This window comes from Aegilops tauschii, chromosome 2, assembly GCF_002575655.3.
Source record: "Aegilops tauschii subsp. strangulata cultivar AL8/78 chromosome 2, Aet v6.0, whole genome shotgun sequence".
Lineage (NCBI taxonomy): Eukaryota > Viridiplantae > Streptophyta > Magnoliopsida > Poales > Poaceae > Aegilops > Aegilops tauschii.
Window position 1 is genome coordinate 27676795 of NC_053036.3, and position 144179 is coordinate 27820973.

General features: G+C 43.6%; 7 protein-coding genes across 17 annotated transcripts; 6 read left to right on the forward strand and 1 right to left on the reverse strand.

The window, feature by feature from the left end:
- The first annotated feature begins 1523 nt into the window (after positions 1-1523).
- Positions 1524-5877, forward strand: LOC109767729 (disease resistance protein RGA5). The gene is made up of 2 exons (XM_045232507.2): positions 1524-2652; positions 3564-5877. The coding sequence occupies exons 1-2, from the start codon at positions 1829-1831 to the stop codon at positions 5596-5598; spliced, it is 2859 nt and encodes a 952-aa protein (XP_045088442.2). The 5' UTR covers positions 1524-1828; the 3' UTR covers positions 5599-5877.
- Positions 5878-9956: 4079 nt separating this feature from the next.
- LOC109739077 (uncharacterized) lies at positions 9957-101364 on the reverse strand. Of its 5 annotated transcripts, none has more exons than XM_040401427.3 (3): positions 101087-101364; positions 100902-100980; positions 9957-9979 (listed from the first exon to the last, which is right to left on the reverse strand). In XM_040401427.3, the coding sequence occupies exons 1-2, from the start codon at positions 101294-101296 to the stop codon at positions 100918-100920; spliced, it is 273 nt and encodes a 90-aa protein (XP_040257361.1). In that variant the 5' UTR covers positions 101297-101364; the 3' UTR covers positions 9957-9979; positions 100902-100917. The 5 variants fall into 5 exon arrangements, with proteins under 5 accessions (XP_040257361.1, XP_040257360.1, XP_020153749.1 ...); XM_040401426.3 differs by lacking the exon at positions 9957-9979 and adding an exon at positions 84763-85204; XM_020298160.4 differs by lacking the exon at positions 9957-9979 and adding an exon at positions 84763-85208.
- LOC141020614 (cysteine-rich receptor-like protein kinase 44) lies at positions 35014-41286 on the forward strand. The gene is made up of 8 exons (XM_073506782.1): positions 35014-35189; positions 38760-38831; positions 38954-39089; positions 39197-39452; positions 39573-39798; positions 39909-40059; positions 40197-40424; positions 40651-41286. Exons 1-8 carry the CDS (start codon positions 35014-35016, stop codon positions 41059-41061), a joined length of 1656 nt encoding a protein of 551 aa, XP_073362883.1. The 3' UTR covers positions 41062-41286.
- On the forward strand, positions 50086-61966 carry LOC141020648 (receptor-like serine/threonine-protein kinase ALE2). Of its 2 annotated transcripts, none has more exons than XM_073507759.1 (7): positions 50086-50252; positions 50905-51075; positions 51161-51419; positions 55418-55643; positions 55729-55855; positions 58208-58362; positions 58466-61966. In XM_073507759.1, exons 1-7 carry the CDS (start codon positions 50184-50186, stop codon positions 58875-58877), a joined length of 1419 nt encoding a protein of 472 aa, XP_073363860.1. In that variant the 5' UTR covers positions 50086-50183; the 3' UTR covers positions 58878-61966. The 2 variants fall into 2 exon arrangements, with proteins under 2 accessions (XP_073363860.1, XP_073363861.1); XM_073507760.1 differs by having other exon boundaries at positions 50108-50252; positions 51161-51410.
- Positions 70292-72629, forward strand: LOC141041495 (cysteine-rich receptor-like protein kinase 44). Its single transcript, XM_073507761.1, has 7 exons — positions 70292-70379; positions 70502-70637; positions 70745-71000; positions 71121-71346; positions 71457-71607; positions 71745-71972; positions 72199-72629. Exons 2-7 carry the CDS (start codon positions 70545-70547, stop codon positions 72607-72609), a joined length of 1365 nt encoding a protein of 454 aa, XP_073363862.1. The 5' UTR covers positions 70292-70379; positions 70502-70544; the 3' UTR covers positions 72610-72629.
- LOC109767535 (cysteine-rich receptor-like protein kinase 44) lies at positions 81656-90660 on the forward strand. 6 transcript variants are annotated; one of them, XM_073507762.1, is made up of 8 exons: positions 81656-81802; positions 82455-82625; positions 82711-82969; positions 86963-87188; positions 87273-87399; positions 89413-89604; positions 89749-89903; positions 90007-90660. In XM_073507762.1, the coding sequence occupies exons 1-8, from the start codon at positions 81734-81736 to the stop codon at positions 90416-90418; spliced, it is 1611 nt and encodes a 536-aa protein (XP_073363863.1). In that variant the 5' UTR covers positions 81656-81733; the 3' UTR covers positions 90419-90660. The 6 variants fall into 6 exon arrangements, with proteins under 6 accessions (XP_073363863.1, XP_073363864.1, XP_073363865.1 ...); XM_073507763.1 differs by having other exon boundaries at positions 81658-81802; positions 89752-89903; XM_045232502.2 differs by having other exon boundaries at positions 81669-81802; positions 82711-82960.
- A 43-nt stretch (positions 101365-101407) lies between the features above and the next one.
- LOC109739078 (protein PHOTOSYSTEM I ASSEMBLY 2, chloroplastic) lies at positions 101408-103907 on the forward strand. Its single transcript, XM_020298161.4, has 5 exons — positions 101408-101663; positions 101873-101955; positions 102403-102580; positions 103093-103185; positions 103516-103907. The coding sequence occupies exons 1-5, from the start codon at positions 101543-101545 to the stop codon at positions 103644-103646; spliced, it is 606 nt and encodes a 201-aa protein (XP_020153750.1). The 5' UTR covers positions 101408-101542; the 3' UTR covers positions 103647-103907.
- Positions 103908-144179: the final 40272 nt, after the last annotated feature.

A 144179-nucleotide genomic window follows, 5' to 3' on the forward strand; every position in this document is an offset into this window, starting at 1 on the left:
ACTACCATCTTTATCTTCAACAAAAAAATTCAGTCACCTTAATATAACAAGTTAACTACACAAATAAATAATATGCACTTAAATCAAACAACTACAAACTGAAAATACCATCAACACTATGAACAATAGGATTGAGAGCAACTTAATCTAACTCTGCACACTACTAGCCATTTACAAAGCAAAGTGCTAAGCTAGAACAATAAGGCGAGCATTGCTTACCTGCGCAGCACAGCCGTAAAACCTCCTCCCAGTGTCTATGCCATCAAATGCCACACATTTCTTCACACTGGCCTAGTGAAGCTTGCATTTGATGGACGGATCAGCCACTGTCCCACAGAAAGAAGCATCCACAATGGTCTCCGGGTTCTCATGCATTCACAACATCTAACCAATGGTTCCTTCCCCTGAGGCACAAATGAGATCTAAAATCGAAAATCCCCAAATCTAAACCCTAACCCGCCGGAAAACTTAACCATAAATCAATGTCCATGACAGTGTACTGGAGGTCGTCGCCGCTACTCTCCTCTCCGTTTTCCACCAAGACATCGCGTGGCGACGGCGAGCAGGAGCGGCCTCGGTGCTGACGTCGAGTGAGAGTGAGCAAGTGAGTGAGAGAGTGAATGAGCTGCTGTCGACACCACCACTTTGGACCATGGACCATTAACAGACGCCATTACACCCGTTGTCACGTGGTCGATTTCCCATGTCAAAACTTGATAAGAATTTTTGTCAGTTCTTTTTCCCACTGTGAACGATAGAGTTCGGTGTGTTTGCCACGTTTTGAAAAGTGGTGGTTTTTTGTGCGTTGTGACACGATTGTGGTGGTTTATGCATTTCACTCTATTTGGTATCACCAGACTAATACGACTCTCTTCTCCTTCCCCTGTTCTCTCCTTCCTACCGATCCCAAATTCCTGTGAATTGCTACCGCTACCTCTATCAATTGGGATATCCTACTGTGTCCTTAACCTTATACTGGAAGCAGACAACACATGTTCACTGGATGAAGGATTGGGATCAAAACACGAAGTACTTCCACACACGGTGGGGTCGGACAGAAAAAAGAAAAGTTATGAATCGTCTTAAGAGGCTTAGGAGGGAAGATGTGAGTGTAGTTGAGGAGGGGAGGCCATGACCATGAGAGAGGTGGCAACTAACTAATTTACGAGCCTTTCTCATGAAGAAACTTCTGTATACAACCATTTGCTCGGCAAGCACTTATTTTTAATTCAAGGACTATGCAACTACCTAGTCTTCTTTCATTGCATTTCCTTGCTCTTTGACGTGTTAGGATTTGTCGTGACCACCTGCTTTCCTCTCTCCATGGTTTGGCTTGTACTCCAAGCTGGTCTAACACGGGTGATTAGTCAATTGATTTGGTTGGGGACAGTTTACCAAATCTACGGAAGCTAATTGACCAGCCACACCAATCCTTGAAGGGCGCGGAAACATGGCAAACAATAAGAAAACATAACCAAACCGGCCGGCCGGCAGAGACAGGGTCAGTTGCTTGTCAAAGTAAATCCCAAGCCGGCCAGCTGCACCAATTCTCCATCTTGTATACAAGGACAGCTTCTCCGATACTACAATTTAGCCATTCAAAACTTCACCTCGGATCAGTTGCCATAAAGAGAATTTACTAACCCAGCCTCATCTCTCAAATCAAATTCCAGAGAAATTCTTCTCGAGGAAAGTATCAACAATCCATCCAGGTATGCATTTCTCAGCCAGAAACATGCGTTGGCCGCATAATTGTTTCCTCTAATCAATCAGGATTAACGGATCCTTGTTCCATCGATCCCTACGCAAGCTAGAAGCACGATCGACCATGGAGGTCATGGCAGGGGCGGTGTTGAGCGCCCTCCTCCACAAGCTGGACGCCGTGCTGACAGACGAGTACAGGCTGCAGAGGAGCCTGAGGGGCGAGATCATGTTCCTCCGCGCGGAGCTGGAGAGCATGCAGGCAGCCCTCGAGAGAGTATCCTCGCCGTCGGCGCAGCCGGTGGACAGGCAGGTCAGGATCTGGGCAGGGCAGGTCAGAGAGCTCTCCTACGACGTCGAAGACAGCATCGACAGGTTCATGGTGCGCGTCGACCTCCATCATCCGGGGTTCAGCGGGTTCATCGGCAGGTGCCTGAGCCTGCTGACCACGGCCCGGGTCCGCCACCGGATCGCCACAGACATCAGGGGCATCAGGGGCCTCGTCAAGGAGGTCGCCGACCGGCGCGGCAGGTACAGGGTCGACGATGGTGCTTTCGCCGTCCGGCGGCCTGCTGGCGCCACCGTCGACCCTCGCTTGCATGGCATGTACGAGGACTCGGCGAGGCTCGTCGCGGTGGGTGGGCCGAGGGCGGAGCTCTGCAGGTTGTTGGTGGAGCAAGAAGGCGCGGGTACCATGGATGGTCAACTGAAGGTGGTCTCCATTGTTGGGGTTGGTGGCCTGGGCAAGACGACGCTGGCGAACGTCGTGTACCAGCAGATCAGAGGCCGGTTTGACTGCGACGCCTTTGTCACAGTGTCCCTCAAGCCTGATCTGAGGAGGGTTTTGGGCAGCTTGCTCCGTCAGGTTAGTAAGCAGAGTTACAGCGAGGTTGAAGCATGGGATGTTGTGGAACTCATTGACAAAATCAGACAAGTTCTTCAGGATAAGAGGTGACGCCAAAACCCATCCTCTCTATATCAACAAGTGTTCGATTAGTTGACTTTAGTTCATATTGGTGTGTGCATCACTCGATGCTTTCACTATTTTTCAGAAAAGAAAAAAAACTAGCTTTAGTTCATCTAATTGTTTTTCAAGTTTTGATTTATTTTAGAATTTGAATGTTGAGAACTAAAGTACAATGTTAATAATTATTTCTACAAAAAAACTTGCTAGACGTGTGAGGTGAGAACAAGAAGAACCGGCGAGAGAAAGAGGGGGGGGGGGGGGGGTCAATTGAACAAGGAGTGTTGGAACACATTTCTCTTTTCTTCTTCAATGGTACAAAATTTAGTAGATTGTATACACAATAGCTAAGTGTCAGTCAACTGACTTTCGGTTTTGGGTTAGTCGATTTAAAAGTTCGTCCGAGGGAGGCCGGAGGGAAAGAAGGCGAAGGAAGGAGATCCCGCCATCTATCTTAGGGAAGGGGGTGGGGGTAGAAGAACGCCGGTGGTGCAACTTCGCCGGAGAAAATCTCTATCGGCGCTGGGGCTAGAGGGATCCGGGGGGGGGGGGGGGGGGGGGGGCGCAGCACGGCGGTGAGCCACGGTTGGGGGAGGGCAGTGCGGCGAGACTGCGCGGGTGACAGCAGTAGGCGGCCCGGCTGGTGGTAGCAGACGGCGGGAGGAAGAAGATCGTGTGATATGTTTTCAGGAGGAAGAAGTTGTGAGCATCACCGCTCATTTGTCATCGAACTGCTCAAATTTATAATGGCAAATCGACCGACCTAATTCAAATTTTCAAGCGACTTGCATTTAGCCAGTCCCGATTGTACATATATGTTTTAATTACCCTTTACTTGCTAGTTGCTACTCAATTTTTGCCTTGTTTTACTTTCTAATATGGTGCTACAAATTCACAGGTACTTAATTATAGTTGATGATATATGGGACGAATCAGCTTGGAACTGTATAAAGACTGTACTAGTTGAGAACAACTGCAGCAGCAGAGTAATCACAACAACACGTATTGCTGGTGTTGCTGCATCATGCAGCTCTTCCATCGACGGTAACATTTATAAACTAAATCCTCTTGGTCATGATGATTCGAAGAAGTTGTTCCATGAAAGAATATTTGGGAGTGAAGATGGTTGCCATGTGAAACTGAGAGAAATATCTCAGAAAATCATAAGAAAGTGTGATGGTGTACCATTAGCTATCATTACTATTGCCAGCCTATTGTCTCACAAATCAAAGAATATACATGAATGGGACACTGTGAACAAATCAATTGGTTCTGGACTTGAGAAATTCCCCAATATGGAGAACATGCGTCAGATATTGTCTATTAGTTATTATGATTTGCCGTCCCATCTAAAACCCTGCTTTCTATACCTGAGTGTTTATCCGGAGGATTATGCAATATTGAGTGATCACTTGGTACGAAGATGGATAGCCGAAGGCTTTGTCCATGGAAGTGATGTGGATACCTTATATAAAGTGGGGTTCGGTTACTTCAATGATCTTATTAACCGAAGCCTAGTTCAACCACAACATGTAGATTCTCGTGGCAACGTAGGGGCTTGTCGTGTACATGATATGGTCCTTGATTTGATCACATCCTTGTCAACTGAAGAAAATTTTGTCACAACATTAGATAGCCATCAACCTAGTGATCTTTCAAAGAAGATACATCGATTATCCATCCAAAACAATCAAGAAACTAACACCATGTCACTTTCTATGGTGAGTTTGTCCCATGTGAGATCATTTATCATCTTTCCTAGTGCTACAAAATTGATGCCGCCTCTTTCAAGATTTCAAGTTCTGCGAGTGTTGGATCTAGAAGGTTGCCGCGACTTGGAGAATCATCATCTTCATGGTGTTGGGAATTTATTTCATTTGAGGTATCTAGGACTAAGGGATACAAATATTACAAAACTCCCAAAAGGAGTAGGGTATCTGTATTGTTTGCAAACATTGGATTTGAGTCAAAGTGGCATAATTGATCTGCCATCAACCATTGTTCAGCTAAGGAAACTTGTGTGCCTATACATTGAAACATCGGTAAGGCTACCAGATGGGATTGGAGCCATGAAATCCCTACAGGTTCTGTCTACCGTTGGTGTGGGTGCCTCTCCAAACTTCTCAAAGGAACTAGGTTATCTTACAGATCTGAGGATTCTTAAAATTTCGCTATCTGGAACATGGGACAAGAACTATGAGAAACATTTGCTATGTTCTTTGTGCAAGCTGACAAAAATCAAGGAAATAAGTATTCAATCTTCCGGAGTTCCCACAAAATTCATTGTGGATTTAGGATGGACCCCTCACAACCTTCGATACTTTTTCGGCAACATACCTAGATTACCAGAATGGATGAACTCCTCACTCTCAGAACTATCCACTTTAATCATCACACTAGACAAAATCCAGCAGGAAGACCTTGGCACTCTCGGCAACATCCCATTTTTGCATTATCTCTGTGTTACTGTGCACAAAATCAAAAAGGCAGAAGAAAGATTGATTATCGGCACTGATCATGCAAACTTTAAGTGCCTATCTGAGTTTCACATTCACAATGATTCATTGGGGATCATGTTTGTAGAAGGAGCTATGCCAAGGCTTCAAACCCTCGAGGTTACATTTCAGGTTCGCGAGGCGAAGGATGAATACAATAATTTTGAGGTCGGCTTGGAGAACCTCCATTCTGTTAAGCTGGTCACAATTCGAATGCATTGTTGTGGTTCCAGTCTCATTGAGGTGGAGGAAGCTGGTGCTGCTATGAGGAAGACATCCTATGTGAATCCCAAGCATCCAAGGGTTGACGTGATTAGATATTATGAAGATGAAATGATAGAGGATGAGGAGAAATCTCAACTCGATGAGGAAGCATTCAAAGAACAAGAGGTATTAATTATTGTCTTCTTTAGTCGCACCAAAATAAAAAGTACATGATCCAAGTTAGTGTTCCATTTTGTTACTTATTCCTAAAATGTTCCCTTTTCATCACCTTTTGGTGACTACCTAGCAAATCGGCACATGTAATGTGATTTTTCACATGTAAACTCTATATCCATCAATACATTGTTGCGACTGATCAATTTTCAATCAACTATTCTTATTACCTCTATTATAATTTGTTCTTTTTTCAGGGTGAAAAGATTAATAGATTGATCAGGGTAGCAGCCTTCTCATTACAATACTGTTCATACAGACTATCTGGACACCAGCCGTTTATAATAAGTTTATTTATAGAAATTATCCAACTTCGAGAAAACACACACAGACACACACATGCACACAAACACACAAACTTCTTTTTGAGTAACAATCTGCTAATAGAACAGTGGCTGACTTAAGGAATATAACATTCTTATAACTTTTCTTGTGGGTAGATAAACTCAATGTTTTTTGTATCATAAAAGAGATGATTATTGTGAAACTGAGGTTGTTAGATCACCCTTGATGATCACATGACATTCTACCATACTTGGCAATCACACGATTTAAGACAAGATGAACACGTTGCACGATAACTGAAGAACATGATCAGTAAAAACGCTACGTTTACATTGAGAAGTTCGGGAGCCTTTTCTTCATTACGGTGTTGCCTGTATAAGAACAAACAAATGAGCTACTCAACTCTTGGTTGTCTCAGCGTGTACTTTTTTATAAATCTCTCCCTGAAGAAGATTATTTATCTTAAAATTAGCTCACAAGCAATCTTGCTTCACAAGATTACTTGACTTGTTAACGAGCTTACTTTACTTCTTGTCAAGCCTGCCTTATCTTGACAAGATTACTTGACCTCTAGGCTGAGAGGAAGCATTCATGGCAAGCTGACTTGCTTCTACGTGGCAAGCTTGCTTAGCCTTCAAGCATATGCTTCAACCAGAAGCTAACTTGTCTTGCAATTTTGATTGCTTGTTGAGCCAAATGTCTGCTTGCATGAGCCATATGTCAATATCTCGGTAGTCTTCTCGCCAAAAAATTAATATCTCGGTAGTCGCCACCCAACCATAGTTGTTTCATAATAACAATAATAATAATAGTTATCGAGAGATCAGGTGTAATACTACATCAATGGATATAGAGTTCATACTTCATAGTACTCTCCTAGTTTGAGAAAAATAAGCAGTCATACCAACTTGGAGTAGAAGAGCAAGGCCCTCAAGTTTGAAGGATATGTTCAATCTCCCCTTAATCCCCGTTCGCACATCTACCCTATCACATTTTTTGAACTTTGATAGTGCAAATTTTGATTGGCACACTCCATGAGCAAGTGATATAGTTGTTGTCATTGTAAATGAAATAGTCCTGACTACGAAAAGTAATAAGAAACATAAGATGTCAAAGGACACATTAAGTTAAGAAATCAAAGCTTATTATTTATGTTAATATTTTTCCCCAATGTAGTATACTTGATAAAAAAATACTGAACTACACCCTCTCTTATATTAGTTTACAGAGGGAGTATTTATTCGTATACTAAGCTTGTGACTAATCAATACCATGTCACCCTTTATACGTGAAAGGTTTATATTATAATTATTAACCCTTCTCTTGAATGCAGATCATTCTTGAGAAGATTGGACCCTGGGGAGGAAATACAGGGAGAAAACGAGACATAAAGGTGGCACCACGTTATCTAAGAAGTGTGAGAATTTGCTGTGGTGATGTTATAGATGCGTTTGCATTTTCTTACCTGGACAAAAATGAGAATCTGCATGAGACACCTCTTTGGGGTGGTGTTGGTGGGACCATCCACACGGTGAGTAATGAACTTCTCATGCACTGTGCAAGACATTGTTAAGACAAACTAGTTTAAATGTACTCTCCAAAAGGTGCGACACATGAATATCATTTTTATACAAAAAAACGATAATAAAATTAATAGAGTGTTATTAACATCAAAAAAAGTTATTGTACATAAATTTTAAAATTCAGAAATACAAAGATTAGACGTATGGTTCACACAATTAAGAATGGGAAGTGGTTCTTTATATACAAAACATGAACGGATAATTTAAACAGATTGAGCTGCCAAACATATAAAAAATAAACTGTGTGCCCAAATTCCAAATATTAACTGAGCTATTCTAAATATTTACATATGTGAGCAGTTTTCCATTAGCCAATTTTTTTCCCAATAAAAAATTGAAGCTTGATATTACCACTGATTTTGCAGATTCTACTAGAACCCTCGGAGCTTGTGCTTGAAATTTCAGGGACTTTTGGTCCATATGGTCAATTTCCCAGCATCATAAAGTCACTTATGCTTGTGACCAACTTACGTACCTATGGGCCTTTTGGGCAGCTACATGGAACTCCTTTCCACTCTCGAGTGAAGAAAAATGGCACTATTGTTGGCTTCTTTGGGTGCTCAGGGGAATTTTTAGATGCAATAGGTGTTTACATTCATCCTTAGTACCTTAGCTACGACTTCTCAGTGTTCTTTTTTTCGCGGGGAAGAATTCTCAGTGCTCTATGAAAATTGTCAATACTCAAACTCCATGATGTGTTCCTATAGCAAATAATATGGTTCCTGATTTTTGTAATGATGAAGTGAATGTTGCCAATAGGGGAAGAACATTTTGGCTTGAACCCTGTCCACTTAAAGTTTAATTGCATTGATGCGTTGTTGCTTTAATTGTCTTAACATTTATGTTCTTCACACCTTCATTATGCATTGACATATATTTTTATTCTCTTTGTTGGGAGTTGAGTTTCCATCCCCAAATAGCCCGCCGATGCTGCAGGAAAAGGATCATTTGATCGATGCCGCCGCTGAAGTTTGGCCTCAAGAACCAGGTCCCTGGGAGTACGCCACTTTGCCCAAAACAGAATAACATGTTATATGCGTCGCCCCCAATTTGCTTAATCCAAACCAGGGCGCACACACACACATGTTCCGGCCAGCTAAAAAGATAGGTGGTCAAAACTTTCAGTGTGCTTGCAAAAGCGGCAAAAGCCTATTGCCTGGACCATTGCTCTTTTGAAATTGCTCCCTGTAAGAGGGGCTCTATCCTGCTGACACCATTTCATACGCGTGTCAGTAACTCCCATGTAAGCCGGTGCTCTACACATGAATTTGGCAGTGTCAATTTCGTTAGTAGTGAGCCATCACACAACCCAGTCGTCCCGATCAGTGAGAATGATAATTTCCAGCGTGTGCATAAGTTCACCCGGATTCACTAAGGTTCAGAAACTAAACTATCTTGGTTTTGAGCTGCTTGGCACATGGCAAGGGAACTGGAATTTTGAAGCTGATTTGCTCCAGTAATCATGCCAAAACCTCACGTTCCTACGGTTACCCCATCTTGTCGTAAACCATTCCAGAATTGAGACCCCCACCCCCCACCCACCCACACACACACACACACACACACACACACACACACACACACACACACACACACACACACACACAACACCAGAGCTGGCGGTACCGCCAGTTGACGACGAGGGTGAGGCAATGGCGGCAGTCGAGGACTAGGGCGAAGGCGAGGCGGTCAAGCGGCATGGGGAAGCACGTTTCCAATAACCGGTGAAGGGGAGGGGGAGGGGGGATCTTGATGGAGGGCATGAAGAAGGGGTGGCTCATATCAATCTCATCGGAGAAGACGGTGAGGAGGGGGGAGGTTATCATGGCAGGCGCGTTAGAGGCAGCGCCTGACAAGGTCCTGCCAACACTTGCAGACATGCGAGGCACAGAAGAGGGAGGAGGGCTGCCAGGAAGGCAGAGGATCTCCCAGAGGTCAACAATTTTATTGTTATTATTTTGCGATGGATTCGCCTGAGCTAGCATTGAGGCAGATTTTATCACTAAATTTGCGCTCTACCTGCTGTTAGGACCTATTTTTTTGGACGAATAGACTTTATCCATCTACTCACGAGTCTATGGGATCAGTATTCCAAACGTTAGTCGAGCAGGCAGGCCTTGCTAAGCAGTCAAGGCCCTGGTTTGCATTGCGATTGCAAAAACGCTTGGGCCAAAATGGTTCGTGGCACCATTCAGTGCTTCTATGAGATGCCAAGCAATCAGATTCCCACTACATCCTAGCTGCAGCCCAATTTTTTGTCGACACTGATAGCTGCTTCCGGGTAGAGCAAAAGAACATAGAATCAATCTAGGCAGCACCAGCTGCAGAATGCAGAATCCATTCAGAGCAGAACAGGACACATAGTCCAGGGGACACCTAAAAAGTTGCAAACGATGTTAAACCAAAACGAGCACAGGGCAGCACAACACCACTTCCCCAGCTCCACCATCTTGGCAACGATCAAGTCAAGATCAACCTCCTGCAGCTTCCTCCCCCCCAAAGAGCCGCTGGTGCTGCAAGAAAAAAAGGAGCATTTCATGCATGACATCTCATCGGGTTGTTGCACAAGTTTAACTTCAAAACTCAAGTAGTGTGGTATTACACAGTTAGTACAAGAAGTTGTCGCGGATACGTAAGTTAGAAATCGCACAAGTTAGTACATGATGTTGCATAAGTGATGCACAACCGGTAGTCCAAATCAGCCTGGGAGGTGAGGGTGCGGTGGTACTACAATGAACCTCCTGTGCTCAGTCATCTCATCACAATCGCACCCTGTCTCTGTCATGCTTGATGTTGCTCATGATGTACTTCGCATGGACGTCATACCTCCAGGATGCTACAACGTCCGCCCTACCCTGTTGTGCTCCCAGCCTCGCACACAAACTGCTCGAGGAGCTTCTGCGTGCTGCTCGACTGCTATGACCTCTTATAACCCACAACGGCGGCTACAAGGCTCAAGTTTGCATTAATCTAATGAAATATTGGCGTGTAATACAAATGGTTCAATGAACTATATTAATTAACTAATAAATTGAAGGACAAATAAAAAAAGAAAAAAGAAAAAATTATAACGTACTACTACAATACATGAAGTCACCATCTCGTTTCTTGATAAGAAGCAAGAAGCATGACCTGAATAAAGAGAGAAATTGGCAAAACTAACGTGGGCAATGCAGAGACAGCCATGGGAGGAGGGTTGGTAGTAGTGGGTGTAGGGCTTCCCGGACCTCAACTCCACGCATGTGTTGTTATTAATTATCTATGAAGCCATGGTTTATTTGTGCTGCCTAATGTGGAATTGAGGCCCCAGAAGTGATACACACATTGCTATCAACCCTCCGCCCATGGCGGTCTCCGGATCATCAAGGATAGGTTTGCCCACACCTCTTTATTTAGGTCATGTTGCTTAATTCTCATAAATGATACAAAGTAGACTATTAGTATTTTTATAATTATTTTCTTTGTTTATCTTATTTTTATTTATTAGCAAATACATTTGCTAATATAGTTCAATAAACTTATCTTCATGCATGGCACGTTAATCAATCCATCAAATTATATTTTGAGCAAACTCGAGCATTGTGGCCCTCTAAAAGATTTGTTTTGCCTTTGTTTGATAACCATGGTGCAATGTATTGTTCGTAACAACTAACAAGACACCGACCATACTTTGTAATATGGTGCAATTAACAAAGTGGTGGTCTCTGGTTACGGGATCCCAAACCACAAACCAACATGTTGTAGTGTTGCCGATTGAGGACGAGGGCGAGGCCATGGCAGCAGTCGGCGAAGAGGTCATAACAGTCGAGTGGCAAGAGGAAGCACACAGCGGGTATAGGGTTGACATGATCGTCATATTCGATAACACAGCAAAGTGGTTCCAAAACATTAGACCCTGTGAGCTGACTAAACGAGCCAGATTAGCAAACTCTGCCTGAATGGACTGTTTTGGACAAGTGATGAACTTGTTCGACAATTTGATGTACCAATATATTCAGTTTTTAACTTGTCTGGAATAAAGTGAACTCACCTGACAACTTCATGTACCATCGATAAACCCCATATCAGATCCCGTTAGCCTCTTCTAGTTTTATACAGTATCTACGTAGGTGCGTATGCCGCCAATGAATTTTAATTCCACTCTTCCATCATATATCGTATATCTAAGTATGTTGATTGCCTAGCAATAAACTTGCAGCACGGCCAGTTGTATGCGAGTTATTAATAAGAACTTGTGAGACGGTCACAAGCCAACATTACACACGGCGGTTACAACTTTCAAACAGAAAGATGATGATGTTCGCTCTATCTTGTATTGTAATCAATTGCATCAAAGCTAAGCAAGTCGAGCCAACACTTGAGCGGTCTGTAGCCTGTACGGAATCACAAGGCAGAGACACAAGACGCTACTACATTTCTTAGTTGACATGCTTGCCTAAAAATCTAAAAGCAGAGAGACCTACACTGAACGAACCATGCCTAATTGTTGGACACATGATTCCTCTGCCCACACAACCCTGACCACTCATGGCTCAACAGCCACTGAAAAGCAGGTGCAGCACGGAGGAAGTCACAAGATGCGGCGTAAAGAGGGGCAGGGCAGGGCAGAGCAGCGTACCGTCATCATCAAGGCGTCAGGGGAAGGGCAGCAGGCGCAGCACGGCCTGCTCGGTCTCCATGGGGTCGGACCGCGAGATCTGCGCACCAGAGCAGAGCAGAGCAGCACCCAATCAGTTCATCAGCACCGCTACTACCACGAACGATCCAGCGATAAGTAAATCTGTGCGCGCGGACGGAGGATGGGCGGACGGACGGACTGACCGGGCCGCGGAGCACGGGCTTGGTGTCCTCCGCCGCGAGGCGGAAGGGGGGCTTCTTCCTCGCCCCGCCCTCCGCATGGCTTTGTTTTGAGACATAAAGATGGTGATATTAGGGTCATATCAGAGAGTAATTGTGAATTAGTAAGAATATTAGTGTTAAGGTTTGTGATTCCCGAAGCATGCACATATGGTCTCTCGTTATGCGATGAAGTTGGAGCATGATCAATCTATTTTTGATTGTCTTCCTTATGAGTGGCGGTCGGGGACGAGCGATGGTCTTTTCCTACCAATCTATCCCCCTAGGAGCATGCGTAGTATATTTTACTTCGAGGGCTAATAAACTTTTGCAATAAGTATGTGAGTTCTTTATGACTAATGTTGAGTCCATGGATTATATGCACACTCACCCTTCCACCATTGCTAGCCTCTTCGGCACCATGCAATGCCCTTTCTCACCTTAAGAGTTGGTGCAAACTTTGCCGGTGCATCCAAATTCCGTGATATGATACGCTCTTTCAAACAAAAGCCAACTTATATCTTCCACAAAACAACCACCATACCTACCTATTATGGCATTTTCATAGCCATTACGAGATATGCCATGCAACTACCACTATTCCATTTTATTTTGACACATATCATCATTGTCATATTGCTTTGCATGATCATATAGTTGGCATAGTATTTGTGGCTTGGCCACCATTTATATTTTTTTATACATGTCACGCTAGATCATTGCACATCCCGGTACACCGCTGGAAGCATTCATATAGAGTAATATCCTTGTTCTAGTATCGAGGTGTAATTCTTGAGTTGTAAGTAAATAAAAGTGTGATGATCATCATTATTAGAGCATTGTCCCATGTGAGAAAAGTATGAAGGAGACTATCCCCAGAAGCTGGGATGAGACTCCGGACTTAGATAAATAAAAAGAGGCTAAAGAGCCCAGAAAAGAGAGGCCAAAGAGCCCCAAAAAGAAAAGAAATGAGAGAAAAAGAGAGAAGGGACAATGTTACTATCCTTTTCCACGCTTGTGCTTTAAAGTAGCCCCATGTTATTAATGATAGAGAGTCTCCTATTTTGTCACTTTCATATATTACTAGTGGGAATTGGGCATCTCCATAGCCCATTTATTAGCCTCATCGATGTGAGACTTTCTCCTTTTTTGTCTTCTCCACACAACCTCCATCATCATATTCTATTCCACCCATAGTGCTATATCCATGGCTCACACTCATGTATTGCTTGAGAGTTGAAAAAGCTGAAGTGCGTTAAAAGTATGAACCAATTGCTTGGCTTGTCATCAGGGTTGTGCATGATAAATTCTTTGTATTAAGAAGATAGAGCATGACAAGATTATATGATTTTGTAGTCATAACTTTCTTTTGGTATGGTATTTTGAGAAGACATGATTGCTTTTTAGTATGCTTGAAGTATTATTGTTTTTATGTCAATATTAAACTTTTGTTTTGAATTTTACAGATCTCAATATTCATACCACATAAAGAAATATTACATGATAAACATGTTAGGTAGCACGAATTAAGCTTGGGGATGGTTGATACGTCTCCAACGTATCTATAATTTTTATTGTTCCATGCTATTATATTATCCATCTCGGATGTTTTATATGCATCATTATGCTATTTTATATCATTTTTTGGGACTAACCTATTAACCTAGTGCCAAGGGCCAGTTGCTGTTTTTTCCTTGTTTTTATCTTTTACAGAAAAGCAATACCAAACGGAGTCCAAACAGAACAAAAGTTTTTAATGATTTTTCTTGGACCATAAGACATCCTGGAAGCTTCGGGAGGAGGCCAGATGAACCACCGGGCCACGACAAGCTCAAAGGACGCGTCCTAGGGGCGCGCGCCCTACAAGCTTGTGGGCCCCATGTGGCTCTTCCAACCCTAATCTCAGCTCTATAAATACCCAGATATTCCCCGTATACCAGAGGACACACCAAAAATTCTTTTCCGCCGCCGCAAGTTTCTGTCCTCGTGAGATCCCATCTGGAGACATGTTTCGGTACTCTGCCGAAGGGGGATTCGATCACGGAGGGCCTCTACATCAACCTTGATGCGCTTCTGACGATGTGTGAGTAGTTTACCAAAGACCGACGGGTCCATAGCTATAGCTAGATGGCTTCTTCTTTCTCTTTGATCTTCAATACAATGTTCTCGTCGATGTTCTTGGAGATCTATTCGATCTAATCTTATTTTGCGGCGCGTTTGTTGAGATCCGATGAATTGTGGGTTTATGATCAGATTATCTATGAATATTATTTGAGTCTTCTCTGAAGTCTTTTATGCATGATTGGGATAGCTTTGTATTTCTCTCTCCGATCTTTTGATTTGGTATCGCCAACTAGTTTGATTTTTTTTACAATGGGAGAGGTGCTCCGTGTTGGGTTCAATCTTGCGGTGCTCAATCCCAATGACAGAAGGGGACATGACACATTTAGTATTGTTGCCAATTAGGATAAAAGATAGGGTTTATTCATAATTATTGGATCTATCCATCTACATCATGTCATCTTGCTTAAGGCGTTACTCCATTCTTGTTAACTTAATACACTAGATGCATGCTGGATAGCGGTTGATGTGTGGAGTAATAGTAGTAGATGCAGGCAGGAGTCGGTCTACTTGTCACGGACGTGATGCCTACATTCATGATCATTGCCTTAGATGTCGTCATAATTATTCGTTGTTCTATCAATTGCTCAACAGTAATTTGTTCATCCATCATATGTGTTCTTTCAAGAGAGAAGCCTCTAGTGAAAACTATGGCCCCAGGGTCCATTCTTATAGTATTATTTTCAGATCTATAAAACCAAAAACCCAGAAATAGCTTGCTGCAGTTTATTTACCTTTACTTTATTTTGCACTTCTAATTTTTTTAAACCTATCTCTATCAGATCTCATCTTTGCAAGTAACCGCGAAGGGATTGACAACCCCTTTATCGCTTTGGGTGCAAGTATTTGTTTGTTTGTGTAGGTGCTATCATTGGAGACTTGTGTGTTCCTCCTACTGGATTGATACCTTGGTTCTTAACCGAGGGGAATACTTATCTCTACTTTGCTGCCTCACCCTTTCCTCTTCAAGAGAAAAACCAACACAAGCTCAAGAGGTAGGAGACCCCACTGCCACGGGAGGGTAGGTCAAAAAATGCCATGCAAGTTCTTTTCCGTAAGCACGTATGATTATTTACGGAATACATGCCTACATTATATTGATGAACTAGAGCTAGTTCTATGTCGCCCTAGGTTATGACTGTTATGATGAATATTATCCAACGTTATCACCGATCCAATGCCTACGAGCTTTTCACAAATTGTTCTTGCTGAGTTACTATTGCTATTGCTAGTGTTACAACTGCTACAAAATTACTGCTGCTACTATTACCGTAACTATCTGTTACTACTACTATCAAACTATCATATTACTGCTGCAGATATTTAGTCTCCAGGTGTGGTCGAATTGACAACTCAACGCTAATACTTACTAATATTCTTTGGCTCCCCTGTGTCGAATCTATAAATTTGGGTTGAATACTCTACCCTCGAAAACTGTTGCGGTCCCCTATACTTGTGGGTAATCAAGTAAGCACCACACTATGAAGGCTACGGGATCGCGGAAGCCTGAATAACCCCGTTCCTTCACAAATGATGACAGCCATGATAAATCCTTTCAAAAGAAGCAAGAATAAGTGTGGTTGAATCGACGTCACCAAATCATGGGTGTGAAAGGAAAAGGGTGGTATCAGAATTATTTAAGAATCACAAGTACATTTCTTACAATACTGAGACAAAAAAGGAAAAACAAGACTCCATGAGAGAGTGTACCAGTGATCCCAAGGACACAAACAATAAAAAAGAGGAAAATCGGCTCTAGCAACTTAAGAAGAGGTCAGAAGTTCCTTTATGGAAGAGGCACAAGCTAGACGTGGTTCGACAGGATTTCATGGCCGAACTGATCAACACTACAGATCGCGAAAAACAAATGGTCTTAGTTGATGACATTGTCGTGCTATCGAAGCATTTGCAATGCCTCACCCATAAAGATGTAACTGAAGATGGCATATGGTTGGGTCATGAAGTATGATATTTCACAAATTATTTTATCAATTTTCATTTTTGTACAATACAATTAACTTGATTTTTGTTTTAGGTGGTTGATGCTACAATTCAGCTCATGCATCATGATGAACCGATTGACATAAGAGATGGGCAACTGGTTTACATTGTGAGGGTGGCCGGCGTCGCTAAGCTCGAAAGAGATGGTAGGATAGAGGAGTGCCAAGCAGACGCTATGGCGGGCATTCCTGGAACAACACAAGGCAACAACTACCTGAAACATGATCTAGTATTTTAACCACGACGTAGAACATATTTTTTATTACTATACACGTTGATCAAGTTATCTGTGCACTCCAGGTTTTCCTACATACAAACACTTTAAACGTCCACTAGTTTCTTGTGGTCGTAACCCCCCCCCCCCCCCCGAAGGAACGAGATTCGGGTTCTTGATTCACTTTTCCACTGTATGGTACACAGAGAAGTAAATAACGTGGTGAGAATTTTAACATCCTTTATTACATCAAAGGATTTAACACCATACGTAAGTATTAATCGTAAGCAACTTCTCATCATATGGACTTGCAGATACGTGGGACGGAAGCAAATTTGAGAGCAGCAATGCGAATCAACGGAATACAATGCAATGCATGGGAAGACATTAACGTGACCCAATGCCCAGTAAAGCTTGTTAACGTGCCAAAAGCCGATGACACGTCAGTCAACAATATTAGCTTTTTTTGTTTTTCATTGTTAATACGTGAAATGCTGCTAACAAAATAAAGTGTTGCAGTTCTTTTTGTGCACTCCACATGCTCAAGAACATCACATTCTTTACGGGAGAAAAACTGACGCTACAATACGACCAAGTACGTAGAGTAAGACATAAAATTATGTCAATTTTTTTAAACTTACGGAACGATAGTAACATATCCTTCCATGCAGGCCTACATCGATAAATTCAGAAGAGAGCTACCTGTTGTGCTTGTCGATTCACCATACAACCAATTCAAATACATGAAAAGGTTCAAGATGTACCATGCTAGCCTATCGGACATAGCTGTGGTTGAAGATGATGAAGATTTCAGCAATTACTCCAGCAGTGGTTCATTCTTACATGTGGTGTATACACTTGGCTAAAAAACGATAGAGTAGGGTGTGGTTGGGTATTAGTCCCGGAGAAGGTTTCCTAGCCGTGTTCTTAGTCCATTGCGGATGAGTCAAGTTGTAAAACTTCAATAATATTGTTTACAATACTTAGCTAGAAATAAATTTGGTCTCTACGGGGGCACATGAAATCTATATTTGCTTTTTACAACCATGTGACAGTTACAGTGCCTGGACAAGATTCAGACCAATTACGGTGCAAGAGCAACCCTAGAAGAATAATGGATTATGATTTGTTTATTTCATAATTTTTGGTCGCTAATTGCAAGTGACGTCACAGATTGAGCCGATTTTTTGAACAAAATGTGCTTTGAAATACGAGAAAAAAGGGTATGAGCACGAGCATAGCCTCACAACAGAAGGAAAAATACTACATGAGTCAACACGCAATCATAGCTATCCCAAGAAATGGCACAACCAATGAGTCGTAGGCAGGCCGCAAAGCCAATAAAAGAGAGCATAAGATAACAAGAGTAAAGCACATACCAAATGGGTCCTTTGCCGGTGCTGCAATGACCATGGTGTGGCATGGCAGGGCGTGCGCTGAATTGAAGAGATCTCCGGGTCAGTAGGCACCTTCAGGAGCACAGCGAGGTGGCCATGGTACATCTATCCTGCCTCAGGGAATCACATAGCATGCTGTGTCATAGCCCTGCAAAACACAGAAAAAATACTACTTGTACTAACCTTGTGAAATGTCCAGCTAACAAACGTTGCATAACTAAACACGGAAGAATGAAATGCAACATATTCAAGAATCGAATGCTCAATCCTTTCTCTCTGCTTTTGCGAGGATCATTACTCTCTCCTTAAGAAGGCTAAAACATCATAATAAGAATTTCACTAATCTTCAAATGGTGGATATCCCATGTGAATTTAAAAAAAAATATAAAGCGCATGGCAAGTATGTTGATCCCAGTCCAGCAATTGCACAATCAGCAGTGAGCATCATAAATATTGAGCAACATAAGCTATGAATTGTCTGTAGTCCATTCTAAAATTAATAGATTATCATCTCTCCTGATTTCCAAATCCAACATCTCACCTATTAGCCAAACTGAAACAATAGAGCTTGAATGAAATGTATAAGCATACATATGCAAAAATTGAACATTCGTAGATCTTGCCGTGATGTGGATGAGGTCGGACGAATGGGGCTGGCCGTCGAGGCCGGCCGGCTTCATCCAGTCCCGCAGTACCCCGTCCCCAGTGAGAACATGATCCATCTAGATGTCCAACCACCTTTCCTTCGGAGGATATGCATGGCCAGATCAACCTGCGGCCATGGCGGAGAGGTGAGCTAGAGGACGCAAACAACCACGTGGGGAGTGGTAAAGAGGTAGCGACTCACCTCGTGGCTATAGGCACCCGCATAGAGGACTGGGAGATGGGTTGGCGCCCAATCTTCGCCGGGGTGCCACCGTGGGGAGGGCAGTCAGCCTCTTCTTGTGTTCTTCGGCGAAGAGGGGGTGCAAGAGCGTGAGGGAATTGGGGTTGAGGGAGGGAGGGGCGCGACGCACGGCTCGATCCTACCGGTGACGGATGAAACCCTACCGACGGCGAGGGATGAAACCTTATCGATGAGGCAGTGACAGGTTCGAACTGGATAAAAATCGTACCAAAAATATCCCTGAAATTTGTAGGAGAATACCCTCGAAATATTTTGAGAGGGAAAACCTGATCAGTTTGAATTTTTTTCTTTCAAAAATGCCTCTCGGGCTCTGTTATAATACACGTGACGTCAACGTATTGCATTGGATCTGGACCATCGAATCCACTCCGACGGACGGTCCATCTCAACCGGATGCACTATAAAAGGACTCATTTTAATTTGAATAGTCTCACCTCGCTTCAATACAACGAGTATCACAGTTTATATACCAAGTTTCCTGTGACATCAAAAAGCTAGGGAGAGTGAAGAGAGGCCGATTAAACATAACCTGGAGGAAGGAACTCCAGCGTGCCAACATGGACAATAAGGAAGAGTTGCATATGTGCTGGCATGAACCATGCTGCTGGTTGACTCAAAATAAAAAAGGATGACCTTTCCCATGCATCGGCCTTAGATTCAACTAAATGCTACAATAAATCAAACAACAAACAAACTGAGGATCATCCTATATTCTCAGTAGGAAAATAAAGCTGGAATTGAGAAGTTGGAATGCTCACGCTAGGACCGGGGGATTAGTGTTGGCCATGTTGCCTTCTACGCCATCGGCCAGTGGTCGACGCGTGACGTGTGGAGTGCACAACTCTGGCTATGCTTGTCGAAGTGTCGAGGATCCGAGAGCAAGGTTAGTGCCGGGGGGCACGCATCGCAGGGTTTGTGGCGCACAACACCTGAGAGTTTCTAATGTTTTGGTCCTGCGGAATAACTCTCGAAACGAACGGATTGTTGTTTGATGCTTCGGACTTTTGGGTGGTGGTGGTGGCGACGTTGACTTTAAGTGTGCTTTGTTTGGCGGTTCGTTCTGGGTCCCCTTCTTCGATTGTAAGACCAGGAGCGTCGCCAAGCCCTAGGCTGCCGGGGCCGTGTTCTGTTTTCTTGGAATGCTCCCTAAACTCAAAGCTCATTGCTTATACCACATCACCCAAGGGAACATTTCCATTTGTAGTACCCCTTGGTGCTCGGCTTGGACCAATATTCATGATCACCTTATTATCCAACTTGTTGGTTTCATCTATCCTGCTCGAGTTAGTGACCTTTGGCTGCCAGGGCAAAAAGCATGGAACAATGATCTTATCTATTCTCTTTTTGAGGAGCCCATGGCGTCTATAATCATTCGCACTACCATCATTCAGGACAATTGCCCAGATATTATTGTTTTGGATCTTGCTCCTAATAGAAAGTGTAGCTCAAAGTCTACTTATAAGTTATGTTTGCAGGATATTCAAACGCAACCAAGGAATCGGCCATTTCAGGTTTCTCATCAGGTTAAAGCTTTGCTAAAGCAACTTTGGAAACAAAAACTGATGGACCCAAGAGAAGACTTTTCCCTGGAGATTGCTTCGGAAAGCCCTTCCAATAGGTTTGAGAGCTATTCGTTTCCCCGTACATACTTCGAAACAGTGTTGTCGTTGTGCTCAAGACGAAAATGAAATGCATATTCTTTTTTCTTTGTTACTTTGCTAGAGCAGCATGGTTTGCACATCCTTGGTACTTTAGAAGTGATCTTTTAAGGGAAAACCATCTTTCTATGCAAAGTGTTATTCTAGCTTTGCTTAATATGGATCATCCATATGCTATTGTTCCCAATATTTTCAATTTTCTGTGGTGCATGTAGAAGTCCAGATGTGATTGTCTTTTCGAGAGAAGGTGCTCACTCCCAGATCAGGTACACATGGCTGCCTTAGCTTTGGACGACCAGCAGAAGTTTCAGCTGGCTTCCTCCTTAGATGATCGCAATGACGTTACTAATACTAGTTCCCCTGTTAATGATATTACATTGCCACTGCAGGGAAGCACTCTTACAACTGATCTTCTTGTTGATGGTACTAAGATCTATTCTGATGATTCTTTTAGGTGCTCAAAAGTTCCAGGTCGGTTTACCAAATGGTAGTGTTTCCAAGGCATTGGTATCTTTCTCAAATTCATGCGAGACCACAAGAATGTCGACGTACATGTCCAAGCCTCAGCACCGATCACTACTTCACCCCTTCAAGCAGAAGCGCTCACTCTCCTTCTTGCAGCCAAAATTACCTAACTCTTGCAGGTGGCACAAATAACTTTCCTGGCGGACAACATTTCTTTTGCAAAGGCGGCTGGGACCAGAAGTGTTTGTTCTGACTCCACTCGTGGGCAATCAGAGCACCACTTGCAGATTTCTTCAGGATTACAGATGATCTCCATTCACAGGTGTTTCACATTTCTAGGGAGATAAATGGAGTTGCTCACAACGATGCTCATCAGGTTCTTAGTAGTTCTGCTGAACCTATCTTCAGCTGCTTTTGTCCAGCTCACAAGTACATGCTCTGCCCTGTAACTTCTATCTTATCTCCCTTGTCTCTACAGGGCTTTGTACTTCATATTGTATTCTGCTACTGAGCTGAATATATTGGCGCTTTAAGCGCCTTTTCTTGTTCAAAAAAAAATGTAGATGCAGTAGCACACTGTCGCTATAGAGCCTAATGTATCTACAAGGCTGGCCCGAGGCGTAGGTGGAACCTGGCTAAGGCACTGTGTGACACTACTAAGCAGCGGTCCAACAACTGCCTAAAAATGTCTGCGTCATAGTGCGTTCAGCAAACTCACATTCTCACCTATTTGTATGGATGGTTTATAGGACTTCTCAAAACCTTCAAGGTAACTTGTGATTTTGTACTTGTGCAGTTTTTCAATAAAACCATGGCGGAACTGGTAAACACGGGATACGACGGCAAACCAAGACAATTGCAGCCAGATGAGTTTGAAAGGGTGTTGAAGCAGTGTTGACGAGCTCATGTTGGGGACTGAGTGTACCGTTACCAAGATGGACGGGAGCTGACAATGAAAGATTTGAGAAAGTGGTGAAAAGATTGAAATAAGAAAAAGAATTAGAGTAAATGATTGTATATTATGTTATAGCAAGGGCACTTTGTACGGATGAGAAAGATAAAAGAAGGCGAACTAGGGGCATGCAAAAAATATCTGAAGAAAATTAATTATGAATTTAACTCAGAATTTCTAACATCGAAAGTCATTCTCATTTAGACGTGAAAGTCAAGAAGATAAATGATGATAAGTTCAATTAACTATTAGATGTGGATTCCAATACGTAAATTGCTTACTTTCACGCAGATTAAGGAACAGGCTATCAGAGAATCTGGGGAACAAAAGCAGGTTAACGGGTAAAGAAGTAACCTTTTTTACCTAAGAAGAGAAGAATATCAATAATTGGTAGTAGGGTATATCTAGCTATTGATTTGAACGGTCTTGAGTGGACCTAGTATTCTTACGAATGTCAGCACATTGCTTCCTCCAATGGTGACTTGGAGAGTCAACGTCACATTAATGACTTATTTTTTCTTTTAGGCCAACCAACAGCTCGTCACCTCCTCATCGCTGGATTTAAAGGTTGCTGCTCTTGGATGGGTTCCTCATCGGCAAGGAGAAAACAACACGATTATCTCCTTCTATCTTTCTCCAGGTTAGTGTTACCAAATCTTTGGTTAATTCATTAGTTCTTCTTTCTACCAAAGTATATCATGAGTCTGGACAAAGGATATTTTCTGTCTATGTTGGAAGATTATTTCTGTGATTCTGTTTCAGGAAGAAGATCGTCACGTAAGCCTGGCTGGTGCAAAGGAGAGCTATGGAGTTTGAGCTCCATTTGATTAAGAGTATTACAAACAATTTTTCAAAGAACCAAGAAGTTGGGAGCGGTGCGTATGGAGCTGTTTACAGGGTAATGAATACTATTTATAATTATTTTTTCTATAACTACATAGTTGTCAAATTAATGTTGCCACTGCCAGATAAGTTCGACAATGCTAACAAGTGATCATACAGGCAGTGCATAAGGGGGAAGAGATTGCTGTGAAGAGGCTTCATGCCTTGCAAGGACTTGATGATAGGGAATTTGATAATGAATTCCGTAATTTTACAAAGATCTGTCACAAAAATGTTGTAAGGTTAGTTGGTTACTGTTATGAATCGCAAGAAAAATTCGTTGAGCACAAGGGGGAGCTAATTCGTGCTAAAGCTATGGAGGGAGTTCTTTGCTTTGAATATATGCAGCGTGGAAGCCTTGAGAAATATATTGGAGGTAAATCTGATCTACAATTAGCTAAATTAGTAGGTTTCCAAGATATATAAACGATTCGGCATCTTTACATGTCTAACAAATGCCCCACAAATAAGCCTCTCTATTTTCCTGTAATTGCAGATGAATCTTGTAAACTTGATTGGAGAACATGTTATGAAATTATTAAAGGGACATGTGAGGGTTTAAATCATCTTCACATGCAGAAAAATCGTATTTTCCATCTGGACATGAAACCTGCTAACATATTGCTAGATAATAGCATGGCGCCCAAAATTGCAGATCTTGGTTTGTCCAAGCTTGTTTCTTCGACAATAACATATAAAACAGAGGTGAAAAAAGGAACATAGTAAGTTGATGCATCTTTTAAGCCCGTAATTTATGCTTACATATTGTTCTAGATTGAGGTTCTATTTGTATTGCACTAACCATATCCGTGATGCTTATAATATCATGGAGTGGGTACATGCCACCAGAATACATAAACAATGGATTCATATCTGACAAGTTTGATGTGTCCAGTCTAGGGGTCATAATTATAAAAATTGTGGCCAGGAATACAGGCCACGTCAGCTGTTTTGAAATGTCCCAAGAAGAGTTCATTGAGCTTGTGAGAAAGGTTCTCGATTCATACAACAAACATGAGCATAGGCCTTTTACATGTTGTGCTATATGCACTCCTTATTCGTGCTTGCACACCATGTACCACTTTCTAATTAACTTTGCATGCTCATTTTTTGAATCCAGGTAAGTAAATATTGGAAGGAGAAGATGCAGGCAGTGTCAGGGTATTCATCTCACGAGATATACATCCTTCAAGTGCGCAGATGCACTGAGATAGCATTAAGATGTATATCCAAGGATCGAAAAGAAAGACCTAATATAGATGAAATTGTTCTTGAACTGGAGGAACTGGAGGTTGAGACCAAGAAAAATGCACTACCTTTTGATGGGTCAAAATACCTAATTCTGAAGGTATGTATGTATCAGTGTCTGTTCTGAAGGGATGGACAATACCCGAAGATGCACCCTCTCTATTTATTCCCTTGCACCCTATCTATTTATTCTTTGTTCTGTATTTTGCATTCTGCTTTTCTACACTAGTAGCACTCCGTCTTATGAAATAGGCAATCTATACAGTTTGTTTTCTATTAATGCATTTTTTATGATTTTTCACACTAATTGGTTCTTTCCTTGCAGAGAAGTTGTGCCACCAATGATGTGGCGGTGGACCCAGCCTTGGAGTTGCGCTTCCTCTTCGAGCCGAGGAAGGAGGTGTCGTGCTGCCTGCAGCTCACCAACAAGACGGATGGTTTCCTCGCGTTCAACATAAAGGTCAATAAGAACAAGTACCGCGCACAGCCCAGCATCAGCACAATGCCTCCGTGCTCCAAGTGTTATGTCATCGTGACGCTGCGTCCGCAGGGGGCGGCACCACCCAACATGCAGTGTCATGATATGCTGCTCGTGCAGAGCACCAGCATCAGCGAGCAACTGGCATCAGAAGATACTCAAATTTCTTATCAAGAAGTGTTCAAGACAACCTTAGCGGAGAAGGTGGTAGATGAGGTGAAACTGCCAATTGTTTATGTTGCTTTATTGGATGGATAATAACATCTACCTGTCACCAAGCTGGTGCGCCATGGTGTTGAATTCAGACAATTCTTGAATCGAGTAGTACGCTATATATGCAGCCGTGTTATTTGCCAAAGAGAGTTCTCTGTAATGAGGACGCTCGTGTGTGGTGTGGGTAGTTGACTTGAGGCTTTTTTTTGCGAGTGGACATAAAAAAATGATATAATCATCCTTTCAGAGAGAAAAAATCCCCTTGCATTTGTTATGAGAAGAAACACTCACGATATTTTGTTATAGAGATCTGAGAAACATTATGTAATACTCCCTCCGCCCCGAATTATTTGTTTTAGATTTGTCTAGATACGTATGTAACTAAGACAACTAATTTAGGGCGGAGGTAATGCAGAAAAATACATTGAAAAACACAAACAAGAAATAAGAAATGCATACTCGTCTTCAAAATCTTTCCACTCCATCTTCTCATCAAAGCCTGTGATTTACCAAAGAAGCAAAGTTCGAAAATTGCTTTTGGAGCGTGAACACTAGGTAGCACGCTATCCCCACCGCTACCCCAACCGGGGCAGTGCCTCGGTCTGTTTTCCTAGCTAACATATCCAAACTAGGTATTCGGAACAGTCGTAAATAAGGTTCATCTATGTTTATGTTTTATTATTTTTTTTCTTATGTTTAAGTCCATGGCTCTAGCTGTCTAATATTATGATTTAATCTTGGTTTGCACTGCCATGCATGCGGAAATTGTAACTTGAAAACATCGGATGACATAGAGCGTCGACCTAGATGTAGGAAAATCTCGGGTGACTTAGATTTCGTAGTATATTTGAGTCGTTGCACGAGGCCCATGTGTACTGCATTTTGTATCCTATGGTCCGGCAAATTTGATATGATCAACAGTGAAAACATGGACGAAGATTATCTCCCTATGAAAGAAGAAACCATGATTTACGCCTGGTCGAGTGGTGGTCATCAAACATATAACAGTTATTCTTATTGCGATGACGAGCGGCGAACCCCAAAAAAAACTTAGCCACAAGGCAGCTAGGGGTGTGATTTCGGCGATTTCTCTTAGCCCTCTGGTGGTATATTAATTTGGCTGGAAGGCAAGAAAAAGTTATAACAAAGGTTTGATTAATCTTCTAGGTACTCCTAGTTGTTAGGTTTGGGTGCTCTTAGCGATGACATCTCAATGTTGGAGGTTGGGGGTCATATGGCATTAAAGTCGCATGTCTTTATTCACGTCCTGTTCTGATCATCGCAGTCGACGTGGACAACACCAGGGAGTCTTAACGTTTTGGTCCTGCGAAATAACCACTCACTAAACCGACATATTGTTGTTTGATGCTTCTGTGCTTTGCACGGTGGTGGTGGCAACGATGGATTTAAGTGTGATTTGTTTGGTAATTATCTTGTTTTGTGTTCCTGGTCATCTTCCTCGATTTTAAGGCGACTAAGCAGTGCTTCAGCAACTTCCTTAAAATCCTCTCAAAAAATAACTTCCTTAAAATGTCTTCTTCATAGTGCATTCAGTGACCTCACATTGTCACGTCTTTGGACGGATGGTTCATATGGCTTCTCAAAATGTTCAAGGTAACTTGTCTGATTTTGTACTTGTGCAATTCTTCATTGGATCAATGGTGGAACGTTGAGAAGCAAAAGGTGCAGCAAAAGACGATGGCTTTGAATGATTTTGATGTAACTTTTAGTTTTATCTTCGATCTTTATGTTTGTTTGTTTTCAATTTATTTTATTTGATATATATTTTTAATTACTCAATAAAATTAGGTCTTCCACTTAGTACATTATGCCCTGGGCCATGAGGAAATTTGTTTAGCAAAATGTATTTTTTTCTGAAAAACCAACACATGGATGTTTGACGAGTCTGGTTATGACCCATATTCAGTATGTTTGGATCGTACTACGATGTTAACCAAGTTTCATGAGTATAGATAACCATGAAATGGTAGGTTCAATTAAACTAACTACATATCCAAAATAAAATGTTGTCTCCATTTCAACATTATTTATTTGAGATTGATAGCTAGAGTTTTTCTGTGACACTTTGTTATTATTTGATTCGGTTAGTATTGCCATAAAAATATCTCACAGGAATAGTGGCTTAGTCTCACATGGATTGGCGGTTATGACAGTGAGATAAACCGCAATAATCAATAATAGAGAAGATAACAACTTGAGTAGACAAAAATAGAACAACTTCCCAGTATATCCTGTAATATGAATTGTCATGTCAAATAGTTATGGACTTATGTTTTCCTCCAAATACCAACTGTGCAACCACAATCTCTCACCATCTCTTCTTGCTGCCCATCCAACATAAGGAAAACCTATCCCAATCCAGAAAGTGTTGTATGCATCCGGATTTGTTGTGCAACCAGTATACCCAACACTTAGAACACATGGTAAAACCTCACCAAATGCAGAAGAACATAACACATGGTAAAAAAGTGCGTAGATTACCTCATATGGCTACAATATGCATGTATAATTACTATAGTTGATTTATTTGTTGTTATTATGTGTGGACAAATACTTTGCAAAAGTCATTGACAAACCAACTTCGTTGTAATTGTTTTTAAATAACTCAACTGTCACTCAACCATGTACAAAAAGGACAAAAATCCAGCACAAAATCAACAAAAGAATAAGATTTTTCTTGTATTTGTCCTTTTCATATCACATAGAAGAACATATTTATATCTATATCTATATCTATCTCTACCTAATAATAAAGGGGCTATCGTTTCTTACCACCGTAATTTCGTCTGCTATTGGTTTCGTCCGTCAATATCGTTTGTTTCGTGCGTTAAAGTATCGTTCGTCTGATCCGAGCCAGGCCAACTGAACCTGACCGGCGTTGTGGCCCAATAAATCAAGCCCTACCCGGTTCTCCTTTTTTTCCTTATTCCCTTGCATGGCTCCTGTCGCTGCCGCTCCCACGATCTGATCTTGCGAAGCGCCGCCAACTCCGCCTCCACCTCCTCCGTGTGGCCAGCTGTGGCACACCATCCGCTCTTCGCCTAGAGCTTTCCATGGTGGCTGATTGGATTCCGATCTGCCGCCCAACGACACGTACGTCATGGCCTGGCCCGAACCCTGTTGACCTAGAGCGTGGGGTGCAGCGATGTCGCCCATGAGAACGGCACCTACTCCTTCCACCGCAGTCCGCGTCATCTCCTCTTCATCCTCCAGCAGACCCCCCTGCTCCAAAGCTCGCCCAGGCCGACGCGTACGTTGCCTATCTAGCGGTTCGACCATGAGGACCATAGTAGATGTCTTCTATTGAGGGCCAGCGACGGTCGGACTGAGCACCAGCGGCAATCTGGGTAGACCATCTCCCCGTCAAAGTCTGGTCTGTACATAGCATCCATCATCGATCAAGGGCCAGCGACGGCTGGACCTAGAGCAGCAGCGGTGACCCGGATAGATTCTTCTCTTCGCGTTATCTTTGGTTTGCAAGGCGCGTGGCAACGTTAGCAACTTGATGGAGATGGGAAAAGACGATCCAGATGCTGCCTGTGCACGCCTAAACCATATTCAACCATACCAGGTTAATTAAATCAATGAACTGCTCTCTGTGTGATTGCTAGAAAAATCATGTCAATTTCCTCTACTCATGCCTGTACTCTATAAGAGATTGCCCCTTATGCTGAAATCCCTACTATATTCTATACCATCCTGGATTTATCACAAACACTAAATAGATTGGTTTGAACTGTAAGATATCATCTACAAAAATCAGTTTTGTACATGTTAGTCTTTTTGCATTGCTCTTGGCAGACTGTGTTGTAGGGAGCAGAGAAGAGCAACATGGGGTGGTCTGCGTCGCCTTCAGTTGCGACCTGTACATGTAGGAGTACAATTATGCTTCCCCGGGTAGAGAAAAGGTATGATGGACTCACTTCTAATATTTGTATGTAAGTTTCAAACAACTATTAGAACACGATAGGTGTGTGTAGGTCATGTATCCTATAAAAGAGAGATATGTGGCGTGATGTTATACAATATGGTGCCCAAAATTACAAATTGTTTTGCTATAAAAAATTGTTTCTATACTTGAGTATGGTGACCTCCTTATGATATGAGCAGCTTAAGCCCTGTATTGATCCTTGCTCGTCCTTTCCATAGATTTTTGAAAGATCGTCCTTTCCATAGATGAAATTGACCTGATAGCTCAACGATTTCCTTTATCTAAAATTAGCATTAATTACATGCCATTTGTGTGCTCAAGGAACTGTTGCAGAATATTTTTCTAACTATAATCATTTAGTAAAACATGGCATGGCAAGATACGCCTGAGACCAACATATCTGAAGATGCTTCTAGGGGTACTTTAGCTTGCCCATAGGGGTTTGTCAGCAAATGAATTAGGATCAATGCTGCCAGCAAAGTAATCAGATAATTTGTCGATCAATGCTGCCAGCAAATTTTATTAGTTCAGGTAATTTGTGGATCAGTACAGCTAGCAAATGAATTTTTCGGTATTTTATTTTGTTTACCGATAACTTCGCTTTTTGTTGTTTAACAAAAAAGATGTCCCTCTTGGTAAATCTTTTATTTTGCTTTTCGGTGAAGCTGTAGCTCTCTGCAAATTGTAACTAATTTTTGGGTCACACTAAGCAGGCACCACTTTTTGATTTCAGTAGATTCTTTACATTAGTTTGTCAAGTATGACAGCTGAGTGGCCTCTGTTGATATGGAAATTCTTCCAAAATCTGGTAAGAAATTTCCATAGGACATATTCAACTCCTGAGAAGTACTTGAACATCAAAGGATTGCATACTCCATATGTAAAGGGTGGTTTAGTAAGTCGTATACAGTCATTCTGAACATTATGTCACCCAAATTACAACTCACATTAGAAAAAAAACTGAACATCTGCAGCTTACTTCCTGAGATTGCAAAAGAAAATTAAGACAACATGCATGCCGGTGTCCTGAAATTAGTAAGTCGTATCTAGAAAACCCAAAGTAAAACTGATATATATGTCAAATGATTTATATTTCTGATTCTACTTTTTCAAGATATAACAAAGGGTGGTTTTACCAGAGAGAGTATCGTGTATGGCTCACACGGACTCCAGATGTGGCACCTCTTTGAAAATTTCATTGTATGAATGTGGATCCTGCATTTTCTTTGATCCAAACCTTTGGTATACAATTTTGAAGGTTTCATCATAATAAAATAATCTGAGCATTTTGGTGGTTGCAGAACAACTTTGTTCTTCAGTATAGGTGGCGTATGTTTGTGCAAAATGATTATGTAAGGACATGTAACTCTATTCTTTTGTCCAGGTTGATTTACTAGGTGTCTGTAAACCAGTAGGGTCAACAATTTTAGTTTTAGCTTTCTACCCTTAAATTAGAACTCAACTACTGGTACTTTCAGATTTAGAATATGTGATGGTGGTTATTTGCAATGACTGTGTTCTTGTATGTTTACATCACAGTGTGAGATAAAGACTTTCCATTGACTACACGTGAATTTACCCATCTGATGAAATGAGTGGAGGCTCACAAAGTGCATCGTGTATAAACCTTTCGTCCATCACGTTAGTGTAGACATGTAATAATTTTGTAAAGGTTACATGATGCATCATTTAGAAGGAGCAGTTATTAAACTCTCAAGGAATATGCTCCAAAGTCAAAGGCACCCAGCTGAAGTCCTCAGTACGCCCATCCCTCTCCACCCACACCGCTCTCGTCGTCTGCTAAATGGACCAAAATTAAGTTTGGAATTGCTTAATGCTGCTGCGATTGTTATTTTAGGTTGGTTTGCTTGCTGCTGCTATTAGTTAAGATTATTGAGATTGCTAATTTTTCCAGCTCGGGAACATAAATTTACTCGGAATAATAGCGGCCCCAAGTCATGAGCTCAGGTCGCAATCCTCAGATGATCCATCTTTTTTCTCATGAGCGACCATTGTCCCATGACACAGTTTCTCAACTAGGCCAACCGTTGTTCACTGGAACTGGTGTTTTCCCCCGTTGCAACGCACGGGCATTTGTGCTAGTACCTACTAATAAAACAAGGTGCGTTTCTCCAATTTTTTCATCCGTTCACCACCAAAAATATTTTTCTTATATCCGAGGTGGTACTAAATTTTCATGGTCCATCTGCTAAAAAATAAAAAGTTTTGTCCAGAATTTATACGTGGGCCGCACGCACTAAGGCCCAGAAAGGCTACCCATTTATATCCTGTGCACGCAGCTGGGAAACCTTATTTGTCGCACAGCGGCAGCATATAGTTGGAGCTTCCCATCGGTCGCCCAATGTTGGGCCGGCCCATTTCCATTTTTTCTGTATTTTTTTCAATTTCTTATTTTTTCTCTTCCAATTTATTTTTTCCTTTCCCATAAATTCATTTTATAAATTTTCTAAAATTTTGTTTTTTATTAATTTCTGTCGAATCTTAGAATTTCAAAAAAAATTCCCAATTTCAAAAACATTTGGAAATGTAAACTTTTATTTTCGTTTAAATTGTTTTAAAATTAAAAAAATGTCCGCATTTTTCAAAAAAAATTGAAAGTTTTTCTAGATTTATAAAATAAATTTCATTCAAAAATAATAGAAATTCGAAAAATATTCATTTTATCGAAATGTTCACAAATTCAAAATATCGTTCGTGATTAAAAAGACATTTTTTAAAATTTATTTGAATGTTGACAACAAGTTTCCATTTTAAAAAATTGTTCACAAATTTGAAAAATGTTCGTTTCTCCGCCTTAAAATGATCCTATTTTCAGAAAGTGTTTGTGAATTTAAGAAAATCTTCCTATTTCAAGTTTTGTTTTACTTTTTCTAGAAATTAACTATTTTCAAAAAAAAAATGTTCACATGTTTTTAAAAAAATCAGGAGGTCACCACAACCTCGACAAGGAGGCGGACCTGAAGGAAAAAAATGCACGAATTGGGCAGTGGCCGCCACTCCCACCAACCCCACTACTATAAATAACGGACGGATTTGAGGACCTCGAGCTTGACCACCCTACGAGTGAAGGGGAGACTCGGCTGGGTTCTTCTCTGAAGACTCCATGCCTATGGCGGAAGGAGCTCATCAACCTTCCGAACTGAACGCCTCTGCCTCCTCCTCCTCCGGCAAGTCAGGGCACTCCGCCTCCTCCTCCGGCGAGTGATCAGGGCACTCAGCCTCCTTCTCCGGCGCGTGGCGGCACTCCGCCTCCTTCTCCGCCTGCGTCGGCGCGCCCGAGCAGCCAGCCTCCTCCTTCTCCGCCTCGTCAGCAAGGGCGGAAGAGACCCGCCGCCGCTCCGGCTGCTCCAGCGTGTCGTAGTCCTTCTCTTCCGCCTCGTAAGCAAGGAAAGAAGACAGCCGCAGCCGCTCCGTCTGCTCCGGCGTCTACCAGTACAGCCTGAGGCGGGAGGCAATACAGATTCGGTCCATCTCTCAAGCCTCTAGAGAAGTTACCATACGAGAGGACCGTGGAGGAAAACGCGAAGATCGTGCAAGCCGAAGTGACGACGAACTTCTTTGAAGGGGTGAAAGCAAAGAAACATCCACCTCCGGAGGAGAAGATAGATCCGGTGAAAGCGAAGCGCACTGTGGATGCATTGAAGAAACCACCAAAGTCTCCGCCGAAAGGCAACTATGAGCGCATTAATGAAAGGTCATATATCGAAGCGGAGCGGTCGGGAAGTACTATAAGTGATCAAAGGTTAGCAGAACGACGAGCTGGGAAAAAATTGCCTAGCTCGGCGAACAAGCGAACCAATCGTGCCCCCCGCTCAAGGTGTCTAGTGATATCGTCGCTAATGATCCGAGGATGGTGCCCGGTTATACCAATCTTGGAGATTACCTGCCCGACGATGTACATTATGATTTCTTGGAGGTGGACGAACACAAATACCAGTACGGGAAGCCTCTCGTCAAAGATGAAAGATCTCTAACAACGATGATGCGAAGATTCCATGATTGGTACATGAAAACCTGCAGAGAGTCTGGGGGATGAATACTTTGACGCTGAGAGTTAAAGAGGAGCATGACCTCGTTGGAGTTGATCTGTTGAATGTTCCATTTGAGGAGTTCTTCCAGTTTTTCATTCAAAAGGCCCTCGATAAATTAACGGTCACTTGCTACTGTCTGTAAGTACTACTTCTGTCATTAAGTCTCTATATATAGGTCAGCTCTTTCATTGCATGTATTTATAATTATCCTCACTATATTATGCAGATTGAAGATCGCCGAATTGAAGAAAAGACAAATCGGTGATATTTGGTTCATTAACACAAATCTCATAGATGCATATACGGTTGAATTTCAGGCCAAAGATACCGAGGCTAACTTGCTACGATCGTTGGTATTAAATCAAAACAAAGCTATAATACTCTTTCCTTACAACTTCAAGTGAGTGTTACTGTCTTGTGCATATTCGGTTTCCCTTATTAGTCGAGATTATAGTAATGTAATTGATGAGTTATGCATGCACGCGCAGGTTCCACTATATTCTCCTAGAGATTAAGCTTGAGCAGGGACTAGTAACCGTCTTAGACTCGAGACGAAAAGATCCCCAGGAGTATGCGGACATGACTGAAATGCTCGAGAAGTAAGTTAAATCGATCATTATCGCACCATATCGGCAACTTTGTTCATTTCCTGATATCAAGTAATTGTTTTCTTTGTCTGACAGGGTTTGGAAAAAATTTACCTCAAAAGCTCCGGGACTGCCGAAGAAGCTGCAATTTAAACACCCGAAAGTAAGTACTACTAGCATGTTCCGCGTATCTCCTAGTGATTCAAGCGCTAGTTTCATCAATACCATTTATAGCATGCTTGCTTATCAGTTTGATTGACCTCTATTTTTTGTAAAGTGGTTGTGGCAGGAAGCCGGGAATAATTACGGTGGATACTACGTTTGCGAGTCCATCCGCTACACGACCTATGAGCGGGGCTACTCTGACAAACAATATGAAGTGTGTAAATAATAATATTCACAATTTTATTTTATTACCATCATTTTTGTTGAGTTTCATTTATTCATATATATGTATTGACCCCCTTCTTCAAATTAGATGTTTCGGATGCGGAATGAACTCCTACCACCAGATCGTTTGCGAGCAATTCAAGAGGAATTGGCGGTATTCTTTCTTGAACACGTGATCAATAAAGACGGAGAATACCATGTGGACCCTGAGTTCATATATAATTAGGAGATTATATTGTAAGAGATAATTATATTGTATATATGTAGCCAGTAGCGTAGGATAGATATACGAGAACTTGTTGTTCGACCAATCTCTCGGAGAAGGAGAGGTGGTCGATATCACTTCTCTTTGTATGCATATGTTCATGACGATCTTCTGTTTCCTTCATTTTTGCTTACTAGCTAGCGTGTCGAGTCCTCTCTATACGTATAGTACGTAGCGTCGACCAAGCACGGAGATAAGAGAGGACACTTCTCTCTATTAATTAGCTAACCAACACAATATATGAAACACCTAAATTAACCCCCCAAAACCGCCTAAACCCACCCCTTTCAAAAAAAACTCAGCTCCTGCCAGCTGCTGACGCGTGGATGCCTATTGGTCCCGGTTGGTGCCACCAACCGGGACCAAAGGGCCTCCCGCCTGGGCTCGCCGCACCGGCGACGTGGAGGCCCTCTGTCCCGGTTCGTGTAAGAACCGGGACTAAAGGCCTAGGGCTTTAGTAACGACCCTTTTAGTCCCGGTTCAACAACCGGGACAAATGGGCCTTACGAACCGGGACAAATGACCCTTTTTCTACTAGTGACCCCTCCAATCAAAATGATTAGATTTTTATGACCTCTTGTTTAATCCATTGGGAGAATAGGGATCACAATTAGTTTATTGTGAATGTACCTGAAAACTCATTTTAAGTAACTTCAAGATTTGTGTAGATTTTCTGTTTTCTAACGGAATTGACAAAGTCACCACAGATGGCCTCGTGGTCGACGGAAACGTCTCCTCCCACTAAACGCACATAATCAAAAGGTATGAAATAAATGCAGAAAAATGCGAGCACCAAAATAAGTTTAGAACATGATCTCTGGTGGGTTGGTTTGCCCATGGCTATTGTTATTGCTGCAACTTTTCGTAGCTAGTCTTTGAAAAGTATTAAGGAGCTAACTAGGTAACCTTTCAGGTACGGTGCAACGTGGATGGACCAGATGAATAAGCAGGAATATAGCTGGAATTCTGCGTCCATGGAGAGGGACGTGCATCCTAATGTGCATGGAGATGGACCATTTCCTTGCGCGTCCGGAGACCAAGGTTTGGGCGCGCTTACACATTGCAAAGTTGAGACGATGGATACTGGGAGGCGAGCTGTCGTTGGGTGTGTGAGCTCCCCAATTTGAGAGTATGAGAGTGACGACGGATTGCACTGAGCATTGCCTTACGATAATACCTTATATGTTCAATGATAATATACTGGGACGTATTTTTTTATTATATTTATTTAGAATTATTGTTGTTGCAGTTTTCTAAATAATCATGATCAAACTTTATAAACTTTGACTTCTTCGGAAAGGAATGCGGCAGGGGAAATCCCTACAATAGGATTGTACTGGAAAGAATAAGAAATAAGACCCAAATCCTCATTCGTGAGGACTTGAACCTGATTGACTGGGCCGTACATCCACTCCCCTAATCAAGTGAGCTAGTCTCACTTTTTAGTGTTTGATTTATAAAATAATACACACTATATAATGAAACGAATGGAATGTTAACCAAATGACTTTGCCGTGGGAGGTTGTTGATGCGTGCCCGTCGTTTGGAACACCGATTCCTGCTGAGATTTTCCTCATGAGAATTGAAGGGTCATCGTTTTTATTGGTGGCTAAGGAAAATCAATCTAGATTCAAGATTTGAAGCTATATGAACTATTCTAAAGAACCGATCTAATCTTTGATTGATCGGGTGCCGCGCCCCCCGGAGAAAAGATTAATCTCCCCGGAGGCGACGCGCTGCGGAAGTGGTGAAGGATCTAGGATCGGCGTCATAAGACTAACCGCTCCAATACCATGTAGAAATTATAGGATGGATGAATATTGTATTTTTTTTATTGATCTAATCCTCATGGGGATTATATAAGTGTACTAGACTTGGAGGCAAGAAGCCCATGACTTAAAGCACAAGATGATATGTAAAATCCTAGTCTATCTCTAGTCTATACATATTCTAACACAGTCGTCTCGACACAATCACACCCTGTCTCTGTCATGCTTGATGTTGCTCAGGACGTACTTCACATGGGCGTCATCCCTCCAGGAAGCTACAAGGTTCGTCCTTGCCCTCCCAGCCTCCCACACAAACTGCCCGAGGAGCTTCCGCGTGCCGCTCAACTGCTATGACCTCTTAAAACCCACGACGGCCTTGCACTCGTCCTTTCTTTTTGGCGGGGGTAAAGGAGATTTTCATTACTCACGGGGGCCTCTCAGCCACTGCCAAGTTTACGATGAAGTCTAACCCCGAGTACAACCACTCTGCGGTTCAGGGGATACTACGGCAACACTACCAGCTCCTAGTTTGGGATCCTGTAAACAGTTACTGGACCGACGACGAGTTCATTGCACCATGGTACAAAGTACGATTGGTTGCTTCTTACCAACATTACATTACACCACGGTTCTTGTAGGAACATCCTGACTAATGTAGCCTAAAGATCATCAAGCAAAGGCAAACCAATTTTTTTAAAGGCCATGGGAGGAGGATTGGTAGCGATGGGTGTAGGGCTTCCCGGAACTCAACTCCAGCATGTGTTGTTATTAATTACTTCCAAATTAACCATAGCTTAGCGATGGGAGTACCTGCTAAGCTATGGTTAATTTGGGTTAATTTGTGCCGCCTAATATGGAATTGAGGCCTCAGAAGTCAGACACACATCGTTATGAACCATCCGCCCATGCCCGTCTCAGGATCACCAAGGCTAGGTTTGCCCACGCCTCTTTTTACCAAAGCCAAACCAGCCGGGCGAATAATTCAGCGGTCTGCAGTCTGTATAAAATCAGAAGACAGAGGCACCACATGCTACTTATTTCATAGCTGACATGCGCTTGACCCAAAATTTGAAGGCAGAGACCATGCCTAATTGTTTGACACATCCCACACAACCCTGATCACTCATGAGGTCAGTAGTCCACTAGTTCACTACCACTGGATTCCCAAAATGTAGACACTGAAATATTACATTTCGGCCTAAATATTTCAGGAATTTCAGTAGTACACAACAAATCAAATATTTTTCATTTTTTTGAATTTTTTAAATATTTAATTAAATTCAAGTGAATATTTCGGACCTTTGGCTGAAATGCAAACTGAAATCACTGAATTTCACTGAATTTAAGTGATTTTGGTTGGTGCTGAAATTGTCTCGAAACTGAAATTGAAAATCATGGGCCTTCCTCCACGCCCCGCCCTCCGTCTAGCTCCTCCCACTCCCGGATGGGCCGGATCCGCGCGAGAAGTCCGCCAGGACTGCGGCCGGGGTCGCGTAGGCAACGTAGGAGCGCTCGCTTCCGGCCGACGTGGTGAATCGCCGCCGCCGCCGCGAGCGATGGATGGGTGGGCGGGTGGGGCGAGGAGGAAGCCCATGAAGATGACACTTGGATGTTGGATCCAATGGTTGAGCTCGCATCATAGCATGGTAGCACATCAGCTCCCGTATCACCTGATATTTCCTCTATATCTACAAGGCTGTCCCGAGGCGTAGGTGGAACCTGGCTAATGCAGTGTGTAAGATTACTAAACAGCGGTTCAACAACTGCCTTGAAATGTTTTCGTCATAGTGCGTTCAGCAACGAAACTACTTGGCACACGATAGATGCGTGGCCGATTCAGGGACGATGCAAAATCTGAAGATGCACTCAAGTTTGCATTCTACACCAACGGCTTGATTAGCAACATCGTTCATAGATTGTGGACATGTCGTCATGTGCATAGCAACGCTCGTTCAGCAAACTCACATTCTCACCTATTTGTATGGATGGTTTATATGACTTTTCAAAACCTTCAAGGTAACGTGTGATTTTGTACTTGTGCAGTTTCTCAATAGAACCATAGCGGAACTATGGTAAACACGGGATACGACGGCAGAGCAAGACATTGGCAGCCAGATGAGTGTGAAAAGGGTGTTGAATCAATGTTGACGAGCCCATGTTGGGGACTGAGTGTACCGGTACCAAGATGGACCGGAGTTGACAATGAAAGTTTTGAGGAAGTGGTGAAATTTTTTAAATAAGAAAAATAATTAGAGTAAATGATTGCATATTATGTTATAGCCAAGGCACTTTTTACGGATGAGTAAAATAAAAGAACGCGAACTAGGGGCAAGCAAAAAACTATATGAAGAAAATTAATCGTGAATTTAACTCAGAATTTCTAACATCGAAAGTCATTATCGTTTAGACATGAAAGTCAAGAAGATAAATGATGATAAGTTCAATTAACTATTAGATGTGGATTCCAATACGTAAATTGCTTACTTTTTTTGAGGGAATGACATCATGACGGATTATATTGATTTGGGGAAAAAAGATACATCATCAGCCAGTACATCAACTAAGAACTCAGTTGGATCTGCCGTCCACACAATTGTTTGGGCATCAACCACCATACTAGCTATCACATAAATTAACGAATAGGTTGCCAGAGAATCTGGGGAACAAAAGCAGGTTAACGGGTAAAGTAACGTTTTTACCTAAGAAGAGAAGAATATCAATAATTGGTACTAAGTAGGGTATATCTAACTATTGATTTGAACGGTCTTCGAGTGTACCTAGTCTTCTTAATGTCGGCACATTGCTTCCTCCAATGGTGACTTGGAGAGTCAACGTCACATTAATGACTTATTTTTTTCTTTTAGGCCAACCAACATCTCATCACCTCCTCATCGCCGGATTTAAAGGTTGCTGCTGCTGGATGGGTTCCTCATCGGCAAGGAGAAAACAACACGATTATCCCTTCCATCTTTCTCCAGGTTAGTGTTACCCAATCTTTGCTTCATTCATTAGTTCTTCTTTCTACCAAAGTATATCATGAGTGTGGACAAAGGATATTTTCTGTCCATATTGGAAGATTATTTCTGTGATTCTGTTTCAGGAAGAAGATCGTCACATATGCCTGGCTGGTGCAAAGGAGAGCCATGGACTTTGAGCTCCATTTGATTAAGAGTATTACAAACAATTTTTCGAAGAACCAAGAAGTTGGGAGCGGTGCATATGGAGCTGTTTACAGGGTAATGAATACTTTTTATAATAATTTTTCTATATCTACATAGTTGTCAAATTAATGTTACCATTACCAGCTAGCTAAGTTCGACAACGCTAACAAGTGATCATACAGGCGGTGCATAACGGGGAAGAGATTGCTGTGAAGAGGCTTCATGCCTTGCAAGGACTTGATGATAAGGAATTCGATAATGAATTCCGTAATTTTACAAAGATCTTTCACAAAAACGTTGTAAGGTTAATTGGTTACTGCTATGAATCACAAGAAAAATTCGTTGAGCACAATGGGGACCTAATTCGTGCTAAAGCTATGGAGCGAGTTCTTTGCTTCGAATATATGCAGCGTGGAAGCCTTGAGAAATATATTGGAGGTAAATCTGATCTAAAATTAGCTAAATTAGTAGTTTTCCAAGATATATAAACGATTCCGCATCTTTACATGTGTAACATATGCCCCACAAATAAGCCTCTCTATTTTCCTGTAATTGCAGATAAACCTTGTGAACTTGATTGGACAACATGTTATGAAATTATTAAAGGGACATGTGAGGGTTTAAATCATCTTCACATGCAGAAAAAACATATTTTCCATCTGGACATGAAACCTGCTAACATATTGCTAGATAATAGCATGGCTCCCAAAATTGCAGATCTTGGTTTATCCAAGCTTGTTTCTTCCACAATAACATATAAAGCAGAGGTGAAAAAAGGAACATAGTAAGTTGATGCATGTTTTAAGCCCGCAATTTATGCTTACGTATTTCTCTAGATTGAAGTTCTATTTGTATTGCACTAACCATATCCGTGATGCATATGATATCATGCAGTGGGTACATGCCACCAGAGTACATAAACAATGGATTCATATCTGAGAAGTTTGATGTGTTCAGTCTGGGGGTCATAATTATAAAAATGATGGCTGGGAATACAGGCCATGTCAGCTGTTTTGAAATGTCCCCAAAAGAGTTCATTGAGCTTGTGAGAAAAGTTCTCGATTCATACAACAAACATGAGCATAGGCCTTTTACATGTTGTGCTATATGCACTCCTTATTCGTGCTTGCACACTATGTACCACTTTCTAATATACTTTGCATGCTCATTTTTCGAATCCAGGTAAGTAAAACTTGGAAGGAGAAGATGCAGGCAGTGTCAGGGTATTCATCTCACGAGATATACATCCTTCAAGTGCGCAGATGCATTGAGATAGCATTGCGATGTATATGCAAGGATCGAAAAGAAAGACCTAATATAGAGAAAATTGTTCATGAACTGGAGGAACTGGAGGTTGAGACCAATAAAATTGCACTACCTTTTGATCGGTCAAAAGACCTAATTCTGAAGGTATGTATGTACAAGTGACTATTCTGAAGGGATGGACAAAGCCCGAAGATGCACCCTCTCTATTTATTCCCTTGCACCCTATCTATTTATTCTTTGTTCTGTATTTTGCATTCTGCTTTTCTACACTAGTAGCACTCCGGCTTATGAAATAGGCAATCTATACAGTTTGTTTTCTATTAATGCATTTTTTTATGATTTGCCACACTAATTGGTTCTTTCCTTGCAGAGAAGTTGTGCCACCAATGATGTGGCGGTGGAACCAGCGTTCGAGTTGCGCTTCCTCTTCGAGCCGAGGAAGGAGGTGTCGTGCTGCCTGCAGCTCACCAACAAGACGGATGGTTTCCTCGCGTTCAACATAAAGGTCAACAAGAACAAGTACCGCGCACAGCCCAGCATTGGCACAATGCCTCCGTGCTCCAAGTGTTATGTCATCGTGACGCTGCGTCCGCAGGGGGCGGCACCACCCAACATGCAGTGTCACGACATGCTGCTCGTGCAGAGCATCAGCATCAGCGAGCAACTGGCATCAGAAGATACTCAAATTTCTTATCAAGAAGTGTTCAAGACAACCTTAGCGGAGAAGGTGGTAGATGAGGTGAAACTGCCAATTGTTTATGTTCCTTTATTGGATGGATAATAACATCTACCTGTCGCCAAGCTGGTGCGCCATGGTGTTGAATTCAGACAATTCTTGAATCGAGTAGTACGCTATATATGTAGCCGTGTTATTTGCCAAAGAGAGTTCTCTGTAATGAGGACGCTCGTGTGTGGTGTGGGTAGTTGACTTGAGGCTTTTTTTTGCGAGTGGACATAAAAAATGATATAATCATCCTTTCAGAGAAAAAAATCCCCTTGCATTTGTTATGAGAAGAAACACTCACGATATTTTGTTATAGAGATCTGAGAAACATTATGTAATACTCCCTCCGCCCCGAATTATTTGTTTTAGATTTGTCTAGATACGTATGTAACTAAGACAACTAATTTAGGGTGGAGGTAATGCAGAAAAATACACTGAAAAACACAAACAAGAAATAAGAAATGCATACTCGTCTTCAAAGTCTTTCCACTCCATCTTCTCATCAAAGCCTGTGATTTACCAAAGAAGCAAAGTTCGAAAATTGCTTTTGGAGCATGAACACTAGGTAGCACGCTATCCCCACCGCTACCCCAACCGGGGCAGTGCCTCGGTCTGTTTTCCTAGCTAACATATCCAAACTAGGTATTCGGAACTGTCGTAAATAAGGTTCATCTATGTTTATGTTTTATTATTTCTTCTTATGTTTAAGTCCATGGCTCTAGCTGTCTAATATTATGATTTAATCTTGGTTTGCACTGCCCATGCATGCGGAAATTGTAACTTGAAAACATCGGATGACGTAGAGCGTCGACCTAGATGTAGGAAAATCTCGGGTGACTTAGATTTCGCAGTATATTTGAGTCGTTGCACGAGGCCCATGTGTACTTCATTTTGTATCCTATGGTCCGGCAAATTTGATATGATCAACAGTGAAAACATGGAGGAAGATTATATCTCCCTATGGAAGAAGAAACCATGATTTACGCCTGGTCGAGTGGTGGTCATCAAACATATAACAGTTATTCTTATTGCGTTGATGAGCGGCGAACCCCAAAAAAACTTAGCCACAAGGCAGCTAGGGGTGTGATTTCGGCGATTTCTCTTAGCTCTCTGGTGGTATATTAATTTGGCTGGAAGGCAAGAAAAAGTTATAACAAAGGTTTGATTAATCTTCTAGGTACTCCAAGTTGTTAGGTTTGGGTGCTCTCAGCGATGACATCTCAATGTTGGAGGTTGGGGGTCATATGGCATTAAAGTCACATGTCTTTATTCACGTCGTGTTGTGATCATCGCAGTCGACGTGGACAACAGCAAGGAGTCTTTAACGTTTTGGTCCTGCAAAATAACCACTCACTAAACCGACATATTGTTGTTTGACGCTTCTGTGCTTTGCACGGTGGTGGTGGCGACGATGGATTTAAGTGTGATTTGTTTGGTAATTATCTTGTTTCGTGTTCCTGGTCATCTTCCTCGATTTTAAGGCGACTAAGCAGTGCTTCAACAACTTCCTTAAAATCCCCTGAAAAAATAACTTCCTTAAAATGTCTTCTTCATAGTGCATTCATTGACCTCACATTGTCAGCTCTTTGGACGGATGGTTCATATGGCTTCTCAAAATGTTCAAGGTAACTTGTCTGATTTTGTACTTGTGCAATTCTTCATTGGATCAATGGTGGAACGTTGAGAAGCAAAAGGTGAAGCAAAAGACGATGGCTTTGAATGATTTTGATGTAACTTTTAGTTTTATCTTCGATCTTTATTGTTTGTTTGTTTTCAATTTATTTTATTTGATATATATTTTTAATTACTCAATAAAATTAGGTCTTCCACTTAGTACATTATGCCCTGGGCCATGAGGAAATTTTGTTAGCAAAATGGCTTTTTTTCTGAAAAACCAACACATGGATGTTTGAAGAGTCTGGTTCTGACCCATATTCAGTATGTTTGGATCGTACTACGACATTAACCAAGTTTCATGAGTATAGATAACCATGAAATGGTAGGTTCAATTAAACTAACTACATATCCAAAATAAAATGTTGTCTCCATTTCAACATTATTTATTTGAGATTGATAGCTAGAGTTTTTCTGTGACACTTTGTTATTATTTGATTCGGTTAGTATTGCCATAAAAATATCACACAGGAATAGTGGCTTAGTCTCACATGGATTGGCGGTTATGACAGTCAGATAAACTGCAATAATCAATAATAGAGAAGATAACAACTTGAGTAGACAAAAGCAGAACAACTTCCCAGTATGTCCTGTAATATGAATTGTCATGTCAAATATTATGGACTTATGGCTTTCCTCCAAATACCAACTGTGCAACCACCGTCTCTCACCATCTCTTCTTGCTGCCCATCCAACATAAGGAAAACCTATCCCAATCCAAAAAGTGTTGTATGCATCCGGATTTGTTGTGCAACCAGTATACCCAACACTTAGAACACATGGTGAAACCTCGCGAAATGCAGAAGAACATAACACATGGTAAAAAAGTGCGTAGATTACCTCCTATGGCTACAATATGCATGTATAATTACTATAGTTTATTTATTTGTTGTTATTATGTGTGGACAAATACTTTGCAAAAGTCATTGACAAACCAACTTCGTTGTAATTGTTTTTAAATAACTCAACTGTCCCTCAACCATGTACAAAAAGGACAAAAATCCAACACAAAATCAACAAAAAAATAAGATTTTTCTTGTATTTGTCCTTTTCATATCACATAGAAGAACATATATTGATGAATTTTTGCACAGTTATAATGCACTTCTATACATGCACGTATACACAAAAAATTGAAAAATTTCAAGCCATAAAATCAACTTTTTAGAACTTAAAAAAATAGGCATAATGTGCCCGCGGTCCAAAGTTAGTATTCGAGAGACAACATAACTACCTTGCGGACATGTACAACTGGGAGTCTAAATTGGCCATTTACTCTTCGAATGTGAGGTTTCCAGGAATGGGTGGGTCCTGGCGTATAATGATAGACATTGGCCATAAATTACGAATGGCGGGTCCAACTATCGTTGCTAGATAAACATCCAAAATAGATCTCTGAACAAATAAATAAAGAGCTTTGTTTTGGTACACCCTCCCCTAGAAAAGTTTACATATTTTGATGCAGATTAAAGGTGGAGATTAAAAATTACCCCGTCCATAAAAAAGATAAGATTTTTACGGTATTTTGTTTCATCCATTGGGAGAATAGGGATTGGAAATAGTTAATCATGAACGCACGAGAAAACTCTTTTTAAGTAACTTTAAAATTCATGTAAACTTTTTGCTTTCATAAAAGAAAACTTTCCATGGCTATAGTTATTGCTGCAACTTTTCGTAGCTAGTCTTTGAAAAGTATTAAGGAATTAAGTAGCTAGCCTTTCAGGTACGGTGGAACGTGGATGGACCAGATGAAGGAGGAGGAATATAGCTGGAATTTTGTGCCCATGGAGAGGGACGTGCATGCTAATGTGCATGGAGATGGACCATTTCCTTGCCCGTCACAGTCAGGAGACCAAGGTTTGGTCGCGCTTACACATTTGCCTAGTGGAGATGATTGATATCGCGGGGCTATAGCTGCAGTTGGGTGTGTGAGCTCTCCAATTTGAGAGAGTGTGACAGTGATGACGGATTGCGCTAAGCATTACCTTACGTAATACTTTATCGGCACAATAATGAAATAAGGCGACATATTTTTATGTCATATTTATGGGGAGGGCTACACATCTGCCGGCTGATTTTTTAAAAGATTGGTCGGGCGCTAACTGTCTGATTTGACGCATTGAGCGGCCGAGCGCTATCATCCACCATTGCAACACATGCCTTTTTGCAAAAATTTCTTGTAACAGACACATTGTTGCATAATTTTTTGCAACAGATGTCTTGTTGCAAATTATTTTTTTTGCAACAAACATCTTGTTGTAGGTCTTTTTAGAAATTATCTGCAAGAACTGTCTTGTGCAGACTTTTTTTTTGCAACCGAGAGCTTGTTGCAGGATTATATTTCAACAAAACGAAGCCGCGTCACATTACTGTAGTCGCTCGTCGCCAAGATTTGCAACAACACCGTTGTTGCTGAAATAGGTGCTTGCACTTATCTCTATGCAAACGACACATGGCACGCGACGGTGGCGGCGGATCCGTCGTGATTATCAGTCAGCTGAGGGTAATCATTTCCCTATATTTATTTAGTATTATTGTTGTTGATATTATTTCAATAATCCTGATCAGACATTATGAACTTTGATTTATTTATTTTTTGAAACGAATGTGGTAGGGAAATCTTCTACAATGATTTTTTTTGTTTTGGAAAGAATAATAACTCAAATTCTATCAATCAGGACTTGAACCTGGGTGGCTGGGCCATACATCCACTCCCCTAACCAACTGAGCTTGGCTCACTTTTTAATATACTCCCTCCATTTGCTTATACAAAGCCACTATAAAATATATATTTTGCATCTATACAAGGCCACCGACAATAATTGAGGCAAAATTAATAATATTTTCTCGCACTAGCAACATGTTTAATACTTGCATGCATGCAGTCATAATGACCGCCATCTATTTCCTCCACTCTGTATTAATGATCACAGTAAACGAAAAGAAAAGCTGATTTGCAAAGCATACATTAAATTTTACATTGGTATCTATAATCTGAGTTTGTGGCCTTGTATACAAAACTGGAGGAAGTATGATCTTTAGAAAAATAATACACACTATATTATGAAATGAATGAAGTATTAATTAAAATACTTTGCTCTAAGTGACGGTGTCGCCGCGGATATAGCATATGAGATGTGCTAGTGGCGTAACTTGTATAGTCTCAACGCTACAAATTAATTTTCCCTTTGTGGCGATTAGCCATGAAGCCACTCCTACCTTCAAATCCAGTCGTGTTGAGGGTCGGCGCCACTACTGCGAGCATATCCGCATCCCGCTCCAGCGTCACTGGCGGCATTTACTGACCACCGCTAGTAATCTTTTTTGCATCACTGCATGCCTGCCATCTGTGAGCAACTACATGTCCACCAGACGTGTGCAATTGTAGTTCGGTCTTGCACAACTATGTTTACATTTTTTATCTTTTATCTTTAATTAAAAGTAAACAATTATATTCATGGATTAACATGAATTAAGGAAAAAATACAAAAAACATTGAGAAAAAACTAATATTAAAAAGAAATAATATGTCGATAGTCTAATTCGACTTAGATCGAACCTCACAAAAAAATTCCATGTGCATCCTTTTGCTTTTGAAGCGCAAAGAAATTGCTCACTAGGGTGGAGACAACCTAGAGCGGACTTGTGAAGCATGGGGGCATTGGAGCACACTTTTTAAACATCTCAAAAATTGTGCTTAAAAGTTTAAAAGAAAGTTGAGCTGTTTTACATGAATATGTATGCATGTGGTCAAAGTACCTGTTAATTCCCGTACAATAATATGTTACATTATACATTGTACAAAAAAGACAAAAATCCTGCCGAAAATCAACAAAAATAACAAGCTCATTTTTTTTGTGTATGTGTCTTGTTTATAAATCTCACATACAAGCACCTATGTTGATAAATTTTTGCACAGTTATACAACACCTCTACATATGGATGTACACCAAATTTTGAAAAAAAAAATCAAGCCATAAATATCAACGTTTTTTAACTTAAAAAACGGGCATAATTCGCTCATGCTCCAAAGTGAGTATTCAAGAGGAACTGGAAAATATGTGGATGAACTTGGGTACGTATGAACCCACTTCGAAAAACACATTTCTAAAGTCAAAAAGTTCTGAAAAAAGTTGCACGCATACATCTCCATGTTCTATGTGGGCAAAGAAAGTATTGCGGAAAAACAACTTTTTTTGGCCTGTACAAAAATACAAAAAATATATGTCATGGAACGCTATTTAGAAGTACAAAATTTTGACCCTTTTGCGAAGACAAAATAGAAACACATTTTTCCGCAGAACTTTGTGCCACACAAATATCTTGCGAACATGTACACGTGAAATTTTGTTTTGATTATTTTTACATTTTAAAACATGCTTCTAATGCATTTTTAAAAAAACGGGTTCATATGTACCCAGGTTCAGGACGCGCCTTCTCAGAGACAACCTCAGAGCATCTACAACCAGAACCCCCATAACCGTCCCAAACACCCGTGCGGACTGCCCGGTCAGTGCTCGAACTAGTTTTGGCCACAAAACCAGGCTCCCCATAGCCGGCACAAACACCTGGACGGGCCAACACTCCCCATATCCAGCCCATATCTAGGGCGGATATGGGGAGGCCCGAATGCGCCCGGGCAAACCCACCACATCATAGACAGATAGGGCCCACTCGGGGATACGAAGAGACCGTTGGTCCGACGGGTACCTCCTCCGATCCACGCCGCGTGGAGCCGCTTCGACATGCTGCCCGAGTGAGTAGGCCTGCTATTTAAGCCGGGTAGCGGCAGCCGAAACCCTATCCGCCGCCGCCACTTCCAATCCGCCCACCGCACCTTCCAGAGGCGTCGGATCACCGCCTACGCTACACTCACTCGGGAGCACCGTCTGCAGCTACTACTGGAGGAGATCCAGGCGACACGAGCTCCTCTCTTTGATGCATGCCTTCCTCCGGATTCGCCGGAGCCGGAGGAGGAGAAGGAGCAGGCGGGGGAGGAGTAGGTGGAGCAGCCGCTGAAAGCGGATCCCATGGAGGAGGGGAGATGGAGGAGGAGGAGGTAGAGGTGAAGCCAGCTACGGCTTCGTCATGGCGAACACGGAGGCGGCGTACGAGGCCTCTCAAGCGATGGAGATGGCGGGGCAGACCGCCATCCTCGACCTCGAGTCCATCCTGGATGACGCCTACATCGAGGTCAACCGGTGATTCATCCGGCAAGAACAGGCGGCGACAAAGGTGTTGTTCGCCGAACTGGACGGGAAGGCGGAGAGGGGGGGAGGGGAGGAGCTGGAGCCTCCACAGGCACAAGAGCTATCGCACTTGCCCGTCTACCCTGCGTCGTGCACGGAGATCGTCAACATCTCTGATGATGAGTAGTTTTAGCTATGTATGCAGTATGTAGGCTGTTATCTGCATGGCTAGAATGTATTTGAGTTATGAAGTTTGAGGTTCACAGTTGTGACGGACGTTTGTTGTGTGCTGCCTGGTCATTGTCCGTGGCCGTGCCCGGGCGCGTCCGCGGGTTTTTGGGGGGCGGATTTTGATGTTTGCGGTTGTAGATGCTCTCACTACCTTGTGGAACATGTACAACGGGGTGTCTATTGGTCATTTTACTCTTCAAATGTTAGGTTTCCAGACATGGGTGGGTCCTAAATATATTGATAGACATCCATACATTTAGAATGGCGGGACCAACTATAGTTGCTAGATAAACATCAAATATAGATCTCTGATAAATAAATAAAGAGTTTTGTTTCAGCACACCCTTCTTTAGAAAGGTTTGCTGATTTAGATGCAAATTAAAGGTGGAGATTATAATTACCCCTCCAATCAAAATGATTAGATTTTTATCACCTCTTGTTTAATCCATTGGGAGAATAGGGATCACAATTAGTTTATTGTGAATGTACCTGAAAACTCTTTTTAAGTAACTTCAAGATTTGTGTAGATTTTCTGTTTTCTAACAATTGATAAAGTCACCACAGATGGCTTCGTGGTCGACGGAAACGTCTCCTCCCACTAAACGCACATCGTCCAAAGGTCTGAAATAAATGCAGAAAAATGCGAGCACCAACATAAGTTTAGAACTTGATCTCTGGTGGGTTGGTTTGCCCATGGCTATAGTTATTGCTGCAACTTTTCGTAGCTAGTCTTTGAAAAGTATTAAGGAATTAACTAGGTAACCTTTCAGGTACGGTGCAACGTGGATGGACCAGATGAATAAGCAGGAATATAGCTGGAATTCTGCGTCCATGGAGAGGGACGTGCATCCTAATGTGCATGGAGATGGACCATTTCCTTGCGCGTCCGGAGACCAAGGTTTGGGCGCGCTTACACATTGCAAAGTTGAGACGATGGATACTGGGAGGCGAGCTGTCGTTGGGTGTGTGAGCTCCCCAATTTGAGAGTACGAGAGTGACGACGGATTGCACTGAGCATTGCCTTACGATAATACCTTATATGTTCAATGATAATATACTGGGACGTATTTTTTATTATATTTATTTAGAGTTATTGTTTGATCAAACTTTATAAACTTTGACTTCTTCGGAAAGGAATGCGGCAGGGGAAATCCGTACAATAGGATTGTACTGGAAAGAATAAGAAATAAGACCCAAATCCTCATCCGTGAGGACTTGAACCTGATTGACTGGGCCGTACATCCACTCCCCTAATCAAGTGAGCTAGTCTCAGTTTTTAGTGTTTGATTTAGAAAATAATACACACTATATAATGAAACGAATGGAATATTAACCAAATGACTTTGCTCTATGCTATACAAAGAACCTGGCATGTGTGACACGTGTTGCTACGATGTTCGCTGTGTGCATCGCCAATGCAGAAACCAGACATTCGCTTAATGCAATTATATCATTTCGATATATCAATTAAATAAAAATGTCCTTATTGAGAGAGAAAATGCGGGCCTTTTTCACTGTTCTGACCTTATGAGGAAACTTTAGCACAAAATGAACTCCACACAAAACAATTTCACGATCTGACCCTTTTCAGAAACGCCAAAGGCAGTGGCGTTGCTGCACTATGAAAACGCCGAACTAGCTAGCATTGCAGGCCTGGTCGAGATGCTACGTGGCAGGGCTGAAACGCCAAAGTTTGTTGCGTTGCTGGAAACGCCAAGGGGGTGGGCGTTGCTGCCCAAGCATGCAACGCCAAGGATGGTTGGCGTTCACCTAGCTTTTCATATTTTTCATTTATTTATAAAGTGAAGCAACGCTAGCTAGTTCGGCGTTTTCAAATAGAGAAGAAACGCCACGTCTTGTGGCGCTATTAAAAGGGTCAGATTGTGAAATAGTTTTGTGTGGAGTTCATTTTGTGCTAAAGTTTTCTGAAAGGGTCAAAGTAGTGAAAAGAGCCGAAAATGTGTTGATGCGCTCTAAGCTATCCAATAATGCACATGTGTGGCCCAGGTAGCAATACCACCGGAGCTGGACCTGCAAACGCCTGTGGCACTGTGGCAGAGCTATAAATAGTCGTTCTAATGTGAAATGTATCTTGGCATCTCTGCAGCATCTGCTTTGAGTCAAGTTCCTTCTGCCCTGGCCTTGCGTCAACAGGTACGTACGTTGTTTTACTTTTTTTAAGAAAAGGTGCGTATGTTGTCCATGTATGATTTATCGTTTCTAGTCGTTTATTATGTACTCTTTCTTTGATATTTTCTGTAATGTAATTGATCTATATTACCACGCAAAGGTATACTTGATGCTTCAACCTTCTTATTATCTCTATTATTATTTATTCATATTTTGAAGAATTTCAATCTTTAGCCGAGTTAGCCAGACATGCTTTTTTGAGGATATGGGCACACGATGAAGAGAATAAATCATACTTTGTCACGGATTTTGTTAGCCAGACCAGCTATGTCAGCAATTTTATTTTTTATTTGGGAAATACGGATTGTGCTTTTGTACTAGATTTATGAGTATTGCTAGTCGGTCCCCTCCACCCCCTAATGATGATGTTGTTACATTAATGTGTTCTAATGTTTGGAAGGTTGGTACAAATGTGTTTCTGGCACACAAAATGTGTTGTGCATGTTAAAAGTCTACTCATAGTGAGGAGTAACTTTGAACATATGCATGTTACTAGTCGAAGTTACTCTCCACTGTGAGTAGTCTGTTATGGCATCAATTGTTGATGTGTGGTCCTGTTTATTTTCCCAAAGGATATGCTTTGATGGTGTCCTGATTTGGTGCAATGTCTTTGTAGATTTCAAAGCACTCAATGCCTCGTAAAGTTGTTAAACTCCATCGTCTTGAAGACCTCTTCTGTGAGACAAGTACTGATAAAAGTATGAAGCTACAAGTTTTGCAAGACATAACAGAGAATTTCTCGGTGGATACGGTGATTGGTAGTGGTGGATTCGCAGTGGTTCACAAGGTAAGTCGGGCTACTTGTTTATTTTTCAGTTTGTAGAAGCTTTTCAGTTTGTAGATTACACACCTATAACTGAAGAAACATATAGGGAAAGCTTGAAGATGGTTGTGTAGCTGTGAAGAAGTTCCACGAAGTACTAGAGTACAAATCATTTGAGCGTGAGGTTGACTGTCTGATAAGGATTAAGCACCAAAATATAGTACGATGTATCGGTTATTATGCTGGAGAACAAAAAAAGATGGTGATGATGGACGGCAAGAATCTTTTGGTAGGAGTTCGACACCAACTGATTTGTTTCGAGTATCTTCACAATGGAAGCCTTCGCAGGAATCTTGATGGTATGACAGGTGCCCGGCCTATTTTTATGTGTAAATTTCTCCAAATTATATCCCCCCCCCCCTCCAATTTATCAAAAAAAATGCACATACAAGGCATTGGCAACATCACACTTTTTTAAACATAATACTCCCTACTTTCTAGTTTGTTGGGCCTATCTCAGCTTTTGAAATGTTTCGGTTTGTTATTACTCCCACTTCTATTCCTCTTCATAACATGTAGATTTTTAGGCGCATTAAATTGCTACATCAAAAGATTAAAAGGAAATTGACGCATGCAACCTTCACTGCTCATTTAGCCTAGGCATGCATATGTGTACTTGTTTTCCTCAAAAAGAATCACGTTTGCATCAACCTAGGCACAAGATGTAGTCATCTATCACATCGCTTCCCCACTAATCAAAACCACTGCGAATCCACCACTACCAATCACCGTATCCACCGAGAAATTCTCTGTTATGTCTTGCAAAACTTGTAGCTCCATACTTTTATCAGTACTTGTCTCACAGAAGAGGTCTTCAAGACGATGGAGTTTAACAACTTTACGAGGCATTAGTGGTTTTGGTAGTGGTGATACGGTGATTTTGATTAGTGTGCTTGCTTTCCTCAAAAGAATCACGGTTGCATCAACCTAGGCACAAGATGTAGTCATCTATCACATCGCTTCCCCACTAGGGACCTTCTGAACTGAATATTTAAGAGAATCGATTCAAGAATTAAACTAACGAAAGCCTCTTTTCGTTGTACAATGTTATAGAGGGTTGGATACTGTATGGTCAGGGGCGTGTCCCCTAGCCATGTATCTTCCCAGAACCTAGTTGAATTGCTGTTCCAAAAGATGAATCATTCGGTTGCGCCATTACTACTGTGAGGGTCTTAGAGTGTAGATACTTGTTATGAAATAATTGTATTCATAGACCCTTGTCCTCAATAGAAAGTCTATACAACCATTTACTGAGTAGGCATATGTTCTTTTCCTCAAGGTTTCTATCCTTAAGCACCCTTGTTCCATCGGCCTATAGATTATATCCCACTTTGGCAACCTATATTTTGATTAAGGGAGTGTTTGGAGTCCCTCCGCTCCAGACTCCGCTCGCGGAGCTGACGGAGCTACAGGCTAAATAAATGGAGCTGGAAAATAGGTGCTCCGCAGATCCCTGTAATTTTGTGGAGCCTGTGGATAGCCGAAAAGGCCCCAAGTCTCATCGCTCTGCCAGGAGAAATGTGGTCCATAAAAGTCTAATATTTTTCGTACACCCATATGTACCTCAAAGAAAGTCAATAGGAACATTGGCATACTTGTAAGCATGGAATTTATCAGGATTAGCTGACCCCATAATGCATAAGCTTGCCTGTCCAACAGCTAAGCTTTTTCTCAAATCAATCCTCTATGCAATTGCATTCTTTGTTGTTAAGTTTTCGGAGATGAATTGGTATTCCCTGATATTTAAATGGTAGAGAACCCAACCCACACCCAAACAATTGTCTATAGTTTTCCTGCTCTTCCTTGGCGCGTTCAAAACAGAACAGTTCACTCTTGCTGGAATTAATTTTCAAACCAGACAGTTGTTCGAAGAGACAGAAAACAAGTTTCATATTCCTAACCTTGCCAAATCATGTTCCATTAAAATAATAGTGTCATCAGCGTACTGAAAAATGGAAACCCCACCATCCACATGATGAGGGATAAGCCCACTTTCCTCACTGTCCTCTTTGGCTCGATCAATTAGGACCGCCAACATATCGGCCATGATATTAAACAAGATTGAAGACATTGGATCCCCCTGCCTCAGTGCCTTGTGTGTCGGGAAATAACGACTTATGATGTCATTAACCTTTATCTCAATGTTTTTTTTGTACAGAGGATTCTACCTGTTTCCTTCAGGCCACATCAAAACCCTTCATAAGCAAGGCCTACTGCAAAAATGGCCATTTAACCTTATTGTATGATGTTTCAAAGTCCACTTTGAAGACAACTCCATCTAGTTTCTTTGAGTGAATTTCGCACAAGGTTTTGTGAAGAATGACAACACCCTCCAGGATATTTCGTTCCGGCATGAACTCCGTCTGAGTTGGCTGCACCACAGTATGCGCAATCGAACATCGTAAGAAGGACCCAAACATACAAACTAAATTTGCAATGTAGTCCTTGAGTAATGGGCTTCTGTGGCAAACCAAATCCGCTGTGGCCAACGAACCACTTCGGCCGAATTGATGGTTGTTGCCACTCCTCGACCTCGAAGACTACCTGGAACAAGAGGGCGTTGATGTCAAAATCATAGTCACAACTGCCTTTCTACTCCGTATATATTGGCATTGTGGCCCGTAGGAGAACGGGGCCAGTACATGAGGTGGCCTATTACAAGCTCTAGGGCGGATTCAGTAAAATTATGCCTACGCAAATGCTTTGCTTTGTTGAACATGGAGCCTAGTACCCCAGAATCATAAAAAATAAGCCCCTTCCTAAATTTGATAAGGCTTCTAAACTAGTTATCCTATAACTAGCTCAGAAGCCCCAATGAACGAGTGACGATTTATGAGAGAAGCTCGGGAGGAGCCAGCTTATTTTTTAGGCCGCGAAAAGAACTCGTGCCCCAATGAATCAGTCACATACCCACGCAGATGACGCAGCTTATGCACATCGTCCTACGACATTAGGGTTCTCAAACAAAAAACAAAAAAATCCTACAACATTGGGGCTTCTCCCACACCCGCCTTTGCCTTCACACGATAGTCGCCGTCTGCCACCTCCACACAATAGTCGTCCACCACAGTTGCCATATTGATCCATGCATGACGAATTGCTCTGGAACGCCGAAGAGATGACATGTGCATCATCTCTTCTCCGACCATGGCTGCCGCCTACAACCATGAATTCATTATCATTCGTCGATTCCCTGGCTCCCCGGCATCTTAACCAAGCTCATCGTGATCACGCAATTGTTTCCCCTCCTCTCTCGCCTCCTCGTGTCTCGTAGCCTACCGCCTTGCGCCAACCTAGGCTGCTGCTGTTCGCCATCACCATGGCCGGGTCCGCTTGGTCTCACCTAGGCTTCTCCACGATTGGTCTGGTCCTCGAAAACTTGACCGCGATGCTCTTCGGTCTGGTCCGGTCCGGTCGAACCCCCGACGGCCGGTCCAAACAGGCGCTAGATCAGGGACCGGACCATGTCCGCCCAGAGTGGTGCCGCCACAACACAGTCCAGTATTCATACACCTGGAGAATAGAACTAATCTAATGAGTTCTCTCATGCTTTTCTTCCAATAGATCGGTTAGCATTGAGCTAGGCATGTAGGGCCGACCAAAATAAGGCTAGACATGTATAGCCACTACATGGGTACAAGTCGTAATTAACGACACACTAATTTCCCAGGGGATTGGTTCTTTTGCCCCACTTTACATGGGGTTTTATGATTTGCCCTAGACTTGTCTAAATGGTAAGTGGCCCCGGCCCCACCCGTCATTCTCGAGGTGGGGGGGGGGCAAAAAGATCCCATTTCTTCTGATTTCCCCTTTTATCGATGTGTGGGTCGATGAAAAATAGATGATACACCGTGCATTACTGCGAAAATTAGTTGCAACATATTATTTTGATGAGATTTGGTTGTCTAGATTTGTATATTAGAGTGAAGACTAAAATAGATCTGATGAAATAGAATATAAGTAGTATAATCTGATGCATATTAAAGAAATAAAAGTGCTAGGTCGATGAAGTGGGATGTGTGCATGTTGAGAGCAATAGTAGAAGTATCATTTCTCGTGCATGTTGAGTGAAATAACAGTAGTGGGGTAGATACAGCGGGATGTGTGGTGAGGTCACGTGCATGCATGTTGAGATAATAGAAAGTAGTGGGGATCAACTATTTATGTATATATGAAATACAAATAACTGAAATTCTACAGTGTGAAATGAAACTTTAAAAGCTTGTAATTTTGAGAAAGACTTTGACCCAACTTAATGGACTTGGTTATAATTTTCTGAACATTATTAATTTTGTTTAATTGATAGACGACTATCATTGTTGGAGTCAGTGGAACATGTGTTATGATACTATCCGAGGAATTTGTCTCGGTCTGCACCATCTTCATGAGCACAGGATACTTCATGGAGATATCAAACCAGATAATATACTGCTTGGTGATGACATGACTCCAAAAATTGCGGATTTTGGTTTGTCAAGGCTGTTGAGCAAGGAAAAAGCCGAATTTCTCATTGAAAAAAAATATGGAACACAGTAAGCTAAGTCTCCATTGAAATTTCATTGTTTAGTCAGAGAAATCATTCATCCATGTATCTGATTGTATCAATTTTCATGGCAGGGGATACACCGCACCAGAGTACACAAACAATGGGGAATTTACTATCAAATCAGACATATATAGTTTGGGTGTTTTAATAGAAAACATACTAAATAATGGACAACACACGATATCCATGGATGATACAGTAAGAAGATCCCCCCCCCCCCCCCCCCCCCCCCGCGTCTTTGTAGATAGTGAGACTATAAGATGAAGCAAGAGCATCGTCAGCAAAACCCCTAAACTTTGAAACGCACGCAAGGAAAACCCCTAATTATTAGACCCCATGTTTTTTTTAGAACGAAGGCTCAGGACGAGCCCGGCTTTGAATAAAAAAGCCATCAACCGGCCAGGATTACAACAAGCACCAAGTACAGAGACGACACAGAAAACAGCTAAAAGGGACAAGAGTGCTGTGCTAACAGCTAATAGGCCTTCCTACCATCCACAAGCAAAGATGCAGCATCTAAAGAACAAGACCAGCTTGGAGACGTTGAAGCCCTCCACCGAGTGAGATCCACCCCACCGAGACACCATCTGACCTTGAGGAGACCCAGCTAGCAAGCGGGGGTGACGATGGCAGCTCCATGGGCTCCGGCCGAAGCGGCGACAACCTCCTACATCTCCGAAAGGGGCTCCCTAGCCCCTCGCCTGGCACGAGGCGCTGATCCGTCGGACGATGAGAACGCTCTCCCAAGAGCAAAGGTGTACACCCGACGCCATGGCCACACGAAATGCCATACCAGAGCACCATCAACACGCGTCGCCGAGCTCAACGAAGGGCAACATGGCACTGGGAGGGAACCAACACGCAAGGAGAAGCAAAAGCACGGTGGGGCTGCCGATGACAGAGCAACAATGGAGTGGAGCCACTGGACTGAACATGGAGACGAAGCTGCCAAACGCCCACCAGCTCCAACCATGTCGCCGCCAGACGCCCACCAACCAGATCGGACTCACCACCGCCCCAAACTCACCGAAGGCGGCACCACCATGGGGGTGACGGCGCCGCGAGCGTCGCTGCCGCCCAATCCAAAGGGATTTGGGTTTTCACCCCGGTATACGAGCAGGGGAACGAGGCAGAGGGGGAAAGGGATAACCTTGACGGCGCCTACAAGTAGGAGACGGCGCCCTCAGGCGTCGCCGTCGTCGTGGCCGGCAGAGCCAGCCATGGATTTCTCCGGGCTCCACGTCTTCCCCACCCCTAGCACAGACGCGGCGCCGGCAGCCTGGGCCAGCCGGAGACCAGATCTGACAGGGGCCGAAAGGGTTGGAGACGGAGGCGTCAGATCCGGGACGGGCGCCCCCGCGGCCACCGCGCCCCACAGCCACCACCCGCCGCCGCCTTGCCACCCGCGCGGCCAAGGAGGACGGCCAGCACTAGCGACGGCCGCTTGCTGAGGTCGCCGTCGCTCCACCACCCGAGGCCGCCGCCGCCTCGGCTCCAAAGCCCCCTGCACGAGACAGGGCGGAACAGATCCTCGCCACCACCCTTCCCGGGCGGACGCGCAGCACTCCGGCGACCCCCTCCGGTGGTGGCGAGGGAGAGGAGAGTGGGGGAGGGGAGGCTGGCGGCGGGCTAGGTTATCACCGCCCGAGTCGCCCCTGCGGGAGCGACGCGGGGGCCGGGCCAGAGAGTTACACTCGTGTGATATTTCTAGACCCCATGTTCCACTGTCCTATATTTTATTAATTTTGTCTAACTAACTGTATACATCGACATAAGTACGTAACATGTTTAGCTTGCTAATTATATTGGCCCACATCTGAATACCGACCACCAACATAATTACTAGCTAGCTGCCTAATCAGAAAATATTCGCTCTAAATCAACAAATATTTAACAGATGCTATGATTAGTACAAATTACACTATCATTAATTAATTGGCAAATAATAGCATACGAACACCCTAATTCTTGAACATGTTAATTCCAATTTTTTTATGGGTTGGTACATAATTATGATTAGCGCAAAGGGTGGACGTAGAGGGCACCCAAATAAGGTGCCCTTGGTGTACGGCCCCTTCTAGGATTGGGAATTTTTTGGGGGGGGGGGGGGGGGGGGGGGGGGGGGGGGATGGGGCTATGTATTTGGGCGAGTGGAGTCAAAGTTTATCTTGACGGCAAGTTTACCCCCACACTGTTTTGCTAATAAAAATGTAGCTGGGCAAGTGGAGTGGAAGGTTGGACCAGCTCGATGCATCTGAGAAGCACACACAACTGGAACAAGTGAGAGCATGCATCGACATATCAAAAAGGTGCAGACAACATGAACCAGAGAGTAGACCTGTTACACAGGATATCCTCGGTTCCCTTGGTGTTGACACTTCTTCCTTACCGGTATCGGTACAGCCGGTATATGATCATTCCAATTTCATTTCGCGAAAACATGTGACTTCTCCATTATCATAAACGTAGACGTGTGTCGTCATTGCCCTTACTTGTTGGAGGTATGGTCTCTTAGTTCAAGTTAAGTGAGAAGCTGTTTTTGTATCCCAGCAGGCATCAATCACAGGCATGGAGTCAATGGTGCAGGCCGAGCCATCATTGGAGGGAGAAACCGGCCGCACGTCCAAGATGCTTCAATCGGAATCGTTGCTGATTGCCAACAACAAGCCCCGTCACTGGAGATGGATATCCCTCCCAGATTCCAGGTTTGCTCACCAAACATTCAAACCAGAGAAATGCTCTCAACGACCGTATTCAGATCAACAGTTTCCAGTTCCCGGGCTTGATTTTGTTTTGTTCCGTGACAAGGTTTGCCAAGTATGCGGAGCTCCTGAGTGTGTACTTCCTCGCGATCAGCGGAGAGGTCTCACCAGCAGACCTTTGCGCCGGTGCAAGCTACACCGTTTACCTAGTGTACAAGCTGGCGAGCAGCTCCTGTGGCTTGAGAGGTTTCGTGCAGACGTCGTCGCTTAGGCTCCACGGGGAGCATACCGTCGCCACCAGCAAGGTTAGCCTCGGCCAGGAAGCGTGCGCATCGGACAGCGATGTTACCTACCCTGTCCCGAGGAGCGATGGCTGGTTGGAGCTTAAGCTGGCGGAGTTCACAAATGATGACGAGATGCGACAAGAGAAGGGGGTGATCGTGGATCTCCGTGAGGAGAACGTCGCCGTGGAGAAGAGAGGACTCATCGTGGAGGGCATGGAGTTCAGGAGCAATTAGCTGTGCTCATGTCATTTGTGGCCATGCTATTCAGGGATTTGATATGTAATAAGCCCAGCTTGGCAAACATACATTCATGTTAGTCTCAAATCACGTAAATTTCTTACTGTTAAACCAAAAGCATTATGTTCTACTTGTATTTTCTTATATTTAGATTTTTTTTTCTTGTAAGCACATGAACACTTGTTCAGATGAACTTGAACAATTTTTTCAATACACAAACATCATTTTGTTTTAAGTTCTACCAACCATTTCTGTCACATATAAGAACAAATTCCAAATAAAGACATGATTCTTGTAATATCCACATGGTTTTTTTTTCTTATTTTTGATATAGCTTACAATTCATGCCGAATAGTACATGAATAACTTTTTGCGACACATGAATGAATCTTTTGAAATATAATAATATATATTTTTAAATACACATACATTTTAAGAAATACAAAATTATATATTTTAAGCACACATGGCCAATTTTTTTCAATTTTATTATTTAAAATTGGAAATATTTTAAAAAAATTATCATAAAACTTGTTCCTGCTCGATGGGTCATTCTAAATGGCCGCTGCAGCCGAGCCAGTTTTGTTGCTTGCGCTAGAAGCGAGGCAAAAAGGGTGAAATGGACTGAAAGTGAGGTACACAATCGAAGCCGCTTCCTATTTGGCACTTTAGGGTGCCGGTTACTGCCCCTACTCCCCCTTGTCATTGGGCTGGGACCATTTGCTTCTTCCTCTTTCTTCTTCTCTTCTCTAATCCAACCGCACCCAGCAAGCCAACACCTATTTGCCGCCTTATGTACCATTTAAAGGCAATTCAGTACATGGCACACACCCCTTCCCCTTATTTACGTTCTAACTAGCAAAACCGTCCGTGCGTTGCGATGGGAGAAAAAAAAAATCATATTTTTCAATAATCTTGACCACATTTTGCTGCATCACCAAGATACATTATCACTCTCATTTTCTGAAATCATGAACAATTTTTAAAATCATGAACTTTTTTTAAACTTGTGAACATATCTGAAATCATGAACATTTTTACAGATTTTCAAACATTTTTTAAGATCATGAACACTTTTTAGCGAGGAGTGCGCGCGTTGAGGAGAGAGTTGACTTTGTGCGAAGGGATAAGACAAATCTGATGGCCACCAGCACTTACATCTGACTGTTCGAAAGCGACGGGCCAAACCCCTGGTCCGTCGGCCGATGTGTAGTAGTGGCCTTACTTTTTAGCGGTCGCAATGAAGGTACCTAAGCATGCCACCTCCACCAGCTCGCGTCGGTGGGCCCTAAAAGTCATACACACATCGCCATCAACCTCTGTCCCATGACCGTCTCCGGATCACCAAGGTTAGGTTTGCCCACACCTCTTTTTATTTAGGTCATGTTGCATAATTCTCATAAATGAGATAATTCGAGGTACAATATTAGTATGTTTATAATTATTTTCTTTGTTTACCTTATTATTATTTATTACCAAATACATTTGATAATATAGTTCAACAAACTTATCTTCATGCCTGGCACATCAATCATTCCATCAAATTATATTTTGTGCAAACTTGAGCGTTCAGGACCTCTAAAAGATTTGTTTTGCCTTTGTGTGATAACCTTTAGGCTACACTAGTCAAAGTGATGTTGCTACAAGGACCATGGTGCAATGTATGGTTGGCAACAACTAACAAGACACCGACAATACTTTGTAATATGGTGCAATTAACAAAGCGGTGGTCTCTGGTTACATGATCCCAAACTCCAAACCTACAGGTTGTAGTGTTGACGATTGAGGACTAGGGCGAAGCCATGGCGGCAGTGGAGGAAGCGGTCATAATAGTCGAGTGGCAAGAGGAAGCACACAACGAGTCTAGGTTGGTGCGAAAAAGGCAGACTCATGTCAACATTGTCTGTGGCGGGCACGGAAAAGGCAAAGGAGGCGCAGAAGAGGGAGAGCATGTGCGGAGGAAGGCAGAGGAGGGTCTCCCCAGGAGGTCATCATATAGCAGAGGCACCATGGAGGACTTTTGTGTATGATTCAGGGTTCTAGTTGACTCCTCTCATTTCATTCGGCTAATAAGATATCTTGGGCCAGGTCTAGATGGGCCAAGCCCATATACCACACTAGCACATGATCCTTGTGGACCATTCCTTTTTTTTTGGTAAAATGGCAACAAAAGCATGAGTCAGCCCAGCCCAAGGCGCAATGCCAAAAGACATAGCATCCGAAAATTGCGAGATCGTCAGGCTAAGCCAACACCGATCCGCAAGACCCACACTACACACGCACCGCATATGGTTACAACTTACAAATACAATAATGTTGCTGTTTGTTCTATTTTCTATTGTAAACAACTGCGCGAGGCTAAGACACATCCCACACAATCATGAGGTCAGTAGACCATGTTCACTACCACTGGATTCCCCAAATACAGAGCCGCCATACAAGTGCAGGTGCAGCGCAGAGGAAAATTACAAGATGCTGAGGAGGATGCGGGGTGTTGATGTAGGGCATGAAGAAGGGGTGGCTCATATCTGTCTCATCAGAGAAGACGCTGAGGAGGGGGTAGGTTGTCATGGCAACCGCGGAAGAGGCGGCGCCTGACGAGGCCCTGCCAACACTTGCAAACAAGGGAGGAACAGAAGAGGGAGGAGGGCTAACATGGAGGTAGATTTTATCACTAAATTTGCGCTCTACCTGCTGTTAGGAGTATTTTTTTGGACAGGAATAGCATTCTCAAACGGAAGATGTGAAGAAATAAAGTCTACGGGATTAGTATCCCAAACGGAAGTCAAGAAGGCAGGCCTTGCGAAGCAGTCAACCACCTGGTTTGCATTGCGATTACAAAATCACTCGGCGTGGCATCCATTCCAAAATGGTTCGTGGCACCATTCGGTGCTTCCATGAGATATCAAGCAATCAGATTTCCACTACATCCTAGGTGCAGCCAAACTTTTTGTTGACACTATTAGCTGCTTCCAGGTAGAGCTAAAGAACATAGAATCAATCTAGGCAGCACCAGCCGCAGAATGCAGAATCCATTACATAGTCCAGGGGACACCTAAAAAGTGGCAAACGATATTAAACCAAAACGGACACAGGGGCACAGGGCAGCACAACACCACTTCCCCAGCTCCACCATCTTGGCTACGATCAAGTCAAGATCAACCTCCAGCAGCTTCCTCCCCCCAAAGAGCCGCTGGTGCTGCAAGAAAAAAAAAGGAGCATTTCATGCATGGCATCCTGCTCACCGGGTTGTTGCACAAGTTTAACTTCAAAACTCAGGTCGCCAAAACAGAGCCCAAGCCACCAAGGATGAACAGAGCAAACCACACAAATGGGCAGCTAAGAAAATAGGTGGCCGACAGTTTCAATGTGCTCAGAGAAGGGGCAATGCCAATTGCCCGTACCATACTCTATCCGGAATGACTTGCAAGGTGAATTATCCTGCTTTTTAAAGGGAAATATGATGCCCGTGTAAGTCAGAGCTCTATACATCGACTTGCGGTGTAGATTTTGTTAGCAGTGAGCTCCCACACAGCAGTCATCCTGATTAGGCGAGGGTGATATTAGAGTAATATTACACAGTTAGTACAAGAAGTTGTCGCGGATACACAAGTTAGTAATGTTGCATAAGTGATGCACAACCAGTGGTCCAAATCAGCCTGGGAGGTGAGGGTGCGGTGGTACTAGAATGAACCTCCTGTGCTCAGTCATCTCATCACAATCGCACCGTGTCTCTGTCATGCTTGATGTTGCTCATGACGTACTTCGCGTTGACGGCATACCCGCCCTACCCTGTTGTGCTCCCAGCCTCCCACACAAACTGCTCGAGGAGCTTCCGCGTGCTGCTTGACTGCTATAACCTCTTCCTTATAACCCACAACGGCCTCGCACACGTCCTCAACCGGTAACACTACCAGCTCCTAGTTTGGGATCCTGTAAACAGTTGCTGGACCGACAACCGAGTTCATTGCACCATGGTACAAAGTACGATCAGCTTCTTCTTACCAACATTACATTACACCACAGATCTTGTAGGAACATCGCAACTGACTAATGTAGCCTAAAGATCATCAAACAAAGGCAAAGCAAAAAAATTTAAAGGGCTACTAGGCTCAAGTTTGCACAAAATCTAATCTAATGAAATATTGGCGTGTAATACGATTGGTTCAATGAAGTATATTAATTAACTAATAAATTCAAGTAACAAATAAAAAAGGTAAAAGAAAGAATTATAACGTACTACTACAATACTTGAAGTCACCATCTCGTTTTTTGATAAGAAGCAAGCAACATGACCTGAATAAAGAGAGAAATTGGCAAAACTAACCTGGGCAATGCGGAGTCAGCCATGGGAGGAGGGTTGGTAGTAGTGGGTGTAAGGCTTCCCGAACCCATGGTTAATTTGTGCTGCCTAATGTGGAATTGAGGGCCCAGAAGCGATACACACATCACTATCAACCCTCCGCCCATAGCCGTCTCCGGATCACCAAGGCTAGGTTTGCCCACACCTCTTTTTATTTAGGTCATGTTGCTTAATTCTCATAAGTGATATTGTGATTCGAAGTAGAGTATTAGTATTTTTATAATTATTTTCTTTGTTTATCTTATTTTTATTTATTACCAAATACACTTGTTAATATAGTTCAAAAAACTTATCTTCGTGCATGGCAAGTCAATCATTCCATCAAATTATATTTTGAGCAAACTTGAGCGCTGTGGCCCTCTAAAAGATTTGTTTTGCCTTCGTTTGATAACCATGGTGCAATGTATTGTTTGTAACAACTAACAAGACACTGATCATACTTTGTATTATGGTGCAATTAACAAAGTGGTGGTCTTGGTTACAAAATCCCAAACCACAAACCAACATGTTGTAGTGTTGCCGATTGAGGACGAGGGCAAGGCCATGGTGGCAGTCGAGGAAGAGGTCATAATAGTTGAGTGGCAAGAGGAAGCACACAACAGAACCACAAATCAAAAAGGGTTGACTAATGTCAACATTGTCCTTGGAGGCACGTATGAGGCACCCGAGGCACAGGGGAGGGAGAGCATGTGTGTGGGAAGGCAGAGGAGGATAGGAGTGGGCAAAAAACCGAGAATCGAAGACCGAAGCCGAAAAAATCGTAAGCAAAGCCAAAAAAAGACAAGGGCCGAATGTTCGCTGGTTTGCTCAGTTAGCAAACATCAAAAACCGAAATTGCTTCGATGACGTACACCGAATTAAACGAATATTATATTACAGGCCAACAAAACTAAACCTAAATTCAGAAAAAGCTAAATCCCAATATGCCATCCATGAAGCTTTCCCAGCCTTTTTGTCTACCCATGCACACAGCACCCATGCAGCAGCCGCAGCTTATCTCGATGCGCTCGAGGCTTCACGCACATCACCTAGAGCCGCCATCTCCATTTGTGGATTTGCCCACGACCCGCAATCCCAACAACCGGCGCCCACGGCTCCAACGCGTAGCTTCCATATTGCCGCGGTGCCCGGCGCCCATAGCATCCACCCGGCGGCGACCAGCGCGCCCATGGCTCCCACAAGCCACCGGCACCCGACGCCCATAGCTCCCACGTGGCGGCGACCAGCGCGCCCATAGCTCCCACAAGCCACCGGCACCCGACGCCCATAGCTCCCACGTGGCGGCGACCAGCGCGCCCATGGCTCCCACGAGCCATCGGCACCTGATGCCCATAGCTCCCACGTGGCAGGGACCAGTGCGGCCATTGCTCCCATGAGCCACCGACACCCGGCGCCCATAGCTCCCATAGGACGGCGGCCAGTGGCACACATGGCTCTCACGAGCATATACGGTTGAATTTCAGGCCAAAGATACCGAGGCTAACTTGCTACGATCGTTGGTATTAAATCAAAACAAAGCTATAATACTCTTTCCTTACAACTTCAAGTGAGTGTTACTGTCTTGTGCATATTCGGTTTCCCTTATTAGTCGAGATTATAGTAATGTAATTGATGAGTTATGCATGCACGCGCAGGTTCCACTATATTCTCCTAGAGATTAAGCTTGAGCAGGGACTAGTAACCGTCTTAGACTCGAGACGAAAAGATCCCCAGGAGTATGCGGACATGACTGAAATGCTCGAGAAGTAAGTTAAATCGATCATTATCGCACCATATCGGCAACTTTGTTCATTTCCTGATATCAAGTAATTGTTTTCTTTGTCTGACAGGGTTTGGAAAAAATTCACCTCAAAAGCTCCGGGACTGCCGAAGAAGCTGCAATTTAAACACCCGAAAGTAAGTACTACTAGCATGTTCCGCGTATCTCCTAGTGATTCAAGCGCTAGTTTCATCAATACCATTTATAGCATGCTTGCTTATCAGTTTGATTGACCTCTATTTTTTGTAAAGTGGTTGTGGCAGGAAGCCGGGAATAATTACGGTGGATACTACGTTTGCGAGTCCATCCGCTACACGACCTATGAGTGGGGCTACTCTGACAAACAATATGAAGTGTGTAAATAATAATATTCACAATTTTATTTTATTACCATCATTTTTGTTGAGTTTCATTTATTCATATATATGTATTGACCCCCTTCTTCAAATTAGATGTTTCGGATGCGGAATGAACTCCTACCACCAGATCGTTTGCGAGCAATTCAAGAGGAATTGGCGGTATTCTTTCTTGAACACGTGATCAATAAAGACGGAGAATACCATGTGGACCCTGAGTTCATATATAATTAGGAGATTATATTGTAAGAGATAATTATATTGTATATATGTAGCCAGTAGCGTAGGATAGATATACGAGAACTTGTTGTTCGACCAATCTCTCGGAGAAGGAGAGGTGGTCGATATCACTTCTCTTTGTATGCATATGTTCATGACGATCTTCTGTTTCCTTCATTTTTGCTTACTAGCTAGCGTGTCGAGTCCTCTCTATACGTATAGTACGTAGCGTCGACCAAGCACGGAGATAAGAGAGGACACTTCTCTCTATTAATTAGCTAACCAACACAATATATGAAACACCTAAATTAACCCCCCAAAACCGCCTAAACCCACCCCTTTCAAAAAAAACTCAGCTCCTGCCAGCTGCTGACGCGTGGATGCCTATTGGTCCCGGTTGGTGCCACCAACCGGGACCAAAGGGCCTCCCGCCTGGGCTCGCCGCACCGGCGACGTGGAGGCCCTCTGTCCCGGTTCGTGTAAGAACCGGGACTAAAGGCCTAGGGCTTTAGTAACGACCCTTTTAGTCCCGGTTCAACAACCGGGACAAATGGGCCTTACGAACCGGGACAAATGACCCTTTTTCTACTAGTGACCCCTCCAATCAAAATGATTAGATTTTTATGACCTCTTGTTTAATCCATTGGGAGAATAGGGATCACAATTAGTTTATTGTGAATGTACCTGAAAACTCATTTTAAGTAACTTCAAGATTTGTGTAGATTTTCTGTTTTCTAACGGAATTGACAAAGTCACCACAGATGGCCTCGTGGTCGACGGAAACGTCTCCTCCCACTAAACGCACATAATCAAAAGGTATGAAATAAATGCAGAAAAATGCGAGCACCAAAATAAGTTTAGAACATGATCTCTGGTGGGTTGGTTTGCCCATGGCTATTGTTATTGCTGCAACTTTTCGTAGCTAGTCTTTGAAAAGTATTAAGGAGCTAACTAGGTAACCTTTCAGGTACGGTGCAACGTGGATGGACCAGATGAATAAGCAGGAATATAGCTGGAATTCTGCGTCCATGGAGAGGGACGTGCATCCTAATGTGCATGGAGATGGACCATTTCCTTGCGCGTCCGGAGACCAAGGTTTGGGCGCGCTTACACATTGCAAAGTTGAGACGATGGATACTGGGAGGCGAGCTGTCGTTGGGTGTGTGAGCTCCCCAATTTGAGAGTATGAGAGTGACGACGGATTGCACTGAGCATTGCCTTACGATAATACCTTATATGTTCAATGATAATATACTGGGACGTATTTTTTTATTATATTTATTTAGAATTATTGTTGTTGCAGTTTTCTAAATAATCATGATCAAACTTTATAAACTTTGACTTCTTCGGAAAGGAATGCGGCAGGGGAAATCCCTACAATAGGATTGTACTGGAAAGAATAAGAAATAAGACCCAAATCCTCATTCGTGAGGACTTGAACCTGATTGACTGGGCCGTACATCCACTCCCCTAATCAAGTGAGCTAGTCTCACTTTTTAGTGTTTGATTTATAAAATAATACACACTATATAATGAAACGAATGGAATGTTAACCAAATGACTTTGCCGTGGGAGGTTGTTGATGCGTGCCCGTCGTTTGGAACACCGATTCCTGCTGAGATTTTCCTCATGAGAATTGAAGGGTCATCGTTTTTATTGGTGGCTAAGGAAAATCAATCTAGATTCAAGATTTGAAGCTATATGAACTATTCTAAAGAACCGATCTAATCTTTGATTGATCGGGTGCCGCGCCCCCCGGAGAAAAGATTAATCTCCCCGGAGGCGACGCGCTGCGGAAGTGGTGAAGGATCTAGGATCGGCGTCATAAGACTAACCGCTCCAATACCATGTAGAAATTATAGGATGGATGAATATTGTATTTTTTTTATTGATCTAATCCTCATGGGGATTATATAAGTGTACTAGACTTGGAGGCAAGAAGCCCATGACTTAAAGCACAAGATGATATGTAAAATCCTAGTCTATCTCTAGTCTATACATATTCTAACACAGTCGTCTCGACACAATCACACCCTGTCTCTGTCATGCTTGATGTTGCTCAGGACGTACTTCACATGGGCGTCATCCCTCCAGGAAGCTACAAGGTTCGTCCTTGCCCTCCCAGCCTCCCACACAAACTGCCCGAGGAGCTTCCGCGTGCCGCTCAACTGCTATGACCTCTTAAAACCCACGACGGCCTTGCACTCGTCCTTTCTTTTTGGCGGGGGTAAAGGAGATTTTCATTACTCACGGGGGCCTCTCAGCCACTGCCAAGTTTACGATGAAGTCTAACCCCGAGTACAACCACTCTGCGGTTCAGGGGATACTACGGCAACACTACCAGCTCCTAGTTTGGGATCCTGTAAACAGTTACTGGACCGACGACGAGTTCATTGCACCATGGTACAAAGTACGATTGGTTGCTTCTTACCAACATTACATTACACCACGGTTCTTGTAGGAACATCCTGACTAATGTAGCCTAAAGATCATCAAGCAAAGGCAAACCAATTTTTTTAAAGGCCATGGGAGGAGGATTGGTAGCGATGGGTGTAGGGCTTCCCGGAACTCAACTCCAGCATGTGTTGTTATTAATTACTTCCAAATTAACCATAGCTTAGCGATGGGAGTACCTGCTAAGCTATGGTTAATTTGGGTTAATTTGTGCCGCCTAATATGGAATTGAGGCCTCAGAAGTCAGACACACATCGTTATGAACCATCCGCCCATGCCCGTCTCAGGATCACCAAGGCTAGGTTTGCCCACGCCTCTTTTTACCAAAGCCAAACCAGCCGGGCGAATAATTCAGCGGTCTGCAGTCTGTATAAAATCAGAAGACAGAGGCACCACATGCTACTTATTTCATAGCTGACATGCGCTTGACCCAAAATTTGAAGGCAGAGACCATGCCTAATTGTTTGACACATCCCACACAACCCTGATCACTCATGAGGTCAGTAGTCCACTAGTTCACTACCACTGGATTCCCAAAATGTAGACACTGAAATATTACATTTCGGCCTAAATATTTCAGGAATTTCAGTAGTACACAACAAATCAAATATTTTTCATTTTTTTGAATTTTTTAAATATTTAATTAAATTCAAGTGAATATTTCGGACCTTTGGCTGAAATGCAAACTGAAATCACTGAATTTCACTGAATTTAAGTGATTTTGGTTGGTGCTGAAATTGTCTCGAAACTGAAATTGAAAATCATGGGCCTTCCTCCACGCCCCGCCCTCCGTCTAGCTCCTCCCACTCCCGGATGGGCCGGATCCGCGCGAGAAGTCCGCCAGGACTGCGGCCGGGGTCGCGTAGGCAACGTAGGAGCGCTCGCTTCCGGCCGACGTGGTGAATCGCCGCCGCCGCCGCGAGCGATGGATGGGTGGGCGGGTGGGGCGAGGAGGAAGCCCATGAAGATGACACTTGGATGTTGGATCCAATGGTTGAGCTCGCATCATAGCATGGTAGCACATCAGCTCCCGTATCACCTGATATTTCCTCTATATCTACAAGGCTGTCCCGAGGCGTAGGTGGAACCTGGCTAATGCAGTGTGTAAGATTACTAAACAGCGGTTCAACAACTGCCTTGAAATGTTTTCGTCATAGTGCGTTCAGCAACGAAACTACTTGGCACACGATAGATGCGTGGCCGATTCAGGGACGATGCAAAATCTGAAGATGCACTCAAGTTTGCATTCTACACCAACGGCTTGATTAGCAACATCGTTCATAGATTGTGGACATGTCGTCATGTGCATAGCAACGCTCGTTCAGCAAACTCACATTCTCACCTATTTGTATGGATGGTTTATATGACTTTTCAAAACCTTCAAGGTAACGTGTGATTTTGTACTTGTGCAGTTTCTCAATAGAACCATAGCGGAACTATGGTAAACACGGGATACGACGGCAGAGCAAGACATTGGCAGCCAGATGAGTGTGAAAAGGGTGTTGAATCAATGTTGACGAGCCCATGTTGGGGACTGAGTGTACCGGTACCAAGATGGACCGGAGTTGACAATGAAAGTTTTGAGGAAGTGGTGAAATTTTTTAAATAAGAAAAATAATTAGAGTAAATGATTGCATATTATGTTATAGCCAAGGCACTTTTTACGGATGAGTAAAATAAAAGAACGCGAACTAGGGGCAAGCAAAAAACTATATGAAGAAAATTAATCGTGAATTTAACTCAGAATTTCTAACATCGAAAGTCATTATCGTTTAGACATGAAAGTCAAGAAGATAAATGATGATAAGTTCAATTAACTATTAGATGTGGATTCCAATACGTAAATTGCTTACTTTTTTTTGAGGGAATGACATCATGACGGATTATATTGATTTGGGGAAAAAAGATACATCATCAGCCAGTACATCAACTAAGAACTCAGTTGGATCTGCCGTCCACACAATTGTTTGGGCATCAACCACCATACTAGCTATCACATAAATTAACGAATAGGTTGCCAGAGAATCTGGGGAACAAAAGCAGGTTAACGGGTAAAGTAACGTTTTTACCTAAGAAGAGAAGAATATCAATAATTGGTACTAAGTAGGGTATATCTAACTATTGATTTGAACGGTCTTCGAGTGTACCTAGTCTTCTTAATGTCGGCACATTGCTTCCTCCAATGGTGACTTGGAGAGTCAACGTCACATTAATGACTTATTTTTTTCTTTTAGGCCAACCAACATCTCATCACCTCCTCATCGCCGGATTTAAAGGTTGCTGCTGCTGGATGGGTTCCTCATCGGCAAGGAGAAAACAACACGATTATCCCTTCCATCTTTCTCCAGGTTAGTGTTACCCAATCTTTGCTTCATTCATTAGTTCTTCTTTCTACCAAAGTATATCATGAGTGTGGACAAAGGATATTTTCTGTCCATATTGGAAGATTATTTCTGTGATTCTGTTTCAGGAAGAAGATCGTCACATATGCCTGGCTGGTGCAAAGGAGAGCCATGGACTTTGAGCTCCATTTGATTAAGAGTATTACAAACAATTTTTCGAAGAACCAAGAAGTTGGGAGCGGTGCATATGGAGCTGTTTACAGGGTAATGAATACTTTTTATAATAATTTTTCTATATCTACATAGTTGTCAAATTAATGTTACCATTACCAGCTAGCTAAGTTCGACAACGCTAACAAGTGATCATACAGGCGGTGCATAACGGGGAAGAGATTGCTGTGAAGAGGCTTCATGCCTTGCAAGGACTTGATGATAAGGAATTCGATAATGAATTCCGTAATTTTACAAAGATCTTTCACAAAAACGTTGTAAGGTTAATTGGTTACTGCTATGAATCACAAGAAAAATTCGTTGAGCACAATGGGGACCTAATTCGTGCTAAAGCTATGGAGCGAGTTCTTTGCTTCGAATATATGCAGCGTGGAAGCCTTGAGAAATATATTGGAGGTAAATCTGATCTAAAATTAGCTAAATTAGTAGTTTTCCAAGATATATAAACGATTCCGCATCTTTACATGTGTAACATATGCCCCACAAATAAGCCTCTCTATTTTCCTGTAATTGCAGATAAACCTTGTGAACTTGATTGGACAACATGTTATGAAATTATTAAAGGGACATGTGAGGGTTTAAATCATCTTCACATGCAGAAAAAACATATTTTCCATCTGGACATGAAACCTGCTAACATATTGCTAGATAATAGCATGGCTCCCAAAATTGCAGATCTTGGTTTATCCAAGCTTGTTTCTTCCACAATAACATATAAAGCAGAGGTGAAAAAAGGAACATAGTAAGTTGATGCATGTTTTAAGCCCGCAATTTATGCTTACGTATTTCTCTAGATTGAAGTTCTATTTGTATTGCACTAACCATATCCGTGATGCATATGATATCATGCAGTGGGTACATGCCACCAGAGTACATAAACAATGGATTCATATCTGAGAAGTTTGATGTGTTCAGTCTGGGGGTCATAATTATAAAAATGATGGCTGGGAATACAGGCCATGTCAGCTGTTTTGAAATGTCCCCAAAAGAGTTCATTGAGCTTGTGAGAAAAGTTCTCGATTCATACAACAAACATGAGCATAGGCCTTTTACATGTTGTGCTATATGCACTCCTTATTCGTGCTTGCACACTATGTACCACTTTCTAATATACTTTGCATGCTCATTTTTCGAATCCAGGTAAGTAAAACTTGGAAGGAGAAGATGCAGGCAGTGTCAGGGTATTCATCTCACGAGATATACATCCTTCAAGTGCGCAGATGCATTGAGATAGCATTGCGATGTATATGCAAGGATCGAAAAGAAAGACCTAATATAGAGAAAATTGTTCATGAACTGGAGGAACTGGAGGTTGAGACCAATAAAATTGCACTACCTTTTGATCGGTCAAAAGACCTAATTCTGAAGGTATGTATGTACAAGTGACTATTCTGAAGGGATGGACAAAGCCCGAAGATGCACCCTCTCTATTTATTCCCTTGCACCCTATCTATTTATTCTTTGTTCTGTATTTTGCATTCTGCTTTTCTACACTAGTAGCACTCCGGCTTATGAAATAGGCAATCTATACAGTTTGTTTTCTATTAATGCATTTTTTTATGATTTGCCACACTAATTGGTTCTTTCCTTGCAGAGAAGTTGTGCCACCAATGATGTGGCGGTGGACCCAGCGTTCGAGTTGCGCTTCCTCTTCGAGCCGAGGAAGGAGGTGTCGTGCTGCCTGCAGCTCACCAACAAGACGGATGGTTTCCTCGCGTTCAACATAAAGGTCAACAAGAACAAGTACCGCGCACAGCCCAGCATTGGCACAATGCCTCCGTGCTCCAAGTGTTATGTCATCGTGACGCTGCGTCCGCAGGGGGCGGCACCACCCAACATGCAGTGTCACGACATGCTGCTCGTGCAGAGCATCAGCATCAGCGAGCAACTGGCATCAGAAGATACTCAAATTTCTTATCAAGAAGTGTTCAAGACAACCTTAGCGGAGAAGGTGGTAGATGAGGTGAAACTGCCAATTGTTTATGTTCCTTTATTGGATGGATAATAACATCTACCTGTCGCCAAGCTGGTGCGCCATGGTGTTGAATTCAGACAATTCTTGAATCGAGTAGTACGCTATATATGTAGCCGTGTTATTTGCCAAAGAGAGTTCTCTGTAATGAGGACGCTCGTGTGTGGTGTGGGTAGTTGACTTGAGGCTTTTTTTTGCGAGTGGACATAAAAAATGATATAATCATCCTTTCAGAGAAAAAAAATCCCCTTGCATTTGTTATGAGAAGAAACACTCACGATATTTTGTTATAGAGATCTGAGAAACATTATGTAATACTCCCTCCGCCCCGAATTATTTGTTTTAGATTTGTCTAGATACGTATGTAACTAAGACAACTAATTTAGGGTGGAGGTAATGCAGAAAAATACACTGAAAAACACAAACAAGAAATAAGAAATGCATACTCGTCTTCAAAGTCTTTCCACTCCATCTTCTCATCAAAGCCTGTGATTTACCAAAGAAGCAAAGTTCGAAAATTGCTTTTGGAGCATGAACACTAGGTAGCACGCTATCCCCACCGCTACCCCAACCGGGGCAGTGCCTCGGTCTGTTTTCCTAGCTAACATATCCAAACTAGGTATTCGGAACTGTCGTAAATAAGGTTCATCTATGTTTATGTTTTATTATTTCTTCTTATGTTTAAGTCCATGGCTCTAGCTGTCTAATATTATGATTTAATCTTGGTTTGCACTGCCCATGCATGCGGAAATTGTAACTTGAAAACATCGGATGACGTAGAGCGTCGACCTAGATGTAGGAAAATCTCGGGTGACTTAGATTTCGCAGTATATTTGAGTCGTTGCACGAGGCCCATGTGTACTTCATTTTGTATCCTATGGTCCGGCAAATTTGATATGATCAACAGTGAAAACATGGAGGAAGATTATATCTCCCTATGGAAGAAGAAACCATGATTTACGCCTGGTCGAGTGGTGGTCATCAAACATATAACAGTTATTCTTATTGCGTTGATGAGCGGCGAACCCCAAAAAAACTTAGCCACAAGGCAGCTAGGGGTGTGATTTCGGCGATTTCTCTTAGCTCTCTGGTGGTATATTAATTTGGCTGGAAGGCAAGAAAAAGTTATAACAAAGGTTTGATTAATCTTCTAGGTACTCCAAGTTGTTAGGTTTGGGTGCTCTCAGCGATGACATCTCAATGTTGGAGGTTGGGGGTCATATGGCATTAAAGTCACATGTCTTTATTCACGTCGTGTTGTGATCATCGCAGTCGACGTGGACAACAGCAAGGAGTCTTTAACGTTTTGGTCCTGCAAAATAACCACTCACTAAACCGACATATTGTTGTTTGACGCTTCTGTGCTTTGCACGGTGGTGGTGGCGACGATGGATTTAAGTGTGATTTGTTTGGTAATTATCTTGTTTCGTGTTCCTGGTCATCTTCCTCGATTTTAAGGCGACTAAGCAGTGCTTCAACAACTTCCTTAAAATCCCCTGAAAAAATAACTTCCTTAAAATGTCTTCTTCATAGTGCATTCATTGACCTCACATTGTCAGCTCTTTGGACGGATGGTTCATATGGCTTCTCAAAATGTTCAAGGTAACTTGTCTGATTTTGTACTTGTGCAATTCTTCATTGGATCAATGGTGGAACGTTGAGAAGCAAAAGGTGAAGCAAAAGACGATGGCTTTGAATGATTTTGATGTAACTTTTAGTTTTATCTTCGATCTTTATTGTTTGTTTGTTTTCAATTTATTTTATTTGATATATATTTTTAATTACTCAATAAAATTAGGTCTTCCACTTAGTACATTATGCCCTGGGCCATGAGGAAATTTTGTTAGCAAAATGGCTTTTTTTCTGAAAAACCAACACATGGATGTTTGAAGAGTCTGGTTCTGACCCATATTCAGTATGTTTGGATCGTACTACGACATTAACCAAGTTTCATGAGTATAGATAACCATGAAATGGTAGGTTCAATTAAACTAACTACATATCCAAAATAAAATGTTGTCTCCATTTCAACATTATTTATTTGAGATTGATAGCTAGAGTTTTTCTGTGACACTTTGTTATTATTTGATTCGGTTAGTATTGCCATAAAAATATCACACAGGAATAGTGGCTTAGTCTCACATGGATTGGCGGTTATGACAGTCAGATAAACTGCAATAATCAATAATAGAGAAGATAACAACTTGAGTAGACAAAAGCAGATCAACTTCCCAGTATGTCCTGTAATATGAATTGTCATGTCAAATATTATGGACTTATGGCTTTCCTCCAAATACCAACTGTGCAACCACCGTCTCTCACCATCTCTTCTTGCTGCCCATCCAACATAAGGAAAACCTATCCCAATCCAAAAAGTGTTGTATGCATCCGGATTTGTTGTGCAACCAGTATACCCAACACTTAGAACACATGGTGAAACCTCGCGAAATGCAGAAGAACATAACACATGGTAAAAAAGTGCGTAGATTACCTCCTATGGCTACAATATGCATGTATAATTACTATAGTTTATTTATTTGTTGTTATTATGTGTGGACAAATACTTTGCAAAAGTCATTGACAAACCAACTTCGTTGTAATTGTTTTTAAATAACTCAACTGTCCCTCAACCATGTACAAAAAGGACAAAAATCCAACACAAAATCAACAAAAAAATAAGATTTTTCTTGTATTTGTCCTTTTCATATCACATAGAAGAACATATATTGATGAATTTTTGCACAGTTATAATGCACTTCTATACATGCACGTATACACAAAAAATTGAAAAATTTCAAGCCATAAAATCAACTTTTTAGAACTTAAAAAAATAGGCATAATGTGCCCGCGGTCCAAAGTTAGTATTCGAGAGACAACATAACTACCTTGCGGACATGTACAACTGGGAGTCTAAATTGGCCATTTACTCTTCGAATGTGAGGTTTCCAGGAATGGGTGGGTCCTGGCGTATAATGATAGACATTGGCCATAAATTACGAATGGCGGGTCCAACTATCGTTGCTAGATAAACATCCAAAATAGATCTCTGAACAAATAAATAAAGAGCTTTGTTTTGGTACACCCTCCCCTAGAAAAGTTTACATATTTTGATGCAGATTAAAGGTGGAGATTAAAAATTACCCCGTCCATAAAAAAGATAAGATTTTTACGGTATTTTGTTTCATCCATTGGGAGAATAGGGATTGGAAATAGTTAATCATGAACGCACGAGAAAACTCTTTTTAAGTAACTTTAAAATTCATGTAAACTTTTTGCTTTCATAAAAGAAAACTTTCCATGGCTATAGTTATTGCTGCAACTTTTCGTAGCTAGTCTTTGAAAAGTATTAAGGAATTAAGTAGCTAGCCTTTCAGGTACGGTGGAACGTGGATGGACCAGATGAAGGAGGAGGAATATAGCTGGAATTTTGTGCCCATGGAGAGGGACGTGCATGCTAATGTGCATGGAGATGGACCATTTCCTTGCCCGTCACAGTCAGGAGACCAAGGTTTGGTCGCGCTTACACATTTGCCTAGTGGAGATGATTGATATCGCGGGGCTATAGCTGCAGTTGGGTGTGTGAGCTCTCCAATTTGAGAGAGTGTGACAGTGATGACGGATTGCGCTAAGCATTACCTTACGTAATACTTTATCGGCACAATAATGAAATAAGGCGACATATTTTTATGTCATATTTATGGGGAGGGCTACACATCTGCCGGCTGATTTTTTAAAAGATTGGTCGGGCGCTAACTGTCTGATTTGACGCATTGAGCGGCCGAGCGCTATCATCCACCATTGCAACACATGCCTTTTTGCAAAAATTTCTTGTAACAGACACATTGTTGCATAATTTTTTGCAACAGATGTCTTGTTGCAAATTATTTTTTTTGCAACAAACATCTTGTTGTAGGTCTTTTTAGAAATTATCTGCAAGAACTGTCTTGTGCAGACTTTTTTTTTGCAACCGAGAGCTTGTTGCAGGATTATATTTCAACAAAACGAAGCCGCGTCACATTACTGTAGTCGCTCGTCGCCAAGATTTGCAACAACACCGTTGTTGCTGAAATAGGTGCTTGCACTTATCTCTATGCAAACGACACATGGCACGCGACGGTGGCGGCGGATCCGTCGTGATTATCAGTCAGCTGAGGGTAATCATTTCCCTATATTTATTTAGTATTATTGTTGTTGATATTATTTCAATAATCCTGATCAGACATTATGAACTTTGATTTATTTATTTTTTGAAACGAATGTGGTAGGGAAATCTTCTACAATGATTTTTTTTTGTTTTGGAAAGAATAATAACTCAAATTCTATCAATCAGGACTTGAACCTGGGTGGCTGGGCCATACATCCACTCCCCTAACCAACTGAGCTTGGCTCACTTTTTAATATACTCCCTCCATTTGCTTATACAAAGCCACTATAAAATATATATTTTGCATCTATACAAGGCCACCGACAATAATTGAGGCAAAATTAATAATATTTTCTCGCACTAGCAACATGTTTAATACTTGCATGCATGCAGTCATAATGACCGCCATCTATTTCCTCCACTCTGTATTAATGATCACAGTAAACGAAAAGAAAAGCTGATTTGCAAAGCATACATTAAATTTTACATTGGTATCTATAATCTGAGTTTGTGGCCTTGTATACAAAACTGGAGGAAGTATGATCTTTAGAAAAATAATACACACTATATTATGAAATGAATGAAGTATTAATTAAAATACTTTGCTCTAAGTGACGGTGTCGCCGCGGATATAGCATATGAGATGTGCTAGTGGCGTAACTTGTATAGTCTCAACGCTACAAATTAATTTTCCCTTTGTGGCGATTAGCCATGAAGCCACTCCTACCTTCAAATCCAGTCGTGTTGAGGGTCGGCGCCACTACTGCGAGCATATCCGCATCCCGCTCCAGCGTCACTGGCGGCATTTACTGACCACCGCTAGTAATCTTTTTTGCATCACTGCATGCCTGCCATCTGTGAGCAACTACATGTCCACCAGACGTGTGCAATTGTAGTTCGGTCTTGCACAACTATGTTTACATTTTTTATCTTTTATCTTTAATTAAAAGTAAACAATTATATTCATGGATTAACATGAATTAAGGAAAAAATACAAAAAACATTGAGAAAAAACTAATATTAAAAAGAAATAATATGTCGATAGTCTAATTCGACTTAGATCGAACCTCACAAAAAAATTCCATGTGCATCCTTTTGCTTTTGAAGCGCAAAGAAATTGCTCACTAGGGTGGAGACAACCTAGAGCGGACTTGTGAAGCATGGGGGCATTGGAGCACACTTTTTAAACATCTCAAAAATTGTGCTTAAAAGTTTAAAAGAAAGTTGAGCTGTTTTACATGAATATGTATGCATGTGGTCAAAGTACCTGTTAATTCCCGTACAATAATATGTTACATTATACATTGTACAAAAAAGACAAAAATCCTGCCCAAAATCAACAAAAATAACAAGCTCATTTTTTTTGTGTATGTGTCTTGTTTATAAATCTCACATACAAGCACCTATGTTGATAAATTTTTGCACAGTTATACAACACCTCTACATATGGATGTACACCAAATTTTGAAAAAAAAAATCAAGCCATAAATATCAACGTTTTTTAACTTAAAAAACGGGCATAATTCGCTCATGCTCCAAAGTGAGTATTCAAGAGGAACTGGAAAATATGTGGATGAACTTGGGTACGTATGAACCCACTTCGAAAAACACATTTCTAAAGTCAAAAAGTTCTGAAAAAAGTTGCACGCATACATCTCCATGTTCTATGTGGGCAAAGAAAGTATTGCGGAAAAACAACTTTTTTTGGCCTGTACAAAAATACAAAAAATATATGTCATGGAACGCTATTTAGAAGTACAAAATTTTGACCCTTTTGCGAAGACAAAATAGAAACACATTTTTCCGCAGAACTTTGTGCCACACAAATATCTTGCGAACATGTACACGTGAAATTTTGTTTTGATTATTTTTACATTTTAAAACATGCTTCTAATGCATTTTTAAAAAAACGGGTTCATATGTACCCAGGTTCAGGACGCGCCTTCTCAGAGACAACCTCAGAGCATCTACAACCAGAACCCCCATAACCGTCCCAAACACCCGTGCGGACTGCCCGGTCAGTGCTCGAACTAGTTTTGGCCACAAAACCAGGCTCCCCATAGCCGGCACAAACACCTGGACGGGCCAACACTCCCCATATCCAGCCCATATCTAGGGCGGATATGGGGAGGCCCGAATGCGCCCGGGCAAACCCACCACATCATAGACAGATAGGGCCCACTCGGGGATACGAAGAGACCGTTGGTCCGACGGGTACCTCCTCCGATCCACGCCGCGTGGAGCCGCTTCGACATGCTGCCCGAGTGAGTAGGCCTGCTATTTAAGCCGGGTAGCGGCAGCCGAAACCCTATCCGCCGCCGCCACTTCCAATCCGCCCACCGCACCTTCCAGAGGCGTCGGATCACCGCCTACGCTACACTCACTCGGGAGCACCGTCTGCAGCTACTACTGGAGGAGATCCAGGCGACACGAGCTCCTCTCTTTGATGCATGCCTTCCTCCGGATTCGCCGGAGCCGGAGGAGGAGAAGGAGCAGGCGGGGGAGGAGTAGGTGGAGCAGCCGCTGAAAGCGGATCCCATGGAGGAGGGGAGATGGAGGAGGAGGAGGTAGAGGTGAAGCCAGCTACGGCTTCGTCATGGCGAACACGGAGGCGGCGTACGAGGCCTCTCAAGCGATGGAGATGGCGGGGCAGACCGCCATCCTCGACCTCGAGTCCATCCTGGATGACGCCTACATCGAGGTCAACCGGTGATTCATCCGGCAAGAACAGGCGGCGACAAAGGTGTTGTTCGCCGAACTGGACGGGAAGGCGGAGAGGGGGGGAGGGGAGGAGCTGGAGCCTCCACAGGCACAAGAGCTATCGCACTTGCCCGTCTACCCTGCGTCGTGCACGGAGATCGTCAACATCTCTGATGATGAGTAGTTTTAGCTATGTACGCAGTATGTAGGCTGTTATCTGCATGGCTAGAATGTATTTGAGTTATGAAGTTTGAGGTTCACAGTTGTGACGGACGTTTGTTGTGTGCTGCCTGGTCATTGTCCGTGGCCGTGCCCGGGCGCGTCCGCGGGTTTTTGGGGGGCGGATTTTGATGTTTGCGGTTGTAGATGCTCTCACTACCTTGTGGAACATGTACAACGGGGTGTCTATTGGTCATTTTACTCTTCAAATGTTAGGTTTCCAGACATGGGTGGGTCCTAAATATATTGATAGACATCCATACATTTAGAATGGCGGGACCAACTATAGTTGCTAGATAAACATCAAATATAGATCTCTGATAAATAAATAAAGAGTTTTGTTTCAGCACACCCTTCTTTAGAAAGGTTTGCTGATTTAGATGCAAATTAAAGGTGGAGATTATAATTACCCCTCCAATCAAAATGATTAGATTTTTATCACCTCTTGTTTAATCCATTGGGAGAATAGGGATCACAATTAGTTTATTGTGAATGTACCTGAAAACTCTTTTTAAGTAACTTCAAGATTTGTGTAGATTTTCTGTTTTCTAACAATTGATAAAGTCACCACAGATGGCTTCGTGGTCGACGGAAACGTCTCCTCCCACTAAACGCACATCGTCCAAAGGTCTGAAATAAATGCAGAAAAATGCGAGCACCAACATAAGTTTAGAACTTGATCTCTGGTGGGTTGGTTTGCCCATGGCTATAGTTATTGCTGCAACTTTTCGTAGCTAGTCTTTGAAAAGTATTAAGGAATTAACTAGGTAACCTTTCAGGTACGGTGCAACGTGGATGGACCAGATGAATAAGCAGGAATATAGCTGGAATTCTGCGTCCATGGAGAGGGACGTGCATCCTAATGTGCATGGAGATGGACCATTTCCTTGCGCGTCCGGAGACCAAGGTTTGGGCGCGCTTACACATTGCAAAGTTGAGACGATGGATACTGGGAGGCGAGCTGTCGTTGGGTGTGTGAGCTCCCCAATTTGAGAGTACGAGAGTGACGACGGATTGCACTGAGCATTGCCTTACGATAATACCTTATATGTTCAATGATAATATACTGGGACGTATTTTTTATTATATTTATTTAGAGTTATTGTTTGATCAAACTTTATAAACTTTGACTTCTTCGGAAAGGAATGCGGCAGGGGAAATCCGTACAATAGGATTGTACTGGAAAGAATAAGAAATAAGACCCAAATCCTCATCCGTGAGGACTTGAACCTGATTGACTGGGCCGTACATCCACTCCCCTAATCAAGTGAGCTAGTCTCAGTTTTTAGTGTTTGATTTAGAAAATAATACACACTATATAATGAAACGAATGGAATATTAACCAAATGACTTTGCTCTATGCTATACAAAGAACCTGGCATGTGTGACACGTGTTGCTACGATGTTCGCTGTGTGCATCGCCAATGCAGAAACCAGACATTCGCTTAATGCAATTATATCATTTCGATATATCAATTAAATAAAAATGTCCTTATTGAGAGAGAAAATGCGGGCCTTTTTCACTGTTCTGACCTTATGAGGAAACTTTAGCACAAAATGAACTCCACACAAAACAATTTCACGATCTGACCCTTTTCAGAAACGCCAAAGGCAGTGGCGTTGCTGCACTATGAAAACGCCGAACTAGCTAGCATTGCAGGCCTGGTCGAGATGCTACGTGGCAGGGCTGAAACGCCAAAGTTTGTTGCGTTGCTGGAAACGCCAAGGGGGTGGGCGTTGCTGCCCAAGCATGCAACGCCAAGGATGGTTGGCGTTCACCTAGCTTTTCATATTTTTCATTTATTTATAAAGTGAAGCAACGCTAGCTAGTTCGGCGTTTTCAAATAGAGAAGAAACGCCACGTCTTGTGGCGCTATTAAAAGGGTCAGATTGTGAAATAGTTTTGTGTGGAGTTCATTTTGTGCTAAAGTTTTCTGAAAGGGTCAAAGTAGTGAAAAGAGCCGAAAATGTGTTGATGCGCTCTAAGCTATCCAATAATGCACATGTGTGGCCCAGGTAGCAATACCACCGGAGCTGGACCTGCAAACGCCTGTGGCACTGTGGCAGAGCTATAAATAGTCGTTCTAATGTGAAATGTATCTTGGCATCTCTGCAGCATCTGCTTTGAGTCAAGTTCCTTCTGCCCTGGCCTTGCGTCAACAGGTACGTACGTTGTTTTACTTTTTTTAAGAAAAGGTGCGTATGTTGTCCATGTATGATTTATCGTTTCTAGTCGTTTATTATGTACTCTTTCTTTGATATTTTCTGTAATGTAATTGATCTATATTACCACGCAAAGGTATACTTGATGCTTCAACCTTCTTATTATCTCTATTATTATTTATTCATATTTTGAAGAATTTCAATCTTTAGCCGAGTTAGCCAGACATGCTTTTTTGAGGATATGGGCACACGATGAAGAGAATAAATCATACTTTGTCACGGATTTTGTTAGCCAGACCAGCTATGTCAGCAATTTTATTTTTTATTTGGGAAATACGGATTGTGCTTTTGTACTAGATTTATGAGTATTGCTAGTCGGTCCCCTCCACCCCCTAATGATGATGTTGTTACATTAATGTGTTCTAATGTTTGGAAGGTTGGTACAAATGTGTTTCTGGCACACAAAATGTGTTGTGCATGTTAAAAGTCTACTCATAGTGAGGAGTAACTTTGAACATATGCATGTTACTAGTCGAAGTTACTCTCCACTGTGAGTAGTCTGTTATGGCATCAATTGTTGATGTGTGGTCCTGTTTATTTTCCCAAAGGATATGCTTTGATGGTGTCCTGATTTGGTGCAATGTCTTTGTAGATTTCAAAGCACTCAATGCCTCGTAAAGTTGTTAAACTCCATCGTCTTGAAGACCTCTTCTGTGAGACAAGTACTGATAAAAGTATGAAGCTACAAGTTTTGCAAGACATAACAGAGAATTTCTCGGTGGATACGGTGATTGGTAGTGGTGGATTCGCAGTGGTTCACAAGGTAAGTCGGGCTACTTGTTTATTTTTCAGTTTGTAGAAGCTTTTCAGTTTGTAGATTACACACCTATAACTGAAGAAACATATAGGGAAAGCTTGAAGATGGTTGTGTAGCTGTGAAGAAGTTCCACGAAGTACTAGAGTACAAATCATTTGAGCGTGAGGTTGACTGTCTGATAAGGATTAAGCACCAAAATATAGTACGATGTATCGGTTATTATGCTGGAGAACAAAAAAAGATGGTGATGATGGACGGCAAGAATCTTTTGGTAGGAGTTCGACACCAACTGATTTGTTTCGAGTATCTTCACAATGGAAGCCTTCGCAGGAATCTTGATGGTATGACAGGTGCCCGGCCTATTTTTATGTGTAAATTTCTCCAAATTATATCCCCCCCCCCCCCCTCCAATTTATCAAAAAAAATGCACATACAAGGCATTGGCAACATCACACTTTTTTAAACATAATACTCCCTACTTTCTAGTTTGTTGGGCCTATCTCAGCTTTTGAAATGTTTCGGTTTGTTATTACTCCCACTTCTATTCCTCTTCATAACATGTAGATTTTTAGGCGCATTAAATTGCTACATCAAAAGATTAAAAGGAAATTGACGCATGCAACCTTCACTGCTCATTTAGCCTAGGCATGCATATGTGTACTTGTTTTCCTCAAAAAGAATCACGTTTGCATCAACCTAGGCACAAGATGTAGTCATCTATCACATCGCTTCCCCACTAATCAAAACCACTGCGAATCCACCACTACCAATCACCGTATCCACCGAGAAATTCTCTGTTATGTCTTGCAAAACTTGTAGCTCCATACTTTTATCAGTACTTGTCTCACAGAAGAGGTCTTCAAGACGATGGAGTTTAACAACTTTACGAGGCATTAGTGGTTTTGGTAGTGGTGATACGGTGATTTTGATTAGTGTGCTTGCTTTCCTCAAAAGAATCACGGTTGCATCAACCTAGGCACAAGATGTAGTCATCTATCACATCGCTTCCCCACTAGGGACCTTCTGAACTGAATATTTAAGAGAATCGATTCAAGAATTAAACTAACGAAAGCCTCTTTTCGTTGTACAATGTTATAGAGGGTTGGATACTGTATGGTCAGGGGCGTGTCCCCTAGCCATGTATCTTCCCAGAACCTAGTTGAATTGCTGTTCCAAAAGATGAATCATTCGGTTGCGCCATTACTACTGTGAGGGTCTTAGAGTGTAGATACTTGTTATGAAATAATTGTATTCATAGACCCTTGTCCTCAATAGAAAGTCTATACAACCATTTACTGAGTAGGCATATGTTCTTTTCCTCAAGGTTTCTATCCTTAAGCACCCTTGTTCCATCGGCCTATAGATTATATCCCACTTTGGCAACCTATATTTTGATTAAGGGAGTGTTTGGAGTCCCTCCGCTCCAGACTCCGCTCGCGGAGCTGACGGAGCTACAGGCTAAATAAATGGAGCTGGAAAATAGGTGCTCCGCAGATCCCTGTAATTTTGTGGAGCCTGTGGATAGCCGAAAAGGCCCCAAGTCTCATCGCTCTGCCAGGAGAAATGTGGTCCATAAAAGTCTAATATTTTTCGTACACCCATATGTACCTCAAAGAAAGTCAATAGGAACATTGGCATACTTGTAAGCATGGAATTTATCAGGATTAGCTGACCCCATAATGCATAAGCTTGCCTGTCCAACAGCTAAGCTTTTTCTCAAATCAATCCTCTATGCAATTGCATTCTTTGTTGTTAAGTTTTCGGAGATGAATTGGTATTCCCTGATATTTAAATGGTAGAGAACCCAACCCACACCCAAACAATTGTCTATAGTTTTCCTGCTCTTCCTTGGCGCGTTCAAAACAGAACAGTTCACTCTTGCTGGAATTAATTTTCAAACCAGACAGTTGTTCGAAGAGACAGAAAACAAGTTTCATATTCCTAACCTTGCCAAATCATGTTCCATTAAAATAATAGTGTCATCAGCGTACTGAAAAATGGAAACCCCACCATCCACATGATGAGGGATAAGCCCACTTTCCTCACTGTCCTCTTTGGCTCGATCAATTAGGACCGCCAACATATCGGCCATGATATTAAACAAGATTGAAGACATTGGATCCCCCTGCCTCAGTGCCTTGTGTGTCGGGAAATAACGACTTATGATGTCATTAACCTTTATCTCAATGTTTTTTTTGTACAGAGGATTCTACCTGTTTCCTTCAGGCCACATCAAAACCCTTCATAAGCAAGGCCTACTGCAAAAATGGCCATTTAACCTTATTGTATGATGTTTCAAAGTCCACTTTGAAGACAACTCCATCTAGTTTCTTTGAGTGAATTTCGCACAAGGTTTTGTGAAGAATGACAACACCCTCCAGGATATTTCGTTCCGGCATGAACTCCGTCTGAGTTGGCTGCACCACAGTATGCGCAATCGAACATCGTAAGAAGGACCCAAACATACAAACTAAATTTGCAATGTAGTCCTTGAGTAATGGGCTTCTGTGGCAAACCAAATCCGCTGTGGCCAACGAACCACTTCGGCCGAATTGATGGTTGTTGCCACTCCTCGACCTCGAAGACTACCTGGAACAAGAGGGCGTTGATGTCAAAATCATAGTCACAACTGCCTTTCTACTCCGTATATATTGGCATTGTGGCCCGTAGGAGAACGGGGCCAGTACATGAGGTGGCCTATTACAAGCTCTAGGGCGGAATTCAGTAAAATTATGCCTACGCAAATGCTTTGCTTTGTTGAACATGGAGCCTAGTACCCCAGAATCATAAAAAATAAGCCCCTTCCTAAATTTGATAAGGCTTCTAAACTAGTTATCCTATAACTAGCTCAGAAGCCCCAATGAACGAGTGACGATTTATGAGAGAAGCTCGGGAGGAGCCAGCTTATTTTTTAGGCCGCGAAAAGAACTCGTGCCCCAATGAATCAGTCACAACCCACGCAGATGACGCAGCTTATGCACATCGTCCTACGACATTAGGGTTCTCAAACAAAAAACAAAAAAATCCTACAACATTGGGGCTTCTCCACACCCGCCTTTGCCTTCACACGATAGTCGCCGCTGCCACCTCCACACAATAGTCGTCCACCACATTGCCATATTGATCCATGCATGACGAATTGCTCTGGAACGCCGAAGAGATGACATGTGCATCATCTCTTCTCCGACCATGGCTGCCGCCTACAACCATGAATTCATTATCATCGTCGATTCCCTGGCTCCCCGGCATCTTAACCAAGCTCATCGTGATCACGCAATTGTTTCCCCTCCTCTCTCGCCTCCTCGTGTCTCGTAGCCTACCGCCTTGCGCCAACCTAGGCTGCTGCTGTTCGCCATCACCATGGCCGGTCCGCTTGGTCTCACCTAGGCTTCTCCACGATTGGTCTGGTCCTCGAAAACTTGACCGCGATGCTCTTCGGTCTGGTCCGGTCCGGTTCGAACCCCCGACGGCCGGTCCAAACAGCGGCTAGATCAGGGACCGGACCATGTCCGCCCAGAGTGGTGCCGCCACAACACAGTCCGTATTCATACACCTGGAGAATAGAACTAATCTAATGAGTTCTCTCATGCTTTTCTTCCAATAGATCGGTTAGCATTGAGCTAGGCATGTAGGCCGACCAAAATAAGGCTAGACATGTATAGCCACTACATGGGTACAAGTCGTAATTAACGACACACTAATTTCCCAGGGGATTGGTTCTTTTGCCCCACTTTACATGGGGTTTTATGATTTGCCCTAGACTTGTCTAAATGGTAAGTGGCCCCGGCCCCACCCGTCATTCTCGAGGTGGGGGGGGGGGGCAAAAGATCCCATTTCTTCTGATTTCCCCTTTTATCGATGTGTGGGTCGATGAAAAATAGATGATACACCGTGCATTACTGCGAAAATTAGTTGCAACATATTATTTTGATGAGATTTGGTTGTCTAGATTTGTATATTAGAGTGAAGACTAAAATAGATCTGATGAATAGAATATAAGTAGTATATCTGATGCATATTAAAAGAAATAAAAGTGCTAGGTCGATGAAGTGGGATGTGTGCATGTTGAGAGCAATAGTAGAAGTATCATTTCTCGTGCATGTTGAGTGAAATAACAGTAGTGGGGTAGATACAGCGGGATGTGTGGTGAGGTCACGTGCATGCATGTTGAGATAAATAGAAGTAGTGGGGATCAACTATTTATGTATATATGAAATACAAATAACTGAAATTCTACAGTGTGAAATGAAACTTTAAAAGCTTGTAATTTTGAGAAAGACTTTGACCAACTTAATGGACTTGGTTATAATTTTCTGAACATTATTAATTTGTTTAATTGATAGACGACTATCATTGTTGGAGTCAGTGGAACATGTGTTATGATACTATCCGAGGAATTTGTCTCGGTCTGCACCATCTTCATGAGCACAGGATACTTCATGGAGATATCAAACCAGATAATATACTGCTTGGTGATGACATGACTCCAAAAATTGCGGATTTTGGTTTGTCAAGGCTGTTGGAGCAAGGAAAAAGCCGAATTCTCATTGAAAAAAAATATGGAACACAGTAAGCTAAGTCTCCATTGAAATTTCATTGTTTAGTCAGAGAAATCATTCATCCATGTATCTGATTGTATCAATTTTCATGCAGGGGATACACCGCACCAGAGTACACAAACAATGGGGAATTTACTATCAAATCAGACATATATAGTTTGGGTGTTTTAATAGAAAACATACTAAATAATGGACAACACACGATATCCATGGATGATACAGTAAGAAGATCCCCCCCCCCCCCCCCCCCCCCCCGCGTCTTTGTAGATAGTGAGACTATAAGATGAAGCAAGAGCATCGTCAGCAAAACCCCTAAACTTTGAAACGCACGCAAGGAAAACCCCTAATTATTAGACCCCATGTTTTTTTTAGAACGAAGGCTCAGGACGAGCCCGGCTTTGAATTAAAAAAGCCATCAACCGGCCAGGATTACAACAAGCACCAAGTACAGAGACGAACACAGAAAACAGCTAAAAGGGTACAAGAGTGCTGTGCTAACAGCTAATAGGCTTCCTACCATCCACAAGCAAAGATGCAGCATCTAAAGAACAAGACCAGCTTGGAGACGTTGAAGCCCTCCACCGAGTGAGATCCACCCCACCGAGACACCATCTGACCTTGAGGAGACCCAGCTAGCAAGCGGGGGTGACGATGGCAGCTCCATGGGCTCCGGCCGAAGCGGCGACAACCTCCTACATCTCCGAAAGGGGCTCCCTAGCCCCTCGCCTGGCACGAGGCGCTGATCCGTCGGACGATGAGAACGCTCTCCCAAGAGCAAAGGTGTACACCCGACGCCATGGCCACACGAAATGCCATACCAGAGCACCATCAACACGCGTCGCCGAGCTCAACGAAGGGCAACATGGCACTGGGAGGGAACCAACACGCAAGGAGAAGCAAAAGCACGGTGGGGCTGCCGATGACAGAGCAACAATGGAGTGGAGCCACTGGACTGAACATGGAGACGAAGCTGCCAAACGCCCACCAGCTCCAACCATGTCGCCGCCAGACGCCCACCAACCAGATCGGACTCACCACCGCCCCAAACTCACCGAAGGCGGCACCACCATGGGGGTGACGGCGCCGCGAGCGTCGCTGCCGCCCAATCCAAAGGGATTTGGGTTTTCACCCCGGTATACGAGCAGGGGAACGAGGCAGAGGGGGAAAGGGATAACCTTGACGGCGCCTACAAGTAGGAGACGGCGCCCTCAGGCGTCGCCGTCGTCGTGGCCGGCAGAGCCAGCCATGGATTTCTCCGGGCTCCACGTCTTCCCCACCCCTAGCACAGACGCGGCGCCGGCAGCCTGGGCCAGCCGGAGACCAGATCTGACAGGGGCCGAAAGGGTTGGAGACGGAGGCGTCAGATCCGGGACGGGCGCCCCCGCGGCCACCGCGCCCCACAGCCACCACCCGCCGCCGCCTTGCCACCCGCGCGGCCAAGGAGGACGGCCAGCACTAGCGACGGCCGCTTGCTGAGGTCGCCGTCGCTCCACCACCCGAGGCCGCCGCCGCCTCGGCTCCAAAGCCCCCTGCACGAGACAGGGCGGAACAGATCCTCGCCACCACCCTTCCCGGGCGGACGCGCAGCACTCCGGCGACCCCCTCCGGTGGTGGCGAGGGAGAGGAGAGTGGGGGAGGGGAGGCTGGCGGCGGGCTAGGTTATCACCGCCCGAGTCGCCCCTGCGGGAGCGACGCGGGGGCCGGGCCAGAGAGTTACACTCGTGTGATATTTCTAGACCCCATGTTCCACTGTCCTATATTTTATTAATTTTGTCTAACTAACTGTATACATCGACATAAGTACGTAACATGTTTAGCTTGCTAATTATATTGGCCCACATCTGAATACCGACCACCAACATAATTACTAGCTAGCTGCCTAATCAGAAAATATTCGCTCTAAATCAACAAATATTTAACAGATGCTATGATTAGTACAAATTACACTATCATTAATTAATTGGCAAATAATAGCATACGAACACCCTAATTCTTGAACATGTTAATTCCAATTTTTTTATGGGTTGATACATAATTATGATTAGCGCAAAGGGTGGACGTAGAGGGCACCCAAATAAGGTGCCCTTGGTGTACGGCCCCTTCTAGGATTGGGAATTTTTTGGGGGGGGGGGGGGGGGGGGGGGGGGGATGGGGCTATGTATTTGGGCGAGTGGAGTCAAAGTTTATCTTGACGGCAAGTTTACCCCCACACTGTTTTGCTAATAAAAATGTAGCTGGGCAAGTGGAGTGGAAGGTTGGACCAGCTCGATGCATCTGAGAAGCACACACAACTGGAACAAGTGAGAGCATGCATCGACATATCAAAAAGGTGCAGACAACATGAACCAGAGAGTAGACCTGTTACACAGGATATCCTCGGTTCCCTTGGTGTTGACACTTCTTCCTTACCGGTATCGGTACAGCCGGTATATGATCATTCCAATTTCATTTCGCGAAAACATGTGACTTCTCCATTATCATAAACGTAGACGTGTGTCGTCATTGCCCTTACTTGTTGGAGGTATGGTCTCTTAGTTCAAGTTAAGTGAGAAGCTGTTTTTGTATCCCAGCAGGCATCAATCACAGGCATGGAGTCAATGGTGCAGGCCGAGCCATCATTGGAGGGAGAAACCGGCCGCACGTCCAAGATGCTTCAATCGGAATCGTTGCTGATTGCCAACAACAAGCCCCGTCACTGGAGATGGATATCCCTCCCAGATTCCAGGTTTGCTCACCAAACATTCAAACCAGAGAAATGCTCTCAACGACCGTATTCAGATCAACAGTTTCCAGTTCCCGGGCTTGATTTTGTTTTGTTCCGTGACAAGGTTTGCCAAGTATGCGGAGCTCCTGAGTGTGTACTTCCTCGCGATCAGCGGAGAGGTCTCACCAGCAGACCTTTGCGCCGGTGCAAGCTACACCGTTTACCTAGTGTACAAGCTGGCGAGCAGCTCCTGTGGCTTGAGAGGTTTCGTGCAGACGTCGTCGCTTAGGCTCCACGGGGAGCATACCGTCGCCACCAGCAAGGTTAGCCTCGGCCAGGAAGCGTGCGCATCGGACAGCGATGTTACCTACCCTGTCCCGAGGAGCGATGGCTGGTTGGAGCTTAAGCTGGCGGAGTTCACAAATGATGACGAGATGCGACAAGAGAAGGGGGTGATCGTGGATCTCCGTGAGGAGAACGTCGCCGTGGAGAAGAGAGGACTCATCGTGGAGGGCATGGAGTTCAGGAGCAATTAGCTGTGCTCATGTCATTTGTGGCCATGCTATTCAGGGATTTGATATGTAATAAGCCCAGCTTGGCAAACATACATTCATGTTAGTCTCAAATCACGTAAATTTCTTACTGTTAAACCAAAAGCATTATGTTCTACTTGTATTTTCTTATATTTAGATTTTTTTTTCTTGTAAGCACATGAACACTTGTTCAGATGAACTTGAACAATTTTTTCAATACACAAACATCATTTTGTTTTAAGTTCTACCAACCATTTCTGTCACATATAAGAACAAATTCCAAATAAAGACATGATTCTTGTAATATCCACATGGTTTTTTTTTCTTATTTTTGATATAGCTTACAATTCATGCCGAATAGTACATGAATAACTTTTTGCGACACATGAATGAATCTTTTGAAATATAATAATATATATTTTTAAATACACATACATTTTAAGAAATACAAAATTATATATTTTAAGCACACATGGCCAATTTTTTTCAATTTTATTATTTAAAATTGGAAATATTTTAAAAAAATTATCATAAAACTTGTTCCTGCTCGATGGGTCATTCTAAATGGCCGCTGCAGCCGAGCCAGTTTTGTTGCTTGCGCTAGAAGCGAGGCAAAAAGGGTGAAATGGACTGAAAGTGAGGTACACAATCGAAGCCGCTTCCTATTTGGCACTTTAGGGTGCCGGTTACTGCCCCTACTCCCCCTTGTCATTGGGCTGGGACCATTTGCTTCTTCCTCTTTCTTCTTCTCTTCTCTAATCCAACCGCACCCAGCAAGCCAACACCTATTTGCCGCCTTATGTACCATTTAAAGGCAATTCAGTACATGGCACACACCCCTTCCCCTTATTTACGTTCTAACTAGCAAAACCGTCCGTGCGTTGCGATGGGAGAAAAAAAAATCATATTTTTCAATAATCTTGACCACATTTTGCTGCATCACCAAGATACATTATCACTCTCATTTTCTGAAATCATGAACAATTTTTAAAATCATGAACTTTTTTTAAACTTGTGAACATATCTGAAATCATGAACATTTTTACAGATTTTCAAACATTTTTTAAGATCATGAACACTTTTTAGCGAGGAGTGCGCGCGTTGAGGAGAGAGTTGACTTTGTGCGAAGGGATAAGACAAATCTGATGGCCACCAGCACTTACATCTGACTGTTCGAAAGCGACGGGCCAAACCCCTGGTCCGTCGGCCGATGTGTAGTAGTGGCCTTACTTTTTAGCGGTCGCAATGAAGGTACCTAAGCATGCCACCTCCACCAGCTCGCGTCGGTGGGCCCTAAAAGTCATACACACATCGCCATCAACCTCTGTCCCATGACCGTCTCCGGATCACCAAGGTTAGGTTTGCCCACACCTCTTTTTATTTAGGTCATGTTGCATAATTCTCATAAATGAGATAATTCGAGGTACAATATTAGTATGTTTATAATTATTTTCTTTGTTTACCTTATTATTATTTATTACCAAATACATTTGATAATATAGTTCAACAAACTTATCTTCATGCCTGGCACATCAATCATTCCATCAAATTATATTTTGTGCAAACTTGAGCGTTCAGGACCTCTAAAAGATTTGTTTTGCCTTTGTGTGATAACCTTTAGGCTACACTAGTCAAAGTGATGTTGCTACAAGGACCATGGTGCAATGTATGGTTGGCAACAACTAACAAGACACCGACAATACTTTGTAATATGGTGCAATTAACAAAGCGGTGGTCTCTGGTTACATGATCCCAAACTCCAAACCTACAGGTTGTAGTGTTGACGATTGAGGACTAGGGCGAAGCCATGGCGGCAGTGGAGGAAGCGGTCATAATAGTCGAGTGGCAAGAGGAAGCACACAACGAGTCTAGGTTGGTGCGAAAAAGGCAGACTCATGTCAACATTGTCTGTGGCGGGCACGGAAAAGGCAAAGGAGGCGCAGAAGAGGGAGAGCATGTGCGGAGGAAGGCAGAGGAGGGTCTCCCCAGGAGGTCATCATATAGCAGAGGCACCATGGAGGACTTTTGTGTATGATTCAGGGTTCTAGTTGACTCCTCTCATTTCATTCGGCTAATAAGATATCTTGGGCCAGGTCTAGATGGGCCAAGCCCATATACCACACTAGCACATGATCCTTGTGGACCATTCCTTTTTTTTTGGTAAAATGGCAACAAAAGCATGAGTCAGCCCAGCCCAAGGCGCAATGCCAAAAGACATAGCATCCGAAAATTGCGAGATCGTCAGGCTAAGCCAACACCGATCCGCAAGACCCACACTACACACGCACCGCATATGGTTACAACTTACAAATACAATAATGTTGCTGTTTGTTCTATTTTCTATTGTAAACAACTGCGCGAGGCTAAGACACATCCCACACAATCATGAGGTCAGTAGACCATGTTCACTACCACTGGATTCCCCAAATACAGAGCCGCCATACAAGTGCAGGTGCAGCGCAGAGGAAAATTACAAGATGCTGAGGAGGATGCGGGGTGTTGATGTAGGGCATGAAGAAGGGGTGGCTCATATCTGTCTCATCAGAGAAGACGCTGAGGAGGGGGTAGGTTGTCATGGCAACCGCGGAAGAGGCGGCGCCTGACGAGGCCCTGCCAACACTTGCAAACAAGGGAGGAACAGAAGAGGGAGGAGGGCTAACATGGAGGTAGATTTTATCACTAAATTTGCGCTCTACCTGCTGTTAGGAGTATTTTTTTGGACAGGAATAGCATTCTCAAACGGAAGATGTGAAGAAATAAAGTCTACGGGATTAGTATCCCAAACGGAAGTCAAGAAGGCAGGCCTTGCGAAGCAGTCAACCACCTGGTTTGCATTGCGATTACAAAATCACTCGGCGTGGCATCCATTCCAAAATGGTTCGTGGCACCATTCGGTGCTTCCATGAGATATCAAGCAATCAGATTTCCACTACATCCTAGGTGCAGCCAAACTTTTTGTTGACACTATTAGCTGCTTCCAGGTAGAGCTAAAGAACATAGAATCAATCTAGGCAGCACCAGCCGCAGAATGCAGAATCCATTACATAGTCCAGGGGACACCTAAAAAGTGGCAAACGATATTAAACCAAAACGGACACAGGGGCACAGGGCAGCACAACACCACTTCCCCAGCTCCACCATCTTGGCTACGATCAAGTCAAGATCAACCTCCAGCAGCTTCCTCCCCCCAAAGAGCCGCTGGTGCTGCAAGAAAAAAAAAGGAGCATTTCATGCATGGCATCCTGCTCACCGGGTTGTTGCACAAGTTTAACTTCAAAACTCAGGTCGCCAAAACAGAGCCCAAGCCACCAAGGATGAACAGAGCAAACCACACAAATGGGCAGCTAAGAAAATAGGTGGCCGACAGTTTCAATGTGCTCAGAGAAGGGGCAATGCCAATTGCCCGTACCATACTCTATCCGGAATGACTTGCAAGGTGAATTATCCTGCTTTTTAAAGGGAAATATGATGCCCGTGTAAGTCAGAGCTCTATACATCGACTTGCGGTGTAGATTTTGTTAGCAGTGAGCTCCCACACAGCAGTCATCCTGATTAGGCGAGGGTGATATTAGAGTAATATTACACAGTTAGTACAAGAAGTTGTCGCGGATACACAAGTTAGTAATGTTGCATAAGTGATGCACAACCAGTGGTCCAAATCAGCCTGGGAGGTGAGGGTGCGGTGGTACTAGAATGAACCTCCTGTGCTCAGTCATCTCATCACAATCGCACCGTGTCTCTGTCATGCTTGATGTTGCTCATGACGTACTTCGCGTTGACGGCATACCCGCCCTACCCTGTTGTGCTCCCAGCCTCCCACACAAACTGCTCGAGGAGCTTCCGCGTGCTGCTTGACTGCTATAACCTCTTCCTTATAACCCACAACGGCCTCGCACACGTCCTCAACCGGTAACACTACCAGCTCCTAGTTTGGGATCCTGTAAACAGTTGCTGGACCGACAACCGAGTTCATTGCACCATGGTACAAAGTACGATCAGCTTCTTCTTACCAACATTACATTACACCACAGATCTTGTAGGAACATCGCAACTGACTAATGTAGCCTAAAGATCATCAAACAAAGGCAAAGCAAAAAAATTTAAAGGGCTACTAGGCTCAAGTTTGCACAAAATCTAATCTAATGAAATATTGGCGTGTAATACGATTGGTTCAATGAAGTATATTAATTAACTAATAAATTCAAGTAACAAATAAAAAAGGTAAAAGAAAGAATTATAACGTACTACTACAATACTTGAAGTCACCATCTCGTTTTTTGATAAGAAGCAAGCAACATGACCTGAATAAAGAGAGAAATTGGCAAAACTAACCTGGGCAATGCGGAGTCAGCCATGGGAGGAGGGTTGGTAGTAGTGGGTGTAAGGCTTCCCGAACCCATGGTTAATTTGTGCTGCCTAATGTGGAATTGAGGGCCCAGAAGCGATACACACATCACTATCAACCCTCCGCCCATAGCCGTCTCCGGATCACCAAGGCTAGGTTTGCCCACACCTCTTTTTATTTAGGTCATGTTGCTTAATTCTCATAAGTGATATTGTGATTCGAAGTAGAGTATTAGTATTTTTATAATTATTTTCTTTGTTTATCTTATTTTTATTTATTACCAAATACACTTGTTAATATAGTTCAAAAAACTTATCTTCGTGCATGGCAAGTCAATCATTCCATCAAATTATATTTTGAGCAAACTTGAGCGCTGTGGCCCTCTAAAAGATTTGTTTTGCCTTCGTTTGATAACCATGGTGCAATGTATTGTTTGTAACAACTAACAAGACACTGATCATACTTTGTATTATGGTGCAATTAACAAAGTGGTGGTCTTGGTTACAAAATCCCAAACCACAAACCAACATGTTGTAGTGTTGCCGATTGAGGACGAGGGCAAGGCCATGGTGGCAGTCGAGGAAGAGGTCATAATAGTTGAGTGGCAAGAGGAAGCACACAACAGAACCACAAATCAAAAAGGGTTGACTAATGTCAACATTGTCCTTGGAGGCACGTATGAGGCACCCGAGGCACAGGGGAGGGAGAGCATGTGTGTGGGAAGGCAGAGGAGGATAGGAGTGGGCAAAAAACCGAGAATCGAAGACCGAAGCCGAAAAAATCGTAAGCAAAGCCAAAAAAAGACAAGGGCCGAATGTTCGCTGGTTTGCTCAGTTAGCAAACATCAAAAACCGAAATTGCTTCGATGACGTACACCGAATTAAACGAATATTATATTACAGGCCAACAAAACTAAACCTAAATTCAGAAAAAGCTAAATCCCAATATGCCATCCATGAAGCTTTCCCAGCCTTTTTGTCTACCCATGCACACAGCACCCATGCAGCAGCCGCAGCTTATCTCGATGCGCTCGAGGCTTCACGCACATCACCTAGAGCCGCCATCTCCATTTGTGGATTTGCCCACGACCCGCAATCCCAACAACCGGCGCCCACGGCTCCAACGCGTAGCTTCCATATTGCCGCGGTGCCCGGCGCCCATAGCATCCACCCGGCGGCGACCAGCGCGCCCATGGCTCCCACAAGCCACCGGCACCCGACGCCCATAGCTCCCACGTGGCGGCGACCAGCGCGCCCATAGCTCCCACAAGCCACCGGCACCCGACGCCCATAGCTCCCACGTGGCGGCGACCAGCGCGCCCATGGCTCCCACGAGCCATCGGCACCTGATGCCCATAGCTCCCACGTGGCAGGGACCAGTGCGGCCATTGCTCCCATGAGCCACCGACACCCGGCGCCCATAGCTCCCACAGGACGGCGGCCAGTGGCACACATGGCTCTCACGAGCATTACTCCTTCACGGGCGACGACCCACGTGTGACGATATCCTGCAACACTTCCTTCTGCCATTCCTTCTACGTTTTTAATTGATTTCTGTTCGGCTGTTCGTCGTTTCTTGCTACAGATTTGACTTGTGATTTCTTAACTTCGCCAATCTCAGTTCTCTTCGGCTATACTGACGACTGAACCGAATTCTGGGTGGACCAAAATCTCGGTTGTTGGTTTCTCAGAATACCGATCGTCACTAAGATCTGGAAACCGAATGCCAAAGTAAACCAAGGTACCAAACCAATCGGTTCAGTCTAACCGAATGCCTAGCCTGAGAGGAGGATCTCCCCCGAGAGGAGGATCTCCCCCAGGAGGTCGTCATCTAGCAGAGGCACCATGGAGGACTTTCATGTCTGATTAATGGTTACAGTCGACTCTGGTTAGTGCTAGATGGGCCAAGCCCATATACCACACTAGTTACCCATGATCCTTGTGGATCATTTGTAAAATAGCAACGAAAGCATGAGTCAGCACAACCCAAAGCACAATGCCCAAAGACATACTATCCACATGATCGTCACATTCGACACCACAGCAAAGAGGTTCCAAAACATTAGACCCTATGAGCTTCCCAATCGAGCCAGATTGGCAAATTCTGCCTGAATGGACTGTCTTGGACTAGTGATCATGGATTACGAGTCGAACGACTAGTCTAGACTAGTCGCTCGACTAGTCTACGAGTCGCACTCCAGCTGTCGACTCCTTTTCTCGTGTAGACTACAAATACGAGTCGAGCCGTCGAAGGACTAATCGACGACTAGTGTGCATCTTGAGTCGTTCGACTCAAAAAAAATCCAGGTTTGCTCCAGAGAGAGCTGCCTCAACTGGGACGAGGCGCCGCTAGCACCCACTGGCCTGCCACTGCCGCCGCCACCCACCGCTGGGACGGCGGATGGCGCAGCCAAGTGCGGCAGCCGGCCGGAGCTCGTGCTCAGGCAGCGGCCATGGCCGTGACCCGTAGGCGCGCGCGGCCTTGAGACGAGAGAGGAGGAAGAGAGAGAGGGGGGAGAGGAAAGGAGGAGGCATGGCGGTGGTCGGCGGGCTCGCCGGCAGGAGCGGTTGAGGCCGGCGGAAGGCGGCAGGAGGCGCGGGTCGCGTGCGCGCGTGCTCTGTGCGTGATGGCGCTGGCGGCGGCGATTGGGTAGATCGAGAGCTAGGGTTCCAGTTGTTGGGGGACTAAGTAGACTGGCCACTTGGGCTGGGCCTGACAAGTGTTGACTAGCACTGCTGGTTTTATTATGTATATACTGTAATGTGCTGTACAGTTTACTACATACTACTCCCTCTGTAAACTAATATAAGAGCGTTTAGATCACTACTTTAGTATTCTAAACGCTCTTATATTAGTTTACGGAGGGAGTACTACATACTACTACTAGGTATTAGTAGTTGAGTACTACAGTACTATGTCGACTAGTCTAGCACTAGTCTAAGACTAATCCGATTAGTCTATGAGTCTCAACCTCGGAACGACTCGTCGACTCGTAATCCTTGCTAGTGATGAACTTGTTCGACAACTTGATGTACCAATATATTCAGTTTTCAGCTTGTATAAAATAAAATGAACCCACCTGACAACTTCGTGTACCATTGACGAACCCCATATCAGACCCCGTTAGCATGTTCTAGTTCTAGACCTAGATAGGTGCATGTGCCAATCAATTTTCTTTCCACGCTTCCATCATATTTAATATATGCAAGTATGTTGATTCCCTAACAATATACTTATAGCACGGCCAGTTGTATGTGAATAATTTCAATCTTACAAAAAATTGTGAGATGGTCACAGTACACCAACACTGATCAACAAGACCTAGAGTATACACGCAGGGCAGTTACAACTTACAAGCACAATGATGTTGTTGTTTGTTCAATTTTCTTCTGTAATCAATTGCACCAAAGCTACGGCAGTCAAGCAAACATTTCAGCAGTCCGCGATCTATACAAAATCAGAAGGCAGAGGCACCATATGCTGTTTCTTAGTTGGCATGCTTGACCAAGAATCTGAAAGCAGAGACCATGACTAATTGTTTGAAACATCTCACACAACCCTGATCAATCATGAGGTCAGTAGCCACTAGTTCACTACTACTGGATTCCTAAAATACAGAGCCATCACTATGACGCAGCTGGACTGCAGGGCAGAGTGGTCGTCATCCAGCGGAGGCACCATGCAGGACTTTTGTGTCTGATTCATGGTTCCAGGCAACTCCTCCCACTTCACTCGGCTAATAAGATATCACTGGTTTGGGCTAGATGGGCCAAGTCCATATACCACACTAGTTACACATGCGCCTTGTGGTCCATGCCCATTTTTGTAAAAATGGCAAAGAAAGCATGAGAGCATCTCCAGCCGCGCCCCCAACAAGGCCCCCCAGGCGATTTTTCGGCCGCCGGCACCAAAAAAACGGCCCAGTCACGCCCCCAAGTGCCCAGTTTTCGCCGGCTCGGGCCGAAATTGGCGCCGGCGGAACCGACCCGAACCCGGCGCGCTGGGGGGCGCCGGGCGGATCGTTTTTGGCGCGAAGAGCCACAGGCCCCCCTTGCCAGCGACTCGACTCTCTTCTCGCCGCTTCGTCGTCCTCATCGCCTCGTTCCCCGCGGCGAATCAATGCCAAAGCTGCGCGCGCCGCCACGCCGGTCAGCCTCCATTGATGCCTCACGGGCGGCGCAGTGAAGGCCGGGCAACGCGCGTCCCCTCGCCCGCCACGCGTAACGTGCCAGCCACGCGACTACGCGGCGCCTCCGCCTATATAAGCCGACCACCAGCGCGCCGGAGACACGCACAGATCCTCCACCGCCGACGCGCCCATTTCTCCCCCTTCCTCCCTCGCCTCCTCTCGCCGTCTCCAGTTCAGAAGAATGGCCGAGCGCTTCCCAGGCGACGGCGCGGCGGCGAATGGCTTCGGGCGCCGCCATCTTCACGAGGACGAGGCTCGCCTCCTTTTCGAGGCCGAGTACCCGGTCCCGCCAGACATGCGGGTGCCCGGGGCGTGGAGGATCAGCGCCGACGGCGTGCCGGTGCCACCACCACCCACCAAGCCGGAGGCCGGCCTCCCCTCGGAGTACGAGGAGATAGCCCGGCGCGGCTTCTCCAACGAGGAGGCCCTACAGTGGGCGCGGGACGACTACTACCGCGACGAGATGGTCCGGCAGCGCCGGGCCCTGGAGGAGATAGAAGCCCACAAACGTGGGCGCGAGGACGAGCACGGCGTCGTGATCCTCGACAACGACGACGACGAGGACGACCCCGGACCGTCCAACCCGCCGCGCCAACCAGGGGAAGGATGCAGCAGGGACGGCGGCGGCGGAGGCAGCGGCGACGACGACGGCGGCGGCGACTACACGCGGTTCTACAGCCTACTCGGCATGTAGAACTGCAAGGGCGGGCGGCGAGGAACGGCGAGGAGCGGCGATGGAGACGGCGAGGAGCAGCCCCTAGTAGTTTTTTTTTCTTTTTTTGTAAAATATGTTTAAATTTGAACGAACTCGCCGATGTTTGCGTTAAATTTGAGCCGTGTTTGCGCCATATTTAAGTTTTTTTTTAAAACGTGGGCGCCGTGACTGGGGGGCATCACGCCCCCAACGCGCGGTTTAGCCCCTCCTGGGGGGCCAATGGCTGGAGATGCTCTGAGTCAGCCTAGCCCAAGGCGCAATGCCAAAAGACATACCTTCCACATGATCGTCATATTCGATAACACAGCAAAGTGGTTCCAAAACATTAGACCCTGTGAGCTGACTAAACGAGCCAGATTAGCAACTCTGCCTCAATGGACTGTTTTGGACTAGTGATGAACATGTTGGACAACTTGATGTACCAATACATTCAGTTTTTAACTTGTCTGAAATAAAGTGAACTCACCTGACAACTTCATGTACCATCGATAAACCCCATATCAGATCCCGTTAGACTGTTCTAGTTTTATACTGTATCTACGTAGGTGCGTATGCAGCCAATGAATTTTAATTCCGCTCTTCTATCATATATATAGATCGTATATCTAAGTATGCTGATTCCCTAGCAATAAACTTGTAGCCCGGCCAGTTGTATGCGAGTTATTAATAAGAACTTGTGAGACGGTCACTAGCCAACATTTGATCAGCAACACACGCACACGGCGGTTACAACTTGTAAACGAAATGATGATGTTGCCGGTTCCATTTTCTACTGTAATCAATTGCATCAACGCTAAGCAAGTCGACCGAACACTTGAGCGGTCTGTAGTCTGTACGAGATCACAAGGCAGAGGCACAAAATGTACTCCTACATTTCGTACTCGCTCCGTTCCTAAATACAAGTCTTTTGTAGAGATTCCACTATGAACTACACACGGAGCAAAATGAGTGAATCTACACTCTAAAATGCATCTGTATACGTCCGTATGTGGTTCATAGTGAGATCTCTGCAAAGACTTGTATTTAGGAACGGAGGAGGGAGTAGTTGACATGCTTGACCAAAAATATAAAAGCAGAGAGACCTGCACCGAGGCTAACTGGTGGGCACATGATTCTTCTGCCCACACAACCCTGACCACTCATGGCTCAACAGCCACTGAAGCGCAGGCGCAGCACGGAGGAAGTCGCAAGATGCGGCGTACAGAGGGGCAGGGCAGGGCAGGGCAGAGCAGCGTACCGTCATCGTCAAGGCGTCAGGGGAAGGGCGGCAGCCGCAGCACGGCCTGCTCGGTCTCCATGGGGTCGGACCGCGAGATCTGCACAACAGAGCAGAGCAGAGCAGCACCCAGTCAGTTGAGCACTGCCACCAAGAAAAATCCAGCGATAAATCTGCGCGTGTTACCAACGGACGGACGGACTAACCGGGTCGCGGAGCACGGGCTTGGTGTCGTCCGCCGCGAGGCGGAGAGGGGGCTTCTTCCTCGCCCCGCCCTCCGCCTGGCTCCTCCCGCTGCCGGTGCCGGTACCCGCGGCGCCGCCGGAGACGGACGGGCCGGATCCGCGCGAGAAGTCCGCCAGGACGGCCGCCGGGGTCGCGTAGGCGGCGTTCGAGCGCTCGCTCCCTGCCGACATGGTCAACAACCGCCGCCGCCGCCGCGAGTGAATGGGTGGACGCCGGGATGGTTTTCCAGTGGTCGAGGCGGATATATATCATAGGGTTGGGCCGAGCCCCGACCCGAACGGGCCGTGGTCGGTCGGGCCCAAACAGAACGACTGAGCGAGCGATGTGGCGCGGCCCCAATCTCCAATACGGCTGAGCCACCCGCTCTCTTCCGGTCCTCACAACGCCACCAGAAGCGAGCGGAAGGGAGAGCCACGATGATGGCGGGCGTCAGCTGCCACTTCCTCCCCTCGCCGGCGCCGACGAGGCCGCTGCGCTCCCGCCCGAGCTTCCCCGCCGTCAGTGGCCGCGCCACTGCCCACCGGCCGCCTGCCAAAGGTGAGTTCTTTTAGACCTGTGTAGGGGAGGTGAGTGCTCATTTCGGGGCTGCAAATCGGAAGGCTCCGATGTTAGTTCGTTTTCAGATAGGCAGAATTGGTTGTGGTTCATAGGTTGCTTGAGGGGTGGAGGGGGGGGGGGTATGATTTTTTTGGAGAAACATCTCTACTGAATTAGGTGCTGAGAATGTTTTCTTATGTGTGTTACAGTGCGAACTCGGATCAGTTGCTGCTCTAAACCCAACAATTCGGAGGAGGATTGCGCGAGAAGCGATTCCCCCAGCGATGCCAAGGTTGGCCGTGTATTACTCTTCTTTGAGTTGTCTCTGTTTCAGCCATACAATCCGTCTAGCATAAGGTGGATAAGGCAAATACTGGAGACACTGTCATACATATTGGGCATGGTAGTACACAGTCAGAACCTTACGGTCTTGCAACATCTTCAAAAATCAATATTCTAGCCCATTCAGGTTCTATGTATATCCTGTTAGTCATGGTTCATCTCAGAAAAGAGGATTTCAAATCATACAAGTAAAGAATCCTTGAGAAATGTTTATGGCAAATGTCAGATGTATGATCCCCAAATGGTGAACAGTACCATTCTGCAAAATAAAACGTCTGAAGAACCAAAAGGGGCATGAACAATTTGCGCTTTTTTTTTGTACCAAGGGAGCGAGCGCTCGAACATTGTGAGGCTCGTTTTGCTTTCATGTCTGATGCGCGTTTTCTTTCTCATACAGGAGGAAGAAAGTATTAGCTCCAGAAGAAGATGTTTGGCTTGCCTATGTGCTGTAACATTAATCAGTGCATCAGGCCCAACGTTTTATGCGCCGAATGGATTTGCTGCGGACATGACGAACAAGCCTGGCATACAAAAGGCTGTATGCAGAAATTGTGGTGGCGGCGGTGCTATAATATGTAAGAGCTTTGCATCACCCTGGTCTCCTTCTATGTTATCACGTCTTACTGTTTCCCATGCCTTGACCCTTGATTAGTCTGATGAGTACACTTCCAGCTTAAACAGTGTGTTGTTAGGAATTGTGCTTGTGAAGAACAATTTCGTTGATTGTAATTAGTAGTACAGTAGTACTAGAAGTATGTCATTCAGAAATACATTCAGTAAAAGCAAACATGCTGAGCTGGTAGCCACCTGCTTTACCTCGATAAATTCAGAGAAATAAAAAAAAAATCTGGCCATACTCATGTCAGGCCTTACTCGACAATTTACTTTTAGTATCCTGCACTGCTTATGATTTCCATTTTATCACTTATAATAACCTCATTGACTCTTTACATGTCACTGTGTATGACAAGAAAACAAGAGTGCCTATTTCATTTTATTTTCTGTAATGTTTTACTTTAGCGCTACTTGTGTCATCAAGCTTGTAGAATGTATTCCTTGAATGATATTTCAACCATTTGGGGTGTAGGTGACATGTGTGGTGGCACAGGAAAATGGAAGGCCCTCAACCGAAAGAGAGCAAAAGATGTTTATGAATTCACAGAATGCCCAAATTGCTATGGTATGCTCTACTCTTGATTTAGTGATTTGGTGTCCTACATTTTCAGAATCCAGTAATTCTGATAAATGAATCAAGTGTAGTTCTCCGTATCTAAGACATGTTTTTAGATTCATTTATTCTGGTACATCGATCGTTTGTAGTTTTCTTCACGTAATAGCCAAAAGCACCCAGCGTAGCATTTCAGTCAAGTCAGCCCTTCTCTGTTTCAAACAACAAATGGACATAAAAGCTTTTCTGCATACATTTTCTTTGCCTGTTTACATGTCGATTACAAGCCGTATGGCGCCGGTCGATCATGCTTCTCTGATCTGTGTTTGCCTGCCGATGTAGGCCGTGGGAAGCTGGTCTGCCCCATCTGTCTCGGAACCGGCGTGCCCAACAACAAAGGACTCCTGCGGCGACCGGGCGCCAAAGAGCTGCTGGACAAGATGTACAATGGCAAGCTATTGCCGAGCTCGTAGATACATAGCATCTTCAGTACTGCATAGCCAGGAGTATAGGGCCACATATTGAAAGCAGAAGATTTTCGCGTCGGTGTAATACTGTAATTTGAGATTCGCATTAGATCTACGGATGTAGTACGGGTTTTTTTGCGAGACACACAAGTAAAGCTTGTATGATTTTGTTCAAGTGTCGGATCGGATGCAATTATCTGTCTATATGTGTAGTAAAACAGAGACCATGGACATGCAATTATCTGTCTATATGTGTTTCTCCGTGGAGCTGGGCAGGTCTCAATGTCTCATAAATCCGTACACTTCAGTCTTTTTCAGGTCGTGGCCGTGCGAATTCCCTAATTTGGCCTTCAGAACCCGAATCCCCTTTTCCTTCAGGTCGTGGAATGAAGTGAACCTTGACCATGAAGTTAAAAAAAACCGTGACCATCTTTTCTTTTTTGCGGGGAACATCCTTTTCTTTTAACTGAATATTATAAAAGAAAACACAATATAGACAATGTAATGAAAAGACAACAAGACACAAAACAACTAGCAAAAAAAATTACATCAAAAACCATATTGGCCATCTTGTTCCTTCGATTGCACGCCGTCCGTCGGAGCTTCACAAATGCATTGAACCAGCGGTAAGGAAAAGAGACACATGCCAACGCTCTCATGATGAGAACTTCACCACCGTCAAGAGGAGACTAGAAAATATAGGTCCAATCAGAAGAAGCCACGGCAAACAAATAACTGACCAGGTGAACGCTAACTTAATTTTATATCATGTAAACTTGATAAATTGGTTGTGCCTTCACCCCCTTTATTGTTGACTAAACTCATGTGCCAAGTCGAGGGAAGTCAACAGTCTTTGAGCTCGTGAAGAAACAATGTTTGCGGAAACAAGTTCTGAATTGAATCTAAACTTTTCAGAATATGCCTCCGATCTTTTGCTTTTCCGCCACCATTTTGGAGATACAACGTGGAAATGAGCTATACGATTAGAGGCTCCTTGAAGTCTACTTTTCCCACCCAAAAGACCTTGCATCATTTGGTGTTGTGCATCGAAAGTTATGACCATTGTGGTGGAAAGTGTCGAGGAAAAGTTGCGCGAGAATCCGAGAAGCTTTTCAATAACTTCCCATTTTCCAAGTTGCCTTTGGACCCTGGAGGTGTGGAGGACCTCCTCCTCCCGACGGGAGGGATCCTGTTCTCGTTTCTGTTAGGTTCAACGTCTTGCTTGGGGCTATGTGGCAGCGGTAATGTCTCTCACTAGGAATAACGTCTCCCATATTCGACCCCCTTCCCGATGGTGTGTCTACCATCAGCGGAGGGTGTGTGGAGGTGTGCCTCCTTCAGATTTCACGGGTTTCGATCGGTGTTAATCTTCGATGGATCTGCTTGCATCTGGTCTTCGTTTGAGTGTTTACATGTTTGATCCTTCCGATCTATGATTCTCTTCATCGGTGATTGTTGTTTCTCTGGCATGCTGGTCCTGTGGGGCCTTAGAACAATGACTTTCCGACTATCTACTGCAACAATGTTTGCCCGATTCCGGTGATGGAAGGCAATGATGGCGCCGCGCGTTCGGCTCGCTCCAATGCTTCTAGTTGTTGCTAGGTGGTCCAAGGACCCACTTGTTTATGAATAGATCGGAAGTTTCTCCCTAAAAAAACTTCCCAAGTTGACTGCTTATGAGTCCATGCAAAGAGGGTTATTATTTGGATTCCTTTCACACATAAACAATAGGGTTGTCCCTAGTTAATAAGAGCCCATCTCCCCCGTCCTTTTAGAGAACTTATGTCAAACCGTTCGACTACAAGCTTATGCAGCAAGATTATGAGTCTGGAAAGAGGAGTTATAGCATCTATCGTAGAAGAGGTGGAGGAAGTACCCAACATGGTTGAGCCGGCATCCACTCCCAGAAGTCACTCGTCTCACTACTAGTAGTCCATGAAGCTGGATGGGAACACCCTCCGTGTTGGAAATATGCCCTAGAGGCAATAATAAAATGGTTATTATTGTATTTCCTTGTTCATGATAATTGTCTATTGTTCATGCTATAATTGTATTAACTGGAAACCACAATACATGTGTGAATACATAGACCACAACATGTCCCTAGTAAGCCTCTAGTTGACTAGCTCGTTGATCAATAGATGGTTATGGTTTCCTGACCATGGACATTGGATGTCATTGATAACGGGATCACATCATTAGAGAATGATGTGATGGACAAGACCCAATCCTAAGCATAGCACAAGATCGTGTAGTTCGTTTGCTAAGAGCTTTTCTAATGTCAAGTATCATTTCCTTAGACCATGAGATTGTGCAACTCCCGGATACCGTAGGAATGCTTTGGGTGTACCAAACGTCACAACGTAACTGGGTGGCTATAAAGGTGCACTACAGGTATCTCCGAAAGTGTCTGTTGGGTTGGCACAAATCGAGACTGGGATTTGTCACTCCGTATGACGGAGAGGTATCTCTGGGCCCACTCGGTAATGCATCATCATAATGAGCTCAATGTGACTAATGAGTTAGCCACGGGATCATGCGTTACGGAACGAGTAAAGAGACTTGCCGGTAACGAGATTGAACGAGGTATTGGGATACCGACGATCGAATCTCGGGCAAGTAACATACCGATAGACAAAGGGAATTGTATACGGGATTGATTGAATCCCCGACATTGTGGTTCATCCGATGAGATCATCGTGGAACATGTGGGAGCCAATATGGGTATCTAGATCCCGCTATTGGTTATTGGCCGGAGAGGTGTCTCGGTCATGTCTGCATGGTTCCCGAACCCGTAGGGTCTACACACTTAAGGTTCGGTGACGCTAGAGTTGTTATGGGAAATAGTATGTGGTTACTGAAGGTTGTTCGGAGTCCCGGATGAGATCCCGGACGTGACGAGAAACTCTGGAGTGGTCCGGAGGTGAAGATCGATATATTGGACAAAGGATATTGGAGTCCGGAATTGTTCTGGGAGTACCGGGTGACGGCCAGCGTGACCGAAAGGTGTTTCGGAGGCCCCGGCAAGCATTGGGGGGCCTTATGGGCCAAGGGAAGGGGGCACACCAGCCCACTAAGGGGATGTGTGCCCCTCCAACCCCTCTCACGTAACCTGGAGAGGTGGGGGCGCCTCCCCTAGGGTAGCCGCCCCTCCCGGGTTGGGGGGCAAGTTTTGTAGGGGTGGGGGTGCCCAAACCCATCTAGGGTTTCCCCTGTGGCCGCCGCCCCTCCCCTAGGGAACCCTAGGGCGCCTCCTCCACCCCCTTCCCCCTATATATAGTGAGGGAGAGAAAGGGCAGCCGCACCCCTTCCCTGGCGCAGTCCCTCCCTCCTCCAACTCTTCCTTCTCCTCTGTAGAGCTTGGCGAAGCCCTGCAGGAATACCACAAGCTCCACCACCACGCCATCGCGCTGCCGGAGTTCTCCCTCAACTTCTCCTCTCCCCTTGCCGGATCAAGAAGGAGGAGACGTCCCCGGGCTGTACGTGTGTTGAACGCGGAGGCGCCGTCCGTTCGGCGCTAGATCGGATCTTTCGCGATTTGAATCGCCGCGAGTACGACTCCATCAACTGCGTTCTTGTAACGCTTCCGCTTAGCGATCTTCAAGGGTATGAAGATGCACTCCCTCTCTCTCGTTTCTAGCATCACCTAGATTGATCTTGGTGACACGTAGGAAAATTTTGAATTATTGCTACGTTCCCCAACAGTGGCATCATGAGCGAGGTCTATGCGTAGATTCTATGCACGAGTAGAACACAAAGTAGTTGTGGGCGATGATTTGTTCAATTGCTTGCCGTTACTAGTCTTATCTTGATTCGGCGGCATTGTGGGATGAAGCGGCCCGGACCGACCTTACACGTACACTTACGTGAGACAGGTTCCATCGACTGACATGCACTTGATGCATAAGGTGGCTAGCGGGTGTTTGTCTCTCCCACTTTAGTCGGATCGGATTCGATGAAGAGGGTCCTTATGAAGGGTAAATAGCAATTGGCATATCACCGTTGTGGCTTTTGCGTAGGTAAGAAACGTTCTTGCTAGAAACCCATAGCAGCCACGTAAAACATGCAACAACAATTAGAGGACGTCTAACTTGTTCTCGCAGGGTATGCTATGTGATGTGATATGGCCAAAAGGATGTGACGAATTATATATATGTGATGTATGAGATTGATCATGTTCTTGTAATAGGAATCACGACTTGCATGTCGATGAGTATGACAACCGGAGGAGCCATAGGAGTTGTCTTAATTTATTGTATGACCTGCGTGTCAATGAAAAACGCCATGTAATTACTTTACTTTATTGCTAACCGTTAGCCATAGTAGTAGAAGTAATGGTTGGCGAGACAACTTCATGAAGACACGATGATGGAGATCATGGTGTCATGCCGGTGACGAAGGTGATCATGCCGCGCCTCGAAGATGGAGATCAAAAGGCGCAAGATGATATTGTCCATATCATGTCACTTTATGATTTGCATGTGATGTTTGTCATGTTTACATCTTATTTGCTTAGAACAACGGTAGCATAAATAAGATGATCCCTCGCTAAAATTTCAAGAAAGTGTTCCCCCTAACTGTGCACCATTATGAAGGTTCGTTGTTTTGAAGCAGCACGTGATGATCAGGTGTGATAGATTCTAACGTTCGCATACAACGGGTGTAAGCCAGATTTACACATGCGAAACACTTAGGTTGACTTGACGAGCCTAGCATGTACAGACATGGCCGCGGAACACAAGAGACCGAAAGGTCGAACATGAGTCGTATAGTAGATACGATCAACATGAAGATGTTCACCGATGATGACTAGTCCATCTCACGTGATGATCGGACACGGCCTAGTTGACTCGGATCATGTATCACTTAGATGACTAGAGGGATGTCTATCTAAGTGGGAGTTCATTAAATAATCAGATGAACTTAATTATCATGAACATTGTCAAAAGGTCTTTGCAAATTATGTCGTAGCTTACGCTTTAGTTCTACTGTTTAAGATATGTTCCTAGAGAAAATTTAGTTGAAAGTTGATAGTAGAAATTATGCATACTGGGTCCGTCAACTGAGGATTATCCTCATTGCTGCGCAGAAGGCTTATGTCCTTAATGCACTGCTCGGTGTGCTGAACCTCGAGCGTCGTCTGTAGATGTTGCGAAACATCTGACATACACGTTTTGATGACTACGTGATAGTTCAGTGCATAATGCTAATGGTTTAGAATTGTGGCACCAAAGACGGTTTTGAAACGTCGCAGAACATATGAGATGTTCCAAAGACTGAAATTGGGATTTCAGACTAGTGCCCACGTCAAGAGGTATGAGACCTCTGACAAGTTTCTTAAGCCCGCAAACTAAGGGAGAAAAGCTCAATCGTTGAGCATGTGCTCAGATTGTCTGAATACTACAATCGCTTGAATCGAGTGGGATTTAATCTTCCAGATGAGATAGTGATGGTTCTCCATAGTCACTGCCACCAAGCTATTAGAGCTTCGTGATGAACTATAACATATCAGGGATAGACATGATGATCCTTGAGCAACTCGTGATGTTTGACACCGCGAAAGTAGAAATCAAGTAGGAGCATCAATTGTTGATGGTTAGTAAAACCACTAGTTTCAAGAAGGGCAAGGGAAAGAAGGGATACTTCATGAAACGACAAATCAGTTGCTGCTCTAGTGAAGAAACCCAAAGTTGAACCCAAACCCGAGACTAAGTGCTTCTGTAATGAGGGGAACGGTCACTAAAGCAGAACTACCCTAGATACTTGGTAGATGAGAAGGCTGGTTATATTATTGTGTACTTTACTAGTACTCCTAGTAGCACCAGGGTAATAAATACCGGTTTAGTTGCTAAGTGTTAGTGACTCGAAAAAAAAGGCTGCGGAGACTAGCTAAAGGTGAGATGACGATATGTGTTGGAAGTGTTTCCAAGGTTGATGTGGTCAAACATCGCACGCTCCCTCTACCATCGGGATTGGTGTTAAACCTAAATAATTGTTATTTGGTGTTTGCATTGAGCATAGACATGATTGGATTATGTTTATCGCAATACGGTTATTCATTTAAGGAGAATAATGGTTACTATGTTTATTTGAATAATACCTTCAATGGTCTTACACCTAAAATGAATGGTTTATTGAATCTCGATCGTAGTGATACACATGTTCGTGCCAAAAGATATAAGATAGTAATGATAGTACCACATACTTGTGGCACTGCCATTTGAGTCATATTGGTATAAAACGCATGAAGAAGCTCCATGTTCATGGATCTTCAGACTCACTCGTTTTTGAAAAGATTGAGACATGCGAACCATGTCTATTGGTGGATATGCATGAAGAAACTCCATACTGCAGATGGATCATTTGGACTCACTTGATTTTGAATCACTTGAGACATGCAAATCATACCACATGGGCAAGATGACTGAAAGGCCTCGTTTTCAGTAAGATGGAACAAGAAAGCAACTTGTTGGAGGTAATACATTTTGATGTGTGCAGTCCAATGAGTGCTGAGGCACACAATGGATATCGTTATGTTCTTACTTCACAGATGATTTGAGTAGATGCTAAGTATATTTACTTGATGAAACACAAGTCTGAATTATCTAAAGGTTTAAGTAATTTCAGAGTGAAGTTGAAGATCGTCGTGACAAGAGGATAAAATGTCTATGATATGATCATAGAGATGAATATCCGAGTTACGAGTTTGGCACACAATTAAGACATTGTGGAAATTGTTTCACAACTAATACCGCCTGGAACACCATAGTGTGATGGTGTGTCCGAACATCATAACTGCACCCTATTGGATATGGTGCATACCATGATGTCTCTTATCGAATTACCACTATCGTTTATGAGTTAGGCATTAGAGACAACCGCATTCACTTTAAATAGGGCACCATGAAATTCCGTTGAGATGACACCGTATGAACTATGGTTTAGAGAAACCTAAGTTGTCGTTTCTTAAAAGTTTGGGGCTGCGACGCTTATGTGAAAAAGTTTCAGGCTGATAAGCTCGAACCCAAAGCGGATAAATGCATCTTCATAGAATACCCAAAACAGTTGGGTATACCTCCTATTTTAGATCCGGAAGCAAAAGTGATTGTTTCTAGAAACGGGTCCTTTCTCGAGGAAAAGTTTCTCTCAAAAGAATTGAGTGGGAGGATGGTGGAGACTTGATGAGGTTATTGAACCGTCACTTCAACTAGTGTGTAGCAGGGCACAGGAAGTTGTTCCTGTGGCACCTACACCAATTGAAGTGGAAGCTTATGATAGTGATCATGAAACTTCGGATCAAGTCACTACCAAACCTCGTAGGTCGACAAGGATGCGTACTACTTCAGAGTGGTACGTAATCCTGTCTTGGAAGTCATGTTGCTAGACAACAATGAACCTACGAGCTATGGAGAAGCGATGGTGGGCCCGGATTCCGACGAATGGCTCGAGGCCATAAAATCCGAGAGAGGATCCATGTATAAAAACAAAGTATAGACTTTGGAAGAACTACTTGATGGTCGTAAGGCTGTTGGGTGCAGATGGATTTTAAAAGGAAGATGAACAATGATGGTAAGTGTCACCATTAAGAAAGCTCGACTTGTCGTTAAGATGTTTTCCGACAACTTCAAGGAGTTGACTACGACGAGACTTCCTCACTCGTAGCGATGCTAAGAGTCTGTTGGAATTATATTAGCAGTTACTGCATTATTTATGAAATCTTGCAGATAGGATGTCAAAACATTGTTTCCTCGACGATTTTCTTGAGGAAAGGTTGTATTTGATACAACTAGAAGGTTTTGTCAATCCTGAAAGATGCTAACAAGTATGCAAAGCTCCAGCAATCCTTCTAAGGACTGGAGTAAGCATCTCGGAGTTGGAATGTACGCTTCGATGAGATGATCAAAGATTTTGGGTTTATACAAAGTTTATGAGAAACTTGTATTTCCAAAGAAGTGAGTGGGAGCACTATAGAATTTTTGATGAGTATATGTTGCTAACATATTGTTGATCAGAAATGATGTAGAATTTCTGGAAAGCATACAGGGTTATTTGAAAAGTGTTTTTCAATGGAAAACCTGGATTAAGCTACTTGAACATTGAGCATCAAGATCCATAAGGATAGATAAAAAATGCTTAATAGTACTTTCAAATGAATACATACAGTGACAAGATTTTGAAGGAGTTCAAAATAGACCAGCAAAGAAGGAGTTCTTGGCTGTGTTACAAGGTGTGAGTATTGAGTAAGTCTCAAGACCTGACCATGGCAGAAGAGAGAGAAAGGACGAAGGTCGTCCCCTATGCTTTAGATGTAGGCTCTACAGTATGCTATGCTGTGTACCGCACCTGAAGTGTGCCTTGCCATGAGTCAGTCAAGGGGTACAAGAGTGATCCAGGAATGGATCACATGACAGCGGTCGAACTTATCCTTAGTAACTAGTGGACTAAGGAATTTTCTCGATTATGGAGGTGGTAAAAGAGTTCGTCGTAAAGGGTTACGTCGATGCAAACTTTAACACTAATCCGGATGACTCTGAGTAGTAAACCGGATTCGTATAGTAGAGCAGTTATTTGGAATAGCTCCAAGTAGCGCGTGGTAGCTACATCTACAAGATGACATAGATATTTGTAAAGCACACACGGATCTGAAAGGTTCTGACCCGTTGACTAATAACCTCTCTCACAAGCGAGATATGAACAAACCCCATGGGTGTTGGATTCATTACAATCACATAGTGATGTGAACTAGATTATTGACTCTAGTGCAAGTGGGAGACTGTTGGAAATATGCCCTAGAGGCAATAATAAAATGGTTATTATTGTATTTCCTTGTTCATGATAATTGTCTATTGTTCATGCTATAATTGTATTAACTGGAAACCGTAATAAATGTGTGAATACATAGACCACAACATGTCCCTAGTAAGCCTCTAGTTGACTAGCTCGTTGATCAATAGATTGTTATGGTTTCCTGACCATGGACATTGGATGTCATTGTTAACGGGATCACATCATTAGGAGAATGATGTGATGGACAAGACCCAATCCTAAGCATAGCACAAGATCGTGTAGTTCGTTTGCTAAGAGCTTTTCTAATGTCAAGTATCATTTCGTTAGACCATGAGATGGCGCAACTCCCGGATACCGTAGGAATGCTTTGGGTGTACCAAACATCACAACGTAACTGGGTGGCTATAAAGGTGCACTACAGGTATCTCCGAAAGTGTCTGTTGGGTTGTGTAACGCCCGGATAATCAAGCTACAGTAATCCCCTACTAATGATGCCAAGTCATCACTGTTACGGTTGCTAATCTCACTTTGATTCAAAACCAATTCAAATTCAGTTTTAAAATAAAGTCAAATAAATTAATTCTCCAAACAGTAAAACAAAAATGTTCGCTGGGTTGCAAATATTCACTAACTAAATGTCATGAGTGATTCAACATCATTTGAGATAGCTAATTTCCCCTGGGAATTAGAGCAGTTCCAAATCAGCATTTTTAAATGCTTTTCCATTTGTGAAAAATCCAAATCAATTCACACTCCTCCCAAACTTTTTGTGGTAGTGCCAAATATTGTAATGTATTTATGTGGCCAAGTTCCACATTTTTACAAAGACCAATTGATAGCTCAAAATATTGCAAACAGATTCTGCAATCAGTGTAACAATAAAATAAAAGGGAAAGGCCTAACTACGATGTGTTAATGGGCTCTAGTGCCATTGTGCACTTTGGCCCGTCTAACAACATTGGGCCAGCCCACCTCCACCTCATCCCCAACCTCGCTACAGGAGGCGGGGGGATCGTGGCGGCCATCCCATGGCGCCCCTGGTCCCGTGGCGGCCATCCTCGCTCTCTCCCTGTGGATAAGAGGACGCCCCAACGCTCTCCCCCCTGCCAAACCGTAGCCACTTCCCCTCTTCTACATCGTCCACCACACTTGATCCCGATCTCGACCGTCTGCATGGTCGCGCCGCGTCAATCCCGCAACCACCGGCCTCCCCTCGTCGCGCCAAGGCGTCCAGAAGCTGCGCCACCTTCCCCTGCTTCGACTACGAGCATCGGCTCAAGCTAGGAGGCCCCGAGCGCTCGCCATCGGGCGTCTTCCCGGCGTCTGGTCGCTGCTTCCTCGTCCCGGATCTCCTTCCTCGGCACACCCCCAGCCTCCCGAGCACGTCATAGAGGACCGCTGTGAGGCCCTCGTCCGATTCCCCTTTGTTCCCGTCTACTTTACCGTCGTTTGGCACCGCTACTTTCGCGCCCGTGCTCGCTGCGCCCAGCCTGCGCCCTAGGCTCCCCTGGCTTCGCCTTGCCCCGCGTGCCACACCACGGCCGCGTCCACCAGCGCGCCTTCCAGTGCATCGGCCGGTCGCCGCGCCCCTCCCTGCCTAGCGCCGCTGCCTCCCGCGCCTTGCCTTAGCGCGCCCGCATCTGCTGCTCCTGGCCGCTTGCGCTGCTATTGCTCGTGCCACTGATGCCTGCTGCTTGCCGCTGCAATGCCTAGCTGCTGCTGCTGCTCCCTGTTGCCTGCTGGCACTCCCGCTGGTTGCTGCTGCTTGATGTTCTTGCTGCTACCGCGTGCGACTGCTGCTATCGCTGCTCTGTTGTTGGTGCATGCTACCGCCGGCTGCTACTGCTAATGGCCATGGCCAAGTGTGTGCATGGTGCTGTTTATGTGCGTACGTGTGTGTTAGGGCCGGCCCAGTTAGTAGTGCTAATTAACGTTAGTTAGATTAATTAGTGGTTAGGTTATCCTAATGGCCTATTGACATGCGGGTCCCATTTAGTTAAAAGAAAAATCTAAATACAACTACTCTCCATGACACGTGGGACCCATTGCACTATTCACCCTTTGACCAGTTAGATGCTGACTGGGTCAACCCAATCAACATGCCCCACATGTCAGCCTATGTAGACCCTCCTGTGTACACTTCAGTGTGTGCACATAACATTTGACTATTAATTTAGAATTAATAATAATTCCATAATTTCAGAATATCTATTAAAACTTTGAAAAATCATATAAAATAAACCGCAACTCTGATTAAAAAACTTTGTACATGAAAGTTGCTCAGAACAACGAGACAAATCTGAAGACGCGACCTGTTTACCTGTCAGATGCCTCTAACTATCTGAACTTGGAACTTTCCCCCTCCGGTCATCTGTCTGACACAGGTCCGGAACCGGGAAAACATTCCCGGTTGACTTCCCCCTTCACCGGTATCGGGTAGCACCACGTTAGAACACGTCTAGCTCTGCATGTTGTCCTGTTATACACTTGCTTGCTATGTATTTACTGTTCCCCCCCTCTTCTCTTCGGTAGACCCCGTGACGATGCTAATGCCCCTGTGATCGACTACGTCACCGACGACCCCTCCTTCTCGTCTGAGCAACCAGGCAAGCCCCCCCTTTGATCATCCCGATATCACCCATTCCATTCTCTCATGCTTGCATTAGATTTTGCTACTGTTATTGTTTGCTCATATTTTGATGCATAGCCTGCTTTTGTAACCTGCTCATTGTACCTTACCTTCTTATCCTAAACTGCTTAGTATAGGTTGGTTAGTGATCCATCAGTGACCCCCACCTTGTCCCTGTTGCCCCTGCTTCATCATCAAAGACCTGATCAATGGGATCGAAGACCAGGCCCCGACACCGCACATCACTTTCCCCTTAGTTGCTCGACACTACTGGGTTACTATCGAGTGCCGAGGGTGAGACCTCTACAGCACTTCTGATGTTAACCCTGTAGTGTAGCTATTCGGTCGTGGTCATCGAGGGTGATTCCGCCTTAACCACTTCCGATACGACTCTGTCGTGCAACCCCTCAAGTGTGAACCTCGGGGGTGGTTCCTCTTACGTTCACCTTGATGATTACATCGAGTGGAATTCACTGGGGGTGATTCCTCGGGTTTTCCCCTTGATGTTTGGACACACGGATACTTGGACTTTACCACTGTTACTTGGAAAGGCGGGTCGACCCTGAGGGGTACCCGCGAGTGATGTGGAGACGGGTTGACCTGGAGGGTGCCCACGAGATAATTACGAGGCGTGGCCGGGCATTCCTAGCCCTTGCCGCAAGTCCTCGAGACGGGGCGACGGGGTCACATCTTTCGTGAGTCTCTTCTTGTTACCGCGTGTTCCTAATCCACTACGATTTGGATATTTGATCCGAGGGGCCTCCGGCCTGATAGCACTAAGCATCACGTGGGCATAGTATGGGCGTTCTGCGTCGTATACATCAGCCGAAGCTTAATAGACGTCAGCGACTAAGCGGCGCGCACCGGGTTGGACTACGTAAGCACCTGCCTTTTTAAAGGAGGTAGCTAGGTCTGCTCACCGGCCGCGTACGCAATGTGCAGGAGTTCCCGGGGCGATGTCCCATGACCCCTGGGGGCATAGGTTTAGTCCGGCCGGCGTGCTGACCTCTCTATTAAGCCTAGGTCGGGTTGCGGCGTATTGTTTGGCCGAGGCCGGGCATGACCCAGGAAAGTGTGTCCGGCCAGAGTTAATCGAGCGTGGTGGGTAAGTTGGTGCACCCTTGCAGGGAAGAAAACATCTATCGATAGCTTGTCCTATGATAACGGACACTTGGAGTTGTATCCCGATCGATACAACTAGAACTGGATACTTGAGATGAGACTTGGATATGAGGTGATAAATGGATAGTATGGCTCTGGGATTGCTTTCTCGCAGGGAGTCGAGAAAGGATCTCTGGCCGAGGTTGATAACACTATTACTACTTTATTTTATGCTACTCTACTCCCTCCTGTTGCTGTAAGATGGTGGTTTCCAGAAGATGCTAGTCTTCGATAGGACTAGGCCTTCTCTCTATTCTGGCATTTCTGCAGTTCAGTCCACATATACAACCCATTTCATTGATACCGATGCATATGTAGTGTAGTTCCTTGCTTGCGAGTACTTTGGATGAGTACTCACGGTTTCTTTGCTCCCCCTTTTCCCCCTTTCTTCTTCTTTCCGGTTGATGCAACCAGATGTCGGAGCCCAGGAGCCAGATGCCATCACCGATGCTTACTACTACGTGGAGGTCGCCGACGACTAGGAGTAGTTAGGAGGCTCGCAGGCAGGAGGCCTTGCCTTTTCGATCGTTGTTGCTTTTGTGCTAGCCTTCTTAAGGCAAACTTGTCTAACTCATGTCTGTACTCAGATATTGTTGCTTCCGCTGACTCTTGTGTTTTCGAGCTTATGTATTCGAGCCCTCGAGGCCCCTGGCTTGTAATATAAAGCTTGTATTTTTTTAAATTTGTGTCTAGAGTTGTGTTGTGATATCTTCCCGTGAGTCCTTGATCTTGATCGTACACATTTTCGTGTATGATTAGTGTACGATTGAATCGAGGGCGTCACAGGTTGGCACGAATCGAGACTGGGATTTATCACTCCGTATGACAGAGAGGTATATCTGGGCCCACTCGGTAATGCATCATCATAATGAGCTCAATGTGACTAATGAGTTAGCCACGGGATCATGCATTACGGAACGAGTAAAGAGACTTGCCGGTAACGAGATTGAACGAGGTATTGGGATACCGACGATCGAATCTCGGGCAAGTAACATACCGATAGACAAAGGGAATTGTATACGGGATTGATTGAATCCCCGACATTGTGGTTCATCCAATGAGATCATCGTGGAACATGTGGGAGCCAACATGGGTATCCAGATCCCGATATTGGTTATTGGCCAGAGAGGTGTCTCGGTCATGTCTGCATGGTTCCCGAACCCGTAGGGTCTACACACTTAAGGTTCGCTGACGCTAGAGTTGTTATGGGAAATAGTATGTGGTTACTGAAGGTTGTATAGAGTCCCGGATGAGATCCCGGACGTGACGAGGAACTCTGGAGTGGTCCGGAGGTGAAGATCGATATATTGGACGAAGGGTATTGGAGTCCGGAATTGTTCTGGGAGTACTGGGTGACGACCAGCATGACCGAAAGGTGTTTCGGAGGCCCCGGCAAGCGTTGGGGGGCCTTATGGGCCAAGGGGAGGGGGCACACCAGCCCACTAAGGGGCTGTGCACCCCTCCAACCCCTCTCACGTAACTTGGAGAGGTGGGGGCGCCTCCCCTAGGGCAGCCGCCCCTCCTGGCTTGGGGGGCAAGTTTCATAGGGGTGGGGGCGCCCAAACCCATCTAGGGTTTCCCCTGTGGCCGCCGCCCCTCCCCTAGGGAACCCTAGGGCGCCTCCTCCACCCCTTCCCCCTATATATAGTGAGGGAGAGAAAGGGCAGCCGCACCCCTTCCCTGGCACAACCCCTCCCTCCTCCAACTCTTCCTTCTCCTCCGTAGAGCTTGGCGAAGCCCTGCAGGAATACCACAAGCTCCACCACCACGCCGTCGTGCTGCCGGAGTTCTCCCTCAACTTCTCCTCTCCCCTTGCTGGATCAAGAAGGAGGCGACGTCCCCGGGTTGTACGTGTGTTGAACGCGGAGGCGCCGTCCGTTTGGCACTAGATCGGATCTTCCGCGATTTGAATCGCCGCGAGTACGACCCCATCAACCGCGTTCTTGTAATGCTTCCGCTTAGCGATCTTCAAGGGTATGAAGATGCACTCCCTCTCTCTCGTTGCTAGCATCTCCTAGATTGATCTTGGTGACACGTAGGAAAATTTTGAATTATTGCTATGTTCCCCAACACTCCGCTTCTCCAAGTAAGACCTCGACATCCTCGCCACACTAGTACATAATCGGTCTTTGCAGGCGGTTTTTGTACATGTGACGACGACGGTTGTAAGATCCGCCTTCAAAGCCTGCGTCCCTAATACTTGGAACGTAGTCATTTACAAAACCTCCTGCGCTGAATCACCTCTCCAGGCGGTTTACTTATACAAACCTGAAAGTGCGTTAAGTCGACTAGAGGGGGGGGTGAATAGGCGATTTTTATGAATTCTTCACTGAGGAATTTCAGGGTGAGAAAATTCCTAAGCGAAGAACTACTTACTAGCGGAATAAGTACTCATATGCAAACATAACAAAACATAAGCACAGTCATCATGATGAAATGAAATATGCACAGAGTACAGGAAGCGTAAACACGGGATAAGTAGGATGAAGATAAACAGACTGAAGAAATTGAACTGAGGAAATTGAGAAAGTCTTCAGTCAAAGTCTTCAAACAGATATGAACACAGTAATGAGGGAATGGAAGGGTTGAGGAAACAGAACCAGTAGGCTTGGTGAAGACAGTGATTTGGTAGACCAGTTCCAACTGCTGTGACAGTTGTACGTCTGGTTAGAACGGCTAGGTATTTAAACCTGAGGACACACAGTCCCGGACACACAGTCCTCACCGTATTCTCCTTGAGCTAAGATCACACAGATCTCGCCCAATCACTCGTGGTAAGTCTTCAGGTGACTTCCAAACCTTCACAAACTCGGTCACTCGGCGATCCACAATTTCCTCTTGGATGCTCTAGACCATGACGCCTAACCGTCTGGAAGATGCACAGTCTTCAAAGGTAACAAGCATCGGATCCACACAGGATCAATCTCTTCAGTGATGCTCAATTACTATGGGTTTGTAGGTATTTGGGTTTGGGTTTAAAGGAAATATGCCCTAAAGGCAATAATAAAGTTGTTATTAATATTTCATTATATCATGATAAATGTTTATTATTCATGCTAGAATTGTATTAACCGGAAACTTAGTACATGTGTGAATACATAGACAAACATCGTGTCACTAGTATGCCTCTACTTAACTAGCTCGTTGAATCAAAGATGGTTAAGTTTCCTAACCATAGACATGAGTTGTCATTTGATTAACGGGATCACATCATTAGAGAATGATGTGATTGACTTGACCATTCCGTTAGCTTAGCATTTGATTGTTTAGTATGTTGCTATTGCTTTCTTCATAACTTATACATGTTCCTATGACTATGAGATTATGCAACTCCTGAATACCGGAGGAACACTTTGTGTGCTATCAAACGTCACAACGTAACTGGGTGATTATAAAGATGCTCTATAGGTGTCTCCGATGGTGTTTCTTGAGTTGGCATAGATCAAGATTAGGATTTGTCACTCTGATTGTCGGAGAGGTATCTCTGGGCCCTCTCGGTAATGCATATCACTATAAGCCTTGCAAGCAATGTGACTAATAAGTTAGTTGAGGGATGATGCATTATGGAATGAGTAAAGAGACTTTCCGGTAACAAGATTGAACTAGGTATTGAGATACCGGCGATCGAATCTCGGGCAAGTAACATACCGATGACAAAGTGAACAACGTATGTTGTTATGCGGTTTGACCGATAAAGATCTTCGTAGAATATGTAGGAGCCAATATGAGCATCCAGGTTCCACTATTGGTTATTGACCGGAGATGTGTCTCGGTCATGTCTACATAGTTCTCGAACCCATAGGGTTCGCACGCTTAATGTTCGATGACGATTTGTATTATGAGTTATGTGATTTGATGTACCGAAAGTTGTTCGGAGTCCTGGATGAGATGACGGACATGACGAGGAGTCTCGAAATGGTCGAGACGTAAAGATCGATATATTGGAAGGCTATATTCGGACATCGGAAAGGTTCCGAGTGATTCGGGTATTTTTCGGAGTACCGGAGAGTTAAGGGAATTCGCCGGGAGAAGTATTGGGCCTTATTGGGCCATACGGGAAGAGAGGAGGCAAGCCAAAGGGAAGGAGGCGCGCGCCCCCCCATGGGTCTGAATTGGACTAAGGGAAAGGGGGCGGCGCCCCCCCTTGCCCTTTCCTACTCCCTCTCTCTTTCCCTCTTTCTTCTCTCCTACTCCGGAAAGGAAAAGGGGAATCCTACTAGGATTTGGGAGTCCTAGTAGGACTTCCCACACTTGGCGCGCCCCCCTAGGGCCGGCCTCCTCCTCCGCCCTCCTTTATATACGTGGGAAGGGGGCACCCCAAAGGCACTTCAAGATTTGTCTTAGCCGTGTGCAGGCACCTCGGTCATATCGTCGTAGTGCTTAGGCGAAGCCCTGCGCCGGTAGCTTCATCATCACCGTCGCCAAGCAGTCGTGCTGACGGAACTCTCCCTCGGCCTCAACTGGATCAAGAGTACGAGGGACGTCATCGAGCTGAATGTGTGCTGAATGCGGAGGTGCCGTACGTTCGGTATTTGGATCGGTTGGATCGCGAAGATGTTCGATTACATCAACCGCGTTACTAAACGCTCCCGCTTACGGTCTACGAGGGTACGTGGACTACACTCTCCCCTCTCGTTGCTATGCATCACCATGATCTTGCGTGTGCGTAGGTAAATTTTTGCAATTACTACGTTCCCCAACAGTGGCATCCGAGCCAGGTTTATGCATAGATGTTATATACACGAGTAGAATACAAGTGAGTTGTGGACGATAATAGTCATACTGCTTACCAGCATGTCATACTTTGATTCGGCGGTGTTGTTGGATGAAGCGGCCCGGACCGACATTACGCGTACGCTTACGCGAGACTGGTTCTACCGACGTGCTTCGCACACAGGTGGCTGGCGAGTGTCAGTTTCTCCAACTTTAGTTGAATCGAGGGTGGCTAAGCCCGGTCCTTGTTGAAGGTTAAAACAACACATACTTGACGAAAAATCGTTGTGGTTTGGTGCGTAGGTAAGAACGGTTCTTGCTCAGCCCGTAGCAGCCACGTAAGACTTGCAACAACAAAGTAGATGACGTCTAACTTGTTTTTGCAGGGCATGTTGTGATGTGATATGGTCAATACATGATGCTAAATTTTATTGTATGAGATGATCATGTTTTGTAACAGAGTTATCGGCAACTGGCAGGAGCCATATATGGTTGTCGTTTTATTGTATGAAATGTAATCGCCATGTAATTGCTTTACTTTATCACTAAGCGGTAGCGATAGTCGTAGAAGCAATAGTTGGCGAGACGACAACGATGCTATGATGGAGATCAAGGTGTCGCTCCGGTGACAATGGTGATCATGATGGTGCTTTGGAGATGGAGATCAAATGCACAAGATGATGATGGCCATATCATATCACTTATTTTGATTGCATGTGATGTTTATCCTTTATGCATCTTATTTTGCTTAGTTCGACGGTAGTATATAAGATGATCTCACTAAATTTCAAGGTATAAGTGTTCTCCCTGAGTATGCACCGTTGCGACAGTTCGTCGTGCCGAGACACCACGTGATGATCGGGTGTGATAAGCTCTACGTTCACATACAACGGGTGCAAGCCAGTTTTGCACACGCAGAATACTCGGGTTAAACTTGACGAGCCTAGCATATGCAGATATGGCCTCGGAACACTGGAGACCGAAAGGTCGAGCGTGAATCATATAGTAGATATGATCAACATAGTGATATTCACCATTAAAAACTACTCCATCTCACGTGATAATCGGACATGGTTTAGTTGATTTGGATCACGTGATCATTTAGATGACTAGAGGGATGTCTATCTAAGTGGGAGTTCTTAAGTAATATGATTAATTGAGCTTTAATTTATCATGAATTTAGTCCTGGCAATATTAGCATATCTATGTTGTAGATCAATAGCTTGCGATGTAGCTCCCCGTTTATTTTTATATGTTCCTAGAGAAATATAAGTTGAAAGATGATAGTAGCAATGATGCGGACTTGGTCCGTGATCTGAGGATTTTCCTCATTGCTGCACAGAAGAATTATGTTCTTGATGCACCGCTAGGTGACAGACCTATTGCAGGAGCAGATGCAGACGTTATGAATGATTTGACAAAAGCTCGGTATGATAACTACTTGATAGTTTAGTGCACCATGCTTTATGGCTTAGGACCGGGACTTCAAAAATGTTTTGAACGACACGGAGCATATAAGATGTTCCAAGAGTTGAAATTGGTATTTCATACTCATGCCCGTGTCAAGAGGTATGAGACCTCTGACAGTACTTTGCCTACAAGATGGAGGAGAATAGCTCAACCAGTGAGCATGTACTCAGATTGTCTGGGTAATACAATTGCTTGAATCAACTGGGAGTTAATATTCCAGATAAGATAGTAATTGACAAAGTTCTCTAGTCACTATCTCCAAGTTACTAGAACTTCGTGATGAACTATAATATGCAAGGGATGACGAAAGTAATTCCCGAGCTCTTCGCGATGCTGAAATCGACAAAAGTAGAAATCAAGAAAGAGCATCAAGTGTTGATGGTTAACAAGACCACTAGTTTCAAGAAAAGGGCAAAGGGATAGAAGGGGAACTTCAAGAAGAACGGCAAGCAAGTTGCTGCTCAAGTGAAGAAGCCCAAGTTTGGACCTAAGCCTGAGACTGAGTGCTTCTACTGCAAAGGAAATGGTCGCTGGAAGTGGAACTACCCTAGATACTTGGTGGGTAAGAAGGATGGCAAAGTGTGTTGGAAATATGCCCTAGAGGCAATAATAAATTGGTTATTATTATATTTCCTTGTTCATGATAATCGTTTATTATCCATGCTAGAATTGTATTGATAGGAAACTCAGATACATGTGTGGATACATAGACAACACCATGTCCCTAGTAAGCCTCTAGTTGACTAGCTCGTTGATCAATAGATGGTTACGGTTTCCTGACCATGGACATTGGATGTCGTTGATAACGGGATCACATCATTAGGAGAATGATGTGATGGACAAGACCCAATCCTAAGCCTAGCACAAGATCGTGTAGTTCGTTTGCTAAGAGCTTTTCTAATGTCAAGTATCATTTCCTTAGACCATGAGATTGTGCAACTCCCGGATACCGTAGGAATGCTTTGGGTGTACCAAACGTCACAACGTAACTGGGTGGCTATAAAGGTGCACTACAGGTATCTCCGAAAGTGTCTGTTGGGTTGGCACGAATCGAGACTGGGATTTGTCACTCCGTGTAAACGGAGAGGTATCTCTGGGCCCACTCGGTAGGACATCATCATAATGTGCACAATGTGACCAAGGAGTTGATCACGGGATGATGTGTTACGGAACGAGTAAAGAGACTTGCCGGTAACGAGATTGAACAAGGTATCGGGATACCGACGATCGAATCTCGGGCAAGTAACATACCGATAGACAAAGGGAATTATATACGGGATTGATTGAATCCTCGACATCGTGGTTCATCTGATGAGATCATCGAGGAGCATGTGGGAGCCAACATGGGTATCCAGATCCCGCTGTTGGTTATTGACCGGAGAGTCGTCTCGGTCATGTCTGCGTGTCTCCCGAACCCGTAGGGTCTACACACTTAAGGTTCGGTGACGCTAGGGTTATAGAGATATTAGTATGCGGTAACCCGAAAGTTGTTCGGAGTCCCGGATGAGATCCCGGACGTCACGAGGAGTTCCGGAATGGTCCGGAGATAAAGGTTTATATATGGGAAGTCTTATTTTGGTCGCCGGAAAAGTTTCGCACTTTATCGGTATTGTACCGGGAGTGCCGAAAGGGGTCCGGGGGTCCACCAGCCCCGGGGGGCCACATGGGCTGTAGGGGTGTGCACCTTGGCCTATATGGGCCAAGGGCACCAGCCCCAAGAGGCCCATGCGCCAAGAGATAAGGGAAAGGGAGAGTCCTAAAGGGGGAAGGCACCTCCGAGGTGCCTTGGGGAGGATGGACTCCTCCCTGGCCGCACCCTTCCTTGGAGGAAGGGCCAAGGCTGCGCCCCCCCTCTCCCTTGGCCCTATATATAGTGGGGGGGAGGGAGGGCAGCAAAACCTAAGCCCTGGCACCTCCCTCTCCCTCCCGTGACACATCTCCCTCCTCCCGCAGCGCTTGGCGAAGCCCTGTTGGAATCCCGCTACTTCCACCACCACGCCGTCATGCTGCTGGATCTCCATCAACCTCTCCTCCCCCCTTGCTGGATCAAGAAGGAGGAGACGTCGCTACTCCGTACGTGTGTTGAACGCGGAGGTGCCGTCCGTTCGGCGCTAGGATCATCGGTGATTTGGATCACGACGAGTACGACTCCATCAACCCCGTTCTCTTGAACGCTTCCGCTCGCGATCTACAAGGGTATGTAGATGCACTCCTTCCCTCTCGTTGCTAGTAAACTCCATAGATTGATCTTGGTGATGCGTAGAAAATTTTGAATTTCTGCTACGTTCCCCAACAGTGGCATCATGAGCTAGGTCTATGCGTAGTTTCTATGCACGAGTAGAACACAAAGTAGTTGTGGGCGTCGATTGGGAGTTAATCTTCCAGATGAGATAGTGATGGCTCTCCATAGTCACTGCCACCAAGCTATTAGAGCTTCGTGATGAACTATAACATATCAGGGATAGACATGATGATCCTTGAGCAATTCGCGATGTTTGACACCGCGAAAGTAGAAATCAAGAAGGAGCATCAATTGTTGATGGTTAGTAAAACCACTAGTTTCTAGAAGGGCAAGGGCAAAAGGGATACTTCATGAAACAGCAAATCATTTGCTGCTCTAGTGAAGAATCCCAAGGTTGAACCCAAACCCGAGACTAAGTGCTTCTGTAATGAGGGGAACGGTCAGTGAAGCAGAACTACCCTAGATACTTGGTAGATGAGAAGGCAGGCAAAGTCGACAGATGTATATTGGATATACATTATATGAATGTGTACTTTACTAGTACTCCTAGCAGCACCAGGGTATTAGATACCGGTTCGGTTGCTAAGTGTTAGTAACACGAAATAAAAGCTGCGGAATAAACGGAGACTAGCTAAAGGTGAGATGACGATATGTGTTGGAAGTGTTTCCAAGGTTGATGTGATCAAGCATCGCATGCTCCCTCTACCATCGAGATTGGTGTTTGCGTTGAGCATAAACATGATTGGATTATGTTTATCGCAATACGGTTATTCATTTAAGGAGAATAATGGTTACTCTGTTTATTTGAATAATACCTTCAATGGTCTTGCACCTGAAATGAATCTCGATCGTAGTGATACACATGTTCATGCCAGAAGTAATGATAGTACCACATACTTGTGGCACTGCTATTTGAGTCATATCGGGATAAAACGCATGAAGAAGCTCCATGTAGATGGATCTTTGGACTCACTCGTTTTTGAAAAGATTGAGACATGCGAACCATGTCTATTGGTATATATGCATGAAGAAACTCCATGCAGATGCATCGTTTGGACTCACTTGATTTTGAATCACTTGAGACATGCAAATCATACCACATGGGCAAGATGACTGAAAGGCCTCGTTTTCAGTAAGATGGAACAAGAGAGCAACTTGTTGGAAGTAATACATTTGATGTGTGTAGTCCAATGAGTGCTGAGGCACGCAGTGGATATCGATATGTTCTTACTTCACAGATGATTTGAGTAGATGCTGAGAATATTTACTTGATGAAACACAAGTCTGAATTATTGAAAGGTTCAAGTAATTTCAGAGTGAAGTTGAAGATCGTCGTGACAAGAGGATAAAATGTCTGTGATATGATCATAGAGATGAGTATCTGAGTTACGAGTTTGGCACACAATTAAGACACTGTGGAAAGTATTTCACAATTAATACCGCCTGGAACACCACAGTGTGATGGTGTGTCTGAACATCATAACTGCACCCTATTGGATATGGTGCATACCATGATGTCTCTTATCGAATTACCAATATCGTTTATGGGTTAGGCATTAGAGATAACCGCATTCACTTTAAAAGGGGCACCACGCAATTCCGTCGAGACCACACCGTTTAGAGAAACCTAAGTTGTCGTTTCTTAAAAGTTTGGGGCTGCGATGCTTATGTGAAAAAGTTTCAGGCTGATAAGCTCGAACCCAAAGCGGATATATGCATCTTCATAGAATACCCAAAACAGTTGGGTGTACCTCCTATTTCAGATCTGGAAGCAAAAGTAATTGCTTCTAGAAACGAGTCCTTTCTCGAGGAAAAGTTTCTCTCGAAAGAATTGAGTGGGAGGATGGTGGAGACTTGATAAGGTTATTGAACCGTCACTTCAACTAGGGTGTAGCAGGGCACAGGAAGTTGTTCATGTGGCACCTACACCAATTGAAGTGGAAGCTTATGATAGTGATCATGAAACTTCGGATCAAGTCACTACCAAACCTCGTAGGACGACGAGGATGCGTACTACTTCAGAGAGGTACGTGATCCTGTCTTGGAAGTCATGTTGCTAGACAACAATGAACCTACGAGCTATGGAGAAGCGATGGTGGGCCCATATTCCGACAAATTGTTAGAAGCCATGAAATCCGAGATAGGATCCATGTATCAGAACAAAGCATGGACTTTGGTGAGCTTGCCCGATGATCGGCAAGCCATTGAGATAAATGGATCTTTAAGAAGAAGACGGACGTGGACGGTAAGGTTACCGTCTATGAAGCTCGACTTGTGGCAAAGAGTATTTTCACAAGTTCAAGGAGTTGACTACGATGAGATTTTCTCATCCATAGCGATGCTTAAGTCCGTCGGAATCATGTTAGCATTAGCTGCATTTATGAAATCTGGCAGATGGATGTCAAAAAAAGTTTCCTTACCAGTTTTCGTAAGGAAAGGTTGTATGTGATACAATCAGAAAGGTTTTGTCGATCCTAAGGATGCTAAAAGGTATGCTAGCTCCAGCGATCATTCCATGGACTAGAGCAAGCATCTCGGAGTCAGAATATACGCTTTGATGGAGTGATCAAAGTTTTTGGGTTTATACAAAGTTGGTTAGAAACTTGTATTTACAATAAAGTGAGTGGGAGCGCTACAACATTTCTGATAAGTACATGTGAATGACATATTGTTGATCAGAAATGATGTAGAATTTCTGGAAAGCATATAGGGTTATTTGAAAGGTGTTTTTCAATGGAAAACCTGGATTAAGCTACTTGAACATTGAGCATCAAGATCTATAAGGATAGATCAAAAACGCTTAATAGTACTTTCAAATGAATACATACTGTGACAAGTTTCTGAAGGAGTTCAAAATAGATCAGCAAAGAAGGAGTTCTTGGCTGTGTTACAAGGTGTGAGTATTGAGTAAGACTCAAGACCTGACCACAGCAGAAGAGAGAGAAAGGACGAAGGTCCTCCCCTATGCTTTAGACGTAGGCTCCACAGTATGCTATGCTGTGTACCACACATGAAGTGTGCCTTGCCATGAGTTGGTCAAGGGGTACAATAGTGATCCGGGAATGGATCACATGACAGCGGTCGAACTTATCCTTAGTATCTAGTGGACTAAGGAATTTTCTCGATTATGGAGGTGAAAAGGAGTTCGTCGTAAAGGGTTACGTCGATGCGAACTTTGACACTAATCCGGATGACTCTGAGTAGTAAACCGGATTCATATAGTAGAGTAGTTATTTGAAATGGCTCCAAGTAGCGCATGGTAGCATCCACAAGATGACATAGATATTCGTAAAGCACACACTGATCTGAAAGGTTCGGACCCGTTGACTAATAACCTCTCTCACAAGCATAACATGATCAAACCAGAACTCATTGAGTGTTAATCACATAGTGATGTGAACTAGATTGTTGACTCTAGTAAACTCTTTGGATGTTGGTCACATGGTGATGTGACCTGTGAGTGTTAATCACATGGTGATGTGAACTAGATTATTGACTCTAGTGCAAGTGGGAGACTGTTGGAAATATGCCCTAGAGGCAATAATAAATTGGTTATTATTATATTTCCTTGTTCATGATAATCGTTTATTATCCATGCTAGAATTGTATTGATAGGAAACTCAGATACATGTGTGGATACATAGACAACACCATGTCCCTAGTAAGCCTCTAGTTGACTAGCTCGTTGATCAATAGATGGTTACGGTTTCCTGACCATGGACTTTGGATGCCGTTGATAACGGGATCACATCATTAGGAGAATGATGTGATGGACAAGACCCAATCCTAAGCCTAGCACAAGATCGTGTAGTTCGTTTGCTAAGAGCTTTTCTAATGTGAAGTATCATTTCCTTAGACCATGAGATTGTGCAACTCCCGGATACCTTAGGAATGCTTTGGGTGTACCAAACGTCACAACATAACTGGGTGGCTATAAAGGTGCACTAAAGGTATCTCCGAAAGTGTCTGTTGGGTTGGCACGAATCGAGACTGGGATTTGTCACTCCGTGTAAACGGAGAGGTATCTCTGGGCCCACTCGGTAGGACATCATCATAATGTGCACAATGTGACCAAGGAGTTGATCACGGGATGATGTGTTACGGAACGAGTAAAGAGACTTGCCGGTAACGAGATTGAACAAGGTATTGGGATACCGACGATCGAATCTCGGGCAAGTAACATACCGATAGACAAAGGGAATTGTATACGGGATTGATTGAATCCTCGACATCGTGGTTCATCCGATGAGATCATCGAGGAGCATGTGGGAGCCAACATGGGTATCCAGATCCCGCTGTTGGTTATTGACCGGAGAGTCGTCTCGGTCATGTCTGCGTGTCTCCCGAACCCGTAGGGTCTACACACTTAAGGTTCGGTGACGCTAGGGTTATAGAGATATTAGTACGCGGTAACCCGAAAGTTGTTCGGAGTCCCGGATGAGATCCCGGACGTCACGAGGAGTTCCGGAATGGTCCGGAGGTAAAGATTTATATATGGGAAGTCTTATTTTGGTCGCCGGAAAAGTTTCGCACTTTATCGGTATTGTACCGGGAGTGCCGAAAGGGGTCCGGGGGTCCACCAAGGGGTCCACCAGCCCCGGGGAGCCACATGGGCTGTAGGGGTGTGCGCCTTGGCCTATATGGGCCAAGGGAACCAGCCCCAAGAGGCCCATGCGCCAAGAGATAAGGGAAAGGGAGAGTCCTAAAGGGGGAAGGCACCTCCGAGGTGCCTTGGGGAGGATGGACTCCTCCCTGGCCGCACCCTTCCTTGGAGGAAGGGCCAAGGCTGCGCCCCCCCTCTTCCTTGGCCCTATATATAGTGGGGGGAGGGAGGGCAGCAAGACCTAAGCCCTGGCGCCTCCCTCTCCCTCCCGTGACACATCTCCCTCCTCCCGCAGCGCTTGGCGAAGCCCTGTTGGAATCCCGCTACTTCCACCACCACGCCGTCGTGCTGCTGGATCTCCATCAACCTCTCCTCCCCCCTTGCTGGATCAAGAAGGAGGAGACATCGTTGCTCCGTACGTGTGTTGAACGCGGAGGTGCCGTCCGTTCGGCGCTAGGATCATCGGTGATTTGGATCACGACGAGTACGACTCCATCAACCCCGTTCTCTTGAACGCTTCCGCTCGCGATCTACAAGGGTATGTAGATGCACTCCTTCCCTCTCGTTGCTATTAAACTCCATAGATTGATCTTGGTGATGCGTAGAAAATTTTGAATTTCTGCTACGTTCCCCAACAAAGTGAACAAAGCTATATTTGATATACATGTTATTGATGTGTACTTTACTAGTGTTTATAGCAACCCCTCGATATTTGATACTGGTTCAGTTGCTAAGAGTAGTAACTCGAAACAGGAGTTGCAGAATGAATAGAGACTAGTTAACGGTGAAGTGACGATGTGTGTTGGAAGTGGTTCCAAGAATGATATGATCATCATCGCACACTCCCTATACTTTCGGGATTAGTGTTGAACCTAAATAAATGTTATTTGGTGTTTGCATTGAGCATGAATATGATTTGATCATATTTATTGCAATACGGTTATTCATTTAAGTTAGAGAATAATTGTTGTTCTGTTTACTTGAATAAAACCTTCTATGGTTATACACCCAATGAAAATGTTTTGTTGGATCTCGATCGTAGTGATACACATATTCATAATATTGAAGCCAAAAGATGCAAAGTTAATAATGATAGTGCAACTTATTTGTGGCACTGCCGTTTAGGTCATATTGGTGTAAAGCGCATGAAGAAACTTCATGCTGATGGGTTTTTGGAATCACTTGATGCTTGCGAACCATGCCTCATGGGCAAGATGACTAAGACTCCGTTCTCCGGAACAATGGAGCAAGCAACTGACTTATTGGAAATAATACATACTGATGTATGCGGTCCAATGAGTGTTGAGGCTCACGACGGGTATCATTATTTTCTGACCTTCACAGATGATTTGAGCAGATATGGGTATATCTACTCGATGAAACATAAGTCTGAAACATTTGAAAAGTTCATAGAATTTCAGAGTGAAGTGGAAAATCATCATGATAAGAAAAATAAAGTTTCTACGATCTGATCGTGGAGACGAATATTTGAGTTACGAGTTTGGTCTTCAATTAAAACAATGTGGAATAGTTTCACAAATTCATGCCACCTGGAACACCACAACATAATGGTGTGTTGGAACATCATAACCGTACTTTATTGGATATAGTGCAATCTGTGATGTCTCTTACCAATTTACCACCATCGTTTTGGGGTTATGCATTAGAGACAACTACATACACGTTAAATAGGGCACCGTCTAATCCGTTGAGATGACACCGTATGAACTATGGTTTGGCTAGAAAACTAAGCTGTCGTGTCTTAAAGTTTGGGGTTGTGATGCTTATGTGAAAAAGTTTCAACGTGATAAGCTCGAACCCAAATCGGAGAAATGCGTCTTCATAGGATACCCAAAGGAAATTGTTGGGTACACCTTCTATCACAGATCCGAAGGCAAGATATTCGTTGCTAAGAATGGATCCTTTCTAGAGAAGGAGTTTTTCTCGAAAGAAGTGAGTGGGAGGAAAGTAGAAATTGATGAGGTAATTGTACCTTCTCCCAAATTGGAAAGTAGTTCATCACCGAAATCAGTTCCAGTGATGCCTACACCAATTAGTGAGGAAGTTAATGATAATAATCATGAAACTTCAGATCAATTTACTACCGAACCTCCTAGGTCACCAGAATACGTTCCGCACCAAAGTTGTACGGTAATCCTGTTCTGGAAATCATGTTACTAGTCCATGACAAACCTACGAACTATGAGGAAGCGATGATGAGCCCAGATTCCGCAAAATGGCTTGAGGCCATGAAATCTGAGATGGGATCCATGTATGAGAACAAAGTATGGACTTTGGTTGAATTGCCCAATGATTGGCAAGCAATAGAAAATAAATGGACTTTCAAGAGGAAGACAGACACTGATAGTAGTGTTACTATCTACAAAGCTAGACTTGTCAAAAAAGTTTTTGACAAGTTCAAGGTGTTGACTACGATGAGATTTTCTCACTCGTAGCGATGCTTAAGTCTGTCCGAATCATGTTAGCAATTGCCGCATTTTATGAAATCTGGCAAATGGATAAACAAGACTGCATTCCCTAATGGATTTATTAAAGAAGAGTTGTATATGATGCAACCAGAAGGTTTTGTCAATCCTAAAGGTGCTAACAAATATGCAAGCTCCAGCGATCCATCTATGGACTGGTGCAAGCATCTCGGAGTTGGAATATACGCTTTGATAAGTTGATCAAAGCATATAGTTTTATACAGACTTGCGGTGAAGCCTGTATTTACAAGAAAGGGAGTGGGAGCACTACAACCTTTCTGATAAGTATATGTGAATGACATATGGTTGATCGGAAATGATGTAGAATTTTTTGGAAAGCATAAAGGAGTGTTTGAAAGGAGTTTTTCAAAGAAAGACCTCGGTGAAGTTGCTTACACATTGAGCATCAAGATCTATAGAGATAGATCAAGACGCTTGATAAGTTTTTTCAATGAGTACATACCTTGACAAGTTTTTGAAGTAGTTCAAAATGGAACAGTCAAAGAAAGAGTTCTTGCCTGTGTTGCAAGGTGTGAAGTTGAGTAAGACTCAAAGCCCGACCACGGCAGAAGATAGAGAGAAAATGAAAGTCATTCCCTATGCCTCAGCCATAGGTTCTATTAAGTATGCCATGCTATGTACCAGACCTATTGTATACCCTGCCCTGAGTTTGGCAAGGGAGTACAATAGTGATCTAGGAGTAGATCACTGGACATTGGTCAAAATTATCCTTAGTGGAATAAGGATATGTTTCTCGGTTATGGAGGTGACAAAAAGTTCATGGTAAAGGGTTACGTCGATGCAAGTTTTGGCACTGATCCGGATGACTCTAAATCTCAATCTGGATACATATTGAAAGTGGGAGCAATTAGCTAGAGTAGCTCCGTGTAGAGCATTGTTGACATAGAAATTTGCAAAATACATACGAATCTGAATTTGGCAGACCTGTTGACTAAACTTCTCTCACAAGCAAAACATAATCACACCTTTGTACTCTTTGGGTGTTAATCACATGGCGATGTGAACTAGATTGCTGACTCTAATAAACCCTTTGAGTGTTGGTCACATGTCGATGTGAACTATGGATTTTAATCACATGGTGATATGAACTATTGGTGTTAAATCACATGGCGATGTGAACTAGATTATTGACTCTAGTGCAAGTGGGAGACTGAAGGAAATATGCCCTAGAGGCAATAATAAAGTTGTTATTAATATTTCTTTATATCATGATAAATGTTTATTATTCATGCTAGAATTGTATTAACCAGAAACTTAGTACATGTGTGAATACATAGACAAATGATACGTCCATTTTGCATCATGCTTTCATATCAATATTTATTGCATTATGGGCTGTTATTACACGTTATGTCACAATACTTATGCCTTTTCTCTCTTATTTTACAAGGTTTACACGAAGAGGGAGAATGCCGGCAGCTGGAATTCTGGGCTGGAAAAGGAGCAAATATTAGAGACCTATTCTGCACAACTTCAAAAGTCCTGAAACTTCACGGAAGCAGTTTTTGGAATAAATAAAAAATACTGGCGAAGAAAGTACCAGAGGGGGGCCACCCACCATCCATGAGGGTGGGGGGCACGCCCCCCTGCCTCGTCGGCCCCCTGGTAGGCCTCCGGTGCCCATCTTCTGCTATATGAAGTCTTTCGTCCGAGAAAAAAAATCCTAAGCAAGCTTACGATACGAAACTCCGCCGCCACGAGGCGGAACCTTGGCGGAACCAATCTAGGGCTCCGGCGGAGCTTTTCTGCCGGGGAAACTTCCCTCCGTGAGGGGGAAATCATCGCCATCATCATCACCAACGATCCCCTCGTCGGGAGGGGGTCAATCTCCATCAACATCTTCACCAGCACCATCTCCTCTCAAACCCTAGTTCATCTCTTGTATCCAATCTTTGTCCCAAAGCCTCAGATTGGTACCTGTAGGTTGCTAGTAGTGTTGATTACTCCTTGTAGTTGATGCTAGTTGGTTTATTCGGTGGAAGATCATATGTTTAGATCCTTTATGCATATTAATACCCCTCTGATTATGAACATGAATATGATTTATGAGTAGTTACATTTGTTCCTGAGGACATGGGAGAAGTGTTGCTATAAGTAGTCATGTGAATTTGGTATTCGTTCGTTATTTTGATGAGATGTATGTTGTCTTTCCTCTGGTGGTGTTATGTGAACGTCGACTACATGAAATTTCACCATTGTTTGGGCTTAGAGGAAGGCATTGGGAAGTAATAATTAGATGATGGGTTGCTAGAGTGACAGAAGCTTAAACCCTAGTTTATGCGTTGCTTCGTAAGGGGCTGATTTGGATCCATATGTTTCATGCTATGGTTAGGTTTACCTTAATACTTGTTTTATAGTTGCGGATGCTTGCAATAGGAGTTAATCATAAGTGGGATGTTTTTCCATGGAAGGACAGCACCCGAGCCCCGGTCCATCCACATACCAAATTGTCAAAGTAACGAACGCGAATCATATGAGCGTGATGAAAACTAGCTTGACGATAATTCCATGTGTCCTCGGGAGCGCTTTCCTTCATATAATAATTTGTCCAGGCTTGTCCTTTGCTACAAAAAGGATTGGGCCACCTTGCTGCACCTTATTTACTTTTGTTACTTGTTGCTCGTTACCAATTACCTTATCACAAAACTATCTGTTACCGATAATTTCAGTGCTTGCAGAGAATACCTCACTGAAAACCGCTTGTCATTTCCTTCTGCTCCTCGTTGGGTTCGACACTCTTACTTATCGAAAGGACTACGATAGATCCCCTATACTTGTGGGTCATCAAGACTCTTTTCTGGCGCCGTTGCCGGGGAGTGAAGCGCCTTTGGTAAGGAAAAATTTATATAGTGTGCTGAAATTTACTGTCACTTGTTACTATGGAAAGTAATCCTTTGAGGGGCTTGTCCGGGGTATCTTCACCCCAACCAGTAGACCAAAGAGTTGCTCCTCAACCTACTGAAAATGTTTACTTTGAAATTCCTTCGGGTATGATAGAGAAACTGCTAGCTAATCCCTTTACAGGAGATGGAACATTGCATCCTGATTTGCACCTAATCTATGTGGATGAAGTTTGTGGATTATTTAAGCTTGCAGGTATGCCCGAGGATGTTATCAAGAAGAAGGTTTTCCCTTTATCTTTGAAGGGAGAGGCATTGACATTGTATAGGCTATGTGATGATATGGGATCATGGAACTACAAACGATTGAAATTGGAATTTCATCAGAAGTTTTATCCTATGCATCTTGTTCATCGTGATCGTAATTATATATATAATTTTTGGCCTCGCGAAGGAGAAAGCATCGCTCAAGCTTGGGGGAGGCTTAAGTCAATGTTATATTCATGCCCCAATCATGAGCTCTCAAGAGAAATAATATTAAAAAAATTTATGCTCAGCTTTCTCACAACAATCGCTCCATGCTCGATACTTCTTGTACTGGTTCTTTTATGATGAAGACTATTGAATTCAAATGGGATTTATTGGAAATAATTAAACGCAACTCTAAAGACTGGGATCTCGATGAAGGTAAGGAGTCAGGTATAACACCTAAGTTTGATTGTGTTAAATCTTTTATGGATACCGATGTTTTCCGTGAATTTAGCACTAAATATGGACTTGACTCTGAGATAGTAGCTTCTTTCTGTGAATCATTTGCTACTTATGTTGATCTCCCTAAGGAGAAGTGGTTTAAATATCATCCTCCCACTGAAGTAAAAGTAGTTGAACCTATTAAAGTTGAAGAAAAGACTATCACTTATAATGTTGATCCTATTGTTCCTACCGCTTATATTGAGAAACCACCCTTTCCTGTTAGAATAAAGGATCATGCTAAAGCTTCAACTGTGGTTCCTAAGAGCAATACTAGAACACCTACACCTCCTGAGCAAATTAAAGTTGAACCTAGTATTGCTATGGTTAAAGATATCTTGGCTGATGATATTGATGGGCATGTTATTTACTTCTGTGATGAAGCTGCTAGAATTGCTAGAACTGCTACTAAAAATAAACATAGACCCGTTGTTGGCATGCCTGTTGTTTCTGTTAAAATAGGAGATCATTGTTATCATGGCTTATGTGATATGGGTGCTAGTGCAAGTGCAATACCTCATTCCTTATACAAAGAAATTATGCATGATATTGCACCTGCTGAGATAGAAGAAATTGATGTTACTATTAAACTTGCCAATAGAGATACTATTTTACCAATTGGGATTGTTAGAGATGTTGAAGTCTTGTGTGGGAAAGTTAAATATCCTGCTGATTTTCTTGTTCTTGGCTCCCCACAATATGAATTTTGTCCCATTATATTTGGTAGACCCTTCTTGAATACTGTTAATGCTAGAAAAGACTGCGAAAAGGATATTATTACTGTTGGTTTAGGGGATATGTCTCATGAGTTTAATTTTGCTAAATTTCGTAGGCAACCTCATGATAAAGAATTGTCCAGTAAAGATGAAATTATTGGTCTTGCTTCTATTGCTGTTCCTCCTAATGATCCATTAGAACAATATTTGCTCGACCATGAAAATGATATATTTATGAATGAAAGAAGGGAAATAGATGAAGTATTCTTTAAACAAGGTCCTATTTTGAAACACAACTTGCCTGTTGAAATCCTAGGGGATCCTCCTCCACCCAAGGGTGACCCCGTATTTGAGCTTAAACCATTACATGATACTCTTAAGTATGCTTATCTTGATGAAAAGAAGATATATCATGCTATTATTAGTGCTAACCTTTCAGAGCATGAAGAAAAGAAATTATTGAAAACTCTGAAGAAGCACCGTGCTGCTATTGGATATACTCTTGATGACCTTAAGGGCATTAGTCCCACTCTATGCCAGCACAAAATAAAACTGGAGAAAGACGCTAAACCGGTTGTTGATCATCGACGACGATTGAATCCTAAGATGAAAGAAGTGGTAAGAAAAGAAATACTAAAGCTTCTGTAGGCAGGTATAATTTATCCTGTTGCTGATAGTCAGTGGGTAAGTCCTGTCCATTGTGTCCCTAAGAAGGGAGGTATTACTGTTGTTCCTAATGATAAAGATGAATTGATCCCACAAAGAATTGTTACAGGTTATAGAATGGTAATTGATTTCCGCAAGTTAAATAAGGCTACTAAAAAGGATTATTACCCTTCACCTTTTATTGATCAAATGCTAGAAGGATTATCCAAACATACACATTTTTGCTTTCTAGATGGCTACTCGGGTTTTTCCCAAATACCTGTGTCAAAAGAGGATCAAGAAAAGACCACTTTTACTTGCCCTTTCGGTACTTTTGCTTATAGACGTATGCCTTTTGGTTTATGTAATGCACCTGCTACCTTTCAAAGATGCATGATGGCTATATTCTCTAACTTTTGTGAAAAGATTGTTGAGGTTTTCATGGATGATTTGTCAATTTATGGATCTTCTTTTGATGATTGCTTGAGCAACCTTGATCGAGTTTTGCAGAGATGTGAAGAAACTAATCTTGTCTTGAATTGGGAGAAGTGTCACTTTATGGTTAATGAAGGTATTGTCTTGGGGCATAGAATTTCTGAAAGAGGTATTGAAGTTGATAAAGCTAAAGTTGATGCTATCGAAAAGATGATGTGTCCTAAGGACATTAAAGGTATAAGAAGTTTCCTCGGTCATGCCGATTTTTATAGGAGGTTCATTAAGGACTTCTCTAAGATTTCTAGGCCTCTGACTAATCTCTTACAAAAAGATATTCCTTTTGTCTTTGATGATGATTGTGTGGAAGCATTTGAAATACTTAAGATAGCTTTGATTTCTGCACCTATTGTTCAGCCACCTGATTGGAATTTACCCTTTGAAATTATGTGTGATGCTAGTGATTATGCTGTAGGTGCTGTTCTAGGACAAAGAGTTGATAAGAAATTAAATGTTATCCAATATGCTGGTAAAACTCTAGACAGTGCCCAGAGAAATTATGCTACTACTGAAAAAGAATTTTTAGCAGTTGTATTTGCTTGTGATAAGTTCAGACCTTATATTGTTGATTCTAAAGTAACGATTCACACTAATCATGCTGCTATTAAATATTTTATGAAAAAGAAAGATGCTAAACCTAGACTTATTAGATGGGTTCTCTTGCTGCAAGAATTTGATTTGCATATTATTGATAGAAAGGGAGCTGAGAACCTCGTTGCAGACAACTTGTCTAGGTTAGAGAATGTTCTTGATGACCCACTACCTATTGATGATAGCTTTCCTGATGAACAATTAGCAGTCATAAATGCTTCTCGTACTGCTCCATGGTATGCTGATTATGCTAATTACATTGTTGCTAAATTTATACCACCTAGTTTCACATACCAGCAAAAGAAAAAGTTTTTCTACGATTTAAGCCATTACTTCTGGGATGACCCACACCTTTATAAAGAAGGAGTAGATGGTGTTATTAGACGTTGTATACCTAAGCATGAACATGAACAGATCCTACGCAAGTGTCACTCCGAAGCTTATGGAGGACACCACGCCGGAGATAGAACTGCACATAAGGTATTGCAATCCGGTTTTTATTGGCCTACTCTCTTCAAAGATGCCCGTAAGTTTGTCTTGTCTTGTGATGAATGTCAAAGAATTGGTAATATTAGTAGACGTCAAGAAATTCCTATGAATTATTCGCTTGTTATTGAACCATTTGATGTTTGGGGCTTTGACTATACGGGACCGTTGCCTTCCTCTAATGGCTATACACATATTTTTGTTGCTGTTGATTACGTTACTAAGTGGGTAGAGGCTATTCCGACTAGTAGTGCTGATCATAACACCTCTATTAAGATGCTTAAAGAAGTTATTTTTCCGAGGTTTGGAGTCCCTAGATACTTAATGACTGATGGTGGTTCACACTTTATTCATGGTGCTTTCCGTAAAATGCTTGCTAAGTATGATGTTAACCATAGAATTGCATCTCCATACCACCCACAGTCTAGCGGTCAAGTAAAACTGAGTAACAGAGAGCTTAAATTAATTTTGCAAAAGACTGTTAATAGATCTAGAAAGAATTGGTCTAAGAAACTTGATGATGCATTATGGGCCTATAGAACTGCATATAAAAATCCTATGTGTATGTCTCCGTATAAAATGGTTTATGGAAAAACATGTCACTTACCTCTCGAACTAGAACATAAGGCATATTGGGCCATTAAAGAGCTCAATTATGATTTCAAACTTGCCGGTGAGAAGAGGTTATTTGACATAAGCTCACTTGATGAATGGAGAAACCAGGCTTATGAGAATGCCAAATTGTTTAAAGAAAAAGTTAAAAGATGGCATGACAAAAGGATACAAAAGCGTGAGTTTAATGTAGGCGATTATGTATTGCTATTCAACTCTCGTTTAAGATTTTTTGCAGGAAAACTTCTCTCTAAATGGGAAGGTCCTTACGTTATCGAGGAGGTATATCGTTCCGGTGCCATAAAAATCAACAACTTTGAAGGCAAAAATCCGAAGGTGGTGAACGGTCAAAGAATCAGACATTATATCTCAGGTAATCCCATAAATGTTGAAACTAATGTTATTGAAACCGTAACCCTAGAGGAGTACATAAGGGACACTTTCCAGAACGTTTCAGACCCCGAAAAGGAATAGGTATGTGGTACAGTAAGTAAACCGACTCCAAAACAGTTCTAATGGTAATTTTTCTCCGTTTTGGAATATTTAAGAAAATAGGAAAATAAAAAGTAGTCCGGGTAGGACACGAGGCATCCACGAGGGTGGAGGGCGCGCCCCCTGCCTCGTGGACACCTCGTGTGCTCTCCGGACTCCGTTTTCTTGCATGATACTCCTTTTGGTCGGTAAAAAATCATTATATAATCTCCCGAAGGTTTTGACCACCGTATCACGCAAATATCCTCTGTCTTTGTTTCGAGCTATTCTCTGTCAGAGTCGTCAAGGCCAGGCATCATGTCGTCACCCTCCTCCAACAATGAAGGCAACGATGCTTGGCTAATGAAGATAGAGCTGAAGAGAAAAGAACCCAGGGAGATCAACAAGGATGATAGGATCAAGAAGGCCATGGAGGATCAAGCTCCGGCAGCAGAAGAAGACATCCTTCAACCTCATCACAACCTTCTTACCCCAACTGAGATTGAAGCTTTCAAGATGATTGAGTTAGCTCGCATACAAAACAAGTATCTTACACCTGAAAATATTTTGTTGAAGGAGCATATCACCGCACTCAAGGGCATTATCCGCAAACTGGAGGAGCTCCTACGCTCGATGTGCGACTATCCATCATCACCACCACCTTCTTCCCCAGCAAAGGATAACTGAGTATTGGGTATGGGCACTCCCCTTGGCAACTGCCAAGCTTGGGGGAGGTGCCTCGGTATCGTATCACCATGACACTCCTATCTTTACCATTTTTCTTAGTTCAATCCTTTTGGTAATATCTTGATCTAGTAGAATAAAGTTTTAGGATGATCTAGTTTTGAGTTTTTCTTTATGATCTCTCTATATAATCGAGTCCGTGAGCTATATATAATAAAGATTAGTGTTGTGTCAAGGGCTTTGCTATCTTGCTATGATCTTGAGGGAATAATAAGAAAAAGAAAGAATAAAAAGAAATAAAGAGATCATATTGATCTTATGGAGAGTAATGACTTCACATATAAAGAGTATGATAGATAAAATTTGTTGAGAGTTGACAAAAATAGTTTTGGTCATCGTTGCAATTAATAGGAAATAATAAAGAAAGAGAGGTTTTCACATATAAATATACTATCTTGGACATCTTTTATGATTGTGAGCACTCATTAAAATATGACATGCTAAAGAGTTGATGTTGGACAAGGAAGACAACGTAATGGGTTATGTTTTCTTATATCTGAAATAAAGTATATTGTCATGGATCATCCAACATGTTGAGCTTGCCTTTCCCTCTCATGCTAGCCAAATTCTTTGCACCAAGTAGAGATACTACTTGTGCTTCCAATTATCCTCAAACCCAGTTTTGCACCAAGTAGAGATACTACCTATGGATTGAGTAAGATCCTTCAAGTATGTTGTCATTGTTGCATGCAATAAAAATTGCTCTCTAAATATGTATGATTTATTAGTGTGGAGAAAATAAGCTTTATACGATCTTGTGATATGGAAGCAATAAAAGCGACAGACTTCATAATAAAGGTCCGTATCACAAGTGGCAATATAAAGTGACGTTCTTTTGCATTAAGATTTTGTGCATCCAACCCTAAAGCACATGACAACCTCTGCTTCCCTCTGCGCAGGGCCTATCTTTTATTCTTGCCTTATACATTATACAAGAGTCAAGGTGATCTTCACCTTTCCTTTTTACATTTTATCCTTTGGCAAGCACATTGTGTTGGAAAGATCCTGATATATATCCAATTGGATGTAAGTTAGCATGAACTATTATTGTTGACATTACCCTTGAGGTAAAAGGTTGGGAGGCAACACTATAAGCCCCTATCTTTCTCTGTGTCCGATTAAAACTCCATACCCATAAGTATTGCATGAGTGTTAGCAATTGTGAAAGACTAAATGATAGTTGAGTATGTGGACTTGCTGAAAAGCTCTTATATTGACTCTTTCCGATGTTATGATAAATTGCAATTGCTTCAATGACTGAGATTATAGTTTGGTGGTTCTCAATGAAGTTTCTGATTCATACTTGACATTGGATTATTACTTTAGCATAAGAAATCATATGACAATATTTATATATGTTGCTGTTATGAGAATGATCATGATGCCCTCATGACTGTATTTTATTTTATCGACACCTCTATCTCTAAACGTGTGGACATATTTTTCGATATCGGCTTCCGCTTGAGGACAAGCGAGGTCTAAGCTTGGGGGAGTTGATACGTCCATTTTGCATCATGCTTTCATATCAATATTTATTGCATTATGGGCTGTTATTACATGTTATGTCACAATACTTATGCCTTTTCTATCTTATTTTACAAGGTATACACGAAGAGGGAGAATGCCGGCAGCTGGAATTCTGGGCTGGAAAAGGAGCAAATATTAGAGACCTATTCTGCACAACTCCGAAAGTCCTGAAACTTCACGGAAGCAGTTTTTGGAATAAATAAAAAATACTGAGCGAAGAAAGTACCAGAGGGGGGCCACCCACCATCCACGAGGGTGGGGGGCGCACGCTACCCCCTAGGCGCGCCCCCTACCTTGTGGGCCCCCTGGCAGGCCTCCGGTGCCCATCTTCTGCTATATGAATTCTTTCGTCCGAGAAAAAATCATAAGCAAGCTTACGAGACGAAACTCCGCCGCCACGAGGCGGAACCTTGGCGGAACCAATCTAGGGCTCCGGCGGAGCTTTTCTGCAGGGGAAACTTCCCTCCGGGAGGGGGAAATCATCGCCATCATCATCACCAACGATCCTCTCATCGGGAGGGGGCCAATCTCCATCAACATCTTCAACAACACCATCTCCTCTCAAACCCTAGTTCATCTCTTGTATCCAATCTTTGTCCCAAAGCCTCAGATTGGTACCTGTAGGTTGCCAGTAGTGTTGATTACTCCTTGTAGTTGATGCTAATTGGTTTATTCGGTGGGAGATCATATGTTCAGATCCTTTATGCATATTAATACCCCTCTGATTATGAACATGAATATGATTTGTGAATAGTTACGTTTGTTCCTGAGGACATGGGAGAAGTCTTGCTATAAGTAGTCATGTGAATTTGGTATTCGTTCGATATTTTGATGAGATGTATGTTGTCTTTCCTCTAGTGGTGTTATGTGAACGTCAACTACATGACACTTCACCATTGTTTGGGCCTAGAGGAAGGCATTGGGAAGTAATAAGTAGATGATGGGTTGCTAGAGTGACAGAAGCTTAAACCCTAGTTTATGCGTTGCTTTGTAAAGGGCTGATTTGGATCCATATGTTTCATGCTATGGTTAGGTTTACCTTAATACTTCTTTTGTAGTTGCGGATTCTTGCATTAGGAGTTAATCATAAGTGGGATGTTTGTCCAAGGAAGGACAACACCCAAGCACTGGTCCACCCACATACCAAATTATCAAAGTAACTAACGCGAATCATATGAGCGTGATGAAAACTAGCTTGACGATAATTCCCATGTGTCCTCGGGAGCGCTTTCCTTCATATAAGAATTTGTCCAGGCTTGTCCTTTGCTACAAAAAGGATTGGGCCACCTTGCTGCACGTTATTTACTTTTGTTACTTGTTGCTTGTTACCAATTACCTTATCACAAAACTATCTATTATCGATAATTTCAGTGCTTGCAGAGAATACCTTACTGAAAACCGCTTGTTATTTCCTTCTGCTCCTCGTTGGGTTCGAACTCTTACTTATCGAAAGGACTACGATAGATCCCCTATACTTGTGGGTCATCAACAAACAGCGTGTCACTAGTATGCCTGTACTTAACTAGCTCGTTGAATCAAAGATGGTTAAGTTTCCTAACCATAGACATGAGTTGTCATTTTATTAACGGGATCACATCATTAGAGAATGATGTGATTGAGTTGACCCATTCCGTTAGCTTAGCATTTGATCGTTTAGTATGTTGCTATTGCTTTCTTCATAACTTATACATGTTCCTATGACTATGAGATTATGCAACTCCCGAATACCGGAGGAACACTTTGTGTGCTATCAAACGTCACAACGTAACTGGGTGATTATAAAGATGCTCTACAAGTGTCTCCGATGGTGTTTGTTGAGTTGGCATAGATCGATATTAAGATTTGTCACTCCGATTGTCGGAGAGGTATCTCTGGGCCCTCTCGGTAATGCATATCACTATAAGCCTTGCAAGCAATGTGACTAATAAGTTAGTTGCAGGATGATGCATTACGGAACGAGTAAAGAGGCTTGCCGGTAACGAGATTGAACTAGGTATTGAGATACCGACGATCGAATCTCGGGCAAGTAACATACCGATGACAAAGGGAACAACATATGTTGTTATGCGGTTTGACCGATAAAGATCTTCGTAGAATATGTAGGAGCCAATATGAGCATCCAGGTTCCGCTATTGGTTATTGACAGGAAATGTGTCTCGGTCATGTCTACATAGTTCTCGAACCCGTAGGGTTCGCATGCTTAACGTTCGATGACGATTTGTATTATGAGTTATGTGATTTGATGTACCGAAAGTTGTTCGGAGTCCTGGATGAGATGACGGACATGACGAGGAGTCTCGAAATGGTCGAGACGTAAAGATTGATATATTGGAAGGCTATATTCGGACATCGGAAAGGTTCCGAGTGATTCGGGTATTTTTCGGAGTACCGGAGAGTTACGGGAATTCGCCGGGAGAAGTATTGGGCCTTATTGGGCCATATGGGAAGAGAGGAGGCAGGCCAAAGGGAAGGAGGCGCGCACCCCCCCATGGGTCCGAATTGGTCTAAGGGAAAGGGGGCGGCGCCCCCTTGCCGTTTCCTACTCCCTCACTC

Coding starts and splice junctions, on each gene's coding strand:
- LOC109739077 (XM_040401427.3), bottom strand. CDS start 101,296: ATGTCGGCAGGGAGCGAGCGCTCGAACGCCGCCTACGCGACCCCGGCG. Junction 100,981..101,086: donor AGCCCGTGCTCCGCGACCCG/GTTAGTCCGTCC, acceptor TCTGTTGTGCAG/ATCTCGCGGTCCGACCCCAT.
- LOC141020614 (XM_073506782.1), top strand. CDS start 35,014: ATGGACCAGATGAATAAGCAGGAATATAGCTGGAATTCTGCGTCCATG. Junction 39,453..39,572: donor CCTTGAGAAATATATTGGAG/GTAAATCTGATC, acceptor CTGTAATTGCAG/ATAAACCTTGTGAACTTGAT. Junction 40,425..40,650: donor CAAAAGACCTAATTCTGAAG/GTATGTATGTAC, acceptor CTTTCCTTGCAG/AGAAGTTGTGCCACCAATGA.
- LOC141041495 (XM_073507761.1), top strand. CDS start 70,545: ATGGACTTTGAGCTCCATTTGATTAAGAGTATTACAAACAATTTTTCG. Junction 71,001..71,120: donor CCTTGAGAAATATATTGGAG/GTAAATCTGATC, acceptor CTGTAATTGCAG/ATAAACCTTGTGAACTTGAT. Junction 71,608..71,744: donor CAAAAGAGTTCATTGAGCTT/GTGAGAAAAGTT, acceptor TTTCGAATCCAG/GTAAGTAAAACTTGGAAGGA.
- LOC109767729 (XM_045232507.2), top strand. CDS start 1,829: ATGGAGGTCATGGCAGGGGCGGTGTTGAGCGCCCTCCTCCACAAGCTG. Junction 2,653..3,563: donor CAAGTTCTTCAGGATAAGAG/GTGACGCCAAAA, acceptor ACAAATTCACAG/GTACTTAATTATAGTTGATG.
- LOC109739078 (XM_020298161.4), top strand. CDS start 101,543: ATGATGGCGGGCGTCAGCTGCCACTTCCTCCCCTCGCCGGCGCCGACG. Junction 102,581..103,092: donor TGGCGGCGGTGCTATAATAT/GTAAGAGCTTTG, acceptor TTTGGGGTGTAG/GTGACATGTGTGGTGGCACA. Junction 103,186..103,515: donor AGAATGCCCAAATTGCTATG/GTATGCTCTACT, acceptor CTGCCGATGTAG/GCCGTGGGAAGCTGGTCTGC.
- LOC141020648 (XM_073507759.1), top strand. CDS start 50,184: ATGTATCTTGGCATCTCTGCAGCATCTGCTTTGAGTCAAGTTCCTTCT. Junction 51,076..51,160: donor GATTCGCAGTGGTTCACAAG/GTAAGTCGGGCT, acceptor AGAAACATATAG/GGAAAGCTTGAAGATGGTTG. Junction 55,644..55,728: donor GAAAAAAAATATGGAACACA/GTAAGCTAAGTC, acceptor TTTTCATGGCAG/GGGATACACCGCACCAGAGT.
- LOC109767535 (XM_073507762.1), top strand. CDS start 81,734: ATGTATCTTGGCATCTCTGCAGCATCTGCTTTGAGTCAAGTTCCTTCT. Junction 87,189..87,272: donor GAAAAAAAATATGGAACACA/GTAAGCTAAGTC, acceptor ATTTTCATGCAG/GGGATACACCGCACCAGAGT. Junction 89,605..89,748: donor TACCGGTATCGGTACAGCCG/GTATATGATCAT, acceptor TTTGTATCCCAG/CAGGCATCAATCACAGGCAT.